At 41.4% G+C, this 111,601-nt stretch overlaps 3 protein-coding genes and 1 long non-coding RNA gene across 6 annotated transcripts; 1 reads left to right on the forward strand and 3 right to left on the reverse strand.

Annotated features, from left to right (window-relative positions):
- Window positions 1-17,128: 17,128 nt before the first annotated feature.
- LOC306798898 (solute carrier family 22 member 2-like) lies at window positions 17,129-27,795 on the reverse strand. Of its 2 annotated transcripts, none has more exons than XM_079299280.1 (11): window positions 26,920-27,795; window positions 24,729-24,832; window positions 23,629-23,783; window positions 21,414-21,582; window positions 20,288-20,402; window positions 20,090-20,196; window positions 19,759-19,973; window positions 19,377-19,485; window positions 18,889-19,001; window positions 17,755-17,854; window positions 17,129-17,272 (listed from the first exon to the last, which is right to left on the reverse strand). In XM_079299280.1, the coding sequence occupies exons 1-11, from the start codon at window positions 27,319-27,321 to the stop codon at window positions 17,206-17,208; spliced, it is 1,656 nt and encodes a 551-aa protein (XP_079155406.1). In that variant the 5' UTR covers window positions 27,322-27,795; the 3' UTR covers window positions 17,129-17,205. The 2 variants fall into 2 exon arrangements, with proteins under 2 accessions (XP_079155406.1, XP_079155407.1); XM_079299281.1 differs by lacking the exon at window positions 26,920-27,795 and adding an exon at window positions 26,673-26,819.
- On the forward strand, window positions 23,636-31,678 carry LOC306798904. 2 transcript variants are annotated; one of them, XR_013773501.1, is made up of 3 exons: window positions 23,636-23,701; window positions 26,711-26,825; window positions 31,446-31,678. It is a non-coding gene; the product is annotated as an uncharacterized lncRNA (long non-coding RNA). The 2 variants fall into 2 exon arrangements; XR_013773502.1 differs by lacking the exon at window positions 23,636-23,701 and having other exon boundaries at window positions 26,688-26,825.
- IGF2R (insulin like growth factor 2 receptor) lies at window positions 28,695-86,138 on the reverse strand. Its single transcript, XM_079299275.1, has 48 exons — window positions 85,981-86,138; window positions 78,259-78,392; window positions 73,089-73,213; window positions 71,357-71,455; window positions 70,830-70,959; window positions 69,704-69,824; window positions 67,657-67,774; window positions 66,117-66,279; window positions 65,782-65,962; window positions 64,949-65,052; window positions 64,428-64,592; window positions 63,661-63,801; window positions 63,120-63,272; window positions 62,101-62,232; window positions 61,563-61,707; window positions 60,033-60,210; window positions 59,366-59,481; window positions 58,801-58,963; window positions 57,112-57,291; window positions 55,944-56,045; window positions 55,003-55,104; window positions 54,146-54,320; window positions 52,816-52,983; window positions 52,112-52,255; window positions 50,683-50,861; window positions 50,234-50,321; window positions 48,589-48,795; window positions 48,134-48,264; window positions 47,350-47,447; window positions 46,463-46,599; window positions 45,677-45,867; window positions 44,996-45,122; window positions 44,519-44,641; window positions 43,265-43,527; window positions 41,423-41,635; window positions 40,314-40,463; window positions 39,126-39,287; window positions 38,466-38,667; window positions 37,917-38,063; window positions 37,550-37,784; window positions 36,386-36,522; window positions 35,367-35,481; window positions 33,851-33,997; window positions 33,214-33,398; window positions 32,623-32,809; window positions 31,428-31,592; window positions 30,774-30,843; window positions 28,695-30,386 (listed from the first exon to the last, which is right to left on the reverse strand). Exons 1-48 carry the CDS (start codon window positions 86,082-86,084, stop codon window positions 29,985-29,987), a joined length of 7,404 nt encoding a protein of 2,467 aa, XP_079155401.1. The 5' UTR covers window positions 86,085-86,138; the 3' UTR covers window positions 28,695-29,984.
- Window positions 86,139-97,523: 11,385 nt separating this feature from the next.
- Window positions 97,524-100,768, reverse strand: MAS1 (MAS1 proto-oncogene, G protein-coupled receptor). The gene is made up of 2 exons (XM_079326565.1): window positions 100,383-100,768; window positions 97,524-98,637 (listed from the first exon to the last, which is right to left on the reverse strand). The coding sequence occupies exon 2, from the start codon at window positions 98,598-98,600 to the stop codon at window positions 97,611-97,613; it is 990 nt and encodes a 329-aa protein (XP_079182691.1). The 5' UTR covers window positions 98,601-98,637; window positions 100,383-100,768; the 3' UTR covers window positions 97,524-97,610.
- Window positions 100,769-111,601: the final 10,833 nt, after the last annotated feature.

The raw sequence follows: 111,601 nt of genomic DNA on the forward strand, positions 1-111,601 counted from the left end.
TGTCTGCCACACACCTCATGCTTGGCAGGTCCTGGCTGTCACTCTCCCAGCCTTCATCCCAGCATGGGGGAGGTTTAAAGGCAACTTCACCAACCTCCTTCCACTTCAAAACCATTCTTCTTCCTTCCTTTCGGCAGCATGATTCAAATGGCAATTTATACTAAAGGACTAGGAATGTTTCATTTGCATTCTTCCTTGTAACAGCTTTTGCTCAGACAGGTGGCACTGCTAAGCAATTTGTCAGCTTTCAACAAGGAAAATCCTTGTTTATCTTCTGGAAGTCTAAGGTGTTCCCAGCCAATTCTTCACTGACTTTTCTGTATTCAGGGAAGTGTCTCTTTTGGTTTTCCCATCACATAATGTTTTGTTCTTATATTATTCTGCTCCACTTCAACTTTCCTTCCTCTGAACCTTTCAAGAAAGTCCTGTTTGCTCCTGGGCAAAATCAGAATCTTGAAAACCTCTGTGTGCAATATGAGAAATCCCTCCTCCCATTGCTCTTCTGTTCCATAAAGCCAACAAACCAGGAGGACACTCTAGTGACCAACATAAGGATGCCTCAGGCCTTGCGAGCACATTCCCAGCTGTGATCCCTGATAGCTCATACTGTGCCAAGATTTTCTGGAGATTCACTGACTCAGGCTGTATCCAGACTTCTGTGTACAGATACTGCAGAATTTTTGCCAGGAGAGGATTAAAGCACATTCTCAAGAATCATGTCTTAAGAGGCAATAGGCACAGGTATTGTTCCCACAGAACATTCCCTTTGAACACCAGGATGTATCTTTCTAGTATGAGGGTGACTGAGCACTGGAACAAGTGGCCCAGAGAAGATATGGGGTCTCCATTCTTGGAGATACTCAAAAGCCTCCTCAAACACAGTGATCCTGGGGCATCCCATTCTAGGTGGCCCTGCTTGAGCAGGGGGTCTTCAGAAATCCCTTTCAATCTCAACCAGTCTGTGATGATTCTGTGGGGTTTTTTTCCTAGCAAAGCTCCAAGCAACAGCAGTCTGTGTTACCTGTGCTAAGCCACTACCCTAGAAAGGAAAGCTAGGTTTCTCTGACTTCACCTCTGCTTTCTTATGCTTTTATCAGAAAGTACTCTATGTGTGCAAAGAAAAGTACAGGACTGCGAAATAGCAGGAGGGGACTAAGGAGGCTGCAGAAGTGAGGGGAAGCATGATTGCCCATCCAGTGGTTGTCACTTTTAAGTACAGATAAATAATATTGAATCTCAGCACTGTTGACTGTTACAGCAGAATTAATACTGCCACCACCTCCATATGTCATCTGTAGGGAGATGGCATTCCTGCACCCTCTCATTCAGCCTCTGTCTCTGATCACTCCTGGTGCCTGCTTAGAAAACCTCAGCTCATTCCTTTGGAGCTTCTGAAAATTTTCAGACAGGCTTCAGCTTCCCATTTGCTATGCAGCAGTTTCATTTAGCAGACCTAGGAGTTATTTCTTAAGATTATTTTTCATAGATTTCACTGTTCCTGGGAACTCCGAGAAAAACCACAGTGCAAACTAAAGTTTAAACAAAGTTGATACGTGCTATCATGTGACTTACATGAAAGCTTTCCTCTTAACCATTATCACCTTTAATTATCTCAGAGCACACACAAGTGTTATAGGATGTTCTTGATGAGGTCAGAGTTTGGGAGTCTGCAGTGCATATCTCCCTGCTCAGTAGCTGTCAGATTTATTTTGCACTGGGCATGGCTCTGCTGACTTTTGGAAGTGTGGATCAGCCCAGCAGAGCACCTGTGTGTGAACCACCACAAAGTACATCCACCCTGGGAAAAGAGCTCTACCATCCCAAACTCACTGAAATCCTGCTGAGTATTGTCCTTGATGGCTCTGTTTCTGTCTGCTACTCCCTTTGGCCTGTGGCATTCAAGAAAACAAGAAGTGAAGCCACACATATCCCCCACACCAGAAGTGCCAGATGCAGAGGAGTGTCCATGCATGTCCAGCAGCAATATCAAGGAAGAAAGTCTCCGGTCAGCGTGGCTGTAAGGCTCCCAATGCTGGGTAAAAGTGATGGATAAACATACTCAGCTGTCTATGGTTTATCCAGAAAGTACTGAAGGGCCTTAACAGCTGAGATCCCTCTCTATCTGTGGGTTGTGTGCAACCTGTCATGCTGGGGCTGGCCTTAGAACTGATGTAAAAGCAGAGCTGGCACACATCCTATGTGGTGTGCTCCCATTCAACAGAAACATGAGTTGAGCTTCAGGCCAGTTTGGAATCCTGTCTGGACTGGGAACCAGCACTGGTGTCACTGGCACGGGATAATTCTGCTGCAGGTCACAGAGGAAACACACCCTGAAATTCGGGGGGAAAGATGAACCAAGAAGAACCAAGGGGCAGATGCAATTAAATATTAACATTGCTGTGATACAGCTGTGACCTGGCCCTACAGTATTACATACACTGTGTGTTATGTAGGTGTATTACATACACTGTGTTTTACATACTTTGCTGCACGTGTTTCTAAGAATAGGCATTCACCTGGGTGGTCTCCACAGGTATGACTGTATATAACCACCTTGCTCACCCACTTTCAACCTCAGGGACTCAGAGATAATTTAGTGACAGTTTAGGGGCTCAGTTTCCTTGAACACTCATAGTCCACTTACTCTTGTATTTATGGGAGCAGCCCAGTAATTCAGAAGTTATCAGTAATCTCTTGCACTGAATGGGCAGCTTGCTCCATAGGAGAGTCAGGACATGCATTTTACAAGGTGACTCAGTCCAAAATACCTCCCTTGAGCACAGACTGTGCCTTGTAAAACTGCCTGTGCTGCCAGCTCTGCATCCTCAGTCTTGGGAAAGCAGAGTGGGACCAGTGCTGTGGGCATGGCTGTCCATGCAGGTCATGGGAGTCTGTTTGGCCATCACCTGCTGGGGAATGAATGCAAGACCCACACTGCTCCCATGCACACACACACAGGGACATGCTGCTGTGCCACCATGGCTCCTTCTGTGAATGCTGCCTACATTTTGTCCTTGCTTTTACCTCGACCTGATTCAGCAGTCACTTACCCTATTTGAATTCATGCCTTAGTTTCAGTTCACTGAGACTGGCTCTTCACTGGGGCCGCCCCTCCCTTCACTTAGCTAGTTCTTCCCAAATCAAAAGTGGATCTTCTGTGGCTCAGCAGTCTCCTTGTGCTGGATTTATCTTTCATCCATACAAAGTTCAATGATCTCATTCCACCCACTCCCTTAGCTGTAAAGTGGCTCAGTTTTCCCATGGATATTTCACTTTAGAAGATGCTTGTTGAAGAGCCAGCCAGCCCTATGGTGCTCAAGGGTCACATCTCACTGAAGAGGTTGTTCAATTCTACCAGTGCTCCAAACAGGACATTTGGTGGTGACTGTCACTGCCTCATTGCTTCTTCCACCACTGATGTCCACCCCCTGCCTCATTTCTTACCCTGCAGGCCATTATGAAGGCACTTACTGCTGCAGGGAAGGGAGCACCAAAGCCCACTGGGCAGCACAGACTTTGCAAATAGACAATCAGCATGGGAAAACTCAAGCAGAAAACATTGCTCTCTGTTTCTTATTTCCCATGGTATGCATTTGGCTTCAAACTTGCCTGCTAGCTAGTGTCCTTATGCTTGACCCTCCCACTTCCCTGACCAGCCTCTATTAGTGTACTTCTAGCTAGTCCTGCTGCAATTTCAGCAGTCCTGGGGCTATAGTGAAGCAGGGCTGTCTGCATTCATGATGGGTTGGTTGAGTTCTGTCCAAATTCTCTAGCAAAGGTTGACTGCCTGTCTATGAATGTTTGGTCTGCATTTGTTTTGGACTTAAAACTACTGATGCCTTCTTGCCATTGCTCCTTGATGGTTTTCTTTATCCTTGAAGACCCTGAGAAACTGTTTATTGTGTTTGTATTACCTCACTTGTAGGTGCAAGTGGATTTGTGCCATCAGTATATTTTATTCTCTCAGGAGTGTAGACAGATGGCCAAATGTTCACAAAACCACATTACAAGATATCAAAACCTAAACATTTGCAACACAGGCTGAGAAATAGAAATAAAGGTTGAGAGCAAGAGCTCTTAGCTTGTTGTGAAGAGAAGACTTTGGAGCCCCTGCCATGACAAGTAGTGTTTGACACCTCCTCCTCTGCTGGGGCAGCACTTCACATGGCTGTCAGAGGCATCAGACTTGAACACAAAACCTCACAGACCAATGTGCTGTTTCTCAGCTACAAAAGGACTGTTTTTTAAAGCAATTTGAGCAGGAGAAACAGCTTCATTTCCCACTGAGCAGGAAGTTCTTTTAGAAACATAAATGTCCAGTTCAATAACAATTGTGTAAACAAACACTGACAAACTGCATCACAGCTGTGTGCTTTTGATATTAACTCCCCAAAGATTCAAGCTTGCGAAATATATTTGAACCGGTTTTGTATTCTGAAAAAAAAAAAAATTCAAATCCAGAGTCAAGAAGCCTTTCCTTAAATTTGTTGCTAATTTGGGTTAATCCCCAATTACAATTTTCCTAGGTTGGTATTAACTGGTTTATTGTTCTTGTTAATAAGTGTTTTGTGTTTGATTCAAGCTTTCTGTCATTTAAACAGCAATTTATGATGCCAGGAGATACAGATGCCTTCACTTATTTCACAGAAATGTTAGAATGATGATTTAGCTCAGCATCATATGGAAAATCCAAGAATGTTGTTCATAATGACTCTGAAGTTGAAGTCTTCTGGCATGGTGTAGTTGGGGGAATTCTGTAACTGCCTGTCTCCACATTCCCACCAGTGATCCTAACAGCTGCATGGTGATATGCAAGGAGCAAGGCTGTCAGAAATTCAGAAAAATCAGTTCTCATAATATTATACCAGCTTTTATTCCATTAAGGCAGGTTTGCCTAAACCCAGCCCTCTGGTTAATGGCATTTTGCTGCCTCAAACATCAAGCAGGATTTCTGAAGGGTTTGGCCCAAAAACAGAGGTGGCAGGAGGAGTCAAGGGGGATTGTCACAGATTGAGGCAGAGCCCCAATCTCACCTCTGTGAGAGAGGTGGGTTAGGGAATCTTGATGGGCAGCAATTGGTTTTGAAGGACAAGAGCAGTCTCTGCTCATACCCCTCTGCTCCTGTCCATCTTCCCATGGCCAGGACACTGCTCCAGAGCAGTCTTATCTGAGGAGACAGTGCCATCATCTTCTTCAGACAGCCCCCCACACTTCAGAGAAGCACCCCTTTCTCCCCCTGCCATGGGCACTTCTGTAGAGCTGCCATTCCCACTGTGGGCCAGGACAGAGCTCCAGAAACCAGGAATCTGGAGCCCCTGATGATGGCAGCAGTCACAAGTGTGCTGCTCCCTTGTCACCTTCACTCCTCCCAGGTGCTCAGAGCAGCAGCACTGGGAGCAGAGACCTGCAGAGGTGGGAACAGGACACCCTTATTCTGATCCCTGCAGGATCCCTGCAGGACAGCCTCAACCCCTGCCACCACTTTTGGTCCTGCTCTGAGCCTGGGTAGATGCCAGGGATGGCCCAATCCTCCCCTGGTGCTGTGCAGCTGTGGGACCCTGGCTGAGCACAGCAGTGCTCAGTGATTGATACGTGTAATCTAGGAACCTGTTGGGCAATCACACTCCCAAGGACTTACTGCAAAATTAAATGACTGTAATTAACTACATTTCAAAGTCTTGGAACAGGGCCAGTTCCAAACTGCAAACCTGCTTGCTGCTTGCTGGTTTTCTTTCTCCTGTTTTCATTCTTTCTTCCATTTTGGATTCACAAGCTTTCTTTGAGCTGTGCTTCATATGACACCTACTTGCCTCTTCCTTCTTATCCAGGTGAAGCAGCTCCCACTCCTGCAGAGCAGGTGGTCCAAAAGAAGCTTCTACACGTGGGACAGAAGGAGTCAATATGTTCAAACCAACCCAGGAGTGACCTTGTCCAGGCTGAGAACAGTGAAACAGGCACCACCACAGGTAGCTCTGGGTGCAGTTACCCCAGATGTCGTGACAGCAGAGGCTGCCTTCACCACCAGCAGAAGTGCATGTTATGATGCAGCCTCAGCCCCCAGCTCACCCCAGCCTCAGCTGTTTATCAAGTCCTCTGAGCAGGATCTAGCCTTGTAACACCCACACTGTTTGCACTGCTTGTCTCAGGCAGGTCCTGCTGCCTTCACAGCAGGTATCAGCAGTTCAACTGCACAAAAGAAATAACAAACCTAAGGCTTGGACTGCAAGCCCTGTGGGGATGGGTCTTGTCTTTTGCAGTCACACTGGGATGCTCAGCAGGAAGCTGAAGCCCTGGAAGCCATGGGCTTCCCAGTCTGGGTGGCTGTGGTGTCAGGCTGGGTAGAGGCACAGGGATAACCACAGGTGTGCTGTACCTGTACTGTGACATCCCAGAGCTGATCTGCTCAGCTCCATCCTGGACTCTGCTGCTAGATGTAGTTACCCCTTGCAGACAGCTCTTGGAGGAGGTTGTGTGAAGTGGATGGTTGGGAGGGGGGGCTCAGGAAAATTCTCTGATCAGCATTTAAAAAAACCTGTGTGTTTTCTCTGCAGTGCCTAGCACACCCTCCAGGCTCTGTGCCAGGAGTTACAGGGTTGCCTGGGCTCCTTTGCTCACTTTGGTAACCTGTTATCAGTGCACCCTTTGATAAGAGCAGCTCTACAAACCCCAAGCACACTGTGGGGTGACCTTGCCATCTCCTTGGGAAGTCAGAACAAAGCAACCAGGGACCATAGCACAGGTTCACAACAAGCCAAGCTGCCCCAGGGCCAATTCCCTCTCCCTGGGCAGCACAAGCATCCTCATCCTGGCCCAAAGAGTGCTCACAGAGCACTCCAGCAGCCCATGAGGCCAAATGCCAGTGGTCCAGCAGCTCATCATGCTGCTGGTCTTGGCAAAAGCCATGCCACCTCATGGCTGCAGAAATGAAACCTGCAGAGGACAAACTCCATGAACACGCCATGCTCTGTGCCATGGCAGAGGCTGAGGAGTAAGAACTGTGCTCTGAGCTCTTTTTGTCACCAAGGGAGATATTCCTAGGTTGCACAATACTAAGTGGTAATTAATGTGCAAGAAAGAAATGAGCTCAAGCTGTGACTTTAGATCTAGATACAAATAATCTTAAAGTAAAGGGGTTTGCCAAATATAGTATGATTATCATCTAAGAAAAATGTGTTGGTAGTATATGAGCCAACCATAAAGTACACTTTGTTTTTCTCAGTTATAAAATAAGTTCTCATGGTGCAAATAAATACCAAGTGCAAACATAAGCCTTTGTGAAATAACTTGAGCAGGATAGAAAGAAGGTGCTAAGGCTCCCTCTACAGTCAGTTCTTGGGTATCTAGCTCTCAGTGCTGACCTGAATAGCTGAGATCCCATGTCCCAAGCTCCAGCTGCTATTAGCAGCTCTGCGTGCACAGATCTGCCATTAAGCACCACTGTAGGCTCCTGCTTCACATGTGGATGTATATCCAGATGGATGCTACATGTTCAGCTTTTACATGGATGACATTAGCCTGGGTGAAACCCTACCAAAAACTACAAGATGGATGGGTTTTCCATAACCAGAGGGACATCCTGCTTCTTCCCTCTTCTGTCCAGCTTCTTTCTTCCAATGGATTGAGCCATGTGATCCTGTGCCTTCCTTTGTGCTGAATTTTTCTCATCCCTTCACTGAGTCCCTACAACCTACTTCAGATTGGATTGGCCTCTGTCCACTCAGCAAGTTGATTCAATTTATGGTGTACAGGATCAGCAAGTGCCACAACAGGCTGTAGGAAAGGGCTTTTGCACCATGAAACCAGAGTGGCTCAGCCTGGCTGGAGTACCTGCACCCCAATGCACCAGCAGTGCATCTCAGTGGGTGCAGGATTTGCTGTTTGCATGGATGTGTCCAGCTATTCTCCATCACATTCCTCTGAATCAAGCATGTCCTGCTCAAGTACATAGTAGCATGTGATTATGACAGACAGCATGCTCAGAGCTCTCTGTTGAAAGTCTGTGTTCTTCCATTCACAGGAAACAGAGCTATGGCAGGATCCAAATACACAGGTAAGTACTGAACCAAAATCTTCATTAAGTGGCGATTGCAAGTAAGGATGAAAGAATGACTCACTAGAAGGAAATCAATGCAGAAGTATTTACTCATGCAAGGTTTGTAGGACAGTATGTCAGTATGCTCCTGGTCATAAAGTCTGAATGGGAAAGTCTGTCTAAGGCACCTCTAGCAAATGTTTTGGCCTAAATTCTCAAAATTCTAAATTTCTCTGAAAAGCTAACCTGACAGATCTCTCTGCCTCAATTTCTCAATCACTCTTCATGAGTGATTTCATGAGAAGATGTTTTCAGATCTTTGAATTGGGGCTATTGCTTGGCAGCCAATAGCTATTTATACAATCATAATCAGTAGGCTTTCATCTGTAATTTTTTTACAGGAGTGTGGTAGGCTTGGCTTTGTTCACATTTCAGCAGCCCTTCGAGCCTACATCTAAAGCTCAGGAAGGTCAGAGTACAGAAACGTTTCCCCCATCTTTTGAAGGCTGACTTGTTTTAAAGCAGTCATGGTAATGCTTCACTACTGCAGACTGAAGGGATTACTGATTATAACCAGAAAACCTGTCACACTTGACAGTGTTTCATGAACCTGCCTCTGCAGAGTGATAAGGTTCTTCTGTCAGGGGCACAGACGCCCTCTGCTAGCAGAGCTGCTCTGGCTTTCTTCCCTTTTCTCATCTGCCTGAATTACCTGCCATATGCTGATTGATGCTACTAAATGGGAAGGCTGGAGGCAATGGCTCACCTCTATATGCACCAACCCCAGTCAGGGTGATCTTTTTCCTCCTGGCTACCAGAAACAGCCTGTCTGACACCATCTCCCCAGACCTGCCTGGCTGCTGTGGGGTGCTAACAGGAATCAGGCAAAACTCTACTGGGGAGGGTGGTAAAGGTGGAGCACTGTAACTATGGGACAGTGCTTGAGCCCATGCACAGTCATGTTTAGTTTTTCAGTACAGATGTCACCCTGGCAAGCTCTCCTGCTGCCTCCATTCACATGCACTCACATTCACCAGCAGAACTGCATGCATGCTCACTGCCTGCTCTGGCTCCAGCAAAGTGGGAAAGAAACATGCTAAAAACACCTTAAAGACATCATACTCAAGGATATCCAGGTGACAAGAGTCACCTGCCTCTATTTTGGTGGGATGGAGCACTCAGTTCCCCGAAGATCAGTGAGATCATACACAGGAGACAGTCTGCTCAGGATTATTCAAGGGCAGCTTGGATGACTGTAGCCAAAACCTCTGGACATCATACAATATGTAAAGCTAGTCATGGATTCCCACTGTAGGACAACACTTTACTTCCTGGTGACAAAAGAGAATACTCAAGTGGTAGTGAATGTTTTCCAGAGGAAATAACATAAATCATGATCAGAGATAAAACCTTCTGCCAGCATAAGTGGCATGTGAACACTACACTGGCAGCTCTCTTCTTGCTTTCTGCAGCATGAAAAGACAGTAGGCAGATTCAGGAAAGGAAGTAAAGCAGATTTCTAGCTTTTATGCACTTCTTGTTGCACTTAATTCAGTTTTGGCTGGAACAGGCTTTAGCTGTTTACCACTGCACCAAATATGTGAATTGCTGAGTAGTCTGCGGGCAGGAGGGTGCAAGGTTTAAAAGCTGCTGGTGCAGTGAGCTCCTTGAGCATTAACAGGGGAAACAGTCCCTTCTCTGCCTCTAATGAAACCGACTGAACAGAGATAGGTGAACTCTTCAGTTGTACACAGTCAAAGGACTGGTCTTTTCTTAGCTGCAAAAGATGTTTATTGCAAAGGAGCAGTCCTGTTTGTGATTCATGACATTTCCAGGGAGTGCTGGTCATTGTAACTCAGGAGTGCTTGTTTTTAATAGCTCTTTTAAATTGTACTACTTATCACCTCTGTTTTCCTCATTATTTAGTTTTGTGCTTCATAAAACTCCAGACCTCACTGAGTGCTCCTCAGGGGAAAACTAACCCAGGGACAGCAGCCTGCTCAGAGGTTCCCTTCAGAAGCACTAACCAAGCTACAGAGTCTTTGTCTGGCTTAGAAAGATTTGCAGATGACAGAAAAGTGGCAGAATTTTTTAGGCAGATATAATTGCCCATAGATGTCTTTTGTCCAAATCTACACTTTTGGTGTTCAGCTGCATCTCTTCCAGTCCTCCATCATTGGAGGAAATGGGGAACAACATGAAAGGACCTTATGCAATCATGGCCATGGGAACACGACATTAATCACCCTTTCAAGTGAAGGAGGCTGAGGATGTCTCCATGGCTTAGTCACACATTTACACATTAGCACTGTCTAATGAATTCTCATTAATGGCTGCAAACTGTGAGATGGGGGTGTAGCTTCAGCAGGCTCTACCCTCTGCCTCCCCAGGGTGCAGGGCAGGGCAGGGGGCAGAGGGCAGGAGGGGCATGCAAGGGCTGGTGAGCAATCTCAGGGCCACTCCCAATTCCCTGAGTGTGGGTCAGCTGCATGTGAACCCCTGCAAGTTCAGTTTGGTCACCTTTGACTCAGAGGCCCCAGCACATCCTGCAGTGACTGGTCATTTGAAGCACAACACTACTCTTAACCCATAAGTAACTAAAAGAAATCTGCCCTGTTGTGTTTTTGCTGTATTATTTTCTCCTATTCCCTCAAAAGAGTATATAAGCAGTCATCTATGTCCACTGTAATTTTAAGATTCTCTAGTTGTATATGCACATGAGGAAAAGGATCATACTGCTTTAATAGTATTTATGGCCTCTAAAATATTGGACAGAGCAATTACCACCTGCCCTATACTGGTCACTGGCAGATTCTCAGTGACAGACTGAAATGGCCATAAGCTAAGACTCCAGATCTTGCATTTCAAGTATGTAATATATAAAACAAATTAACAACAGAAGGCAAAAAGAAGAGCCAAAGCATGTTTAGAAATGGCATTTAAGAAACTGAAGTTGCAATGCATGACTTGACAATTGACAAATTTAACTAATTATATGATTATGAGTTTAAAACAAGCACTTCAGCTCTTATTTAAGCCTGCAGTGAAAGACAAAGCCCTGGAAAGCAGCTGAGTTAGATACTTCCATGATTTGTGACACAAAGGTGGCAATCCTGGATGCCATTTTAGAGCAGGAGTGTGATACTGCACAGCTTCTATGGGTAGGGCATTCATATTTCCTTGCCTCACTATCATCACAAAAGAAGTCCATCTCGTTTTCCCTTGAGGCAGTTGGGCTGGGGCAGAAAAGAGCACTCCAGCTGTCCTTCACACCAGGGAAACTGAGCTGTTTGGTATGGCCCCAGCAAACCCATCTGCGTTAGAAAAAGATGAAACAAACAGCCAAATGTGTTCATGCTTCTTTCTGGGCTGAGGGCTCATTACACGAGTGAATATTTCCGACTGTAGAGAAGTTATTACCAATTTGCTCTCCTCCCTTTGTAGGGTGTGTCCTGACAACCTGTTAATTGTAATCAAAACCAAGTATCCATTCCATCAGAGAAAAGCCAGCCAAATCCTGGGTGTTTTGCCAGTGCTAATGAGGGGAGGGGCACCCCAGCTCCTGGCTCCACCCCAGCAGGGCCCATGGCAGCACCTCCATCTCCCACCTGGCACTGCTTTTGCAGCAAGGAAACACATGGCTTGAGACAAGTCTTGGCATCTGGGAAGGAGACGATGCTCCAAGTGTCCTCCCCATTTCAAGCAGATGGGTGATGACAAGAGGATGAGATTTTTCTGAACTATTTTATTTGTTCAGTCAGAGTTTTCCTCCCTTTCTCACTCTCCTTATGTGTCATTATGCAACCATTTTCTGGGGTGTAACAAGGTTAAGTAAAATCCAAACAAGATGTATTGCAGATGTCAGCTAAAGAGAGGGTTTCTTTCCCTCTGTTACCTAGTTGATGCCATTGGTTTCCTTCCTTCTCAAACAGCCATGGTTTGTGGGGAATTCCCTGGGCTTCTAACTGTGTTAGCCCTTACAGTCAGTCATGTGTGAATTCTGGGGTTTTTATTGGCTCCATGAGCATTGGCTACACAGCAGAGAGGTGGGTGGTGTGTAGACAGGTAGGAAATGAACTCTTTCCTCTGGTTATTTGCTTTCTGATGTTGTTGAACAACATTCACAACTCAGAAAGAAAATAAATGCCACCAAAGCCGGATTGAAAAGGTGTGTGTGTCACTTAAAAGGGAAATGGGTGCTGGTTTCTAAGGTCCTGCTTTCAAAGGCTGTTGCGACCCAAGAATCCACAAAAATGGGATGTGGATCCACTCCACTTTTATAACCCTGAGGAATTCACACAAGTGAAGAGACTTTGTTTTCTTTCACAGGTGCAAACTGCAATGCAACCTCCAAGATGAAATTTTAACTCTTGCACCAAGAACTATTTGCTCATCTTTGTGATAAATTTGTTTCACATTAATTTTAACAGTATCCAGATGGCCATAAATCAGTTTCATAATAGGAGTGTTTTTCTCAGATACAGAAATAGATGCAGTTGTTTCTTCCTGAATTTTATTTGATCCCACATTTTCTCAGCTGAGTCTGTATTTAGCCAGTCCTAGACATTATTGTCCCTCATTTCCTCTTTTCCATCACAATTATAATTGTGCCATATATATACACACTGGATTGTTTTATTAAGTTAGACTCTGAATGAATTTAGTGCTCTGTAGCTGACCTGCCTCTACATATTAATTAAAATTTTCAGTAAAATAACAAGGGAGGATGAGACTGGAATTTGAAAAAAATGGAGGTAACAGCAAATGAACAATCCTTTTGGAGATCCAGTCCATCTTGAATTTTTTAATTTTTTAATTTTTTTACTTTGTATTCTCAATAATCTTTTCCTCCCAAGACTGCTCCAGTACTGTCTCTGTTGAACAGGTACTGCTATTGTTCCCTTCTTTTCACTGTCCCACTCCTTCAAGGGGGAAGATCTCTGGGAAGGGGCATGCCCATCCCCTGTAGTACTGCAGTGTCAAAAATTAGGATGAGACTGTCTCATTGATCCCTGCTCCCTAGTTTCAGGCAAACCTGCACCACCAGTTAGCTTGTGCAGACAAATCTGCTTGTGAAGAAGCTCATCCATGCAGATTGGACAAATTGCTTTCCCATTCTCATTAAATCATTACTATACTGCCAGTGAACCAAACCAGCTTTTTTACAAGTTTTCTGCTTAAATGGATCTTTCATCAGTAGATAGTGAATTATTGAAGTAACTCTTTGTGAACAAACCTTGTGTGTAGCTACACTTTTGGCAAAAGGAGTTCTCAGGTGAAAGACATCAAATGACTACAGCAGTACCACAAAAATCCTGCATACAGTCTTCTGTCCTGGGATGGAGCCCTCTGTCTGATTTCAAGGACAAAAGTGGACAGACTTAAGACAATTTCAGCTTTTCTTCACATGCATTTTGGAAGTTCTTTGTTTTGTTTTTTTAATCAGAAACATTTGTCACCTCCCTCATCTCCTCATTCCCTTAAATCCAAGTTCTTGTTTTCTGACTAATCTCCCAATAAACTTGAAAGCATTCCATCCTTTTTCCCAGAACTGAGGCTTGGTGGTGATGCACCCTCACCCAGGCAAAATAGGACATGAAATAGCAGAGAGTATATTCCATGATTGTCAGAAGCATCATTCTTCAGTTCACCTCTCCAAGCAATCATGTTCCCTAGCAAAGGAATTTCTTGCCACCATATGATGGTGACAGCCAACAGAAACCAGAGCTTCCAAATTCATAGCCATTTATAGCCAAAATGCTCCTTGTGTCTCACTGTAAAAATACTGAAGGATCTTTTTACAAAGGCTTTTTGTGAGGCAGAAGCATGAGAAGACATGAGGGAGTAGGATATAATTCCTCCTAAGATAAAACACCTACGTGTCAGAGTGTTGAGGGGTCTTCACCCTGCTCTCACCACCCTGTCCCAGCTCGCTGCTGCTCCTGCACTGAGTGCACCCAAGAGCAACACAAAACACCAGGATGTTCTGTGCTCAGGGTGAAAACAAAATGTCTCAGATGTGGTCTCATGGGCTGAACTTTAAGGCAAGTCAAAAATGTCTCTATGGGCTCATGAGAGGATGAAGTTTGAGAGATGGGATCTGCTGCTATTACTGTGTTACAATACCTCCCTTAAAATCTTGGTGCTGTTGGTTGGTCTGTAATTCAACTCCTGACACACATCACTGCCACCGTAGAACTCACTGTGGGAGCCCAAGGCATCCACAAACCCCTTTTCCCTTCTAGTTTTTGCTCCTCTTCTCCCAGAGAAATAGATTAAAAAAATAAGCACCTCCAAGGCCAGGTTGGCTTTTAAGATTTGGCATTCCAGAATTTGACTAGGTGTTAGGCAAGTTAAAAAAAAAAAAAGGTGGAGGCAGTGAATTCTCAGGATGTGTTGGGCTGTGTACAACTGCATCAACATTCAGGATCAGTTGGGGAAGGGGCAGAAAGCCCCATCACAGACACCCCTGAGACCAGCACAAACAATAACAGGACACCCTGCCCTGCATATTAAAGCACATTAAAATCTGTGTTTATGCATTAATATTTTTCTAATACCTTGAGCTTGATTATTCACATGGCCAAACTCAAACATCTGTCACAAATAAGTACTGAGGCAGGGGGGAAAGATAAGCATGGCTTTTAAAGTAGTTTTCCCTCCACACCATGGTGGAAGATCACTGCTGTAGTGCCTTTGAAGGTTGGAGAGTCCTCTCCACAGCTCTTGAAAAGCTGTGATTCACATCATGTTCATCAACTTATATTTATTCTCTGGACTTGAGCTTGCCTCCTGACCAATTCTAGTTGTGGAAGAAGGCCCAGTTTCTTAATATTTTAAAATATTAGGGATGTAGGATGATGCAGTGCTGTAGAGTAGGGATGGGATAGGAGCACAGAAGGGTCCAAACAACAGCTATACTTGCATGTTGACATTTGGAATTAGGTGCTGACAGCAACACCAGAGGATAATAACAGTGCTTAGAAAGGTGCAACCCTTGGCCACAAGATCATCTGCCAATCAGATGTTGCCATGGAGAACACCAGAAAATTTGTAAAAGTAAAGTTGGTTGGCCAAAACCCAGTTGGTGAAGGCTGGTGGGTATCCCAAAACATGGAGCTTTTATGTTCTCTTCAGGCACGGTTGATATAAAGCCCAGCTTAAGTAATTAGGTGAGGGGCAGAGTCTTGTTTAGGGGTCAGTCCCACTTCCATTAACCTGGCCCTGTTTACTTGCTCCCAGGCTCCTTGCCAGAGTCAGATGGTGCTTGGTCCTGAAGTGCTCCTTCCCAAGCTCCAGGACAGCCCTGGTCATGCTCCAGCAGCCTCAGGAGCAGACAGGCTTCAGCTGCCCTAGAGGGGAAGGGAAGCTATCAAACTGTGTTACCTGGGGCAGGATTTGAGCTTCACTCACAGCCTGGGGGTAACACACTCCTGCCACCCCCCAGGACACAGTGCTGCTGCTGCTACTCCCCATTTTTAGAGCAACCACGTGCAGCTGGACCAGCTCTTACATCCCTTCAACTTCCCAGCTCCAAGAAGCAATCCATGGATCAGCAAGGGTCACAACAAATAAATGAGTGAAGGATATTTGCCCTTGTGTTTATTAAGGTGCCACCAGAAGCAGATGCCACTATCACATGTAGGTCACTGCAAAACAAAGGTGTGCCAGAGCCTGCCACCTCTGCAGCTCCTGCTGTGGCAGTAGCAGAACTTATGGGAATAAATACCAGTGTGATGGGTAAGGGTCTTGGGACTTAGCTTTTGTAGTTATTCATTTATTCATCTCAGTCTTTGCTTTGCTTGACTTGCTCCAAACCCCATCCTCACTTTTCTATCTGCAGAGTTTTCAACAGGTTTTATATCAAAGTCAGAAGTTCTGATAGAGTTCTTTCAGTGCAGAGCAGAGACATATCTGGAGCCACAACAGGACATCAGCTCTACCAGACACATAATTACACCCCCACTGTTCTTCTTGCTCTCTCAGAACAAGCTTATTCCCCTCTGATCCTGAAGCAAATACTAGTTTTGCAGCTGCCCAGGCCAAAGTCATGTCATTCCTGATCTGTCCCTGCTCTTCTCAGGGCAGCCTTGCCATGGTCCTGCCCCACTGGACAACATGCTTCCCTGCCCTGGAGGCCCCCACAGCAGCACTGAACATTAACTGAGGCTCAGGTCAGTTGAAAGAGGTGCAAGGTCACTGGGATGCAATCCTGGGGGAATTTCACCCTGCCTGCTAGAGTCCAGCAGTGCCTTGCTCAACTGGGAGTTCTCTCCCTGCAGCTGATAATCAATAGGCAGAAGTATTTTGCAGCCTGCTCACAGTATCCTTATGGAAAACTAGTGCTTTCCAGCAGATAGGACCAGCAACACAAAGAGGGAAGGGGAGCCACAGAACCACAGTCCCTGTTTTGCCATGCAGCCACAGGTCTGCCACAGTCACTCAGCAGGATGGACTAGGGAATTTCTGAAGGTGCTGGATATTTCCTGGAAGACCCAGTGCTGTTCCTGATTTTCCTTGATGCACAGGACCCTTTGCCAGGGTCCTGCAAGTCCCCAGGCCTGATCCCAGCTCCTCCAAAGGAATGCCCCTGCAGGGCACATGTATAATGCTGTTACCTAATGAAGGACGATGAGTGTTTCTCCTATGCACTGTTTTTCATGCTCTGGAGTTGCCACATGCCCATCCTTGTGAGTAGCTATCCTTGTGAGTAGCCAAGAAAGTAGGACAAAAAGAAAATATTTTTTTAAAAACTCTGTGCAAGTTGTCACACAATTGAACCAGGTTTGTAGTTACCTTGATTCTACAGTGGAGATAAATCTATTATGTTATGCTGCCTCCTCTTAAGAAAAAACAACAAAGTCAGGCTTTATAGAGACCTATAAAGTTTTACTGGTATGGATCTCACCATGCTCAAGTTAAGATCTCTTGAAGTCCACACAGCTGATACAAAACTTTCCCAGCCCTAAAATATGTTTCTCTCAGTGTACCCTGGGGAAAGCAGCTAGGCAGCAATAGAGACAATCCCATCAGAAAACCCTAAATGCTGTAAATAAAGGATATGCATAGAAATTGAAATAAGAAAGGCAGGACTTTTGAGAGGGTATTTATTCTGACTGGTTTTTCCATGCTGCTGCCCTAAAGCAGACTGCCCAGCAAGAGTTATGCCTTCTTCAGCCACGTGCTACTTCTGATCCTTGGACCTGGAGATAGATTTTGTTGGCCTTTGGAGCACTTTGCCTGCAAGAGTAATAACATGAACATAACCAGGAATGAAGCTGTTCAGCTGTTCAAGTTCTTCACCTGCTCAGCCTTGGCCTCCAAAAATGATCATATGTATTCCCCTAGGTTTGCTCTGGATTCTCAGCAGATACTGGCCCTTCCCACTCCACATGTGAAGCTGCTATCAAGACTTCCTTTTTTCTGTTCAATTGTTAAGGGTTTTTCTTGATACAAATATCATTTCTAATGGTGTTGCAGCATATTTGAGAGACTAGTGCAGCTATTCACAGGCCAGTAAAGGCCTAGGTTACTTGTTTTCAAGATGCCTAGATAGACATGGGGTAAAAGGAGTCCAGAATTTGTCCAGTGAGAGTCTGGAAATAACTCAGCAACTTCTTGGAAAAAAACAAGGCAGCCAAGTAACCCCTGGGATTCCCTCTGGACAGGGATTTTGCTGAATTTCAAGTGAAAACTGCTACAAATTCATCATCATGACTCACCTGTGAAAGTTTTCAACATCCTCCACAGTCTCAGGCAAAACTCTTCCTTTAGTTTCAGGCAGAAGCAGCACCAATCCACCCGCAATTACACCAAGCACAGCTTCAAAACAGAGGCACAAGGAGCTTGTAAGCATTTATCAACCACTTGCTGCTTCCAGACAGAATGGCCTTGTCAAAGGCACTTTATTTTGTTCTTCACCGAAGATGTGCACCTCAAGTTTCTATATGCAAAATTGTCATGCTGTTGCAAAAATGGAGAATGTAGCTGCCCTGTGGAGACAGCACCAAGCCAACTCCTCTTGTGAGTTATGCATGAGCTAGGACACCTCAAACTGGACAGATCCTTCCTTCATAGAGGAAAGAACCCTTTTTAGTGCTAGAGCATGTCAGGAAAGCAATTCCATCTCTATTCTATTCACATAAGATTAGAAAATGTTTACACAATGTATTATCTTCTAAGCAATATGATCAAATTCTCACTGATAATTTCTTTTATCCAGTTTGCACATGTTTGGCATGTATTTTAAATCTACTAAGCATCCTTCTAGATATCCTGTCTGTTAAAATCTTCATATTGCCATTCAAGGTATTTTTCTGTAAATAATGTGCTTACCTGAAGATTCATAAAAGTGCTGCAGGCCCTGACCTGAGAGCTCAAGTCACTAGTCTGCAAAACTTATCTTGCATTTATTTACTAGCCACTTTCCAAGCAGCTGGAGAAGAGCCAGTAAACAAAGTGTCAGAAAAGCTGAAGCCATACTTGTACTCCATTAAATAGGCAACTACATGAAATTCTAGGGTTTGACTGCTGGACAGAGACAATATAACTCACAGAAGAGCAGTAAATCCATCAAATATTAAGCTCATCAAAATTTTTTTGAGCTCTTTACCATCTGTCAAATGTGTATTCCATTCTAACTTCCTTTAAAATGCAAGGAGAAATCATGGGGCGAGGGAGACATGAGTGCATAAACAAGTTCCAGTTCATCACAAACAGAAGGCTAAGGCCCTGTAGAGAGCAAGGGGCTTCTGCTGAACTTAAAGAAGTTATGTTGGTGGCTTTTCCCTCCTTTGGAACTTGTTTACCCCCCTGCACCCTGGAAGGGGCCGGCAAGGAGGGAAGGTGGAACTTACTGAAGACAATCAGTGGCAGATCGTGCCAGATCTCCACCAGTCTGTAGACAATGAATGGCACGATGACTCCACCAATATCACACAAAGAGGAGCAGACCATCACCCCGAGATTCCTAGTTTGGCAGCAAAGGCATGATGTTAGTGTCAGAGTACTGCAGCTGGAAAGGGATGGAACACAGCTCAAACCCTCCCACAGGACAGATCCAGGCACTGTGAAGAACTTCAGATCCCTCATCCACCCTTTTTCTCCCAAATTTGCCCTTTAATTCAGTCGTGTGAGTTTCCCCTCATCTAAAAGTACATTTCTTTTCTTTATTAAGCTACCTTTTTAAAGCATTTTAATTGTGCTTCACCTACTTCATATTCAACAGTACCTGTGTATTTCTGACACATTTGAGGATAACTTAATTTAGCATAACATAACATACACATCAGCCTCAACTATTTGTTTCCAGGCCAAATGCCACCTGGGGAGAGGATGCACCCACCTGATATAAGTTGGATACAGTTCTGTGTTCACAAAGCAAACCATTTCAAAAGCCATTGTAATTCCCATTCTCCCAATGCAACCAGTAATCACTTTTAACCAATGTAGATCTGTAGAGAAAATACATTCAACGCATTTAAAAGCATCCCAGTGACTTAACAGGTGTCAATTACTACAACAGTGTTAATTTGTGGGGGCCTCTGACCCCATGGCAGTTGGTGTTTTTAAGGGATGTTGGATTTATTTCTGTTTCACCCATGTGAGTGAGGGAACGGGAACAGTGAGGCCGCATGAGCAGTGGCAAAGGGACCCTCACAAAGCAGCATGGAGGCTCCAGAGGACAGGGTGGGAAGCCCCCACAGGGCTTCTTTCAGGTGACTCACCCTCTGGGATGAGGGCTGTGGCCAGGCAGGCAGCCCCAGCCACCAGGTTTGACAGGGCCCAGGGGTAGCGCCTCCCCACGCGGTCAATAGTGAGGATGATGATGAAGGCAGCTGGGAACTCAACAAGTGCAGAGTAGAGGAAATCCAGGTACATGTTCTCAGCAGCCATTCCCATGTGCATGATGAGCCCCTGGTAGAGGATGGAGCTCGTGAACCTGGGCAGAGAAGAGCATCCTGGATTTGTTAGATAGTAAGGGAACAGATATCCGTGCCCTGATGGAGATTTCAAATCCAGAGCTCCAAAACCAGCTCTCTAGCGTTGTACTCTTACCAGTTGTACATCAAAATGAGCGTGTTTTTTCTTATCTGGGGTGTCCTGAAAAGGTCAATGAGTGAGGGATTCTGCTTTCCACAATCTTCCTCTTCAAATTTAATATCCTATGGAAGAGCCAGTACATAGTACATTAAATTTCTCTGGGAGGAACTGATGCAAGTGATGCTTACAAGCACAAGCAAACCCTGAGCTCACCTTAAAATGGGAAGGCATCTTTTTCTGATTTTTTTTAGCGATATCGCTGACAATTTTCATAGCTTTGTCATTTTTTCCTTGAGATATCAGCCACCTGGGAGACTCTGGGAGGCACCTACAATGCAGGTGGATGCCATTATACAACAAAACATAAAGCCTACCTGTTCTCCTGTGGGTGGAGACTCTGGAGGGATTAAATAGAGGTAGACGGATTTTTTTGTTTGTTTATTTTGGGTTTTTGTTTCGGGGTTTTTTTTGTTTGTTTGTTCTTGTTTTTGTTTGGTTTGGTTTTTTGTTTCATGTGCTAATTTCCACTCCCCCAGTCAGGAAAAGTAATATATCTCATGGCTGAGATTGGAAGAGGAACAGTTGAGGTAGTGGCTTTAGCCAAAGAGGAGTTTACTAAAGATAAATCAGAGTGAAGCTTTGAGGGAGAATAGTGCTCTCCCCTTATCCAGCCTGTTCACCACAAACCAGCTCTTTTTAGGGAGCCATTTTTCACTTCTACCAATATAGGTTAAGAAGTACTAATTAAGTTAGAACTGGCACACCAATTAAAAAATATGGAAGAAGGAAAGTAACAAATTTCTTTCTACTATTCCTAACCTCTTGACCCATCCAGACAATTTCTCAAATCCAGAGCACTCAAACTAAAAAAATATTGATTAAAAAGAGAGAAGAGACACTAAAATGAAGCAGCACCCACATGCTTTTTTTTTCAGTTGGACCACAAAAACCTGCAACTTTTCTGCCTTAAAGGAACATGCTAACAACCTGTTACAGTTCTGTCAGCATTAGACAATCTGTCAATAACCATATTTTCAGTGTAAGACTAACCAAGTTATGCCAATGCTCCTATTTTCAACTGTGTATTGCGCAAAGAAAATAATAACTTATACTAATACAATTTTCCCAGGGGTCTGTTTTTCAAATACGAGGTCAGGCGAGGCGCACAGGTTAGGATTCCACAAGATCTCAGGTGCTGAGGGGTGCTATTTCCCTCTCCTTTTTGCTGGGAGCCTCCTCCTTGTGCCAGGGAGGAGTGCCTGGTCTCCGTGAGTGCCGAGCCCCGGCAAGCAGAGGCAGCCGGGCGCTTTGGGCCAGAGGAGCAAGAAAAGGGCATTACCAGTAGTAGAGCAGGAGGAAGCAGGTGGGCAGGGTGACAGTGAGCTGCAGCCAGCGCCAGTGAGGGATGGCGTAGGCGATGGCGTCGAAGGCCAGGAGCCCGACGGAGAACGCGGCCTGGTAGAGGATCCCCACCGTCCGCCGGTACTGCGGGCCGACCACTTCTGTCACTGCAATGGGCAGGGGACAGTGAGAGCTGCTGCCCCACGCTGCACGGCCAGCTCGGGGTCATCTGGAGCACCAGTGCTGTGCAAATGCCTCGGAAAAACCTTGGCGACCGCGAGATTCCAGGCATAATGGCTGCAGACAGAGCCCCTGGTGCGCTCCCCTGGCTCCGGGGCTCCAGCAGGAGGAGAGCAGCGCTGCTGGCCGTGCACTGAGGCACACAGGGACAGCCTCTGCTCCAGACATCCCACTAAATCAGCCATTCCTCAAAGCACACAGACAGATTGTCTTGTGAAATGTAACACCAACCCGCCTGATGTCTCCAACCCAACAACAAAGCTGAATATTTTGTTTCCAAAGCACAGCCTGCATCTCTCTCCAAGACATAAGGAAAGCCTGTATCAGGGGATGACACAGAGCTCCCAGGCCAGGCTGGGGCCACCATTCCTCTGCACTCTGCATCTCCGCCCCACAGCACAGACCTACACGCTCAGTCTTGCTGATACTGAATTAAAAGGAGCTATTCCAGCAGGCAGGCACAAGCACACATTTTGCATCCAGTTGTGCGACTTCAAGAAAGCAAACTCATTAGAAAAAGAACAGTAAGGAACTAATTAGCAGCCAAATGAATTTCTGAGTTATGAAACCACAGATTAGCTAATTCTGCTCAGCTGAATGATGCACAAAGACACCTCCTCAGGCTCAGCAGGACTGAGCCAGAACCAGCAGAAGAGCAGACAAATGCCCCAGAGGAGCAAGATAACAAGGTTGTTCTGTCCTTCTATCCTTGCCTGGATATTCAGTACTGGCCACCCTTAAGGGGAAGATACTAATTTAAGGGAGCTTTGAGGCTGGTTCAGGATCTTTTTCATACAAGAATCCAGGAGTAACAGGATGTAACAGAGAGAAAATATCAGGATAGGGTTAGTCATTGTCCTGGAAGGGACTTTGTGCTCTAAAGTGGCCTAAAGTTCCCCAGAAGATGGGATGGAGATTTCATGTGTGCCAGGAAAATATTTAAGAGGCCAAGCAAGCATCCAGAAATCCACAGGGAGGAATAATTCATGTCTTAGCAGAAGACAGTCTGGACTGTAGGATAGGTGATTTTATTTTATTTATATCAGACATCTGAATAACTGAATTAACAAGATGTCCACTCTGAAAGACTTAATGGAAGTTTAGGGCACTGACTTTTACATTTTAACAGCTCTCACAATGAACTGCATCTCTCAGAGACGTTTGATAGAGCCACCTAACCCAGTTCTATTAAAACAGTTAATCTGCTGCTTCACTGATTGTCTGCCATTGGGATTTATGACAAGGGACTGAACTTCACTCTAAAAAAAATCAGAGAAGTCCCAGGCAGCTCTGCTCTGAACCAGAAATTGTTCCTGACTGGGCCCAGACCCAGCCTGGCTGCACAGCTGTGCCTCAGCAGCAGCACAGCTGGTGCAGGGCACTGGGAGAGGCACCCACACAGGCTGGCTCCTCCGTGGCTTGGCCAGGTATCCCAGTGGATACACACAGGTACACTAACACCTTGTCTTTTTATCAGCAGGTACGTGTTGTTCTTCAGTTATTTTTAGGTTCCAAAACCTCTGTTTGCCCTTTACTGATCTTTGTGTCATAAAAAGTGTCTCAAGTTTTCCCCACCCTCTGCCTGCTTCTTTAATGGCCTCCTCTGTCACCATTCTGTCTGTGCCTGGGCCGGAGGGGCTGTGTTTGCCTGCTCACCTTCCCCAGCCAGAGCCTGATGGAAGAGGAGCCATGGAGCCCACACAGATCTGCAAAGGTGAGCTCTACAACAGGAGAAAGCCCATCTTGAGGTAAGAGCCCTAATGTATCACCACTCACTCAAGCTTTGGAGGCTGCTGCTGTTTCTCCCTAATGACAGTGCTTGTAAATATCCTGAGAAGTCAAAGAAGGAGAAAACTCCTTAATAAAACACCATGGGAGGTATTTTTAAAATGGCTTTTTTTTTTTTTTTAAGTTTTTTGGAGTTGAGTTTTGTTCCTTCACCTTCTGTAGCTGGGAAAAGGTGCTGCACTCACCCAGGATGTAGCCTGCAGTCCAGCAGCCCTTGCTGACCAGCCCTTGCAAGAACCGGATGATGACTATCCACAGGTAGGTGGGCACGAAGACCAGGAGGATTCCACACAAAATATTTGCAGCAATTGTTGTTAAAAGGCAAAATTTACGGCCAAACCTGGATTGGGAAATGATAGGCATAAAGCAAACCACTAGTCATGGAAGCATTTTAAGCTTTGTGTATCTTCAGGGGGAAAAACCCATAATTTTGCTATGCAAAACAGAGATGTACTTTTTTTTCTTTGCCCATTACTCACTTGTCTGCTTTTCTGTGCCATGAAAGGTTACTGTGCTTGTTGCTCAGCAATTTCACAAAAACTTTAAAGAAAAAAATTATAGTCCCATATTTACATATATTACATTGGGAGTGAAAAATAAGTATGGGTTAATATTATGACTCTGATATTTCCACACACACCAGATTTATAAGGGATTTTTTACCACAACTTTAGCCTTTAAAACACTAGAAATGTATGGATCTACTTGTGGGTGGGCTGCATTTCACAGCTGGAGAGTCAGAGCCTGCTTTTACTAACAGTCCTAGGCAGAATGGGAGCAAGGTGAAAATGGACCCAAGAGTACTGGCATTTGTTTATTTTTAACTCCAGGCTCTGAACACAGAGCTAGAGTGATTATCTGCTTTTTCCACAGTGGCTGCTGCTATACACATCTGGCAATCTGGGCCAATTATCTCTAAGCTACTCCAAAATAAGCAAAATATTTCCAAGCTGCAGCCACACAGAGTGTGACAGATGTGGGAGATCCAAACCAGCATTTCCTGGCTTTGGTTAACACCCGAGGGCTCTGATGTGGCACAGGAGGAAGTTTGGGGTGCACAGTTTTAAATAGCCCTCGTGGGCTCTGCTGGGCTCACTGAGCAGATCTGTGCTAACCACCAGCTCAACCTAGAAGGCAGGATACTGGCTCATGCTGCACATGAACATCCAGGGGGATGACCTGGTGCTCAGAAGAGCAGAGATCAGTTGCACAACCCCTCGTCTAAGTTTGGCTGCTGAACACGGATAAGGCAGGTCAGAGGGATTTGCTGTCAGGCCACACCTACCTGTCTGCAATGTAGCCAATGTTGATGGAGCCAATAAAGAACCCAGCGTTCACAGCAGACTGAAAGAGATCCAGCTTCCAGGAGTCCTCACACACCAGGTCAAACTAAAGGAGCAACCACAGCCAGAGACAAAAGAGTGAAATGAGGAGCTGGCTTGTGTCCACAACTCTTCAGTTAAAGATTTAAACTTGTTTCTGGGTCAATGCCTGTTTTGTCAGCACACGGAAATCCTACTAACTTAACTGATTGCCCAACGTTAAAAACTGGAACAAACCCTTGAGCAGTTTACTGGCATTTCCCATTCATGTCCCATCTCTCTGTTCTGGAAAGAGCATGAGTTATTATCTGTCAAAACTGGCACCAGGTTTGCCCTCATTGACCAAATCAGCATGGATCTGATGATAACCCTGAGTTCTTCAAATTGCTCTTTTTTTGTGGCTGATGGTGAACATTTCTAAGTAATTCTTGTTGCCTCATAGAGGCACTCAGGACTAAGAGTGATGCCTTCACCAAAAGCATCTTTGATGCCTTCAAGAGCCTGCCTTGTCCCATGACCCATGGAGCACTGGTCTCCTGGAGGAGGGTGGAAGTATCTGCATCTGCCCTGAGGCCACAGCATTTTCTCTCTGCTCTGGTTTTAGCTCAGCTACATTGTTGTATATGTCTGGAGAGCAGATATTTTTATCCAGGCCAAGCTTTATGGGTACCTACATATATTTGCCATCTAGTCTTGTCCAGTCTTACTTGTTGAAATACATAAAAGCTACTGCAGAAAAAGTTATTGCAAAAATCTCTCCAAATATGACTAAGAATCCCTTCCCTTCCTCCTGGCAGCTGGGTTTAGCTGAATCTATGCATCCATAGTTAACACAAAACCAAATATTTTTTCTGATGCTCTGTGGAGCTTCCCATGAGGATGTTCTTCCATATGCAAACTTTTCCTTTGAAATAACACAGTTTACACTGCACTGTCATTTCCTTAGCGCTCAGAGCAAAGGACAAAATAACAGAGCTGAGGAGTTTCAGAGAAACAGTCACAAATGGGAACTCATTAACAAAATGCAGAGTTATGTGACATCTCTGGTTATCCCACACAGGAAGCGCCCCATGGGCCTGGCTTTGCACCCCCTTCAGCAGGAGAGGGGAGACAACTGATGTGAGAACATGACTGCATGAGCCCCTACAGACTGCAAGTGCCCAGCTTCCCACAGCCTCAGGAGATGATGGTCCACAGGATCTGCTGGAGCCTTTTCCAGTGAGGTGTGCCTGCCGAGCTGCTGTGCAGGCAGCCTGGGTCACCCTGCATTTGAGGTGCCTCACTTCCATAGCTCACAGCCTGTAACTCACTGAAAGAGGCACGCTTAGAGTGCACTGCCTTATATCTAGGGCCAATCTCTTACAAACTCAATGAATGCTGAAGGTGCTAGAGCACAGATTTTAACTGCTCCTGTTAAGTGGGAAAGAATCCTGACCACCTCTAAACATTTGGTGAAACTTTCTATGATGAGATCAAGCTTGTTATCCCAGTTACTGGTTTATTCTTAAATCACCCAAACTGCTAAAGTACTGCAAGTAGCTTAAATACCACTTTCAGTTTATTCACATTCCTTCTGAGAACACGAAAGTCATTGGCTTTTCTACAGTTTATTCCTGAATTAGGCTGTTTAATTGTGGGAGGCAATACCTTTCCCCCACACTGATTGCCATTCATTTTTATTTAAAACTGGCTTTAAAATACTTCATTCTTAAAAAATAAAATAAAAAATTAAAGTTTTTTAAAATTATATTAAAAAATAAATTAAGAAAAATAAGGGGGTGGTGGGGAGAAATTAAGGCCTTTGCATTGGCCAGTTTTGTTTGCAGCACTGCTAGCTGCACTGTTTACACACCTTCACCAATCGGACCTCTCATGTGACAGGAATTTCATTCAGAACTGGACTTTACCTGGGGATTTATTTGCTGAAATATGCTTTGCTCCCCAGCTGGAGATATAAGCCTCCCGAGCAGCCAAGGCAACACTTCACAGCAAGGACAGAGGGAAGATGACATCTAAACCCCCAAGGGCAAGATCTCAGTAAGAGACAACCCCTTCTCCAGGTAAGCAGGGGCTGCTCGAACACAGCCAGGGCTCCACCAACCTCTCCCCCACCCCTCACCTTGCACAGAGGGACGGGGCAGGGGCTGTTTGTACCTCTGTGACGAGCGAGCTGCCGGGGGAGTCATAGACCCAGCCGTCCCGGCAGGGCCCGAGGGGCACGGCGCTCCCCAGGCTGCCCAGGGGGTCGCTGCAGCTGATGCCTGTCGCGTTCCAGTCCACCTCGTACCTTCTGCAGCGGCTGCTGAAGCTGCCCCCGTGGCCATCCCACTCGGGAACCGTCAGATTCAGCTGCTGCTCCAGGCTCCAGCCGCAGCGCTGGCTCAGCTCGGCCACCCCGGGGCTGGAGCAGCGATGCTCGGGGGTGAACCCAAAGAAAACGACCCCCACGTACACCGGGGTGAAGGAAGCGGACAACAAACACAGGACAAAAAAGGTTTGCTTCTGGAACCTGTCAAACTCTCCAACATGCTCTAAAATGTCATCCAGGGTTGGCATTTTGGCATCAAAAACCTCAACTAGGTCCTCTCTGCTGCACTGATGTATTTAGTTGGCAGCCAAGCTACTTAAGTAGCTTTAACAAAGATATTTGACCAAAAGTCAAGAGTAACTCTATAAATTATTAAACTACATGTTGCAAGCTCTATTTTTTCAGTTTCATTTGAAATTAGACCTCAATTCACCCAGAGAGAATTTGCCTTTAACCCTTAATCAGTGCACTTATTCCTGCTCTCTAGAAAAGCCCCTATGGGCCACAGCCCTTCTGTTTTTGGTCAGGGTTTTGGTTTGTTTTTTTAAATTAGGCAAGTCAGCTCCTCAAATAACAGGAATTTCTAAGGAGCGAACATCAATGGAAAATTCTACCAACATACAAGCAACATATGGGTTTAGCACAGAATGGCTGGGCAGCACATGTGAACAAAGCTTCTTAACCAGGATCTGTAAACAACAGGTGTGTACACTCTGAAAAAGAAATGTCTATCATTGAGCCACACAGGAGTAAAGGAAGAGCTTTCCTGAAAACACCTGTATCATGTGTGTCTCACCCCTCACACACTTCCATTCCTGAGGAAAACCTCTCCCCACCTGCATCAGGGAACAGAGTTTTCACCTGACCACATTTTTGCAATGATACAAATAAGAAAAAAAATTCACTACAGAACTATGCACTGGGAATAGCTGTGGAAAGCAACAACATACAGTATCTATGGCCAAAATAGCTATATTATTTTACCACAGAAGACCTATAGGACTTCAGGCAGACTTCATTGCAGGCATCTCAAATAAATGCAGTTATATTAGGCTCCAGTGGTACATTGTCCTGCCTATGGGTAGATACCAGCTACTCCCAAATCTTTTGCTGACAACAGCACCCTTACATCAGAAAGAAAAACATGAGCGAGGGTAACATTTAAAAAAACATTTTAAAAGGTGAAAAATTGTCTGGAAAGCAATTGGAATAGCTTAGGCAACAAGGAAAAAAATGTAAAACAAAACTAACCTTAGAATGGCATTCTGACCCAGGCATTGAAACAGAACTTGGTCTCACTGCTCATCAGCTACAGACCAAGAGTGGCCTGAAGAGCTATGAAGGCTGCTTTGCAGACCAGTACTTCAAGGTCATTCCCCATATCACACACATTTTCTCCTTTTTTACCAGCTGCACTGGTAACAATACAAAAGGAAGAAAACCCAAGTCTGATTAAAGAAAGAATATACCACTAGAGCCTACCTATATATTCTGATATATATGTCATTGAACATTGGTTCTCATTTTGAGTGACATGATTAAGGTATTAACCACCACAGCAGGAAAGGGTCTCACCAGACTGGTGAGCAGCATACAGAATAGTGCAAGAAAGATTTCAGACTTGAGATGTGGGATTTGGAATACCCACTTCATATCTTTTATTGAAATTGCTGAATATTTTATATTACACTATTTTGATTCAAAATGGAGTTTTTATAAAAAGAAACCATTGTTGAAACTGAATAAGCCAGCCAAAAGGAACAACAAAAAGTTTCAAAAAATTCTGACCAATGCATGTTCTTGTACAATGCTTTGAAATCCCATCATTGTCCATAATTTTATTTAGGAAACATATGTAGAGGTGCAAGGCTGCTAGAGAAAAACTGACTTGCATTTATTACCAGCAACATTTCAAATCAATGACCATGGCCAGGATTCATAGCACACAAACTAGAAATTACATTATCAGAAAATATTGGGCCAAATTTATTTTCTTGAAATCAATACCAGAGAGAGGCATGATGCAGACTAGGGCTCCTGTAGTCCTTGGGTTTTTCTTGGTGATGACAAACTTGGTAGTGCAGATTGTATTTTAGGAACTCTGCCTCTACCTCCTTGAAAACTCTGGTTCTCTGTGCAGTTGGCCTAGTCCAGCCATAATCAAGGAAAAAAAAAAAAATCTTTGGGTGCTTGTCAGCTGCTCAGGCAAATACTGATGAAGTCAGTCATATGACCAGTACCAAAAAAAGAAAAAATACCATGCGAAGAACAGCAATCATTTCAGACTAAATGTAGAATTGTACCTTTCAGTCCACATCTTTGAACCAATGATCTGTTTAAATTAGAATGGATGCTCAAATTTACAGGATAAATTAGACCAGTTCCAAAATTTACATCAAATCATCCCAACACACAAAAGTTATACTTTTCCTTGTCTCACAATGGGTGAGCCCATAGAAGAATACCCTGCCGGCAGGAAGAACATGTTACTATTAAGCAAACCTGAGTAGTGAGGATCAATAAATACAAGGAGTTAAAATGATAGTAGTCAGGTAACTTGAATCTCAGAAGCCAGGAGCTTCATTGAGCCTTAATCCTTTCCTTTCAAAGGTTTCTCTTTTTTAAGCAAGCATTTAACATCTATGCTGAGACTTTAAAAAAAAAAAAAAAAAAATCCTGGCTAGAGAGAGTCAACTAAGTCAGCCAACTGGATGTTAGAAATCCAGTCATTACTGAACAGATCATTGTAAACAACCAAGAAATCTTTCTCTTCTTCCCTTTTCAATGGTTTCTTGTTAAAGGCAAAATTCAGAAAAAATCTTTCAGACTGAAGTCCTCGTATTTGGTTGGAAATGCTGTCCCATTATATATAATCTCTCTATATATATTTGATTAGGCACAAGAGGGGCTATTAAATATTCAACAAGTCCTCATCACTATCATCATGAAACGATGCTGTATTTGTAGAGTTCTGTGCCTGCTGCTGGCCTGGCTTGGCTATTGCTTTCCTTTCCCTTCCTCCGTTCAGTAAATAAGATTTGCTATCGCTGCCGAAACTGTGTGGCTTCTTTTGTGGATGCTTGCTCTTGTCTAGTCCTCTTCCTGTTTGAATCTTTACATCTGGAATGGTTAACACTTCATCCTCACTGTCCAGGTCATCCACATGGAGAGAGGTAAGGGCTTCAGATGTAACAGACTTGGTAGCAATATGACCATTCTCCTGCCCTCCTTTTGCTGTTCTTGGATTTGATGCTGCGACTTCCTCCATAAGCCACTCTGTCTCATTCTCATTAGCCTCTTCCTCACTGCTTATCTGCAAGAAAAGAAAAGAGGAGACTGTATCTGCCACTCTAGACCAACACACACACTGATGTCCCCAGTCATCACACCCCACAGCATGCACAGCCTTGGTTTAAGGTAGCTGTGAGAGAGCTTTTCACTGTGCTGAAACAGACTTTGTTCTCTTCGTGTACATTTACATGTTATTCGGTGATTTACAGACTGCTCTGCCTTTCCTCAACTCTATCTTCCTTTCCCATTTCATAATATAAATACATACATATCTGCTATGTGATGTTCCTGATGCCACACCATACAGTATGGTTGCCATGCACTAAAAGAACTAGGAATTAAGGGGGTTATTTATTTATTAACAAAAGCTTCATATTAAGAAACAAATTTGATTTTGTCACTGTATTACCTTTGTGTATTTGTAGGAAACACCAGATGATCTTCTGCAGCAGTTTGTTATCTTGCTTATTACAATTTCCCTAAACAAAAGAAAGAATATGACATTAGGAAAACTATATCCAGTTATTAGCACTCACTTTTCTTAATTGGCTTTTTACCATCAACATGAAGTATGTCAACAAAGGAGCTGCAAACTATCACATTGATCCTGAACCACTCTATCAAAATCCAGTCTGGGATGATGTACATCTTCCCCCTTGCGACAGCTTCAGGCTGACTGCTCTGAGACCCCTCTGACCTTCATATGGAAGGGAAAAATACCACAGAAGTTGTCTGGAAGGGAGAGGAACAGCACTTTTTCCTTGACATTGTTGTATGGATCTAGCCTGACACCATGAAATACTAACAATACTGCCATACTGTTTTATGCTCCTTAATTAGCAGTTGCCTACAAGAGAGGCTAGACCAACTCAGTACACACCCCAGCCCTCTTTACAGAGGCCTTCAGACAGTAATGGAGAATTTAAAGGAACCAGCAGTTTGACAGTTGATGTTGCCAACAGAAAAACAGAACCTAAATCTCTGAAGTTCACTATTTCCCTTTCATTTCTGACAGAAAACCAGATCTCGACAAAGAAACTTCTAAAGCCTCTTAATTTCTTACCTCCTCTCTTTTTTGTAGAACAGCAAGATTATGAGACACACAGTGAGAACAACCAAGAGGACACTAAGCACAGCACCAACAGCCTGGCTTCTCCTTGACAGACCTCTATGTGTTTGGGTCTCCTCATCTGTCTGGTGCTGATTGTTTCCTGGATCACTGGTGGATCTAGCAATGTAAATTGAAAAGTTCTATTGATAAATTTTGTTAAACTGGATTAGAAACAGCAGATTAAAAGAAGACATGCCACACTATTCTGTCAGTCCAACCTAACAACTGTAGGAACTGAATTTAGAGGATTTCATCTAAGAAAAAAACAACTTGAAAAACACAAATATATGTACTCTGTCTACATCCCAGTATGCTATCAAATAGTGCATGAAGCTACAGTCAAGACTGCAGAGTACAATTAAGCATTCCAGAGCTTACACAGCAGCAGTTATCCACACAAAGCTGCTGTTTTAGAAGCAAATCTGCACTTCAGCAAGCTGCAACAGCTAGAGAAATTATCTACCTTTTATCTGACTGTGGCACTACAGACACAAAACTCCCTCAATAGGTTTGAATCAGAATCAAGAGTTTGCCTGTGCTTTCAATCCAGCCATCAGAAAGCAAACACTTGCGGAAGCAGTCACTCCACTTTTCAGTGAGCCTGCCTACCTGCCAAGAATGTTGTATAAGCATCTAGATACAGAGACTCTGCTTTTAACACTGTCCCATCACTAATCAGTAGATTAGCTGATCATATTTAACTGCAGAAATACTTAATTATTCTTTGAAGACCTGTAATGATTTTCCAATTCAGGTTAAAGAAGTGGGCAGATAAAGAGGAAGGCCAGTCTTTGTCACTGCTTCAAAGTTTCCCAGTAAGGCAAGGAGGAACCAAACACCTCATCCACAAACTGTTTGCTCCTCTCAGTAACAGGAAACAGCATATTCTGTTAGCTACAGTTGGTTTTACTTAGTGAAAACAATTATATTAATTCCACTGTGCCTGTCCAGCTTTAGGTCCAGATCAGTTTGGCAAGATTTCATTTAGTAGTCATGTACCAAACATTGCATAGATGATCATCAATTTATCTATAACCCTACTGCTTTTTTAGCTTCTTCACTTTTCACTGTGACAAATAAATACCAGAAAACCTTTTGCTGAGAAGTGCTGACAAAAGCTGCTTTCAGAAAACAGTTAACTACTCACATTAATGGACACACAGCAGATGTGTACCAGGTAAATAAATACTGGCAATCTGCTGTCTCATGAAGGAATTCGGGGATGCCTTCCTTTGCTTCTGGATTGCAGTGGAAGAAAATGGTTGAAGACACAAACTTTGAGCTATCTTTACCACATCTGGAGTCAGATGAAAATATGACATCCAAATCATCATCTACAAGAACAAGAAAAAAAAACTGTTGCTTACTACTTCCTTGAGAACAGTCTGTAAACACTAAACCCTGGAAAGAAAAGCAGCTAGCTAAAGGAAATCATTGCAAACAGGAAATTAAAGTCTTCTATCTTGCATTGTTTTTACTAAAGTCTTTCAACTTCACATCTTTCAGTCTTCAAGTGTCAAGCCCTAACCCCTACTAAAGCCATATTTGTAACTGAACTTACATAGCAAAAAAAAAAAAAAAAAAAAAAAAAAAACCAAAAGAAATCTAAAGTATGTTAGACAGACTTTGGATAGCTTTACAGAAATGGATTAGCATAGATATTGTAAACCAAACACCAATTTCTGATGAAGCAATTCACAGAATATCAAGCAATTCTGTCTGGTGAGCATGTGCTTACCATCAACGTAGTATTTGGCATTTCTGGCAGAACCAACTCTCCGAACGCGCCGTTCATTAGTTTTCACCTGGCAGATGTTTGCTCCAAAGCATTCTGAGAAACTTGAGTTCATAATACCAGAAAGCTGAATTTGATACACATATTTATCACCATTTGTCCGTACATCACCAGAAGCTGTGTACAACCTGAGGAAACAGAGGACAAGTCTGTTCTTAAGTCTAAACTCCCAGGCTGGGGTTATTCCCAAGACATAAGACTGGCAGCAGCAGTAGGTGCTATCACTGGTTGATTCCAGAGCAAGATGAGTGACCAGATCAGCAAACAGAAAAGATGCAGGACTGTGGCTTCCTCCCTGACATAGAAGTAAGTGATTATATTTAGCATAAATACAATGCTTAGCAAACACAGAAAGCAAATTTTTCCAGCTATACTGCCCTCGTGTGAATGAACACATAAATACCTCCAAAGGTTTAAGAGAATATGAAGATAAAAGCATGATTCAGTGGTTCATACACACTACTGACTGTGAGATCCATATGGTGTGCTCTGCAGCTAAGGTAAATGGCACAGCGTAGCAATCTTCTCCAGAAAGGTAACTAGTTCTAGCATTCTGTTGCTTTGGGTTTTTTTTACTCACTTGGAATAAACATCCCCCAAGGAAAAGTTCTTCCCAGTTGCAGGATTAATGACTGTTCCATTTACCACCTCTACCTCCTGCTGCTTCACAGCACAAGCTGCACGTGTGTCCCACGTGATGTAGTAAGCACAGTTTTCTTCATCAAACCTACCAAATAAAAGACAGAGCTGATGATCCAGGAAAAAGCAACAAATTTTTACCATCTTGATAAAAAGAAAAGACAACTGCTAACCCACATATGACAATGTCCTGCCTAAGCATCACACCTAGAATAAAATAGTCAAGCAGTGTTAAAAAAACAAAAAAAACAAAAAAAAAAAAGCAATAAAAAAACTACCCAAACAATTACATTGGATTTTTCTGCAGTTTCATGATTTTAGAAGACCTGGCTGCACCTGAACTTCATATTGAAAATTCCAGAATTTCCACAGTGTATTAAAAGGGTTTTACTGATATATTTTAGCTAACAAACACATCAAACTGCTTTTTTGCAGCATGTTGAACCTGCCTTTTATTTAAGCAGGATAACAGGTGTAACCTAGTGTCCTGGTTCTGGCCACAACAGGGTAATATTTTTGCAGTAGCCAGGAAGGGCCATGGCCAGGACCCAGAGGTTATTCTACACCAGCTCACATCATTGCTAGGGACAGAGGGAAGGACATCTTTTCTTGGGAGAAGAGGTCCCTCCTGGGCCAATACAGCATGGCAGAGGAACCCCAATCATGTATCATCTTGGTGAAATCATTCAGCTCCTTCTTGTACCCTCTGAAATTGGTATTATTGCTGTTACTGCTTCTTTGCTTATCTCATTTTTGTTTCCAGTAAATCGTTATCTTAACCCATGAGCCAAAGCCTTTTGTGCCTCCACTTCTCCTCTCTAGCCCTTGGAAGGGGAAAGGGGGGGAACCAGCAGCATGCAGTTTCAGTGGGAGCACTGAATTAGAGAATACCACTCCTAAACTATGACTTTGGCTGCCTAGCTCTTCAACTCACACTGAGCATTTTGTTCAGTTTTCCAACTCTACAAGCAATACAGAGTTAATAATATCCAGACTAAGCAAAAAGTCCTAAAGCTTTCTTAGTATTTGTGATCAGGCATATATAGCTTATTTTAGAGAGCTTCTGATTAAATACACAGAAATAAACCAAGCTTTATTAGCTCACTTATCTACAGAAAATCTTTAATAAACAGATTTTGGACATAGTTAAGAGTGGTTGTACAATGACATTGGCTACTCACACTGAAAACAGCAGCATCCAAGACATTGTCAGATCCAATTCAGAAGCAGAATGCTTAATTTTTTCCCCATAAATTTTAAATACAAAACATGATGTTTATGGCAATGAACAATTGCACAAACTCCTGAAGACCCTAAGCCTTGCAAGTACAGACCATGGATTACTTTAGGGACTGTCCAACAGAGCAGACAGTCTCTGCCCTGGGATTTAAGGATTTACTAGAGAGGTCCAAAAGAATCAGCTGTGAAGATCAGTGGTATGTAAATTCACTACTCACCTCTGCAGCATGGGCATGCCAACTGTTCTTGCACATTTCAGTTCAATAATTGTTGTTACTTTCTTATTTTTCCTACATTCTTGCCCACTGGAATAACTAATATACACTGTATCACCTAGAAGAAAAAATGGTGACAAAAGGTTTTTGTAAGCAGCTGTCTGAAATTTCCTTTGCTCATTCCCTAGAATTCCTTACTTCCAGCATTCTTTTCTCCTGCATGGACCATATATCAGTTAGAGTATTTCAGTAAGTGTGGCCATAACAAATGTCTACATTTAAGATATCATTTTTTTTAATATAAAAGTAAATGAAGATACCCAATTATAAATGAAATCAGGCAATAAACACAGGCAATGCATGTCAGTACTCCTGTAAATGGATGGATAATTTCCCTGAGCACCAATTTGAAAAATATTCCTTAAACTAGAACCTTGAGTAAGGTTGAGATTATTGGTTTTCATTCATTTTCCTAAGAGTGAGGCCAAATACTCATCCTTTACAAGCTGCTTTAATTGAAGAAGTTAGTAGATGCAAAGTCTTTTCAAACTACATGAACAAAAATCACTTCCCTCTCACAACTATAGAATCACAGATTGGCTGAGGTTGGAAGGACCCCTGGAGTCATCTGGTCCAAACACCCTGCTCAAGTGGGGTCACTTGGAGCCAGCTGTCCAGGACTATGTCCAGACAGCCTTTGAATATCTCCAAGGTAGGAACTCCACAAGCTCCTTAGACAACCTGTGCCAGTGTTTGGGTATCCTCACTGTCAGAGAAGGGTTTCTTGATGTTCAGATAGATAATTCATTTCTAACAGCTTTAATGACAACACTGTTTATTTGCTTCAACGTTTTCTCATGGCTTAAAGGCCACACATTTTGTTTCCATTTTTAAACAGAAGATTCACTAATAAAAATATTTCAAAACCAAGACTTCAGAATAATTTAAGAACTGCTACAGCCAAGCTGTAAGGTTTAAACCTTTAATCTCCAGCTGTCTACAGAAACAAAAAATAGCTCTACCTGTCACATTCAGCTTCTGTGTATGAACAAGTCCAAGAACTTGAACATCTCCATTGTAGCTTTTCCTGCAAATACTGGCTCTTTCAGGGCAGCCTGTGGGTCCCTCATGTACCCTCTGACAGAGGTTCACATAATACCTATACAGAACATGGTAGAGATAAAACTTCTTTAAAATTCATTTAGGCTAAACTCAAGAAGTGATACACAAACTTTAGAAACTTCATGGGAAGCAAGACAGGTTGCAAGAAACTAAATCTCAAATTAGCTGACAGAATAATACTAAGGTTTTGCAGATTACTTCTAACTACTATTGTCAAGTAAAAGACTGTACAAAAAAAAAAAAAGTATCATTTATTATAATTTATCAGATTAAGTCACTAGTTAATACTGACCTAGATCCAAACTAGAAACTGGAAGAGAGTCAAGAAATATACTAAAGTTTTTTAATTTATAAAAGTTACAGTATAAAAGTTACTACCCTAAATTCAGCATCTCCTCCAAGTTATACCAGCTCAGATATGTTAAAGCAGAGAACTGCTAACAAGGTGATGAATTAGGCATTTTATTACCCTACAGTTTATTATAAGTTTAGAATTAGTCATGTCATCCTTGCCACTTCATTTCTATTTCCTAACTGGAGGAAGGAGGCTGGAGAAGTTGATGACTTCTGGACATCCATTTTTTTCCATTATGCTAAATTCATCAAGGAATATGGGTGAAACGTACCAGTTAAACATCAGAAAATAACTTATACATTTGACTCAAAAGAAAGTAACTAAGTAAGTAATACTTTTCTTCAACAAGATATGGAATTTTTAAAAATAGCATTTAAACAACAAAACTACATTTTTTAAGATAGCAGTTCCAATAGAGAGCTTTCAAATAGCTTTTAGTTTAGACATATTCATCCTTTTAAAAGGGTTACCAATAGAGGGAAAGGGTGAGAATGAAGAATGTAATCACTCAGTCCCTTCAGATAAAGTGGGCTCCTGTCTCAGTTTTTTTGTTGTGTTTTTTTTTTTTTGTTTTTTGTTTTTTTTTTAATATGAACTGTTAAGCACTGACAGTTTTAAAACACTGAGCAGGGACTAAACAGAAATACTGTGTCACATTACAACTGTACTTGATAAGCAAACTGCTCCCTGTGAGTTGCTCATTACTCACGAGTTCCCATTGTGGAAAAAGATCCATGATCCTGTCAGGGAAGAGAGCATTCTCAAGTCATATGTTCTGTGTTTTTGGACAAACTTGCACTCCATTTTCTTGGGAGGACAAACAGCTTGAGTCTTCCATTCAAATGTCACAGCACAACCAAGAGTCTCACTGAGAAGGTATGGGCTCCCAACACCAGCATTTTCATCACATGTAAAGATAATGGTAGATTCCTTTCTTGCAGTTGCTATAAGGTGAAAGGTTGGAAAAAAAAGAAAAACGTATTTTACAAGAGGACTGCAGGCATGTATGGATTTTAGTGCAGCTAAGTCTCTGTGTCAGCTAAGACCCTTGTACATAAAGTATAGGAAGTACTTACTGCTACTACAGAATCCCCACTTTTCATCTCCCTGGTAGTTTTCAGTGGTAGCACACCACGGCCGACTCTTCCCTTCTGTAATACATTCCTCATAGGTCTTCCCTTTGTACTTGAAGGGGAACACACAGAGCTGCCCCTTTTCAGTCACTGAGAAGGAAAGGTATAAGCTCATAACTACACACAGTAGAAGAGGAGGCACATCCATATTCGGAACCTCATTCAAAGCCTGTACTTCAATACTAAAGAAAGATCAGCAGCAGACAACAGAAATACTGAAACATTGAATTTAAAGCCAGTTAGAAAAACAGATACAGCACACAATTAGCTTCAATGATCCCTACAGAAAAGTTGTACTGTCTCTTCCACAGAGTTGGATACATGTTGATGTTGCAGATTAGTACGAGGCTTGTGATTTGGCAACACTACATGTTTCTATTGCTATATGTAAAATCTATGTCTCTTCTTCCCATCACAATAAAACCTTGTACTTTAAGGGAAAAATATCCTGACAGGTTTTGAACATAAAGAATGAGTCTGCTCCAATCTCACCTGGAGGACACCGATCACCTCCTGTATATTGCAAGATGACTGTTTCATCCTGGTGGCTGTAGTCCATTCTCATTTCCTTTATGTTTCCAAAAGATGACACACCACTTTTAGATGTCAGACACACTGCCCCATCTCTGCATTTTCCCTGAGGCAAGCCTACACTGCACACACCAATGTGGTAATTGTTGGATCCAGAAAACACCTGTGTAGACAATAAGAAGCATCACAGCAAGTCTAGAATCAATACTTACAGAATCACACATGTGCTTCATAAACCAAGTCTCAGGCATCACATGCATAATCCAGGAGGAAAAGATAACTAATTTTGCAAGTCTGGCCTTCCTTAATATGATAAAACTGCAGATAAGACACACAGGACCACGGATAAAATATGTTCAGGAGACCTTCTTTTTCATTCAAGATTCTGTCAAAGGTGAAGATTTCTCATTCCTTTACCTCCACTGTGTCCATTAACTTCATTCTCAATAACATTACAATGATTTATATTCTCTAATAATATTTCCTCTGTCAGAAGTCAAACAAGTATCAATATTGACCAAATTTTCTCACACAGAATGCTTAAAAGAAATCCTTCCTGCAGTTTTAAAACTTTTATAGCAATAAATAAATAAATGAAGTCACACCACAAGAAGGCATTACCTCGAATGATCTTCCAGAAAGGCTGGTCAGGTTAAATGTATAGTGTAGCTGTTCATCAATCACAGAGCAGCCCAAAGTTTTCACTTTATCAGGACACACAAGTGGAGTTTCCCACTCAAACACAAATGTGCAGTCAACTCTCCTTATCATCTTTGGCTTACCCTGTTACCAAAGAACACAGGAAGACACATTTAATTGTTGGAGTGTTTGTTGTTTCTCTGCATTTTCCCCCTTCCCCAACAGTTAACCTCAATTACTACCATGGCTAGACTTCAGTGACTGCAGGACAAACACCATATTATAACTAGCACAAAAAAAAAAAAAATCTTTAAATGGAAGTGCATTCTACCTAGAACACAATCAAGGTACACAAGCTTTCTTCTAAATTAGGGTAGAGATTTTGATATTCAGCTCAGTTGCAAGTAGCAAAAGTGTGAGAGCTGTGCTTCTTGATGACAGAGAGCATTAAGAAGTTTCACTGGATTAAGGTTTAGAGAGAATACTGTTTACTTTATGTTTTAAACTAAAATATTAGTATGGTCTCTGTAATATTCTGAGCTGCCTCAAGTTTCAGCTCATGTCCTATGTTGATGGAAAATGATTTCATGATCCTCAGCAAGGTCTAGTTTGACAAACATATCTATGTGCTTCTCTACAGTTTGTTGAAGCATTTAAAAAATTCAAGGATGTGAGATTCACATCACAAGGGAAACTCAATTTAGTGTTCACATGTTGACACAAAATAAAAACATAAGCAACTAAAAGCAAATTTTTAAAGTTGTGTGTGATTATGGAAAAGGTTACAGCACAGGGGGAACACTTCACAGTAATACCTGTACTGAACAATTGCTCTGGTTCTTGTGTTAGTTTGAGGTACAAGTAAAAACTTTAGTATCTAAAAAAGGTGCAATACAGTGTTAAGTTTAATGTCAGCAATAACTTATCATTACATTATCTCTGTGGAATCTGATCCTTGAAATCATCAGACCCTGTTACTCTCGAGCTTAAAGTTCATGCAATCAATAAAATTTTGGCCAGTCAACAATACAAATATGATATTTCTTGAAGCAAGTCCATCCATACATTATAGAAACAAATCATTGATTTAGCTTTAAACAAAGCTAACACTGGTTACTACCCACTTTCCATTACACCACAATGTCAATGAAAGTTTAATAGATGTCTTACCAGACTAGTTCCTTGGCTGCAGTGAAATACAATAACAGAAGTATAGTTCAATCCATTGCTTATCTGACAAGGAGTAGTGCTGTTGTAAGTGATGTAAACTTCATTTGCTACCTTATTGAACTGGGGAGGTTCAGTAACACGACCAATATCCTACACAAGCAAAAATATGTATTAATAGAATTACAGGACATACCTAGATTACAGGTCAGTCCACAGATTCAGAGCAATTCAGATTCACCTGTTTGGTTTACATGGTAGCACAACTATTGCACTTTTTAAAACTACATTCTATATTCAAAAAATAACCATTACATTTAAATCCTAACAAAACACAAGTTGAGCAACTCAAACCAGTTTTTGACTAAGCTTAAAAGCCAAGGAGTTTCTGCCTCTTACAGGTACATTACAGGTATAGAGGTACATTCTTCTGTACATCAACATGCCAAATTCCTAACACATCACTTAAAAATAGCATTAACAATGGAGTAAGGTTCCTAGATGACCATGGAAATTTATGGAAAACAATTGCAGCTTTTTATGCCTGTCTTCTAGAGCTTGCAAGCAAGTCCTCAAAAGCAAAAGCCTAGATCTCCCAAGGTAATGACACAGACAAGTTAGTCAATCCTCTTTAACAGGCTTGCTATTTATGTAGCTGTCAAGTTCTTACACGAAGGACCTAAGTGCATTTTGAAGCACACTAGCAACTTGATTGCTTTGCAACAGGCTATCACAAGATCAATTAAGCCACAGAATGGCTAAGACATTCTGCTTCCCAGTGAATGTATTTGGCACACAGCACTTTGGCACACAAGTTTTTTCACTACATGAAAAAAATTCTCTGTATCAATTTAGCACTGTATTGAATCTTCTGACATCCAAAAAAAAGATCACTGGGGTTCAGTATAGGAAAATACTCCTTCATAGGGAAAAGAGATAAAAGGCAACTTTGCAGAGGAGATTTTAATTCTGCATTCCATTTCTTTAATCCAATCTTTAAAATTGGGTCTCAAATGGACAAGCCTCTGGTTCAAATTGGGTCGCTAGGCAGGAATACGGTATTAAGCTATGAGGGAAATACACATTTCAGTGATTCCTGGCATAGTACTTACTATTGGCAATCCATTAACAGGAACCATGCAAACAGCTGCTCCAGGTGGGCAATTGACATCTTTGATAGGATTGAGAGGCTCACAGATGTTGATGTAGAAGTCTGGAGAAACATCTGCAGTATCTTCATCCACAAATGCCTCATAATACCCAGTGCGATGGATCAGAGGAGACAGGTCAATAATGGAACTGCCATTCATTACTGAGCACTTCACCTACAAGAAGGTACATGTATTGCTCTTCTTTTATTAATTGCTTTGATTAATTCATAAACATCTTATCCTTTTTGGAGCCAGAAGCATGGCTACATTTAAAAGTTTCAAATGCAAGTAAAACAGCATTTGCTATAATTTTTGCTCGTCTATAGATACTATGCACCTACAAGCAGCATATGAAAGACCTTGATAATTTAAACATTTTTATGGAATGGAGTCTCTATCAGAACAATACCAAGACAAAGCTCTGGCACATGTACTCCAGCATAATCATTATGACTACATAAGATCAGGCCCCATATGCCTTCCCTCCTCATCTCCACCACCTCCAACAAACAAGCTTGGTTATAACAACATTACAGCAATGTAAAGTTAGTGTACAGCAAGTTGATAGCTTGAGTACTAACTTTCCTCAGACCATGCATAAACCTACTGAGAGTCTATGAGGAACTTGAGAAATACATTCTTCTTTAGATACTGGAAAATGAACAACTAACAAAATTACCATTACATTTCAGGACAAATAATATTTTTTGCTACCTAGATATCATTACACTGAAATAGCTTGGGTCACTGTGAAAAAAAGGATCAGAAGTGAACTAAGGATCACCAAATGGAATTAACAGGCTAGAAATCACAGTGAGGTTGGGTGTAGCTGATTTGTATTGCAGCATGGTATATACTACTGAAGGGGAAACCAGAACTCTGTGTAGCTGAAGGAGAGGATGTGACAGCTCCTACTAGGGAAAGGAAAATTGGAAGATGTTTTTCTAAATGGAAGCAAAAGCTATTGTAGTATTGTAGTACTGAGAAACAGTGATGAGGAGGAAAAATAACTTGTTGCAGAGAATGATGGTCACACTAGAGGTAATCAAAGCAGCAAAAAAAAAAAAAAAAAAAAAGATTGGGCAGATTCACAATAAAAATAAAACCAAATAAAAATCAGGTATTAAGAAAATACCTAAATTCATCCAATAGTTCATTCAGCCTTCTATTCCTAGTGCTGCCTTTCACTCCATGCACTCACCCACTACTGGTCATTTTTAAGTGCTAAAATTAACTACAGACTACCTCAAAGCATAGTCTGCAGCACCAGTGCAACTAACTGACCAGAATATGTTGTTACAGTACATGATGTACATCAGAAGCAGATTCTAAATTCACACCATCAAGGTTTATTGGGTTCTGCACTGAGCAAACTGATCATGCCTGGCCTGGCCTCTAGTCACCTGCCTAAAAACAAAGACTATCCCCATGCATCCTTAAGTCAACCTTAGCTCTGCTGGCCTGCTGCACTGGAGGGTCTGCATCATCACTTCCCAACATGGAATGTTATGGTTTCCATTTGAATTGTACAGAGAAGCAGCTAAGTAGGGTTAAAAGGGTTATTCTCAAGTGTTAGAAGTTTTAACTTGGCTCAACATGCAAATGAGGAGACAGTCAAGTATTGTCCACCCCTGTTGAAAATGTCAGTACAGAAAGCATTCAAGAACTCCTATATGAATTTGAGCTCTGTATAACAAGAAGAAACCTTTCCTTCAAGGAATTTAAAATATACTACTATTATATCTATAACCCCTCTTAGAAATTTTAAATCCCTCAAGTGCTGCCTGCAAAAGCAATTCTTACCTCTTCTTCACAAGCCAAGGAAGTATGCCAAGAGAAGTAACTAGTGCATGACTGCTCATCAAAAGACACTAAAACAGGCCGGCTCTCATCTCCAGCATCAGACTTGCATACAAAGCTAAAATAGCTTTTGTGTTTCAGTGAAGGGTCTGCAGGGCAAGGATCTCCATCTTCATAGACAAGCTTTAACACCTGATCTTCATAACTTAAAGTTTTACTCTGTTTTCCAGCATTAATTGGTTTTTGGCCACCTGTGATGCAGACAGCTAAAGAGAAAAAAAAGAAAACTTAGGAAAACAAATTAAGTCTGATGCAACTGCCCTGAAAAATTGCACCATACAATATAAAGAGCAAGAAACTTAAGATTTTAGTGTTACTTAATTTTTTTTTTCCTAAGAAAGAAGAGCTTTGCCACACCATCCAGAGCTGCCATTAAACTGAGCTGAACTGCATCAACACAAAGACCAAATATTGTATTTATTATTTCATCAATGAGCTGAAAGTACTGCACCAATACATGCTTAAGCAGCCACAGACCAGTGTTTGGTTATCACATCTCTGAAAACCAAACCTACCAAAATGTCAGACAGATTATATATAATTTTATTAAGATACACCATAAAAACCAAATCAATACAATATTTTCTTCTAACTCCACATAAATAATTTTCACAACAAGCAATACTCCTATTTTAGCATCTAAAAACTTAAGTATTATTTCATAAACAATTTGACAGAAGAGCTAGTAATTCAACCTGCAATTAAGCAGCTTTAAAACCAGTTAATTAAGCATAAAGTTAACTTCTACTGATGTTTCAGAAGCACCCAGAACAGAATGCTAGAAAGTGGACTGCCAAAGGTTTGAAGTGCAGACAAAAAGCCCAGTGCAATGCATCACTATAAAGTTCACTCTAGCTGGAAGATAGCAATGTCTCCATTTTCACAGCATTAAAGACATGCAGTAGAAGCACCTACATTCCTGCCCCCCCCATGTCCAAACAAATACCCATTCACAGGAACTAAAGGGAGGGGGACTTGAAGTGAGCCCATGTGAATGGTGTTGGGTATAAATACATGGTGTCATTTCCAAAAACAGCTTTAAGTTCTTTTCCTAGTCAGTACAGCCACCAGCTGTTCCCTTCACTCCTCCTGCATTTGCAGTAAAACATCACATTTTACAATAAACTTGAGCATAAGAATTCCTTTTGGTTACCCAATTGTCAATGATTACAGTACCAGAGAGGATGAGTTGCTTACCAGCTCCATTAGCACATGAACTTTTAGCTTCAGCACAAACATTCAACTCAATTATTCTGTTGTGTGAATCACCAATGGTATAGCCAGACTCTCGCTTTAATGATGTCAAATCAAAGAGGTGACCTACAGAGAGATTAGGGAACAATTTAATCTCTTTTTTCAGATTCAAAATCAAGACATTTCTTTGCATTATAAGATTTCAGTAACTTAATTTAGCAGGAAGGTTAACCAGACCTTATTGTCCTGCTTACTTAGAAAGGCAAATAGTTACTTATTCGCATTAACAGTGGAAAAACTAGTTTTGAACTATCAACTATTTATGTTCCAAGGATCAGTTCCATCAGTAAGCTTGTTAGTCACTATCTAGAGGATATGTCACACTGCCCTTTTCTAACAAAGTCATTACAGAATACAAACACAGTAGTGCTGCTTCCAGCAGGCTCTTCCACAGACAAAATCCTGAGGCCTCCTCCTTACCTGTTGCAGGATTGGTTACCCGACAGTCATTTTGCACATTGCTTTTAAGAGGACATGCAGCAGCAGTGAACCACAAAAAGGTATATTCACAATCTTCAATGGCAGTTATAAGTTCTGGCTTTGATTCCTAAACACAAAACAGTGGAGAGAGTGACATCTCTATGGAGTGACAGTGTAATATTTCATCCCAACAGATTTATCCCTGCAGCCTGTAGCTGAGCTCAGTTCAAACACCAGTCCTAAAACCTGACAGATCATAGTCCAGTGAATTAAATCCAAGAACAGAGTATTTAACTGTGATTATTTCAAATACACAACAGTACAGAATCATTATCAGGAGAATTAAAATTAATGAGAGGAGAGCTAAAGGTAGCCTAGGGCAACAGAAAACCCTAAAGGGGATTCAAATCTCACCAAATGGAGGAGTACTTAGTGACAATGCATACAGACGTGCAAGAGTTAAGAGCCAATAGCATTATTCACTACTTGAAACAGTTCCCAACCTGCACTACATTCATCTTCAAACACAAGCAGATGATCTGAAGCTACTACAGATGACAAAACTTGTGCTAACAGAGTGTACAAAATGATCTCTTAAAAATTGCTCAGCATCAAAAATTCAAGTACTTATAAGTCCTTCTGCTTGCATGAACACATAACATCCCAGCAGAAAGAACTCACAATTCTGTTTTCATCACACTTGAGGCGCAATATTGTTGTTTTCCTCAGCATTTTATCTGGACACTGATCACCATTAACATATTTCAGGACAAAAGTGACATTTTCCCAATGAGGACCTTCAGCCACTTCCCCAAGACTGGTACATTTTGTACCCTCTATGAGGGCAGCAGCAGCATCAGAAGGGCAGGAACCTACACAGACAAACAAAAACTGCATTATTACTCTGAAAGTTAGTACAGTGTACTTGCTTGGAATAAAAGTCTACTACTCCACTTTCAGGTGCACCATGGCTGATCTATCTCCAAGGCGTTGTCCAATCCATACTCTTTGAGGTATATTTTCCCCAAAAATCAACTACTAGCAGCAATTGTCTCACTTTACTTAAGGTCATGCAAAAAGCAGTGGCAGCTAGCACAGGGGAAGTAGACTACTACAGAATGGAAGTGTGTGGCCTTGCACTGCATGATTCGTAGAGTCAGTCAGAAGATGTCATAGGGAAATTCTGAACTGATTATTTTAATCTTTCAGATCTATAGCAAACTTTGGATAAGGGCAGAGGAGCTAGAGTACCAAAGTTACCAAGAGAAGAGCTGCTAGTGAACCTCACCTACTAAGCAGATAGAAATCAGGCTCATACTTTACCTTTCCCTCTGGTGTTAAAAATCACACCACTGTCTCCACATACTTCGCTCTATGATTTATTTCACTCAGAACAGCCACCAGCATTACTGTCCTACCACTTGCCTTCCCCAGCTATAGGAAGAATATATTTGTATTTTCACTTACGTGTAGCACTATATGGCACTAAGGGCTTGCAGATATTAATGTAATATTTCTGGGTAGTAGCAGATATAGCAATGGCCTCCCAGTTCTCTCTGTGTCGTGTCAGGGATGAAAAGTCATAGAACCTTCCTTCGTCATCCCTGTACATAAGATTAAAGGCATGTAAATAATTAAGCATTTTAAAATTGCAATTATTAAGTTACTACTGTAATTTTTACCTGAGAACTCTAAGCAGAGTATTCCACTAGAAAAGGAGTTTGCATCAGATGCAGTGCTCCCCAGAAACTTCAAATCCAATAGAGGGATATATCACTGCACCAGCTATTCCCACAGAAACTGTCCACATGCACACAGCTCTCAGCCAATGCAAGAGAACAGTTACAGTGCATTGTTTTACCTTAGAGACCTACAATGACATTGGATGTTCAAATTCTGGGCCAAATACTAGCCACATTTGACTCCACATCCAAACTTTATGAGCTAATACTTGGTTGTGACAGACAAAGTCCATTTTTCCTGAAACACTGCTTGATGAAGTTCCAAACAGACAGCTGTAGTCTTATTTAAATTAACTGTTATTAAATAACAACTAGACACTTGCAACAACCTAACATACTCAGCATTCAACCATCAATAAATAATTCCAAACAGTTCCCTTTTTTATTCCCCAGAAGAATCTCAAAGTTGGGGTTTTTTTTCCCAATGAAATTAGTTTTCAGAAGTACAAATTGCAAAAGTTACTTAAAATATTATGCATTGGCATTGAAAGCTACAGTAGCTAGTCAAAACACAATAGCTAAAAGGGCAGTGCTGTTGTACTGAATTGCAAGAAGGTTGTATTTGTCTCTCTCAGCATACAGCTCCATGTTAATTTTGTGGAAACAACTTACTTGTAGGAGCACTCAGTAGATTTAACAGGTGGGCAAGCATACTGAGTATGCCATTCAAACATGTAGGTGCAGTCTGGAGTTTCCTTCAAAAACACAGGCTGAAAGAACACAATACAAAATGAATTTGCTTTCTCATCTAGACACATAAAAATTTTGAAATGCCTCAGTGGTGTTTCAGGAAGATCCAGGAACACACACATTATCTTAGAGCTGCACTATGCCTCTGACCAGCTAAAAAGCATGGCTTCTCCAAACCTGAGTTTACCCACATGAACACTTCTGATAAAAGGGCAGCCATTAGGAATTGCTGCCTCCACCATGAACTAAGAAGAGCAAAAGTAGTTCTAGACACCATTGTTTAAGAACAGTAAGGGAAGTACAAATACAGACAGATACTAAAAACAATTAACCAGCTTATTTTAGTCCGGCATGTAACACCTGCTTTCCTGCACATTCAACCTTCTACCTTTTATTTCTTACAAAGGAACAGCTGTTAATTGTGGAAGAACATCCCTTTTCAAATTCTCCAAGAGCTTTGGTAATGACAGGCATCCTTGAAAGAACAACATGCACTGATCCTCTTAAGCAATGATAAGGGTACCATCCATAAACAGCAGATTCAAAACATTCTTCCTTTTTTTGTGCCCTCACAGACCTTTGAATCACCTGTCTAAACTGTAAATGATTAGGCATGTTCATATTCTTCACCCTAACCTTCCATACTTTAAAAAAGAGGGCAATTATGGAAGACAGTATGTACAGGAAGCATGTTTTGAAAACTAACCTCAGATGTAGTCTTGTCACAATAGAATAATATAGCAGTTGATCGTTCATATATTTTATGGCATTTTTCTCCATTGGTGTAATTAATCATTATCAAACCGTTTTTGAAAGTCAGTTTGTCTGTACGTAAGCCTGGAAACAAAGAGTTGAGAAAAGTCAGCAGCTACAGTAAACACAACTGCAGTAATGCCTCTGACAATAGGGTCACATTAACAGAAATAAAATGCACAATTAAAGAATAGATAAACAGACCTCAACCTTCCTCTGAAACTTGCAGTTCAGTTATTAAGGGACTACTACTCCAACACAGCAAGGCTGAGCTCATTCATAATTGAGTGTCAAGGTAGCAATGAGCTGCTTTATCTCATTAGATGTACTAGATTAGCAATAACCATTCTTCTATGACATCCTGGTCAATCTTCTCATTCCCTAAATTTGTTTAGGTAAGTGCAGTACCTGCTACTTTTTGGAAAGAAGGCTCCGTCTTCTTCACTTGACATGATGCAACACTGCGACCCTCTGCACTGCAATGTTGTGTTATGTCTCCACAAACTCTGAAGTAGTAGTCATACTCATCTGTACTCACTTTGATGTCTTTATTGGAAAGTGGCTTCAGGTTAAAAACGTGACCATACCTTGGATCTTTCACCTGGCAATCATTTCCTTTAAAGAGAAATTAAGAATTTAAAACACAAATTAAGATCTTATCAGCCTTGTCAAATACACTGGGGACAATTAAGGCTTACTGGACAAATAAGACCACAAAAATGAGTAGCTACTTTAGGGCAGTGACACTGAAGAACCATCCTAGTTCAGCTAAGCAACTCATTTCAGGAAGTCACCAATATCTAGACAGATCTATGTGACTGTACATAAATGGCACATATGTTTTTATAACTAAAGCAAGACACAAAAGTCACACTATAGTTCAAAAACTGCCTCAGAGTGATCTTGAGTTCTCCTTCAGCTGGGCTGAAGGCTAAGTACAGAATCAGAGACACCAAGTCCAGAACTTGCTTAATTATCTGGAAAGAACAGCAAGGTCACAAGATCAAAGCAAAAGGTGTCCTACATGTCAGTCTTGTATCTTCTTTTAACAGCTCTGAAGTTTGCTGAGTTAAGAAAATAATCGGTCAGAGGAAATATTTACTCCAGCTTCCAAATCTACAAAGATGCATATAAAAGAAGGTTTAAGAAAACTCTCATTTCATGAGTCTCATTAGCTGATGTACATCAGTGACTGTTGATCAACTCCTCAGTTTTAAAGTGACCCTTTGCTCAATACCCAAGATTTTTAATAAAACATCAGATTGTATCACTTGAACATTATGCCTTTCTCAATCATACAAGTTGGTACCAAGCTAAAGACATCAGTTTTCCTCCCTTCAAAACCACAATTCAGTCATCAGTGCCCTGCACTGCACAGTAATTGTGCTACAGAGTAGTAGTTTGTGAACATTCTTCATGCCACGTCAGATCATCGGCAGTTTCAACAATGTCTAGGACTGTTGTGATAGAGCCTTTACAGGAAGCCCAGATGTTTTATAAGGAATTATCTACAAACTGCAAAACAAAGCCTGCAAAGGCAGAAAAGACTCCTACACACTCAATCTTCCATCTAAGAGACAATCAATTACCAGATTGGGATTTCTTGTTGCCCATCCTGGAGTCAAATATAAATTGACTTCCCCCACTGGTCTCTTCCCCACTAAGGTCAAGTTTAATCTTGCTTCCAGTCTTTAGCAAGGAACAGGGAATGACTTGCCAGGCACAGAATCAACTCTGTTCTCATGAAACCTGATGATTTAGTATTTACTAGAAAGTCTGTCTATGATTTAACAAGGTAGTACAATGCTTTCTCAAAATAGCCTTATTACTCTATCTTCTTTCCCTAGATAGCCAAGTACATTTGCCTGTCCTTTTAACTTGTACTTTTAATGTTAGATAGGATCTGTAGTTAGTTTAAAGCTCAGAATAGACATTCCTCCACAAGACAATGCTTTTTACAGAAAGATTTGCAGGGCAAGAAACCAACATAGTTTCAATCAAGTATTTATTACTTGTACAGTTTGACTGATACTGCAAAGCTCAAATAACTTACCTTCTGCTTTGTGAACAGGACATGCTGCCAAGGTCCTCCAAACAAAGACAAACTCACAGTCACTCTCTTGCTCCAACACTGGTGATCCCTACAGAAAAGGGCCAATTGAAGGAGGCTTACTAATAATTACACTGCAAGTCTAAAAACATACATGCATAGCTTTTTTTTACTGCAGTTGCACAGTTTAAAGCCTCCACTATCAAACTTCAGTATTTATGTTTAGCAAAGAGATGCTTTTGGGTGGCTCACAGGATCCCATGATAGTTCACTATTGTGTTTTACAGGTTCAGTCAAACAGACAGAGCCTTATTAAGAAGAGACAAGGAAAAAAACCCAGTATGTAGCATTCTACTTTTTAGAACCAGTCTCTCCCATTTTAAGAGGAGTGAGCACGATCTATTTTGGCACAAGCACTGAAATAATTGCTAGCAAGTATAACAGAAAATCACCGTTGTCTGATCACACTGGAAGATTATACGTGTAGAATAACGCTGATTGTCTTTGCATGTGTCACCGTTCAAGTAGGTAATGCTTAACGACCCATCTGTAGCAGCCTGGGGGTTTATCTGAATGACTCCAAGGTTCTTGCTTTTATCAGTGTATTTCACACAAGATCCTATGGCACCACCTACAGGAAAAGAACTGTGTTTTAGTTCAAAGCTTTGACAACTAGGAGTTCAATTGATTGTAATATAATATAACAGGGTGGCATTAAGAAAGCTTTGAATTAAACTGTCTCAAACTCCTGAAGCAGAAGACAACACACATATATTCATCAATACAGTAAGAGACATTGTGTACCTAAAGCCTCTGAGGAATAGAACAAATTATGTCTGCACAGTGAAATCTTTCAAACTGCACTAATATATCTGATTCATAAAGAACTACAGTACAGTTAAATATATTACACTGCCTAGAAATGCAGTAAGACATGGCATAAGCTTCTTACTCTGGCCTCATTCAGTTAGGAAGCTTCAACATCATTTGACTTTCTGTACTAATTTCAGCTGAGTAGAGTTAATTTTCTTCACAGTGCTGAGTATGGGGTTGTGTTTTGGATTTGTGCTGAACACTGGGTTGATAATATAGAGACTTTTTGTTATTGCTGAGCAGGGCTTACACAGAGCCAAGGCCTTTTCTGTTTTCCTGCTATCACATGGCAAGGGAAGTTGGAGATACACAGAAGGCTGGGAGGAGACACAGCACAGGCAGGTAACCCAAACTGACCAAAGGGATATTCCAGACATCATGCTCAGTATATAGAGTGGAGGCAAGGAGGAGGAAAGAGGAACAATTGAAATGATGGTGTTTGCATTCCCAAGTCACTGTTGCATGTGAGGCAGCCCTGCCCTCCTGGAGATGGCTGAACACCTGCCTGCCCATGAGAAGCAGGGAATTAATGCCTTTTTTGCTTTGCTTGTGTGCCCAGCTTATGCTTTGCCCATTAAATTGTCTTTACCTGAAACCACAAGTTCCCACCTTCACCCTTCTAATTTTCTCCACAATCCTGCTGGTGGGGAAAAAAAGCAGCTGTATGGGGCTGATTGCTGGCTGGGGTTAAACTATGACACTTTCCTATTTTCTTTAAAAAACAGTAATAAAATCACAGATCCTGGAAAATACTGCCCTCAATGCAATTTTCTGAAATGCATTAATATCCATCTCAATGCAAGACTACTGATAAGCATTAAGACTGCTCTCAGATTGCAAAACTCTGTTTATTAGTACTCCCAACATACGTCAGCCAGATCTATGCTATTTCTGCGATTAAAAGAACAGGAGTAAATAAATCTTACTAAAATACCCAGGGACATCATTCTGAATATAAGGTCTTGCATCAGAAGACACAGGTTAAGAAGTGCTTGCTGCTTGGCTTACCAGGACATCCAGTCACATAGGGCAAGGGCTTGCAGACATTCAAGAAGAACGTTCGCTTCTTTGCATCCTTTGAAGTGTCTATAGCAACCCATGGCTCACCCTCTTTGCTCAAGTCACTTAAGTCATACTCATTACCAGCAGCATCTGGAAGAAATGCAGTAAGCTGAGAGAACTTAATACTTGCAGCAGAATTAGATTTGAAATTATACCAGTTTCACTGAGGAATACACAATTCAAAATAGTTTTCAGAATCACATTAGATACTCATTAAGAGAACGTACTGCTGCCACAAAAACCTCACCATGCCAAATGCAGCATACAGTTCCCTTAACAGTTACTTCCTAAATGTAATTTCTCCACAATTCACAGGTGCATTTTTACAGATGTCAATACTAAATTAACTCATTTCCTTCAGAGCTGGGCTGAAGTAGCATCAATCACAATAATGATTAAAGGTTTTCAAAGTAATCACCAGCTGTCTCATGCATACCATAACATTTTAAATTAGCTTCTTTCCCTGTTATTGTAAGTTAAGCCTGCTTCAAACAACTTACTTCTTCTCCCACCCTACAACTAGTACAAAGATTTTGTCTTAAAAATGTCTTCACAACAGGTATTCTTAAAGCCCTCCACTGAGCAGAAGTTTGCTGTTCAGCTAATCTGCCCAACATGGGACAGAGCCCACCTAAATTCCAGGTACTTACCTGTAACCTGACAATCTACTGGAGCAGGAGCACAAGCCAGAGCTGTGTGAAACTCAAAGAAAGTATCATGGACGTCCAGCACAGTGTTTATCTCCTCACGCACAAACTTAAGCTCTCCAGGATATGAATCATTACAAATGAAAGTCACTCTGAACATGTCTGATGTTCCTATAAAACAAACATTTATCTTCTGATGGCTCTGTTTGAAACATTTAAGTTTGAGCTAATACTTGACTTCAAAACTTTCCAACAGTTTCTTATTACTAACTAAGGATAACACTATCTTACTGCTCATGGGGTTTTAGCTGTAAATATGCAGGCCTTCTTTAGAGAGCTATGAAAAACTGCCTAGCAGCCACCTCTACAATTAAGATAGCAAAATGCCTTGGCACATTTCAAGAACATAATTACCTTCAATGACCTTTGTTTCTTATGTTCTTTGACATATATGAATAAACCAAAACACTTTAAAACATCACCAGTGGTAACAGCAGCTTTTAAATGATATCACACAAAGTTTTAGGGTTCTGTTTGCTAGTAAGAAATTCAGTGTAATGATTGCAGAATAAATAATATTGATCCTATCAAAGCACTGTATGATTAGTTCTATTTAGACCTCAAGAAGTGACAGAATTTGTCAGTGAGAACTACACAGGGAGTAGTATTTAGTAGTAGCTTAGGGTGTTATAAAAATTGCAGAATCTCTCATCAAACTTGATCCAAAATCAAGTTTTCCCAATCTCTTTTGTTGTTAAGATGTCAATATTTCTTTCTATGAAGCTCAGTTTCAGTATAATTGGAGAGCATCTCATACCAAAAAGCTACACACACATTTTCATTCATTTTATCTGCAAGAGAGACTTAAATTCATTAAGTACATGTAAATGAAGTATTAGAGTACTAATTAAAAAAAAAATCCATTCCATTCCAGAGTATAAGCTTACTGAAAACTGACCTTTCAGATATGAAACAACTTTAGAGAGCATTATCCATGAAACTGAAAGCTATTAATTCACTTAGAAAAAAATTGAGGTCTTTTTTTTTCTCAATTTGACTATCCATTTCTCCATGTAAGGACCAGTATTCTTCATCTTCTAAGGAAAAAACCCTATATTGTATTGACTCACTTTCCTAGAGTTTTGAAATGCACACTTATTACTGAAAACTGAGCCATTACCATTCTGCATAACTTTATTTCTTCCTAAAATTTCCACGAGTCGGCTTGTTTAAGTAATACCAAGCCAAATATACTTCAGCACACGAGCAAAAGAAGGAATGAAGACCACTCACACTATGTTCTTACAATACACTGTGTATTTCCTGAACTCACCTGATTCCACACGAAGAGGACCTCTGTAGGTAAGAGTTAGAAACCCTTCACTGGATAAATAAAGTGTTTTGTCCAATTCCAGCGGCCTCACAGGTGTCAGATCTCCTCTTTCACACCCAGCAGCTGTTTCGCCATTGATTTGACCACAATACGGCAAGCGTCCACAAATGTTTAGCTAGAAGTTTTGAAAACATGTAGATGCAGATAGTATCAACTGCATCAGAAAAACAAGGTCCACGTAGCCATTTCTACATCACTAAAACCCTTGTCAAGAACTATTTCACACTACAGCTGTCTTGCAATCTGAAAATGACAGACTATAATTCAATTATAATACAATAAGAGCATCCTCTTCTTCAGATTACAGGGTCTACAAATTCTCCCCACTAGAAGTACAGGATGTGGCTCAGCAAGTTTATTCTTGGCCTAAAGATACCACTATGGTATTATCTGTGACAGTCTAGGATTACTGACACATGCAGATTACATTAAAAACATTGATATGAACAGACTAAATCCCTTTCCAGGCTTTCACTGTCAATTTCTTCAGAATCAGCAGATAAATTGGTGGTACACAGAAGAGTCCATAAGGCGAAAACCACCTCAAAAAGGCAGCCTCAAAAGTGTGGCTACCTTATGTTCACCAAGAACCAGAAGTTTAATGCTTTTGAGACCATCTAAGCTGAATGAACTTATCTTTAACTTGAACTTATCTTTCTTCCCTCAACCACAGTGCTTTTCTGCCAACTCATACTCCCTAAGAGGACTGAGTGAAAGCTCCACTAGATCACTAAGCCAGACAAAAAAATGCAACAACAGTGCTCATAAACAACAGACTGTACAGTCAAAATCCTTACCGAGAAAGTCTTCCCATTGCCAGTAACTGTATAGCCTGCCTCAGAAGCCAATGGCTGCAGGTTGAACAGAAAGCCAGTGTCTGGATCTCGCACAGAGCAGGACTGGAGAAAAATGTTAGAACAAAATTATCTTCTCCTTCTGCATTTCTTTTGTGTAGATTTTACCTTTAACTTCTTTCAAGAATCAAAGCAGTGATTAAAACATATTCTCAACCTGCATACCAGAACACAGCTCTGGCAGTAGCTTCATTCAATTCTTTTGTACATTTGTTCAAATCTTTCTGCCCACTGACATCAGCCACAACAACGTATCAAAGTGGAATTTAACAGATGGCATCTATCATATTAGCTAAGATCAAGGAAATTTTAACTGAGGGCTGTCTTCACACTAATGTGTTTATGTTGAGACCTGTAAAGTAGAAGCAACTGAGTAGATTACACAGAATATTCTGCATTGGAAGGGACCCACAAGGATCATTGAGTCCAACTCTTTAATGTACAGCTCGTATGGGGATCAAACAAGGATCAAACCCTTAACCTTGGTGTTATTAGCACCATGCTCCAACCAACTGACCTAATCTCAGGGTTTAGTGTGAAAAGAGAAAAGTCTCATCTGATGATCTGCACAAAACAAGGACAATACATAGCCTTATATATGAACTCAGTTCTCCTAGCAACATAGCAAGGGAATTAAACACTAAACAAAGTATTTAAGAGCAAGTAAACTGTTCTCAAGAGAAAGCATCTGAATACTTTGGTCAGAAGTTAGACATTTCAGAAACACTTCAAAAATAAAGTAGTAAGATATCATAAGACTACATCATGACCAACTTACAACTTCGCTTTAGTTAGTTTTATTCAAGAGCCATTTAAACACAGCAACCAAGCGTGCTAGAAAAGACCACTGTATGTTGAGACTACAAATACAATTCCTTTCTCACCTGAGAATCATCTTTTGTTTCCTTGATTGGGCAAGCAGCCTCGGTTTCCCATAAGAAAGTGGCCACACAATCCAGAATAGCTATAAACCGTGGACTGCTACTCTGGAAACAGATTGCAGAGGAAGACCAGAGTAAGTGCAATAGCTAACACTGTGACGTTTGAGATTCCTTGAGAGGAACCTTGAGAGAAACTGTCAGGTTATTCTACAATACTGCACTACAGAGACCTACAATTCCCTCCCCACTTCTCTCTCCCTGATTTATCTTGAAGATCGTCACTGAAAACTTCGTCTAGTTAAACATCATGTCACCAAGCCATTAGCCAAGGACTGAATCTGACATCCAAATATTCAGATTAAATTCAATATTTACCCTAGACATGTAGAATTAGATCTTGTCTCAGCCTAAGCTTTGAGGAGTTTTGTGGTATAATACATAGCCCATAATTAAATTTAAAACAAAAAAAACAACAACAACAAAACAAAAAAAAAACAGCAATAGTAAAGCAACTGAAGTCTGTTAGGTGAGGTAACAAAGTGACAGGAATATTAATTATATACACTCCAGGTCAGTGTTTTCAGACAAAAGCAAAGCACTTCATAACTGCTCCATGTCACAGATTTTTCACCATATGTCTTGGGCTAAACATCATGTGGGTGAGGAAAGAGTAGGACATGCAGATTCAAAAAAACAGGAAGAACAAGTCTACACAAGTTTAAGTATAATAATCCCCTCAGCCTAACTTCAGTAGCTGTATCCCCAAAAGCCCTATAGATTTAAGAATTATAGAATCAACAAGCTATGAAGAATGCAGAACCTAAACCTGAGGATACAGGTTACAATATTTTTTCCACTTAAGAGTGTCCACAATGTTTCCAGTTCTAAGTACTCATGTATTTTTCACACTAATTAAACAAGTATGAAATATTATTGTTCATCAAGGCTGTTTGTTTTTATCTAGTTCATGTTTATGATAAAATACTCAGACATGTACTTCTCTAGTATCTAAATCAGCTTTGTTTTTACACCTCTATTTCAAACCCTCAAGAAGTCTCCCTTGCCACAAATCTGCTAAACACTACACATCTTCATGTGGCTTCATGTTACATGTTACAGGATGAGAAACCTATGATAATGAAATAACAGCTGGAACATGATTTTTCCTTACAAGAGTGCCCCTGGAACAAACGAAGTGGATGGTGGTGGTATAAGTAGTTGTCTTTCCATCAGCATTGATGCACACAGAGCCATTTGCATAGGTTAGAGAAACATGCCCAGGTCTTTCAATTACTAGTTCTTTGCTGGCAACACCAAGATTACTAATAGAGGTGACTTCAGAGTAAGAAGCCTAGAATAAAGAAAAGTATGGTGAACAACTTTTAAAAAAATAGATACAACCAAAAAGAAGATACCTACTACAATACTCTTTTACGCAGGTTGAGAATTTTGAAGATAACAAAGGTATAGTGATACCTCTACATTTCTCTCCCATTCTGTATTCAAGTCACATATTTAACAGATAATCTCCACAACCAGGTATGGTTTCATTTTTGTTGTTTTCATTTTTAGTACAATAAGGTGCTTGTAGCACCTTAGAACATCCATCTGCATCTCCCCATCTACACAGCTTAGCAATTTAGGGAGGCCTATGCCTTCTGCAGTAGGTAGAATTTATTGCAGAGCCCCTTAAAACAGTATGTGTAAGCCTCCAGGTGTTCTCAGCATTGACTTCAGGGATCTGCCATGCTTAGCAAAGGCTAAAACTCCCTGAGACTGAGCACTAGAAAGCCATTAGGTGCTACTACCAAAGTCTAAAAGTCATTGCCACTTCAACATAACTGTTGTTTCCTAGTTTTAAGAAACTATTTTAAGTCAATAGCAGCAACAAACAGAAGAACATACCTCCAAGACAGCTGTCCACAGAACAGACTTATGCATTTTAAATTTTTTTAACAACTCTGCATTTAGATTGACCCAATATGCTCACTTTTTACTCCACTATCTCAAGCAGTGAAGTAATGAAGCCCTAAAGTGTCTACACATGTAAAGTAAGCAGCCTTACACAACAAGGACTATTGCAAGCACAGGGAACAAGTAGTAATCATCTCTCAAGTGCTGTGGTGACAATGACTGGTTTCAGTCACTAACACATCCCCTTTAACAGTAAGGAGGGAAGGTGTTCTCTCTGTTTTATGGAAGGAATTGGGACAGCATGGTGAGCCTCTAGTTCAGCTTTCCCTACAGCTCTGAACAGCAATGAAGTCAGGCGGTGGGCAATGGGTCGATTCAGCCTTCTGTTGTTATCACTTCCATGATAAATTGTTATACTTCAGGGCAATACAGAATTAGAAGCCCACTAGCCTTTTTTTAATTAATTTGCTTGGCAACACCTGCCTAATCTACTCCTCAGGTCCAAAGAAAGCTAGGGAGGGTAGGGGTGCAACAAAAGATCTTTAAACAAATTTTTTCCAGAGTTGAATCTAAAACAAGCCAGAAGCATGACAAAATATCCAGAAGGACAACCTGTTCCTAAAGAAATGTGTATTCCTAGCAGTCTCTGAGACTCCAGCAATTCATACAGAAGAGATGCAGTTTGTCTGACTGTGAATCACAGGGCAAAAATTTTGAGTGTCAAGCACAACATTGGTACAGCTGTAAAAATTAAGGCTTTGGTCTTTGAAAAGGTGGATAGGAGCTCTACCATTTTTCTATGTTATGCAATCATTATAGTACACAGAATATCCCTTTGCACAAGGAGTCAGAATTCATGTGGCTGTATTAATCTCACTCATTCTGTTTCACTTTCACTCATGAAGCAAACCATGAAGCTCTGAGCTGGGATGGAAAGAGTACTCACAGAAACAGGCCTATATTCCATCTGGCAGACAGATGCCCGCCGGTCACATCCTGGGACAGCAATCAGGGGTCGACAGACATTGATGTAGTACTTCTTGCGCTCACTTGTTCTTGAATTATCCATGGCATACCAGTTTTCACCTCTCTTCTCGGATTTTGCTAATCTGAGCAGAAAGAGAAAGTTCTGCGCTAAGAACACACATTCTTCATAGATTCACTCTAGCTTCCTCAGTTTCAAGAAACAGAGCAACCCTAAGGCATTCCTGACTAACTTTTCCCCTTCATCTTTTAAGTGCCACAATTAGAAAGAATACTAAGCTCCTCGGATACAAGTACATTTGAGAAGGAACCTTGTTTTTATAAGCAAAACCATCCCAAAAAGTCCGTTAATACCCTAGGAGGCAAGTCAGCATGCTAGAGGGATTTCAACATACTTGCAAGTCAAGACTGTCACAACAGGTGAAGTTTCTGGTGCTGTCTACACAGAAAATCAACTTCAGCCAGAACTATTAACCAGAATACCAAACTAGAATAGCTAAGTTACACTTCATGTGTCACTTTCCTACCTTGACAAGTCATACTGGTCCATGGTGTTGCGATCCGTCACGAGACATTCCAGCGGAATTTCTGGACAAGCATGTTCAGTGTACCACCTGAAGTTGTAGGTATAGTTATCTTCTTTCTACAGATGAGCAGAATAGGTCAGAGAGGCTTTCCACAATGACAACTGTGACTCACAGCTACCCCTTTATATGTCAAGCTTGCCATCTCCCCTTGGTTTTGGGATATACCTTCTCAGACTGATTTGTGTTTGTCTGTCCTGTTACAGATCTTGTCATTCTCTGCATTACCAAAAATGCTCTTGCCAGAAAAACCTGCTCTGGTTTTGTTAAACTGCTGTCTGCTGTGTACTACCATTTGTTACTTCTCAGCCAGCTTGGGTTTTTTCCAGCTAGAAATACAAGACAATCGAAAGCACTAATAATAACATGGCCCAGAGACTAGAGGAAAGTGAGATAAGAATCTGAATCCAGGCAAACAGCTTACTGTTCACTGGTCAAGGAAAGCTTTATGGCTGCAACAAGAGTCAAAAATGTCAAGAGAAATAACTACTTATTTTAGTCTGCTTTACAAAGACTGGATATTTCCACACATAATACTCTGCTTGTGGTGACCTATTAGCTATTGCAGTATTTTAGGATGGAGATCTTTCCTTCATATAGAACTTCTTACCTGATACTCAGGCTGACCTATTCCAGCATCACGGTCACACAGGAAAGTTATAAGGGTAGAGCGCTGTGTTTTATTCTCATTGTTGTATGCTGTACCATTTTTGTAGGTCAACTGAATCAGGCCATCATAATAAGAAAGTTTGGAACTGGGCAGTCCAAGACTCCAAAACTGATCCGTACTAGAAAAGAAAAAGTGAGTTTTGAGAGTGAACAGAATGCAAAATTAATTTTCTCTAAGAGAAGTCTTACAAATAGTAACCATATAAGTTTATACAAGATACCACAATAACACATCATAATTAAACAAGGTTGATTAGACCTCAGTAAGCTGAGATAAAAAGAACATGAATAGGTGTCCTCCTTTGAAAAGGAAAGGAAGTCACATATTGCTTTCATACTCCCGTCTCTAAAAGGGTGGCAATACCATCAAGTTCTCATTCTCCAAAGCAGAAGTCAAACTGCAGACACAGCTGGGGTCAAACTGGCCTCATCCAATTACATATGGGCAGTGAAGACCTAGCAGTGCACAACAGCTCTCTGCTAGGTATCAGCTTTGGTTCAGGAGTGTTTCTTCACTCAGACTTGATACTGACTATCAGACCTAGCTTGAACATCTTCCTCTGAAGAGCATTTTTAGGGTCTACAGTGAACTGTGCTTGGCTGGAGAGTAACTCAGAGCCAGCTCAAGTACAGCTGCAAGTGTTTACACTGTACCCCATCTCTGGCAGCAGGCTGAACTGGAACTTGAAATGCACAGGCACTACCTCAGACATAGTTTGTAGGAAACAAAAGCAATGATGCTGTCAGAGTACCAGTACACAGCCTGCAACAGCTCATTTAGTAAAGAAGATCAAAATTGTTAAGGTTGAAAAAGACCTCCCAGATCACCAAGTACAACCACCAACTTAGCACCACCACCAAATCTTTACCACTGAACCATGTCCTCAAGTCCATGTCCACACATTTTCTGAACACTTCCAGGGATGGCAATTCCATCACTTGCTTGGGCAGCCTGCTTCAATGCTTAACAACCCTTTCCATGAAGAAACTTTTCCTACTATCTAATCTAAACCTCCACAAGCACAACCTGAGGCCACCATATGTAACATATGGTACAACATCCAAGCTCTGGGCTTCACCTCTACCTAAGGCAAGGCCCTGCTCATCCCAAGTGCAGCAAGCTCACATTCTTTAGGCCAGCTCTTGGAATAGAGCTGACTCTCAATCTCTGGACTGTAGATTGCCTTAATACAGCTGCAGCAGTAATCTAGAGTTTACAGTCCCTACGGATAACAAAAGAGAGAGCAATAGGCACATTCTACCTCACAAGTTAGCTGTAAGCAAGATTACATACATGTGAATTTGGCTTGAAACAGCTGGCAGTGTAATTACTGCAAATTATATGCTAATTACCTGAATCTATTACAGGTAGACCAGCAATTACTTTACATGCAAATTATTCATTGTTGCACACCACCAACAACACATCATGCAACAAGAGATCTTCTCTTCCAGACAGTCAGTTACTCACCTTTGCACTTGGCAAGCTGCTGATTTTGTGTGGCACAGGTCATCAGGCAGACTGCCACAGACGCTTATGTGAAACAAGTAGTCCTCAGTATTAACCGTATAGTAACTTTTTGCCTTGGCCAGAGGTGATAAATCAAAAGAGAAGCCTGATCAGGAAAAAATAAACACTATCAGTTCAATTTTGTCCTGATATCTCTCATAGGTTTTGACTCAGTCAGTCACATGGCTAGTTCACTTCCCCCTGAGTAAGTCTCCATCTATGTAATTACTGTTGCAGAAACAAAATGGACAAACTAAAAGCATGGTTTCTTATACAGAGAAATTTACTTCAGTAAAATACACATTAGACCTATTTTCCTACATTCACTAGGGGAGTATTAAGCTCATGCTGTTCTGACATTCCATGTGCACATACTTAAAACTGCAGATGCTTAGCATTAGGTTGAATTCACTTTGCTCTGAGTATCATAAGGACTTACTTGCTGCGGCTTAAGTTATATCTCTAGTGGCCTTTTAATTTGCTGAACAGAAATACATACCTGCCTGAGGATCAGAGACCTGACAGTCATCTCCTTCAGTTTTAGACAGGACACATGCAGCAGCAGTATACCAGTCAAAAGCATATGAACACTCACGCTCAGCCATCAAGATTGGAGCACTTTCTAGATCACCTGGTAACACAAGAGCAGTGTATCACATACAGACAGCCAGGATGCCAACAGGAACTAGGAATCTACACCTAAGAAACTAATTTCTCCTCAAAAGCAGACCAAAATAACTATTAAAAGTATCTCCTCTTTGAAAATGGAGCCAAAATTATCTTTCACAAAGTCTTTGCATCTTCCTCCCTAAAATAAAATTTACCCTAAAAGTAAAGGTGCAGGCCTCAATCTGCTCCTGAGAACTATCACAATGTTTGAAAAAAATGTCTACTTTTATATATGAAACTGGTGTTGCACTATAAAGCAATAGCTGTATTAGCAAATAGCACATAATCTGATACTAACAGCTAGAACACTCGAAAGTTTCAAACTCCTCAGGCTGAGGTAGAGGAACTGAGATTTTCTATTTTCCTGGGAGACAGATAACTAGCAGGTTATTATAATCAACACAAACAATATTAACTTCTGTAAACGCTTTTCCCTTTCATAAGCTGCCAGCAGTTTAGATACAAACCATACTTATTGAAAAAGAAGGTTAAAGTATCTGATCTCAGTTCAGATCTACTCTTTCCCATCAAGACAATCCAGACTAAGAAAGTGCTTCATATACCTTCCAGATATTTGTGAAGTTTTAAGCACTTCAGCATACTTTAATCATGTTTGAAAGAATCTTATTTCAACAGTTTTTAAAGAATACTTGCATAAAAGGTAAACAGAAATAAATACCTGCAATTACATTGTCATCATCCTAGTAAACAAACCCCAATGCTTCAAGCTTTTGCATAGGAAGAGACAGAAGACAAAAGCACGTGCTAATATTTAGCACTCATGTCTGGAATTATTAGATGACCTTCAGTTTTTAACTGGATCAATGAACAGGGTGTGGATGTTCTCACCTGGTCTGCATATTAGAGTGATGACCGTTTGGATTTTTTCTTTTTCTTTAGAAGGACAGCTGTCTCCATTTGAATAGATAAGTTGAATATTTTCTCCAACCTTTTTTGGAGAAGATACAAATGTTCCAAGATTCTTACTGTTGTTTTGCTTATCTAGAAAGACAGTAAATATAGAACTTTTGTTTCTCTGTAAAGAAGTGAAGCTTCTGTTAGACACTAAGACTTTTCATTTGTCTAGTTAATAAGAAAACATCATTAAGAATTAGATTTTTCCTTTGCCAAACCATGCTACAAAGCCTATTGTTGTTTAGTTAGAAAAAGACACTTGCACTCTCTCTTCAAGCATCTCTGAGATCACAAAAGAAATATGATCCTAACTGCTGTTTCCTCAACTAAATGAAGGCACTCAGCACAACCAACCCCATCTGTACAGGAACATTTGCACAAGCCTTCAGAGGCTTAAAAAAAAAAAAAAACCAAAAAAAACAACAATTAACCAAAAAAACTCCACAAACGCCACCAACAAAAACCCCTGACTCACCTACAGAGCAAACAGCAGCACCATCTGAACAGCTGGAAGCTCCTCCTCTCTTCCACACTTTGTGGCAGACATTGATGTAGTAATGTTTCCTTCCTACCTCTGAAAAGCTACTGTCCACAGCTTCCCAGTTCTGGGCTGACTCTGAAATATAGAGAGTCATTAAGAACAAGTCATCTGGCTAACTTGTTTCAGCACCTCTATGCCAAAATGCCTTTTATTATAGAGTATCCCACATTTGTGTGATGACCTCTCCTTCAGAGCATCCCTCAGCACACAGAAGTCCTGATTTCAGCTCCATTCTCCCACCAGCTGAGATTACCACCTGCATCTGTCCCATGCAGCCATAGCTGCCAAATCTTGCCATTTTTGGATGGATCCAAAGGTATCCCCTTTGCACAAGCCACTGGGTGGAAGCTGCTGAACCATGGTGCATGGCACAGATTGCCCAGAGAGCTGGTGGATGTCCCCTCCCTGGAAGTGTTCAAGGCCAGGCTAGACAGGGCTTAGAGCAACCTGGTCTAGTGCCTGCCCACAACAGGGGGGGTCAGGTTAGATGAATGGTCCCTTCCAACCCAAACTAAAACCACTTATGATGGCAGCAACAAAGGCAGTCATGGACACCAAGGCTACTCAGTCTGTTTGGAATGAGGGAAGCAAACACCAGCATCCCAGAAATTAGCTAAGAACAACAAAAGCTGACTAATATTCAGCTAAAGAATTGCACTGGAGATGTAAAAGTAACAAAAAGCTAGTTTTTATTACCATACCTGAACTGCGGATAAGAGGTGACAAGTCATAGTGTTTTCTCTTATCAGTAACTCTGCAAAGGAGATCTTTTTCCTCTTTAACACATGCATATTTTGTATCCCAAGTGAAAAAATAGGTGCAGTCAACTTCACCAGTGAATACTGGAGTTCCTCTGCCATCATTATCTTAACATGGAAAAAAGATGAACAAATATAAGGTTTCTAGCAGGGTAAGGGGAAAAAAAGCAAGGAGACTTGAAGACTAGCAATGAGCAAGGAAAACAAAAAGTCCTTTTGCGGCTGACTTCCATTTTTTACCATTGACTATGAAAAAAAATGGCTCCTTTATACTTCCATCTTCTCAGTCATGAGTATAAATTCAGACTAGCAATGCTACTACACAGCACATCCTATCAGCCATCGAAATTACTGCATAATGTAACAATATTTATTTCTTGTGATAGCTGTGGCTCAAAGCAAGCATTCATTTTAGGCATGGGAGTCAAATCCTGAGCAGAGCTGTCTCAGCTTGTTAATCTCACCTGCTGTTTCATTGCACTCGAAGTTTATGACAGTCATCCTCTGAAAGCCAGAACTACAGGCATCCCCATTCGGATAAATTAAAGTGAGATCCCCATCAGAGTACCTGAGTAAGAAGGCAGTTTTAGATAAAAATGTGGGGTCAGACAATCACACAGGGTACATCACAGAACAGAAATCATATTCTTGTTCATTTATTAATTGTCTTGCTCCAAGGGAAAACAAATGCCACTTCAACATTTCAACATACTGACATTTCTATAGCAACAAAGGCTTGCATACACTGATTTTTCTGATCACTTTTCATTAATTTCTATAGATTAAAGAATGCTCTAAAGGTCCCCTGGGTATGGTGGGATATCTATTCCCACTAGTTCATTGTGTCACTGTTTCTGCAAGAGGAGCAAGTCACTTCCTGGAAGATCGCTACAACAAACCTGTCACAGAAAAAATGGAAGATCATATCTACATTAATTAATCTTTGCTTTACAATCTCATGCAAACTATTATCCCTATATGCCACTTGGGAATCAGCCTCATCTGATACTGCTTTACATGTAAAACATGTAAAAAGAAGGACAATAGGCAGTATAGTACAATCTGCAATTGGGACAAAAAAAATCAGTAGAAGTTTTCCTGCCTCAACAATGGCCTCTGCCAGGAACCTCACTGGCTCCTCCATTTGCTAATGCTATCCCAGTACACTGTTACATTTCTAACAAAAAAGTGAGCAAAAATGCTTGCATTTTGTATCGATTGTTGATTACATGACAAGTAAGCATCAAAGCAGGAAACAAAGATCAATGAGAACAGCTAGCAGGGCTAAAGAACACACCTTAGGGTTTGGTTTGCAAATCTTCCTGCCACTTTTTGCTGGTTATTTGAAAGTTTTACTTGGCAAGATGAAACGTATCCTGTATCATCCTTGCAGTTACCTGCACTGGTTTTCCCACATACATTCAAGTAATAGAAATACTCCCCTTTGGTATCTTTTGCTGAATATGGTTGGACATAATCTGAATGAACAAAAAACAAAAAAAGTGTTTCAACACACATCAGGATAGACATGAAACTCCAAATATCAAGAGAGGACATTTTTTCTGTCCCTAAATAAGGAAATGCAAAACTGGGTAGTAAAAACCACAAGAACAAGAAAAATACTGAGCTTACCCGAAAATTGATTAAGTGGATTTAAATCAATGGAGATATCATGTTGCTCATTAGTCAGATGACAGTTTTTACTCTCCAGGTAATCCCTGTGACAGGCATACTCAGTAACCCACTCAATTTCATACCGGCAATTTGTTTTTGCTGTAAGTTTGGGACCTGCACTCTAAAACAGAGGTGAACAGAATTTAAATTATAAGGAGAGCTACTTGAGATATAAACTTTAAAGCAACAGTATCACATTCCTTTAGGATTAGTAACAACTATTTCACCTCTAAATTACTTAAGAAGTGCAAACTTTGCTTCACTCGGAAATATGTGCTGAGAAGAAATAAAACAGGTCTTATAAATGATGTGGCAAAATGTTACAAGTCTAAGTAGTAAAGCAACAGATATTAGCAGAAGGACAGCAGAAATAAGAGTACTTTTAAAAGTACTTTTCCTTAATGTGTTGGAAAAAACAGAGATGTGTGCCCAAATGGCCTAAGCTTGGATTGTGTCTGCCTCAGAGAAGTTCTCAGTGCAGGGAATAGAGGTCAAATGTTCTCTGAAGGCAAAGCAGACTTTTAGACACTGGTGTTTTTTTCTAGCAACTTTGATTCCCTTGGTCCAAATCAACATGAAAACATTTGAGAACTCTTTAGTGAACCCTTCTGTCAGATGAGTTTTCTGTAGTGATATATTTTTGCACATCCAGGAGAAGCAGTAGTCTTGGTTTTCCTCACTTTAAAGTGAAACATTAGAAATTCAAATTGTTTCATAAATCTGAATTTTTGCCATCCACTGAACAACTAGCAGATACACAGGTATCTTACAGGCACAAGTACCATCAGTAATATTACTCTTACTACAAAAGTGCATAGCTATAGCAAGGTAGTACAAAGTGACAGTAGACAAGAACCAGGTTTATTTCTGCAGCAAGGAGAGTGAAGTGTGGTACCTATCTAGGTCAGATGAGGGACTAAACATTAAAACCAAGAATTAGTCAGACAAGAGTTCCCTCTTCACTAAGCTGCAATGCAAAGCATCACTATATGAAATGGCAGAACATTAGCAATTGCCCAATTCAAGCAGTGTGGGTTGCTGAAATGAGCCAGCATCACATTGAAGTGACTGTCACACTGCATTCAAGTTAGGCTAAAACTATCCTGCATAAACAGAGTTGCTGCTGAACACTACAGATTTTACCCAAAGTTAAAAAGACTGAAGAGGAAGAGTGCTCATTAGCAAGCGAATATCTGTGTCAATGTGTCCAGGATTAACTCTATGTTAAACCCATCCTATGCTTAGAGGAAAGCCTTGAATCGGTAAAGGGACAACCAAATTCATCAATACAAGAGACAATACACTCCTGGGGAAATTTTATTCAAGTTCTTGTTATTTCTTAAGTTCTAGAAGACTTTAAGAGTATATCTAGAATCTCACTCTTCACAAGCTTCAAGCAGGGAATACTTACACTCTTCAGGTCTGAATAAAAATGAAAGATAATGCACACAAAAGTTAAAGACCAACCAATTAACACAAAACAAAACATTGAAATTACCTCTTCTCCCCTCTTTGATGGGCAAACAAAAGTGATTGTCACTGCTGGATTGTGGCCTAGGCAGAAGCCTGGCCTTTCTTCATCATACTTGTATTGTCTCTCATAACTCAATACAAGCCTAGAAATAGAAAACAGACCAAAAAAACAGTTAAGACTGCACTGCACAGAAGAAGGATACTCTTAAAACACTCAATCTTTGCTAGACACTCAGGCAGAATATACTAACATGGCCCTGCTCCCAATAACAACTTTTATGAAGATCCTCATTCCTTTAATCTTAAGAGTCTATTAAAAATAAAAATTAAAATAGTCACAGCAATATTACTTAATACAGGATCTTCTGGTACCCTACTTAAGACTCTGCTGAATGCCTTGTGACTCGTAGCAAGAATTTAGCTGATAATCACAAGAACACAGGATAATTGCAGTTTTGCTCTCAAAACTACTGCTGGAGAGCAGATGTGGCAAATGTTCTTGCAACTTTTGAAAGCAATACGCACTCTGGTTTTGCCACATTGCTGTACTTCACCATCTCTCTCATATAAACTCCTTCAATTCTGCCCCCAGAATTAACAGCAAAATTAACTCATCAGCAAATTGACAGAAGCAAAGCAACTGGGTCAGTTCAGGTGAAGCAGGAGTAAGAGAATAAACATGGTAATTATCTGACAGGGAGAGACAAATAGCAAGATGACTTGGATGAGAGTACAGGAAGATCACCACAACACCCCAGCTATGCATTATTATTCTATGCAGTTTAACAGGCAGAAGACTCCCAGAGCAGTGATGTTCTGGCTTCAGATAAGCCACACCTCTGTACCTCAGGCCATAGATATCCAATCACCTTACTCCTTCCCAGGCCACTCTAGTCTGAATGAACACAGAGTGAATATTCCTGAAACACCAAAGAGCTCTTTAACCCTAGCAGAGGAAAGTTTGCTTGCCTAGCACTTTTCTAAAGTACCAACAGTTGCACTTCAGTGTGAGAATAAGCTTGTGCTTCCTCAGGTGTAAGCTACTGCTTTGGTACAGAACACCTGTCACTTATTTCACGTTGGGGAAAAGCCCTGCAACAAAGGACTAACAATTTCATTTGTAAAATAAAATAAAACCCTCAAAACAAATAGGTCAGATCCTCTCTGTTACTAATTTATTCTGCTTGTTTTCTTCAGCTGGCATCTGAAATAAAGAGAGTACTGCAGAAATTGACATGGGTACTACTGATGCTACAGAGAAGGCAAGCAAGCTCGGACAATCTGAAGCTCAGAAATATCAGCAGGTTAAGTCCATTCCCTGAGCCACATTAGTTTATTTGGGTGGCATTTTAACATGATTTTTTTTTGCTTGTTTATGGTTTTCTTTTGTTGTTGGTGGAGTTTTTTGTGGTGCAGTGGTTTTAGGGGGTTTTGTGGTTGGTTCATTTGGGGGGGGGGGATTTGCTGTTTTGTTCATTTGGGTTTTTTTTACATCAAGCTATATTTACAAAAGGCAGTAAACAGTAGCATCATCAAGAAAAGTATCCTGCAGTTTCACCAGCTCTGCCACCACAAGGAATACTAAGTCTTGCACCGTTTATCTATTTCTTCTGTTAAGAACTCATTAATGCAAAAAAAAAAAAAAAAACCCAAAAAAACCCCACAAAGGCAACATCTGGTCCTAGTCTCAACTTTTAAAGTACTTCCATGGAGTAGAGTGAGCCAAAAGCAGTGCATAAACCCAAAGTAATCCAAATAAATTTACCATGTGGGCCCTTAGACAGTAGGCAGGACCAAATCTTATTGTGTGGGCCAAGAGCACCAATCACCCCTTGCTTCTAAGAGTTCTGGAATTTTGTAAAAAAGGAGTCTCTCACAACAAAGGATAAATTTTTATCTGTTATGGCAGTACCACAGAATGCCTGACAGATTGCTCTGACAGTCTTTTTTAATAGTTTTCTGCTACTGATTCAACACTGAAGAGGTATTAATGTTACATTTTAGGAGGCTCATCTGTTTCCAGGCCAGATGACTGAAATCTCCACAGCAGTATTACCACAAAAATTGCCTACCCATCTTTGGCCCGAAGCTTCAGCTGCTCCTTCGGACGGCCAACATCGTACGCCACACCGCCATGAAACAAGCAAGCGGCACTGCCAGCAGGGCACCTCCAGGTCTCTCCACCTGAGCTTCCTGGTTTTGGCACAGAGAAAAGAAGCTATAGGACTTAGTTTCTAAACCCTGCTCTACCTGAAGTATCTTGCCATTTTATCTGGGGGTTCTCTTAAAAATAGTTCTAAAAAACAGGCTACATTAAAATGCAAAACTGACAGACAAAGCCTGGATTGCTTGTGGTGATTTGTGCTGCCCTGGTTGGGGAGAGCAACTTCATCCTTCCTGAAAAAGCAGCTGAAGCTACTTGCTAGTACAGTTGCTGGATACACAGGGCTTTGAAAACTTCTGAAAGTGTGCCAAGTATTTATTTCTTTTCCCACAACCAAGTAATATGTAACTCCTCTTTATAGGGAAGGTTTTATCCTCTTCTTTGTTTCCTATTAACCATCTAATTCAAAGCAGTCAGCAAAAAGTTTCATACTATGCGAGATGTTTAAAAGAATAGACCTCCCACTAAAACTAGTAGTATTAAACACTTACAGAGGCACAAAGCATATATTTAACTGCAGAGTAAAAATCACAGTGGGAGTATACAGCTAAACCAACCTTTTCAGCAAGTTTCAAATACATGATTTTGCTGGTTTAATTCCTTATACATATAGCTCTCAGCTGAGGGGAAAAGTGCTAGCTATGCACCAGTACTTAGGCAAGCACCCAAACAGTATTTTAGATGCACCTCAGGACATTCATCAGGAATTGGGTAACAACCTGGAGTCCAAAGGAATAAATTTGAAGCACGTGAAGCCCTGTGAACAATACTGGTTCTATTTGGCAGCAAGCAAACACATGCAAGACAAGCTGCATTCTCCCACCTAGAAAAAGTGGCTTTAAACTGCACTTGTGCATCCAGAAGGGACATATCTCTGAACACCTCAATACTTGGAAGGTAGGGAGTTTGAAATAATTATCTAAGTCTTGAAATACTGATCTTTGGACACAGGATAACTTTAATGGAGGCAATAGCAAAGAACCGCACTACAAGAAATTTACACACTGATAGGTGACACAAGCAACCATTCAAACCTATGTCCCTGCAGACATTTATGAACAAGGAATCGTCATCAGAATCATCCACCAAGTAGTGTCCTGAAACTTGGATGAGAGGACTCAAGTCATGTTTCTTGAAATCTTTATCAAACACATAGCAAGGGACCTAGAACAACAACAAAAAAATTACATGCAAACCATGCTACACAAATAGGGGGAAGCAATGAACAGGCATATATGATGCCAGTTAGTATGTGGAAAAGTTTTTTTACTTCTAGAGGTTCAAAGCTAGACATGCTGATAAAAATGAGGCATCCAAAGTTAGACTCTTTTGCTCCAGTTTTAGAAGAGTTTTACTATAAACAACCACAAATGCATAGAAAAGGTTCAAGAGTTATTTAAAATTCTCAGCTCCACCAACTTCCAACATTTATGCTTTACATTCCTATGAAAAACATAGGTTTATAGAGGTTGTTTGGATTAATTTGGGGTGGGGGCAGGTAATTAAAGTAACATTGTCATGTATGTGAAGAGCAACTTTGCATGAATAGTACATACAGTACCTCTTTCACAGGTTTAAACAAGTCTTTCTTGCAAGCCACAAAGGTCCTCCATTCAAAATAGTGCACACACTCTGTTGCTGTTACAAATTCAGGGGTACCCTATTTACGTAAGAAAAAATAATGCTTTGAAAAACAGACTGTTTTTATTTTACATGTGTAAAATAAACATTAAGGTTTATTCAAGAGATTAAGAAAAACAGAATACAGCACATCACAGCACAAGGGCATACAGTTTCCTAATGGCACTTGTTGACAGCAAGATTGTTATATAACAGCTTTGTTGGGCAACTCAGGAAGACACAGAATGCCAAATCCTTCATCTGCATATGCACCAATACTCAATGTGTGCCAATCTAATATGCAGTAACTGTATTCCCTCTTCTAGAAGTGCTCACTCTGCCAATTGATAATGACAGAAGCACCAGTCATATCTGCTTACTAGAAAGGAAGACACCAACAGAAATGCATATAACTAGGTTAACAAAGTGAGGCAATGCATGGTTTATCAGTTCCCTTTTATCCTAAGCAATTGATTAGCAGCCTCTTCTGCTACACAGAAGAGCTGCCTATTTTTATAGGTTTATGTTATACACATTTGTATGTATTTCAAGATATGGGTTCTACTATGGTTCAGAACAGTACGTTCAACAGAATGTCTCAGTGACAACACAACACAGTAATTTTTCACTTTGCCCTCCATCATCTCAGCTAGAAGCAGTTTAGCATACTTAAACTGATTCCCTGTCTCATTTAACCCTGCCATAAAAGGGGATGAAACAAGTTGTTCCAGACACTATTACAAAATCATTTTACTATGTCATGAGATGAACAGGTACTAGAACTGAGCTAACCAGAAGTCTGAAGATCAGTATTATCTAGTGTTACAACTGAAGTTGAGCAATAATTTTTAATTTAGTTTCAAGAGTCATCTTCTGAAACAGAACAAAAAGCATTTAAGTCTCGGCTTCACTGGCACTTTGTTTAAATTGGCTGGATTTACAAGACAGGGTGTGCAATAGCATTGTCAGTGCCAACAGCAGCACCAATAAACATTTTTCCCGGATACACAAATGTGTGACCTGAACACAGTCTGTACTGAGCTCTCCTATCTGTTAAGTGTGTGGAGGCTGAAACTCCAAAGCACTTGTAAGGGAACTGCATGCACACAGGCCCCTAGAAACTTCTTGGGGATCTCCAATTAGACTTTAAACACATTCTCACAAACAACTATTTCCTCCGGAGCCCAGCTGGCTCTATAAGCACTGTTAGTTCAACAATGTGCAGATCAAGCCTAAGGTTTACTGTTGTCAACTATGATGCCCTGTAAGAGAGGTCATTTTCTTCAATACTGTTCTATTAAACAGTCATGCCAAGTCCACAGCAGCCGCAAATTAAACAGCAGCACACACTGTTATGGTACCCTGTACACTGTTGACTCATTCCCCCATATCAAACTAAAAAACACTTCAGTGCCAACCATGTAAAAACAAAGACAAAGAAGAGCCCATAACCAGAGCTAAGCTGCAGACGTGTAGCAATTTTCTATTAGGACTGAATTTTGAAAGCCACAATAAATCATGACATTAACTTAACAGTAAAATGTAACTGGCTCTTCTTTAAGCTATGAAGCTCAGTAATCAGGACCACCAAAAGTACAGCAAGTCTCCCAAAACAGCAAGTCAGAACTACTTGTCATTTCCATTGAAGATAACAGCACATTATTTATACTTACCAGTGTTTTCCCACACAGGAAGTTAATATTGCTTTGAATTTGGTGTTCACTGCCCTGCTGCAAGCAGTTATGTGTAGTGTTGATCTCCAGAAGACTTCCAGAAACTTTTTGCAAGGCTAACTCACCTAGGGTTTAAAAATGAGAAGTGGGGGACAAAAGGTTGTTATAACACAACACCTTCATAGAAGCTCAACAGACAGGGTCTATTTTCAACCACTGAGCAGCACAAGACATACCAGCCCACCTGAAGACAGTACAATTAAAGATCTTTGTGGATTTTCTGATTTGGAAGATCAAATCCAAGGTAAGATAACATTTGACATCTCTAATCACACTTCTACCTTCTTAAAGGTTTTTAGCAAACACTTTATAAAATAAGAGTACAACAGCAAGTGCTACTACAAACTAGTCACCTCCTTTAAGAACAAGAAAAGCTGTTACCAACTAGTTTCAATCAAAATTCACTCCTTCCTCCTACCAGCTTCTATTTATCAGTTTCTCAGCCTTTATATCATTTATAGTAATAGCATCAGCACAAGATGAGAGAGAGTCTATCATAGAATGGTTTTGCTTAGAAGGGACCTCTCTGCAATAAGCAGGGACACCTTCAACTAGATCAGCTGCTCTGATCAGAGCCCTGTTCAGCCTGACCTTGAACATTTTCAGGATGGGGCACCTGCAACCTCTCTGGACAACTTGTTCCAGTGCCTCACCACCATCATCATAAAGAAATGTATTCCTTATATCTAGTATGAATCTACCCTCCTTTGGTTTAAAATTATTACCTCTTGACCTATAACTACAGGTCCTGCTAAGTCTGTCCTCATTTTTCTTATAAGCCTCCTATAGGCACTGGAATGCTACAATAAGGTCTCCCTGGAGTTTTCTCTTCCCCAAGCTAACCAGTCTCAACTCTCTCACTCTGTCTTCATAGGAGAAGTGCTCCAGCCCTATGAGCATTCTTGTGATCCTCCTCTGGACCTGCTCCAACAGGTCTATATCCTTCCTGTGCTGAGGACCCCAAAACTGGATGCAGTAGTCCAGGTGTGGTCACACCAGAGGGAAAGGAGGGGCAGAATCACCTCCCTCAAGCTGCTGGCCAGATGACTTTTCATACAGCTGGCTTTCTGGGCTGCAGGTTCACACTGGTGGCTCCATTTAATCTTTAACCTATTTAATGAGTAAATCTGGTGCCTGTGCATTGGCACTGCTGGCACAAACCCAACCCAACTCCACTGCCTCAGTGTAAATTTCTCACATCTCCCAACCCCCTTAGCACAACTCACATGCTGCATGAGGAGCTTTGTCACAGCACACTGTTCTCATCCCCCAGCATTTGACATGAAGAGGAAAGGTGGAGCACATTTCAAGTCATGATAAGCATCAGATCAGGACACTGAAATCATCCTGCTAAAGCCTATTTTGGTTAATATTAAATACCAACTGCTTTTAGAACTCACATGCTAACTCCAGCCTGTTCTGTTTTGGTTTTTTGGGGTTTTTTTTGAGAAGTAGATTTTAATTCTACAACGAGTTTGTCTTGAACTACAGAAAATGCTATAAAGCATGAAGATGGATCAGCTTCCCCTTTTCCATTTTAATTTTTTTTTTTTACTCTAGGGAGAAAACAAGTCAAATCTGTAATCATTGCAGATAGCAGCTTTGCACCTAGACCAAATGTTGTCTTATTTTAAAAAGCACACTTGTAGGAACTTTGCCAAGCCTGTTACCTCCTCACCCAAGGCAAGCAAAACTACATTGCACCCATACAGCCTAGAGAACAGAAGAGGAGCAGAAATCAAAAAACTGGTCAGAAAGATGATAAATGTGGTTTGTGCCTTTTTTATTTCCCGTGTTATCAAACAGCCATCTTCATGCTGCACATCTTCCAGCACTGATGCTAGCCAAAGTGCCATGCAGCTCTGGTAAATCTAAGAGTTACATACTGCTTTGAGAGCAAGAGTGTTACTTATCACAAGATACTGTCAAGGTGTCCTCTTTTCTTCCACAGACTAGCAGAAAGAAGCCAACACAACTTTCTAGGCAAGAGATGCATATAGTAACAATATGCACATGACTTAAAGCCTCTCCAGTTATAAATGTAACATTTAGCAGGGAACTTATGGCAGCACCATCTGAGGACTTAGTGCTCTGTAAGCACTAGCTTCTCTCTGAGCTAAAAACACAGTACATTGCATTGAAGGCATTTGTGAGCTGATTCCAATTTTCTCAGTTAAAGTAATATTCAACAAAAAACAAATTCAGTCAGTATATCTTGTTTAGTACAGGCCAACACATATGCTCTCCTCCCCCTTGCATGCTTACAATTAGTTTGGGAACTTGCTAAAAGTTTTAGCAAGAGTCTCTTGAGTGCATATGCCTCATCACACCCTTGTTCAGAGAGCAGGGAATATCAAACCCTCGTATCAGCTTCCTTCCAGAGCTGCCACCACTTTTACTGTAGCAACAAGCTCCCTCTACAACCATCATTCATGTTTCTTCATGACTTCAGAGATATGTTGCTTCCACAAAGCAACACACTACACATCAGCTAGTACTGCTCACATAAATTAGCACCAAATACTTCACATTACTCAGTTGCACAATACCTTCTGCTCATTGACTCCATCTGTTTAACTACTTAGCAGGAAAAAGGCAATCATGGAAGATATCTAATCAGTTGTCCAAAAGAAAGTGGCATTTAGGTGACAACTATAATTTCATGTCCACTCATCCTACATCAGCTGGACAAAGTGCACATTTTGCCATTAGGTTAAAAGACACTTTAAGTAATATTTCCATTTTCTAGGAGCAGTCCAAGTACATGACACATGAGTATCATGGTAAGTTAAAAAGTCAGATAACTACCATGTCACTTCAATCCTCACTGATGTTCATGAACAAATTGCCTACCCTTGAAAACTTCTAGGATTAATCAATAAAAGTGCAGAGGAGAAGCCTTTGGGGTCTCCATGCAAACACTGATATGTCACACACTGACACACAGTTAAGATTAGCCACAAGGCTTCCCTGGCATACAGACAGATCACTGCCACAGAGCATATGGCCTTAACACACCTCAAAGCTGGGAGCAACAAACAGTTCTACAGCTGTCACCCTTGCACAGCTAATATTTAAAAAACAAAACAATTGTTTGCATTGGATTTTTTTTTTCTGAAAGAATGAATAACAGAACTGATTAAGCCTATATTTGAAGAAAGTTTACAACTTAACACAATTTATCAGTTGACAAATTGCCCTCCTTCTCCCAAATAAAAGTCCTTCATCTGCCCACAGCTTTGGCATACAGCTAACCTCAGGTCATCTGGATTGCTTGAAGACAAGTATGTGGTCTAGCTGGTTTAGGTAACTGTGACTCTACACCTCCCTAGACCTGGATCAGAGAGAATCCTCTTTTCTCAATAGGAGTGATTTTTTTAATTTTTTTAACAATCAACCTTGATAATCCATTAGCATGATCTAAACTCAGTGTGATGGTGATGAAGCTCCAAGGCATTTAGAGGCACCAGCAAGAACAAAACTTGGACAATGTGACCAACAGAACAAAGCAAAATACGATGACAATGCTCATCTTGATTCCTCACTTTATTGCAGGGTAGTTAAAAACATACCACTTAAACAAGATTTATGGCTTAATCTCTGAAAGTAATTTCAAACTGCCTTGGCAAGACCACAGTATATCTGTTGCTAAATCCTCTTCCACTCAGTAGCACTGAGGCACCCAGGAACTCAAAGTTTGCATACAGAGGAATATTTGATACTGCTCAGCCATCACCCAGCTCTGTTCTCCCTTTCTCCAAAAGAAGTGTGGAACAAAACCTACACAAGCCTCTAGTTCTCACACTTCCCTGGGGAACAGACTTCCTCAATCTCACTCCACCTGCCACATTCCAGTCTCACCCAAAGCAGCATGTTAAAATAGACACTCAGATGCTGCTTTCTTTTCTAATGCACAGGCAACTGAAGCCTCAACGGCATATGAGCCGAGACCTCCATCAGCAGGAAATAAAAATGTGTTTAATTCCTAAAACTTACAACAAGAACACAAGACTAACAAGAATACAAGAAACAAGTACAAGAATAACCACATCAAGTGCTCTAACACGCCTTACTCCTCAGAGAAGATGCTATACTGATATGCAGTTGCAGTTTGAATCCAAATGCAATTTAATCAGTCATCCCAGAGAACTCTGGGGCCTGAATATACCTTTATTCATGCACTAAGTATTTCTGTAAGCCCGAGTCCCAACATTAGCAGTTCTTTGAAAAGCACCACTTGACCACAGACTAAAACCAAAGTATCTCTACTGTCAATAGAGCTGTGGGGAGAATGGAAGCTGACCAGCTGCTGTGCATTGGCATACAGATGAGAAATACCTTCCTCCACACCCTATTCTGGCAGTTCAAACTCAAGAAATTCAATGAAGACTCATAGCTTCTTTTAAGAGCTGTCTGCCAAGGGCCAGCAAGATCAGCAACAAGCATGTTAAATCAGACTTCTGACTGCAGATACTGTGAAGGAGTCTGAAGAGATACTGCTCTTCAGAACACTACTACTTTATTCTATTAGAAGTTACAATCAAGTATGAGAAAGCCTCTTGAACACTACTCAAATATTCTGTTTTGTTAGGCAAAACAGAAAACCAACCTTGACAACATCCATGAAAATAATAACATGAACTCATGAAAAAATACTATTCAGAGCACAAGGTGCTTCTGACTGATGAAATCATGTGTGTGTGTAGGAATATGCCAGTTTCATATTTAGATCAGCATGCACAAGTCTGCCTCTCCTCAGAATACCAAGGACATCTGTGAACTACTGAAGCCGTCACCAGATTTGACAAGTATAACCACAACCAGAAAACTGCACGGAATTAACTTCCTGTGTAGAACAACTTGAAGACAACACCCCAGACTCTTAGCAATACTCCCAAGACTGTATTACAGAGAGTAACCTGCCTCTGAACAAAGACCTGATATTACATCAGGCTAGTCTGAATATACTTTAGAGCTGTAACTCAAGCTCTATCCTCGTTCAGTATTTACAGTTTCAGTATTGTGTTCAGAATTTACAAAGTTGTGCACAGTCCATATCCTGCCACAGGTAGATGCACTTACTGTAACGGAGTTAGCCTTGCACACTTACCTACAGACAGATAGGTCTTCTTCTTGATGTCATATGCACAGACTGCACTTGTCCTTCCACATTCTTCAACACCAGAACAGAAATTAATTTTATAAAGCACCTCTTTGTCTGCATCAATTGCTTTCCAAGTGTAACTGAAAAGACAAAAATGTCTGTCAGTTGGTATTCAAGTTGTCTGAATTGCATATCATCTAGATACCAGTCCCTGAAATAATCAAGTTTAAGGCTAAGAGCATCACTAACTTAAATTCTTATTCATGTCCTATATTTGTAAATACCAGAAGTAATTGCTAAGAGCAAAACAGATTTAACCACTTGTGGAATGAAACATCGAGTCCATTTTTCCCCTTCTTGAACATCCAATTATCTATTCTTCCCCATCAAACCTCTGTGAAGCCCACACTGACTAAGTATCATCACCTTGATACGTTATCCTTGACCGCCTAATAAATTTCTCAGATGTCTTTGGCAGGCTGGACACTACTGCACCTTAGTGTTCTGCCCAACAACAGTGGCAGAAGTGCTAAATCTAAGTGGAATAGAGCAGTAGAGCCATCCAGCTTCAGGGTCAAAATTGGAGTTGAGAGTCTCACAGTACTCACCAAAAGATGATAACAGTGCTTATCAGGGCCTTTCTGCACCATTAGGAATTATATATATGTCAACAGCTGGAAACCAAGCAGAGCTATCCTCAAGACCAAGTGAAAGATCACATTACCTAGCCACAGGCATATCAAAAAGCCAGCTGTCTAAAAACTGGAAAAGGAACACGAAGCTCAGGTTAAATATAACTGGGAATAAATCTGAGTAACAGCAGAAAAAAATCAAATGCAGCACCGTTCAGAGGCAGAGCAAGGATTCCTTCCCCTCACAGCAGGCAGTATGACTGCAGTGAAATGTCGCATGACACAGCACAGCTCAGTTTTGAGGCAGGCCCAGGCCATCTAGTTTAGAGCCAGGAGCTCTTTAGACAGCCTGGCTTACTATCAGGGTACTCTGGCCACACTCTGCTAAAAAAGCACAACTCAATAAATGTTTGCTGTTACCTTGGCTCAGCTTCCCCTCTTCTGGCACTGGCAGCAGCCTGCATCCTCTGAACACTTGATTTTTGCAACATAACAGATTCCCCAGCTTCCTTTCTATTCCAAGTGGCAACTTCAGGAGGATTAATACAGACTCATCAACTCATCAGAAAACTGATGACACCATAGTGACTAACATTCCCAATACTTCGAACTCACACAAACTTTAGTGCACCTATCTGACCCACAGAAGCATCTGTCTTAATGTACAAATCTCACTTGATAAGAAGCTTCACCCATTAGGTTTGTTTGCCTTAATCTCTAGGTCTTATGTGCTGCACCACTCAGCATTATCATACTCCAGATCCCCCCAGGAGGGGAAACCATTCCTGCTCAGCTCTGAACTCCAGTCCTTGGATGAGAAAGGGGCAACAACAGTTCAGCTATTTAAATTTTAAATCATCTGAGAACTCCTCTCAAACACAGTGCATCCCACAGCTAATCAAAGAGCCAGCAGTAAGATATCACATACTTTTCCATTTTAATTACTGACTATGGGGCTCTTGGATTCCCTGTACTACAGCAGCTGTGTCCATTTCAGACTGCTAATGGCTGCAACAAGTTAGGGACAAACACAAGAGTGCTCCCTGTGAGCTGAAAAAACAAAGAAAATCTTTGAGGCTTTATATCCTAATATAAGAATCAAAAATAACTTGCCAGGTATTGAGTCATACCCAAAACACCAATAAAAGTATGTATTCAAGGACTGTGTCTCAATCCTAGACAAATACTTGCCATTATTCTTTCCTCATAAGTAGGCAGACCTGACCTTTTACAATCATACTGATTAGTTCTCTCAGCTAGTCTGTTGCACTTCTGAAGTGGATAACAGCAATACCAATGCAGGAGAATGATGAGAATTTTGCTACAGTACAGAATAACCAAAGTTCAGCAACGGAATAAAGCTTCTCAGCACACAAAAAAAAAAAAAGTTAGAAAAACCTGACTATCTTCAAAGGCTCTGAAAACAGCAAGAAATTAAAACCAAAGCTGGTTTTATATCCAGGAAAAAATGCATATCAATCCAAACTAAAAATCTTAACAATGAAGTCCCAGAAAGTTAACATTTCTCAAACTGAGAACTGAAAATTTCTGAAGGGTTCCAGTACTCTTTTTTTGACTGGTTTTGGAACATGACAAAAAGGTAACATATATAATACTAAGGCACAAAATTTTAGATCAAGCTGGGGTATTCTTCACTATGTTGTTGGTTTTTATAGAGACCTTGCAAGTTAAAATCTGTTTGTGAATGGAACAAGAATTTACACAACAGAATTATCACTCAGAGATTAAGGTTTTGCTTTCCCAGTTCTCTGTTATGAAATAGAGGAAATCAGCATCCTCAAGTCAGTTCACCCATAGGCCAGAAGCAAAAGAGAAACAAGATGAGTAGCTAACAGAAAAGAAAAGCAGCCACTGAAACCAGACCTTCCCTCTGCCCTGTCACAGGCTCCTAGACAGGAAAGGTTGAGGGATCCAGTCTGCACAAAAATATGAAATCCACTGCTCCAAACCACAACTTCAGGGGCACGTAGAAGTGAAAATCAGAGCAGTATAGAAAATATATAGTGTTTTTCATAGTAGAAAATCAGCAGTTTCAGAGTAGTATTGCTTCCATGGAGTTACAGAGATTTCTATTTTCTTTTTTTTCTTTTTTTTTTGTGTGGGAAGAGCAAGGTGGGATTTATTCATAGTAACAGCAGCCTGGATGCAGCCTTCGCAGCTGTTCTCAGAGAGATGCAAAGTACTTCCACAGTAAAAGCAAGATTTACTTCTCACACAAGTAAGACTCCTGGCACTAAATCAGTACCTGGGAATAGTTTCAAGTTGTATGTGCTCTACTTTCCAGTAAGATCTAAGTTGACCTCTCAACTGCAATCCATAATGGAAACAATCTGTTGGCAATCACATTGCCCATCCTGACCATGTGTGTCACATGGGACAGCTTGCCCAGCTTGCTCAGCACTCCCCTCCACCAGGGGTGATGCCTGATGTAATCACCTCTTTGCCAGGGCCAGACAAAGTTATCTCGTTTGAAGGGCTTAAGCTATCCTGCTTCAATGCAGTTGAGCTAGTTCAGGGAGCTGTTATATCAGCACCTTTAAAAAGCAACAGCCATGATCATAGGGTGGAATGTGAAGCAACCTCTGATCCAGGGGGCTCAGCACAGATGCTACCTCACAGATCAAACCATCCAGACAGGTGTTTCTGGAGCAGTTCAAGATCAGGGCTCAAACATGCTGTCTGCCCTGAATAAAACTGTCAAACAGTTATTTTTGCTAAAAACCACATGACACTTGTTTTCTGACAAACTCAACTATGAATTACCCCACAATTAAAGGGATGAAACACATACCCAAGTCAATCCCCCCAGGGTAAGTTCTCCTGTCTTATGCCAGTGTTGCTGGCCCAAGCACCTGACACAAGCTGGGCCCAGGGACTGTCCTCTCTCAAAATTAACTCAGCAAAAACAACAGGTGCACATGCATGTGTGTGAGACTGAGCCTGGCCAGTTCCCCCTCTGGCTCATGGTGGTTTCTGGCCATGCACCAGCAGTGGGAGGCACAGGAGGAGGCAGGGCCAGCTCAGACCACTGTCAAAAGCAGTTGTGCAAGCAAGGTCCTAAGGAGTTATTGGTAATAGCCTTGCCTGCAGGTTAACCTTTCCAGCTACCTAGCATTGTTTTTGAGACACTGAAGCAATCACATGAAAAAGAAAATTAATCTACTTTTCAGCAAACAGCAATACCAAACGACAATTCTGCTTTTTTTTAACCAATCAAAGAAGCAATATGAAAAAAATAACATGAGGAAGGGAAAAGCAAGCCTAGTTTACTTTGTGATGAGAAGCTGAGGCACTGAAGTCAAGCAAGGTGCAAAAGGCTAACTTGTCTCACAACAAGTGCATCCCAATGCCAGAGCCACTTTGAGGTCTGAGCACTAGGGAACCACTTCAAATCAACAGAGCACCAGAGAGACTACTGCCACCAATCTCCAATAATAGTTCAAGCTTTTTGGTTCTCAAACTGTTACCCAAGTGATGAATGCTGGGAAGAACAGTGCACCCTGCTCCAAACAGCTGTAAAGCATAGTCATAAAGAATCATGTGTTTCCTCTCTGGGGAATGCACTGAAATAACTCATTTTGCTTAGGGGGTGTTATACAGACGACCTGGCAGAAAGACAAGACAACCTACAACCACAGAGCTGGAAAGCAGATTCACATGTGATTATGCATCCGCATGAGTTCCTGCCTAGATGCTTCTCAGCTACCAGAGCACTGCAGAGATTAAACGAGTATCCAAACCTTTTTACCAGCAGTTTCAACCAGCACAATCTCAGGCAGACAAGATCAGGAACAATTTCCAGGATGGCCACTGTAAATTTGAAGTTTGTAGCTCACTTGCCACAGAAATCACTGTTAGATGTAACTACCATTTTCACACGAATGTGTATGGTAAAGAAATCTCCATGTCAAAGCAAGCTCTCCTTACAGAAAATGAATGCTTGAATGGCACAAAGTACAGCCATCACTATGCCTCAAGAGCTTTTTAATCCATCTCTACCCATGCATAATTCTGCTCTAGCTCACTCATCCCCTTTTCCAACCACCACGCACACTGTGTATCTTCAGGCAAGTCTTCTTGTGAGTGCATCATGCATGACAGCCTTACAGCTACACCAAAGCTCTTCTGCTTTTTGCATTTGGGAGACATTTGGTCTTTCACACTGCACTCCAAACCATAGCTACTACACCATTCTATAGAATGCTTAAGAAAAGGGGTAGTAATCTGAAGTTTAAGTAAGCAAGAGCTATAGCAGGTGGCTCATGTTCTGAGAAATCACATTCAGACATTACAACAGCATTTTCCCAGGCACATGAAACAACCAGTAATATCTTATTTATGACATCCCCCACTTAAATATGTCAAAGCAATTAATAGAGCTGAATGAGTGCACCCAAAGGTCACGTCTCTGTACTCAGCATGTGCTTCTTCATCAAGGCTGAGCAGAATGCTTGGGGTTTCAAGGATTTCAAGCAGCACAGACGAGCACAGTTGTGGCTGAAAAGAGTGTTTTGAATGAAGTGTAGGTACAGCAGGAGCTGTGTTACTAAAAACTATGCATTTAGCATAAAACTTACAACCCCAAATTTTGAAGTCTGTGTAATAGCAATCCTGTGTTGTACAGCAGTTAGAGATTCCCTTATATCCACAATCTAAAAATCACTCAATTTATGCACCAGCTCCTATCCTTGCAAGGGGGCAAAAAACATCACCAGTTTTTAAATCACTTCTCATGCAGTACAGATTTTCAGGCAAAACAGCTCACAGAGGAGACAGTTTGTATTTGCTGCTCTATGGTCACACAGAAAACATATTCTGCATTTTTGTCAGAAAGAAAGGAAAGTTACACAGCAACTTCTGCAGTGTTATGTGGAAGGTGAACCCTAACTGTAAAGATTTCTTTTTAAGTAGATGGACTTAAATATCATGTCACAAAACTAACTCTAATTCCAGAATTTTTCCAGTATTGTAATATGAGAGATACAATGGGAAAAAGAAAAACTAGGAAGGACCAAGCTGGCCAGTAACTTCCTATATTCAACCAGTTCCCTGTATTCTTTCCCAGGTACTCATACTGCAGCAATTCTGGAGAAACCTCTCCACAGAAGATAAAAAAAGAATTCCAACTGCAAGTCACATGACAGCCACAGTCAGCTGTCGGAGTACACAAGAACAAAGGAGAAAGCATAACAAAATCAGTGACTGAAGCCATGCCATTAGACAAAGTTTCAGAGAATGAAAGGTTTTCTTCTTCCCCCAGACCATCCAAGCATGCCAGCAGTAAAGCTACACAAAACAAACAATGAAAACCTCCAACTCAAGTTTAAGTAGCCTCATGCCACAGTTATTGCGCAAAACAGTTCTGACATCTTTCCTCCTCCCTGCAAAACAGCTTTCCTACTCTTACTTAAAGGAGAGCCAGTGCCTCCTCTAATGCCCAGCAATTTCCTTCTTTGCCCATCTTTTTACATTTACACACCAGCCTAACAGCTGCAGTTTCACCAGCACACAAAACGCAGGACACCATTTCTAAACAGTGGTAAAACAAATAGAAACCTTGTTTTAAGCCAGTACAAAAATAAGTTGGCCAGGGACTTGTCCTGCACACCGACATTGTAACTTTTGACTGAGAAATCCACCAGCAGTGTGTTTGCGTTGCCTGCATCATTCCTCACTTGGCACAGTTTTTTTGGCAACTGTACCCAAGAAGAAACTTCACCACTGAACTCCATGGGGACTTCCCACCTATCAGACCACAAGTTCTTATTTTTTTTCTTTTACCTATTATGGATTACTGGACATAAGGTCTTCAAAGCAATTTTTTCCCCACCATAGCACAACAGCCATGGTGGGGAAAAAAATGTTTTTGAAGAAGTCCATCTTAAAAGGAAACCTGCTGATTGTGCCATCTACGTGCAAATTATTTTCACTTGCCAGTAACAAAATGAAACCAGCTTAAGCAATTTGCATCCAAAATGAGACTGCATGTCTCTCCATAGCACTCTCAAATATTCCTTTAATCACAGACACACAACAAAGCCAAGACAGACATTGAAAGGACTTAACATTATTCTCAGAGCAAGAACTGCTTGAAAGCCAAATCATTTAGGATGAGTTTTCTTTAAGAAAAAAAAAAAAAAAACCAAAAAAAAAACCAAAAAAAAAACCCCACCATCAAAAATCACTTAAGAGTAGCTCTCCAGAAGCTACACGACAGTTTCTCATTTCTGTCTCAATTCTGCAATTAGGATGGTCATCTGACAAAACCACAAAACCAATTTTTGCCACCCGTATGGGTTATTCTTGCTATTCAACCAACTTTGTTTCCCCTTTTTCATCATTTAAAAATATCATATCCCAGATTCTGCCACCTCACTCCCTCCAGCGATCCAACCTTCACAACAGTGCCATGGCAGTGACATTGACTATGAAATTGAAATGATGTGTTCCTGTATGCACCCTGTATATTCTGGCTAAATAATTAAGACGGGCAAAATATTGATGCTAGATTAAATTCATGGCTGAAACCGGAGCAGAAAAATGCCAAGACATGAGTAATGGTGACATCTCCACGTGCTAAGTTTCCCAAAGCTTTCTTAACTCACCTGTAAGTAACCGAATGGTGATATCCTTAGCAAGAAGCCACCTCCCAAGTGACACCCCTTCCACACCAACAACACTTTTGTGTTTTTCATACTAGACCGATCACAGGCGACTCGCACAGCGCAAGTCTAGTCATCCTCCCCCCGCAGATTTCCTGCACCTGCGGAGATCCGCGCAGAGAGCCCCGGACGGCACCGGCCCCTCAGCCGCCCCTCGGGCTCCAGCGCTGCTGCGCCTTCGCCGCCGACCAGCCCCGGCCTCTCGCCCGGGGACACGGCCGCCGCTTCCCCCGGGCAGCCCCGGCCTGACCCTTCCCGGAACGGGCACCAATAGCCCGGGCGGCCGGGCCCGCGCTGCCGAGCCCCGGTGCGGCACTCCCGCGGAGGGCAGGAGCGCCACGGGCACCAAGAGACACCCCCCTGCCCGTGCCCGCCGCTACAGCCCCTGTCCAGCCGCCCCAGCGACCGCCCACCTGCACAGGTCCTGGTAGGAGTCGGGCAGCGCGGCGGCCGCCGCCGCGGAGAGCGGGAGCAGCGCCAGGAGGGCGCCGAGGAGCAGCGAGGCCATGGGCGCCATGGGCCGGGCTGCCCCGGGACGTCAGGCGGCGCCGGCCGCGCGTCATGTGACCGCCGCGCGCCCGCCCCGCCACGTGACCGCCGCCATGTGCGGCACGGCGCTCACGTGATGCGCCCCCCCCACCACCTCACGGCCCCCAGCGGCCCGTAGGGTGACGCCGCTGCACCGCCACACCCCCGCACTGTCCCCCGCCACACCGCCGCACTGTCACCCGCCGCACCGCCGCACTGTCCCCCGCCACACCGCCACACCGTCCCCCGCCACACCGCCGCACTGTCCCCCGCCGCACCGCCGCACTGTCTCCCGCCACACCGCCGCACTGTCCCCCGCCACACCGCCACACCGTCCCCCGCCACACCGCCGCACTGTCCCCCGACGCGCCCTGCCACAGCCACCGCCACCGCCCCTGTCCCCGGGGCCACCTCTCCCCGCCAGTGCCACCTGCCCGCCCGGCTGAGGAGCGCGGGGCTCGGCCCGTGGGGCGCGCTGCCCCTGGGTTGGAGTGTCGCAGAGTGTGTCCTGCGAAGGGCAACAGAGCTTAAGGCACTGGAGAGACTCTTAGCCAGGACAGGTTGAGGGAGCCGGGCCTTGAGAAGAGACCTCGTCGATGTACATAAGTATCTTAAGGGGGAGTGCCAGGAGGATGTTTCCAGGCTCTCCTTGATAGAACAAAGCAATAAGGCAAGAGATAACGGGCATAAACTGATGCACAGGAGGCTCCAGCTGAACATGATGAAGAACTTTAGAACGCGGGTGACCGCACACGGAACTGATTGTCCAGAGAGGTTGTGGAGTCTCCCTCGCTGGAGACACTCAAATCCATCTGGACACAGTGCCATGTGCTGTGGGGTGACTCTGCTCGAGCAGGGAGGTTGGACCAGATGATCCACTGTGGTCCCTTTTGACCTGAACCATTCTGTGTTTCTGTGGCTTGGTGGTTGAGTCAAAGAAATGCTGTTTGGAAAACATTAAGTGGGGTTTTCAATAAGTTGTTTGAAATGTGCAGTGAAATCTTGTGACAGATCAGGAAACCAAACCCATTAGAGATGAAGACTGAGGAGGTAATGATAGTGATGTGGTTGGTTGTCTCGCTGCAAGAACTATTACTGCAGCAGGGAAGCTGGTGTGGTGTAGAAATTCCCCCCATTTCAAACAGAAAGCAGGAGGGGAGGCTTGCACAGGGCAGCAGCCTTGTCAGCAGGAACTGTCCTATCTCCACTACCTCCTGACCTGCAGAGAAAAGCAATCCAGCCTGGAGCTTGCATAATTATTTCCAAGATTTAGCAAATTTTAACTGCAATGTAAAGACTCAAAAGAGGTAATTAATTATCAGTAAATTTTTATGGAAGTGCAGTTAAGAAGAAAAGCACCTTTAAGAGTGTTAAGAGACATAAGGGTGGGAGAGGGGAAGAAAACTAAAAATTACACTCATTAAACAGGCACCTGTCTTGTGTGAAGAAATCCCGTTCTCTAGTTACGGATGCTTCCCAAAAGCAATTTGGACCAAAGAAAAAAAGCCCTAAAAAGGCCTACAGCTGAAATAGGGGGGGTTTGCCCCATTCCCTAGCATCTTTGAGAATGAGGCAGCCCTGAAGATCTGCCTCTCTGGCATCCAGCCTGATTCCAGGCTGCTGTGTTCTCCTTCCCCTCTCTGTCAGATACAGCCCACTTTATGGTAGCCTTAGTTCTGCAGCAGGGCAGTCAGCTGGTTAAGATGCTGCTCTGGCTGAAAGCTGACTTACCATTCTGATTGTTTTGTGCAGGTCTGCAGCTGTACCTGTCACCTGACTGACTTGGCTCACTGCATATCTGCACAAACAGCACCACCAGCTCCAGAAGGGGGAGAGGAACTTCAGAAAAGGAATTAATAAAAGGGACTGAGTAAATGCTATTGTCCTCTACAGCTTTCTACTACAATATAATGGATTATTGTCAATTCTTTGTCTTTTGTTTTAACCTTCAGTGGGTTCCTGAAAGTTCCAGATATGTTTACCCAAGAATCCCTCCTCTGCTTTTCTGACTCCAGCCTGTACAGTTTAAAGAGAAGCTTGATGGCACTGACTCAAAGGCTCAAAAAGACAAAAGCAGTTGACAAAAAGAATACCAAGTCTGTTATTTCTGTGATTAGGTTCGTTAAATTTTGCTGCTCTGCTGGCAGGACTGGCATCAGTCACTTTTACACAGAGCAGTGCAAATAGAAAAAAATACTTGGTGGAAATCCTGTCTCTGCTTACCAACTTGAATTAAAAATGTATCAGCCAGGAAATTGACTGCAGACAGCAGAGCAGGCAGACATTCTGTAGCTGCTGATCTTATTAGCTACCCACGTTTCTGCAAATTCTGAAATTTTCTCTGTGTAGATTTAAGTGCCTGAGTGACTCCACTGAAGACAATGTGACAGCTTACCTTGGAAATATTAAGAATACATATAAATATTGCTGTGCCAGGGCCTGGCAGTGCAGAAACAGTTAATTTCAGTTATCTGGTAAGAGCTAAGTCAAAGCTGTTAACTGACAAAAGAATGGAGAAGTTTGGAGTGGCATTCTTTACTCTTTGTACTGCTATGAATACTTAGGCCTCTGTATTTGCACAAGACTTCTGAGCAGTTTCTTTGCATACAGAGAAAAGTATGTGAACAGCTATCTAGAAAGAAATTGAAATACCTAAGAAAGAAATTGAAAAATCCCAATTAGAAAGAAAAGGGAACCAATCAGAAGTTCTCCTTTCATTTGCCTTGCTAATACAAAAGCATCAGTCTAGCAATGAACCAATGTTGCAACACAGCAAGGGTGCTGCAGAATTACTGGAATACACAATGTAAGTTCAAATACCTTTAAAATAAAATGAAGTAAAAGTTTGCAAATTCCAATCATGTGGCTGTTTCCATTTACTACATATTTTCCTTAACCTTTGTAATCAGGTGAATGCAGCTGTTCTCTCAAGATTCATGGATTTTCTGCCATCCTTAAAACTAGCTGCATGCCATAGAAATTGTCAGGAGCTATGTGTCAAGTCATTTTTGTATCCTAAACTATGTTTTGCAAATAGCCCATAGGAATATGCCATGCTGAGTATCATTTATAAATAATAACATAAATATTCACCTCCCATGCTTAATCACACTGGCATCTCAGCTAACCATGTACCATGGCAAAGCGTTAAAATATTCTGCAATTATGTAATTGTTGTAATCTTACCTTTTCCTTTCCCTCAGGAGAAGTTCAGCACGATGGCTGCTAGTTGTGTGGAGTAAATCCCAATACACCTGAAAATCGTGCTGTGATTTCCATGTTATGGATGGTTTTCAGTAGGCACAGTGCCATGAATAAGTGATGAATACACAGGTCCTCCAGGATTCTTCTTTTCTTCTTGCCAGGTGTCAAATGTCACGTCATTTCTTGTTCTGATCACAGTCTTGCTTCATGTGGCCACCATCGCTGTGCAGGTCAGGCTGGCTGAGAGGCAGCTCACTTTTACTGTCTCAGTTCCCTTTAACACTCACATCTGATGTCTATTGTCTTCAGTAATAGAAACCAAAAAAAAAAAAATTCAGCATCCAGGGCTGTTTTTACATTTGATTGTGGGAAATTCCTTCTCCAGTGAGATTTGGACAGTTTATTTCTATTTCTCTGTAAGCTACATTATGTTAAAGTAATGTTATATTTCACAGAAACTTCCAAAGGCTCCTCCATGGAGCTGCGCAGTTTTTCAGAAGGCACAGATGTGCCACTCACTGGGTAATTTCCCTTTCTTTCCTTTTTTCTTTCTTGCTATACTGTACTTCAGTCTTCCTATATTACTCCCATTGCCTTTACTTCTGAATGATCTTTACTCTTTTTGCTGCTTGTTCAGTCTTTCACCTTTTCACTAATGCTTTGTACTTCATTCTGTTCTACGTCTACTCTACTTAGTGTTTTTAGAGGCAAGCTCTTGATAAGAGCTACCTTCTGATTTGTTGTGATGAGTTATCCTGCTTTGCAACAATTCCTGTTGAGGAAAACGGTCCCTGATGACCTTGCTTTGCAGACTTAGGTTTAGGCTTCCCAGTGCAGTTAGGGAGATAATTAATTGCATTCCCTTATCTAGACGGTACTGTTCAATGATACTGTAAAAGCACATCAACTTTGTCTGAACACTTTGACTTTATGTGAAATCTTTTGGGAAGGTCCTTACATGCTGTACTTGGTGTTTGCACTGAAAAAGGCACTGTTTTGTGCTGTGGCTTAGAAGGTTGGTGTTGATAATATAGACATGTTTTGGTTATTGCTGAGCAGGGCTTAAACAGCATCAAGGTCTTTTCTGCCTCTTGTCCCCCCCACCACCGAGAGGGCTGGGGGTGCACAGGGTGCTGTTCCTTCTTGATTGTTACAAGGTAGCTGATAAATTTCTGGTTTGCTGTATTTTTCCTCTATTATTCTTCATAATGGGAAATTACAAAGAAAAAGAGATTCTTCTTTCCCATGTAGCCAAAGGCACTAAAATCAAAATACTGTTTTCAGCATCACACTTAAAAATTAACAAACTTCATACACAGCAAAGAAATTACCAAATTGGTTTTGTTTAAAGCATCAAGGCTCAACCTACTTTTCTTTTTTTCCTAGTTCTCTCAGGGGAAAAGAACTGAGCAAGGAATTTCTTGCATGATGCACTATTTGTGGAGGACTAAAAATATGTGGTATACTTTATTCAGATGATTCTTCAATCCCCTGCCTTGCTAGAATTTATTGATATATTCTGATGATACATTTACATATTCTGTCCATGCATATATATTGGTTTTAATAGCTACATTCATAAGTAGGTTTGGGCCAGTATTAAACTTCTTCTAAACATGCATTTTATCTCCATTACATTTGTCTGCATAACATTTTAAGGTATCTGAAGTAGAAGAAAGAAGTTTACGTATTAACTTACTTAGAAGAAAAGTAACAGTCTTTTTTTTTTTTTTTAATAATAGATGCCACATTGTCATGCATGTTTTATATTCACAAGTTGCTGAAGGAGATAGAGAAAAATAAGTATCAGTGTATCCATGAAGGCCCAGGTAAGCCATTACAGTATTGAATAAATGGTTCAATTAGAGATTCACATTAGATCATAAAAACTGGTTGCACATGTGGATGACAAGACAGGAAGGAGATCTCCATACTGCACAGTTTTGGATCTGTAAACATTGCCATCTGAATCAGTGCAGTAATCCAGATTTTCCGTGCCTTTTTTCAGTCAGAGGCAGAGTAAAATGAACAGGAAGTGTATAAATATGATAGTGAATGTGCTAAGAAATATGCATCAGATAGACATGGGATGACAACTGTCTGAAGAGTTTTCTGGCATTTTTTCATGTACTGACATGACATTTGAAGATATGATGTTACAAATCGTTACATATCTTTACATATATAGAGACGTTCCAATAGGGAAGAAAATCTTACAGTTCACCCTTACTGAAGTGAATAAACACCATAGCAGAAAAATTTCTAGTAGTAAATAATGGTATTATCAGTTATTGCCTTAGCAGCTGAAATAAAGTAGTATTAGGAAATACCATGTAAGTTCTCATCCAAAATAGGGCAGAAGGTGTGTCCCATACAAGAGAGAAAATAGTCTTCTCTGTATATTATTTGTCTTAACTTTTACCTTTTCAATGTTCTAATGTGTGCTCAAGCCTCAGAGCCTGTTCTCTGTGGTGTTGAAACAGGTGTTGGAACTTTCTCATGAGCTAGCTGTAATTCATCTTTGAAGCCTTCAATAAAACTCCTTGGAGGGATTTTCTGTGTCTTTTCTTTCTTGCCACTGCACACAAAGCAATAATGAGGAGACTGACACTGTTTGGTGATGGGCAGTGATGCTGAAAGCTTGTTGAGTCCTTTTGGCAGTGTTTGTTATCCCAGTGCTACAGGAGGGACGTTGTCATGAGAATGGCCAAGGGAAGAACATGGTGGCTGCAGTGACTCTGAGTGGAAAGGGTGGGAGGCATCAAATCTGCAGAAGTTTACAAGCATTATGTGAACAGTGAAACTGAAGGGAAGTATGAGTGGAGTACACAGTAGGAAACTCAAGAAGGATAGAAAGCTGAGAGATACACTGTGTCTGCCCAAGGAGTTAAAATAGCTGTGCTGTAGGCTTAGAGTCTTCTGCCACAGGGATTAAACAAGGGAGAAGCCGCAGGATGGCACATGCAGTAGCTGAATGGTGCTTTGGGAGGTGGCATCAAATCCAGACACAGAAAAGTGCAGAGAAAAGCTTCTCCACACTGAATGCTGCTGAGAAACAGAGACCAGTGTTCAGCTGAACTACTATCTATACTGACAGATAAATGAACCAAAAGAGAAGTGATAATATAAAGAATATAGTTAGTGAGCAGAGCTATATTTACAGAGGACCTCAGCCAGGTCAAAGTTAGCAATAGAGATGTTGTTTACTGTTCAGACACTGGTCTGACAGGCTCAGCCTGTCCCCTGGCTAAGGGCAGGTCCATTCCAGGCCAAGCCCAGGGGAAGAAAAAAAACCAAAATTAGCCCAAACAAAAATAACTGGTTGTATATATTTATTTTCACAAAATAATTACATTTTGCAGTAGTATATAATTGAGTATAATCATTGAGCTTAGCATATGTGTCCATTTGAAATGCTTGACTTGTAACAGAGAACATTTTCCTATAAATAATTTTAAAAATCTGAAACACATATGTCACTCTTGAGTTAAAAAATAAATCCAGATAGACCAAAGACAACATAAAACATAAAACACCCTCCTCTAATGCATTTAAGCAAATGGGAGTTTTGGTCTAAGATAGAACAGTGACAACCAAGGTGTTCCCTCCATCTGCACATAGCTGTTACATTTTACTTCTCTTTGTAGACTATACATAAAAATACTGATTCTACAAGTATTTTAATTCTTTACCTGAAAAATCTGTTAGCTTTTATCATTAAAATTGCTATATATTTGCTATAATGTCCATTTTTCAAGAGCCATGTTTTTTTATAAAGCAAATTCTTAACAGGAGAAATAAATAATTAAAAGTTACGCCAATTCCAGAGATGCTTTGTGTCCAGCACTAAGAGAAAAGAATTAGTTGGTTTGTATTGCATCTTGCTTAGTAGTGCTAGAATGATGGAATCCAAGTAAGAATTTCATCCTCCTGTTCCAGAAGACAATCCTTTAGAATAACCATGAAAGTGTTGAAGTCGTAGAAAACTCATATAACTTCCCTGGAGGTCAGATGTTTTTGTTGAAGAGAAATCCATTGAAAGGTACCAAGTGCAAAGATTTCTAGGCCAAAGTGTTTCTGAGCTGATAACTGTTGAAGGCTTGGAGAGGATGAGAAAGAAGGATGATACGTGTTTGCTCTGTTCCTTCTCCTCTGTAGGCATCTGCTTGTGAACACTGCTGGATACAGAATTTGGGGCCAGCTGGGTATGGCCACAGCCACTCCCTCCCCTTTCCTACCCTTCATATTTCTGAAACAACTAAAGCAAGGACTCTAGAAATACTTAACTAAATCAGCAGCAGGTCCAGTCTTGTGCATTTAATGAGGCAAGAGTCCAGTTTGGATAAAAAAATAGGTTGCAATCACAAAATTAAAAATTGAATGGTTATATGCAAGGAAGAACTATTAGAATCATGCAGGCTATCTCAGTACCTCTTCTTTGAATTCAAACTTTTGCACCTATAATACTTTTGTTTGAATGTGCATCCTGATGTTTCATCTTTTAGGCTTGTGTGAGTCAACCAGAAAAGAAAATAATTCCATGTGGACATCACACAAGTGCCTGGGCAACCAAATAGAAAGCCAACTGGCTTTCCAGTGGATGGGTAGCTAGAAACCCTGTGTAGTGGATTTTAATGAATTATTTCTGCATGGAGCTGAGAAGAAAAGCAGCAAGTTACACAAATAGCAGGCAGCATTGTATGGTGTGAGTTACACACAAGCTCACACTGAATTTCTGCTTTCCCCTCGACCTGGTGACATCTAAGAATATCTTCTGCAGTATCATCACTATAACATCTGCTCATAAACCCAGTGTATGGATCATGCTCTCCTTTTTAGGAGGACTTGAGAAGGAGTCTCTCTGAGGTGCATACGGAGCCAGATAATCTATCTAGAGTTTTTTGGAGACCCTGCAAATGAGCTCTTACTGCAATGTCCCTCTTACTCTCACTGCACAAAGTGACCTGAGGCACTTTACCAGGGAATGCTGTGGACTTGTGGATTATTCTCATGCTAGGAAATGGAGGTCTGTGTTCGCAGCAACCAGTACAACTGGGAAGCATTTCAGCTTTCCTTAGAGGATTTCCCAGGGTATGCTCCAGGCTAGAAGTAAACTGGGCAATATCTTATTCCTCATTTCTCTGCCCTTGTTGTCACAAGGACAGTTCACAAAGTCTGTGAGTTATAGAGGAAAGCTGTTGCATAAGCTCATCACCATGATTTTGGGTCTGAAACAGCAGTCTGCACCCCATATCATCCTCTCCACCTAGAGAGTAGCTACCAGAGCAAAAAAACTCTTCTGTGCTTAGGGAAGTGGCTTGTGTCCTTCTATTTCTAGTCATACTTTTACATACACAATATTCACTAGTATCAAGTTGATCAGAAGCCTGTTAAAGAGAGTTTTAGCAAAGCAAGCTCTATACTGGGAATTACTTTCCTGAATAATTCCTTGTGTTGACTGCACAGCAAAATTACATCCTTATTGCCCCAGACATTACAAGAGATAACCAAGAGAGTTGCTCTTCTGAAGTGCCTGTAGTGCAAATGTGAGAGCACAACACTGGAGGCAAGATAATATAACTCTCATTTTACAGGCAGAAAAGAGTGGCACAGACAAATTAGATGTCAATACTGCATTAAAATAGAACCCACATCTCTAAATTCCATAGCTAGTTCTTGACCCACAAGAGAACCTTTCCTGTTCTGCATCACTACTGAGTGCTTAAACCATCTGATGTGCACAGTGGTACTCCAGTGTCTCCCAGAGTTGCAAATAATTTTTAAAGATGCAAGCTGGTGGAGAATCACATTCTTGTTGTTCTACAAATTATCACATTTTCCCTGTCTTGTGGTTTTTTTGGTGTTTTTAATCATGGAGTCATGTGCTTATTAGTTCCCCTTGTACTGCAGACTGTCTGCACAGAGAACAGTCACCAGGTGCTATGATAAAGAAAAAAGAACATCCCTAATTTATTTATATCTATTCACTGGGAAATACTAATAGTTTTTCAACTCCTATATGTTCGTTCTTATTTGTCCTTCTGGATGTTCATCTCATGCTGATTGCCCTGCTGCATATTATTGCCTCTTCACATCTACTACCTTGTCTGCATGCATAGTGATCCTTAACCTCAGCCTGTTGTAATAATCTGGATATGTTTGGGCACTGTAAATCATATGCCTTACATCACTTAAATGACTGAGAGAACTGGGTTACATGTGTGGTTACAGAAAAAGCATGTGTTGAAGATGCTTCCTGCAATACTGCCCCTCTCTCTGATTCTCTGTGTGATTATTGTAGGGGGTTTTGAGGTAAGGGTAGGGAACAGCTTTGAAGGAAAGTCTGGGGGATTTTTTGTGGAGACTAGATCTACCCTAGTATTTAAGTTTATGGCATTCATCAGCGTTGACAAATTTCCTGACAGTCCCCCAGCCCTCAGCAGCTGCATGCACACACATAACACATGTATGTGAACATCACATTCACTTTTCCCCCTGGCCCTCCCTCATAAGGTGTCCACAGACCTACTTGCCCTATCCTGCACTCCCATCAACAGTGGGGTGCAGCTCAGCTATGTGTCATTCCAACAGCAGAGTAGATCTCTGCTCTGAGAGAGAAGCAGAGTCCACTCATCTACTGCCCGAACCAGTAGAGGTGACAAGCCTGGGACTAGAGTTTCAAAGACAAAAAAACTGGGACAAGTGGAGAGCCTGTCATAGATAAAGGTTTTGATGGAGTGAGGGACTCAGGAAGATGCAGGAGTAACCTCTTCCTTCTCCAAATCTTTTCTACAATGACACATTGCAACACTATAATGCGAGGAGGAAGGGGCACGTGTAGAAAGAACGTTTATCTTTCTGAGATCTCTTCTCTACATGAATTCCCATCCAATCCTCTGTCTAAACCTACAATCTTCCTTATTCCAGGACTGGCAGTCTTTCAACAAAGAAGGGGTGGGTTGTATTTTTCTTTCCCCAGTTAGCTATTAAGTGTGCCAGTGGAAACTTGGCGGGAAGCTGAAGATGCTGCTTTTGCTTGTGAGGGGAGGTCTCAGTTCCTGCTTAATTTGGAGCTCCATGGGGGCCAGAAGCAAATGCATATCTCTTTGAAAGTGCCACAGTGCTCTGACTGCCAAGATCTCCCATGCTCTGTGTGATAAAGCACATCTGGCCCCATCCTCTCTTTCCTATTGTCTTCTGCACTCTGCAGCTTAGCTGGCTATATAGTTGGGCAAGCAGCTCTGGGAATTAAACTCCACAAAATACCAGCCCAGTACCCTGGCATACAACAGAGGGAGGCAGGCAGCTGCAGCACTGTGGCTGGTGTGTAGCTCCAGTCATTCATTGTGTGAGGCACCTTTCTTTTTTTGGTTTTTCCAAAACTGGTTGTTATAAAACAGAGAGGCCACACAGGGAATATATATTCTCCAAAGATGAGATTAATACTAACAGTAAACGTTGGGACTGACTTTCTCATAGACTCCTTGAATATCTAAACCTACAGGAATGCTGACATTTTGAGGAGAAGCCAGCCCCACCCTTCATAATTAGGGCAAAAGCCCTCTGTGAGTTGGCAACATCCCTGTGTTGCCAGGTACACCTATGTGTCAAGTACCAAATTATCCAAGGACCCAGAGACATGTGAATGTCAATGGAAATTATGCAGTATATACTTTGAAGCAAATTCCATAGTTTAACAACAGGATAATTTGGTCATTTAATATATACTTGAATGTCTTGCTAGATCAAAGTTACACCGTATGTGCTTGCCTATGTATGGGGACTTGCTGTCATACATGGATTTCTTCCTCTGTTTCCCCCAGGGAGCAGCTCATTTACGCACTTAAAGGAGCTGGAAACAGTTGAAACTAAATCCCAGTATGTAATGTGAATCCTGTGTTTAGTGGGTTTGACTTTTAAAAATGCAAACGCACAGAGGCCCTGATGACTTCAATAGCATTTATGGGTGCTCGGTGCTTTTATAAATGTCACACTATTTATAACATATTTCTGGGTCCTTTTTTTATATTCTCTGTTGGCCTGTCTCTTTTTCACAGTGGTATCTTTGATTGGTGTAGTCACATCAGGATGTAACATGTTTAAATAATTAAGAAAATACAAATTAAATAAAACCCAAACAATTAGAAGTTATCTTTATTCTAGTCCATGTTTTTCCATTGCTCAACCACCAAAGATAACAATACCATTTCACACTGCTTTTTACACTCCATGAAAAATACTTTTAGTTTTGCAGTGGTTTGTTAAACGTTCCACATCCAACTATTTGCCCCTAGAGTTTCCCCCCTAAGCTTTAGAAAATTGTTTCAGCTATATCCAAACTCATGCCAACTTCCTGGCTTCTCGGCCGCAAGCCATCAGTGAGAGCTCTGCTAAGAACCACTTTGAGGCTCTCCTTGAACCTCTTCTTCTTGCTGCTTCCTACAAAGAAGTAAACCAGGGGGTTGATGCTGCTGTTGACAGTGGAGAGAACAATGGTGACGTGGTTCTGCTGGCTGAGCAAAGATGACCAGTGGTGGTAATTCAGAAGATACAACAGCCTCATAGGCATGGCAAAGATGAGGAAGACAATGACTGTGACCACAATGATGATGTAGAGCTTTGATGAATGAGGTCTCAGGGAGTTACGGTGAATCCTGATAACCAAGATCAGGCTGGACAGAATCATTAGAGGAATGAAGATCATGAAAGTCAGGATCCATGTGAAGATGAGCAGTGCTTGGCAATGGTTGCCGTCGTCGAATTGTTCCTTGGTTGAATCATCTTTGCATGTTAAATATTCAGCTACTGTCATGAAAAAAGACAGAGTCCACAGAATGGCACACACAATTGCCGACTGGTGCTGTGACCGATGGCATCGGTACCAGATGGGGTAAACAATAGACAGACACCTCTCAATACTGATGGCTGTCAGGAGATAGAGACCAGTATTATAGCCAAGAAGGAAGACAATAGATAGTGTGGTGGTTACATAATAGTAAAAACCATACGCGAATCCAAAACCAGCAATGTACTCGATTGACAAAATAAACGTACAAAGCAGTAAGGAGATATCAGCAATGGACAAGTGTGTGATGTACGCAGTGAATGGGTTTCTTTTGATCTGGAAGCAGAGGCACCAGAGGACAATTCCATTTTCACAAAAACCCAGGAAGGAGATGATCATAATTACCCAAAGTGGGGTCAATATCTCCCAGACCCTTTCCTGTGTAGAAATGTTTCTGTGCATTGAGATGTTCTCTGTGCCTTCGCTGGGATGAAACGTTATGTTTGACTCATCCATGGGGAAAGCTCAAGTTTGGATAGCACAGCTCTTCCTTCTGTAAATATGTATAAAAATACACTGTGAGCATTATGTGCTCCCCCCCTCCCCCTTTTCCTTCTGTTCTGTGGACCCTGAGTTTCTGGTCATACATGAAGGCCTTGGCAAAAGGAACACCAGCTTTGATACACTGATGCTAGCTAAAACCCAGTTGGAACTGCTCTTGGCAATGTTAGAGATCACTAAGCCCATCATGCTAGCAGAAATCCTGAGCTACCTTCTCTAAAGGGCTCAGTCTATGAGTGCTAAACCACAGCTAAAGAGATTCTCTTAAAGGGCTCTTGGACAATGTCTCCATCACATGGCACTGTTTCATTATAGTCGTGACAAATGACATTGGTAGTTCTTGTTAGAGCCCTAGATATTTCCCAGACAGGTTTCTTCAGTTCCTATTGAAGTTAATGGCATTAATTTTAAGTTAAACATATGCATTTGAAGTGACTGATAGGTATTTTGGTTTAAAAAAAAACATTGATACCAACATCAGTTTTCCAGAAAGGAATTTAATTAAGTAAAAATAATTTATAGTTTTTCAGCATTGTATTCCCTCCAAGTACAGAGGTGGAGGGAAGGCAAAATGGCATTGTTTTGAGAGAGTAATTTCTTACCTGCTTTAAGTGCCATTTATCACAGCAAAACATAATTTAAACATTTTCACAGACTCTGTACACTTAACATGACTACAGGTATCTTTCAAACATCATAAATCTAACCCATCACAAGGAGATACTGTTCATCACATCGTGCTCATCATCATCATCACCACAAGCTGCTCAGATTCCCTTGTTATTGTTATAATGGTTTTAACTGTTGTTTTGCTGAGTTTTGGGTAACTTCTCCTTTGGCATGTCTCCTTTTATCTCATAACAGAGAGTTAGAGGCATTGTCTTCTGCTGATATTCATACAAATATTTAATACCCCATTCCCAGCTGCGTGGGATGATACACAGTCACATTCAGGATACTTTTGGATTTACTGATGTTAATAGAGACTAACTGTTGACAATAAGCTTACCAGCTGGCTTGGTTCATCTATATAGGTTACCTTGTTAATTAACATGCCATAATGAGAATTTACCCATACTGTCAAGTAGTTAGGAACATCAAATACAAGGTAAGGAAGTTTTACTGGGGTCACTTCTGCAATGATTATTTAAAGAGAGCCATTCACCCCAGTCATAGCTTTTCTCTCATGAGCCTTGCATTTCCTGGTTTCAGAACAGCTCCTTAAGACAGGATATCACAGTCTAAGAATGACTGTTCTATAAACAGCCTGGCAAGCCTCAGGCCTTGCTGGCATTTAAACCTGTGCAAAAATGTTGATGATGATCCCACCTGTATGCTGACCATGCCACCACCTGAGACACTTGAAGGCAAGAAACAACATAGATGGATATGTGGTAGAGGAGTGTGAATGCAACAAGTAAATGCAGTGACCAGAATGAGAAGCAAGCCCCCCAAAAGCAGTGTTCAAAAACTGCAGAGGGAAGGTGCTCAAACAGTGTGCTGCTGGAAGTACAGTAAAGGTTCACAGGAAAAGAAGAGGAGAAACTATCTACTTCAAGAGTTAAAACAAATAGGAAAGGAAAAAGAGAATAAAAACTATGAAAAAAAAGGTTTTTTTCAAGTATGAGGGAAAAAAGGAGTATGAAAATATTTAAGCAAATTCTTGATTTGCATCACTGTAGGAAAGGAGTTTTCTCTCTGCAGAGTTAAAGAAAGAGGAAAAAGTTCTTGACTTACTAAGGTCATTCCCACAAGACAGCATTCAGAGATGAGGATGGAAAGAATCCTCTTCTTCCAGATACATCCATGGTTTGTTCAGATTTCCCTGAGGCTGTTGAAGAACTTCCTTGAAGAAGCTGAAGTTTACCTTCTCCAACCATTTGCCTTTGGTGAGAGGGGGAGCAAACAGTGACTCTGACCATGACTCAAAAAGAAGTGTGCAGTCCTCCCATTGCTCCAAAAGTCTGAGGCATGCCAAATAAAGGGTCCCAGGATCATCATCTGAGGCTGAGCTTCAAATGGCATCACTCAGTAGCTGGCAACTCATCTAGCTGAAAGCCTGGGATTTAACTCTTGTGGGAACTGAAGTGCAGTATATGGAAAGTTGTCCTGAGCTGCTACAATACCAGGAGACCTAGTTTAAACAAACAAACATGAAGGGAGTAGAGAATCTATTTGGGGATGTTAATATCCAAATAAAAAATATCTCAATTTAGAACTGTGCCACCACATGCCATCTAAAAAAATAAAAGTCAATTCACAAATTTGTTTTATATTTTTTGATAAGAGAAAACAAGAAAGCAAGAAGGACAAAGAGAATGAAAAAGAAAGAAATAGAAAAAAGACGGAAGGGAGGAAGGGAGGAAGGGAGGAAGGAAAAGGAAGGAAGGAAAAGGAAGGAAGGAAGGAAGGAAGGAAAAGGAAGGAAGGAAAAGGAAGGAAGGAAAAGGAAGGAAGGAAAAGGAAGGAAGGAAAAGGAAGGAAGGAAAAGGAAGGAAGGAAAAGGAAAAGGAAGGAAAGGGAAGGAAGGATGAAAGGAAGGAAAGGAAAAGGAAGGAAGGAAAAGGAAGGGAAGGGAACAAGGGAAGGAAGGAAAAGGAAGGAAGGAAAAGGAAGGAAGGAAAAAGGAAGGAAAAGGAAAAACAGGAAGGAAGGAAAAAAGGGGAAGGAATAGGAAGGGAAGGAAAAGTGAAGGAAGGAACAGGAAAGGAAGGAAAAGGAAGGAAGGGAAAAGGAAGGAAGGAAAAGGGAAGGAAAGGAAAAGGAAGGAAGGAAAAGGAAGGAAGGAAAAAGGAAGAATTAAAGGAAGGAAGGAAAAGGAAGGAAGGAAAAGGAAGGAAGGAAAAGGAAGGAAGGAAAAGGAAGGAAGGAAAAGGAAGGAAGGAAAAGGAAGGAAGGAAAAGGAAGGAAGGAAGGAAGGAAGGAAAAGGAAGGAAGGAAAAGGAAGGAAGGAAAAGGAAGGAAGGAAAAGGAAGGAAGGAAAAGGAAGGAAGGAAAAGGAAGGAAGGAAAAGGAAGGAAGGAAAAGGAAGGAAGGAAAAGGAAGGAAGGAAAAGGAAGGAAGGAAAAGGAAGGAAGGAAAAGGAAGGAAGGAAAAGGAAGGAAGGAAAAGGAAGGAAGGAAAAGGAAGGAAGGAAAAGGAAGGAAGGAAAAGGAAGGAAGGAAAAGGAAGGAAGGAAAAGGAAGGAAGGAAAAGGAAGGAAGGAAAAGGAAGGAAGGAAAAGGAAGGAAGGAAAAGGAAGGAAGGAAAAGGAAGGAAGGAAAAGGAAGGAAGGAAAAGGAAGGAAGGAAAAGGAAGGAAGAAGGAAGGAAGGAAGAAGGAAGGAAGTAAGGAAGTAAGGAAGGAAGGAAGGAACGGAAGGAAGGATGGAAGGAAGGAAGAAGAAGGAAGAAGGAAAGGAAGGAAGGAAGGAAGGAAGCAGGAAGGAAGGAAGAAGGGAAGGAAGGAAGGGAAGTAAGGAAGGAAGGAAGTGAAGGCAAGGAAGGAAGAGAAGGAATGGAAGGAAGGAAGGAAGGGAAGGAAGGCAGGAAGAAGAGGGAAGGGAAGGAAGGGCAAGGAAGGAAGAGAGGAAGGAATGAAGGACGGAAGAAGGAAGGAAGGAAGGAAGGAGGAAGAAGGAAAAGGTAAGAAATTAAGAAATAAAGAAATAAAGAAGAAAGAAAGCAAGAAAGAAAGACAAGAAAAGAAAGAAAAGAAGAAAGAAAGAGAAAGAAAAGAAAGAAAGAAAGAAAGAAAGAAAGAAAGAAAGAAAGAAAGAAAGAAAGAAAGAAAGAAAGAAAAGACATTGCAGAGTAAAGAAATTAGCCCATCATTGTGTTAGTCTCACACATCCATTCCTCTAGGTAAAATCTGTATCTTGAGATTATTGTACCAAAAAAAATCAAGACCAAACACAAAAACCTTTTAATGAGATTTAAATAGTCTCCCCTGAAAAGTTCAAACACAACTAGGAGATTGAAAAGTCTCCTGAGGATGCCCCTTGTTTTGCCCCAAGTATTAGGTTGTTTTTATATTCAGATATTAGCAGAACAAACATTCTTAGCCAAATAAGGAGAGAGTTTGCTTGGTCTTCTCCTTTACATGTTTCACTAAAACTACCAAATCCCCAAACGGGAAGAACAACTAACTAATGTGAGAAATAAATGACCCCAAAGGGAAGGTCAGAATAAAGTTAGGAAATGAACAGAGTGAAATAAAACAACTTCTGACTGTATTTTGTTGGCTCAAGTTGTAATCTACCTTACGTTCAACACCTATGGGACCAAAAATTTCAAGGTACCTCTGAAAAAGGAAAAAAACCTGCTTCTTTCCTCAGAAAGGAAATATACATACAAATAATAAGAGTAATTGTAGGAATATGTTAGCATTCAAGTTTGACCAGGTACTTGTGTTTGGAGCCTGTTGCAATCTAGAATTGGAAATTCCCTGGCTTCCCAGTCTCCAAGAGGCAGTTGGTTTGTGAGATCTCCCTCAGGCACGCAACACCTCCTTCATGACTGATCCCTGCAGCACCATCAGCCACCATCTACTGGCCAGGGCACCAGAGTGAAACCTGGTCTTGAGGGGAATAGGCCACAAATACACCTTATCCATGGTGATTTTGGGAGTGAGAGGAAAGTTGGATAGTGGTCATTATGTCAGATGCTGCCAAGAATTGGAGCAGCTATTTCTGATTCAAATAAAGTATTCAGATATGAACAAAGGAGCTACAATAGCAAAATGGGGAACTTGGACTGATCTTGGGACTAGAAATTAGTATGGACAGTAAAGACATGATGGGCAATATGGAAACTCTTTTAATTTTCATCTAAATTGAATATACAGCAAGATGTCACATGAATGATAATTTATTCTAAGATCTTTCTCTCTGACACTAACTTGGTGGGACAGAACAGCTTTGCAGTAGATGTAAATTGAATGGACTAATGCTTACAAATATCTTGTATGTAGGAAGCTAGTAGTGTTACCTTTTATCATTTTTCTTAGAGTCTTTGAATAATTTCATGTTTTCCCATCTGCAATTCCTGCAAGCAGAAGGGAATCTATAAAGAACTTCCAATTAATTTATTAAAAAAGCCCAACAGCCTTGGATTTATAAACCAGATTAGAGGGGTTGATGTGGTTGGTACAGGTGGCAGTGTATAAAAAAGCTTCTGTACACCCAGGAGTCAGATCTCCCACTCTATAATTACATGAGCCATAACCAAAACCCCTCAGGGATGAGCTTTGGTAGCACTTTCAGGAAGTGCAATTTTTCCTGATGGTCATTCATTCATTACCACTTTCCAGCTGTAATTCATTCCTTAATTATTCAGCTCTGACAAAGGTTATGTAGTAATAGGACAAAGGGAGATGGCTTTGAACTGAAACAGAGTGGGTTTAGATCAGATATTAGGAAAAAATTCTTTACTATGAGGGTGGTGAGACACTGGAATGAGTTTTCCAGAGAAGCTGGGAATGCCCCATGCCTGGAAGTGTTCCAGGCCAAGTTGGTTGGGACTCTGAGCAACATGATCTAGTGGAAGGTATCTCTGCCCATGGCAAGGAGATTGGAACTGGATGATCTTTAAGGTCCCTTCCGACACAAACCACTCTGTGACTCCACAAAATGCATGGATCCTGAGGGTCTTAAAATCCCATAAGTCTCACAGAGACTGGAAGAGCCATGATGACTTATGGATACTCCTCAGTAGGTGATATGAGAGTGTCATTAAATTAGGAGTTAGGCATGGAGTAAACTTAAGAATTAAGGTTACCCTAACCCAAAACTCCCCACAGAACTTGCTGGACATCTTTTATCCTACTCATACTAGCCATAATCCTGGCATATACCTGGTTCCCTAAAGGATGCTAATTGATGGATTGTGCTTTATAGGCAACAGGAGTGAAAGCTGGCTTTATTGCTGGTTTCTGCAGAACAAGGTGAAAACATATGTCAGCAGCAAATTTTGAAGCCAACACAGGTCATCTGTTAAAAATTAAGGTTATGGTGGGAGTTAAAATTCTAGAAAGCAGAAGACAGAGACGACTAAGTCCAGAATTGGTGTAAGGCTGAAGGATCCTTGGTGGCTGCTCAGCTGCTGTGAGGCCAGTTGTAAAATCCTATTAGTGGCAATCAGAGGATTGTGTTTTCATGAGAACAGTATGAAATAGCAGGCTCTAAATTAAGGATTCCTGCTTAATCCTGTAATCCTACTGAGGAATTTTGACAGCTAAAGTTGGTAGAGGTGAATTAATCGTATTATTTTGTGGGTGGTTGAGACCTACCACATTTTGTTTATGAAAGTGGATTTAGGGCCTGAAAGCCAAGTGTACTGCGGGAAACAGGGAAGAACTTTACCTGAGGAAAGAATAAGGCATATAGTGAGAGATAGGGTGATTTACAGTTCTTGTTGGGGACCATACAGGCTCCTGAAATAGTTTGGCAAGGCTGTTTTACTTTTCTATTCTTTGTCAGAGATATTTTTGAATGATGAATGAATTTTAGGTTCTGCTCTGAAAATGCTTATAAAAAAGGGAACTAATAGCAGAAAAAAAAGGTAGGGCCAGGTGAGTCCCAAGCTGCTGTGCAGTTCTCTGGAAACAGAGCGAGGAGTCTGGCCCATTACTGTGGTGGTGTAGCCCAGGCTGGTGGAAGGTCAGAGGATTTGTTCACATGTTTATTTTACGGACTGACTGTCTCATGAGCAAGGGAGAATTTGGAGATGTTCCTGCTCCTGATTTGAGCCACACCTTCTTTTTCTGACCTGCACAGCTCTGGGTGGCAAGCCAGGGCTCAGCACTAGGGTGATGCCAGCAGCAGCCAGAGCAGAGCTCCAGCTCAGCAGCCTCAGGGCAGGGCGTGTGCTGCTCACCCATATGTCAGCTGGGTTTTGGGGGGACACAGCCAGCTCCACTCCCCACAGCCAGAGGGGAAAGTGGCCAGTTTGGCTAGAGAGGCTGTACAGACCCATTCACACAGCACCAGATGTCTGTGTTTACCCACCTGGGTGGCAGCATGTGCAGTGTTCTGGATCTGAGCTCATACCTCTGTGTCACTTCACAGTAGCTGAGGAAGCAGCCAGAGTAAATTGCAGCAAGTTTCCCAAATCAGAGAGAATATCAGCAAGTGAGGATCTCTTAGTGTTGCTGTGAGATGGGGAAAACTAGTATAAAATAGCAAGGTTTTCTAATGCCCATCTTTATCCCCTATATCCTTGGGTTTCAGGGGCTCCCCTGCTGCCTGCAGACCTACCTTCACTCATAACATGTATAGCAGGTGCTTCTTCTTACCTAGAAGACAGGAGTCTGTCCCCACTGGAAATCTACCCTTGCTAAAACCATTCTCAGTCTAATTTCCCTCTTGGTCTGGTCACTGATGGCACAAATGCTTGCAGCAAACCCAGCGTCGTCACACATCAAAGGAGAAAATACACTGCACCTGCCTGCTGGCAGCCCCTACAGCAACCAAGCCTTAGGGCCACCACTGCTGTGTAGACAATACAGGAAACAGTGTTTTCTCTCTACATTTTCATTTTGTAAATGTAAAACAATACAGGAAACCACTGGGGAGACAACAGGGCAAGAATGGCAGTAATAACTTGGCATATATGATTAGTATAGGTTTAAATCACTTCAGCTTTAGTTGTGCAAAGCAGAAGTTACACATTAGGAAATGTGACTGAGGCATGATAGAGATGAGTCAGAGCTTCCCATGATAAAATAAATGTTGAAAGGAAAGCTCTGAATGCCAATTAGGCAGTAGTGCATCTAGAGTAAGACATTTTGTATTACTGATAAAGTTAATGAAAGAAGAGTTTGGAGCCGTGGTGCTCTCTTTCAACCTGTGTTGTTTCTGAATGTTCCCAGCAGCACGTGTCCAAATACTTCTTGAGACAGTGTTGCTTGTCAGACTATGTTATATGTGTCAAGTGCCTGCCCTAGTAAGAAAGGTTGCCCTGAAATAAAACTCTTGATTGTACTAATCTGTCTTTTGTCTTTTACCCCTGTTTACTTTTAATCTGTACCATGTATTTATCATTTGCATACATTTCCAACCCATCACAGAAATTAGCCATTATTGTTTATTTGCCCTCTGTACTGCAGGAATAGGTAGTTAAGTAAGATGCTTGATGAATGTTACTGTGAAACCTGAATCACTTTTGTTCAGCTCACTGAACACTTAGGATTTTTCACCTGAAGTCTGGTGGCTCACCTGTCTCTCTGTCGTCTGCACAAGAGAAATAGCTATACTGCTGAGGATTCCTTGTACTGGAAAATTGTTTAAAAGGATGACAAGTGGTTTACAGAGGCACCTGGAGTTGAAAAAAATTGATGTAAATGGTACAGGTGTTGTTAACAGCCCTTTCTGGAGACTTTTTGGAATCAGCCAGGATAGATCTGTGACTCCTCAGGGCAACATCTTTACAAGTCATCTAATGACATGCTGAAAATGGAACTACTGTGTGTGACTGTAGTTAGATAACAAGCAGTAAACAACAAGACCTTTCTAATGACATGCCTGAATGAGGTGTGTATTAATATGTGTTGTTGGGGTTTAAAGAAGGGATTTCCATCAGAACTGTAAAAGTGGTGTAAAGGTCCATGAATTAATTCAATATTTTAAAAACCAAAATTTCAGTGCTGTGATGGGAGTGTATATCACGTTGTGGTTCTGCAGGGAAACTGTAGCCCAGTTTTCTCATGCCTCATTTCTCCTTTTTGAACAGAACTTCCTACAGTGCATCATGGAATATGACTTTGTATTACAATCCTCTTTTCTCTTGGTGTCCAGCTGGGCGTATGACTGATAGAGAACCAGAGCACAGTGCATCAAAATATCATAGCAGAAGGGAAATATTTCCTCCTGCTTTAGGATTTCTCCCAAGTGCTGAATTTTTAAATGAAGAGTCTCAAGTAGCTAAACATTGTCCTTTGAGTACATTTCTTTTATTTCTAAACTGCTTCTAATACCCATGTCTTTCCAAAGACAAAACATAGAGTCAGAGATAATTTTTATTTTTCAAGGTGATGCATCTTGAACACAAGTGCAAAACAAGCTCATGCAGTGGGCTTACTGCATGAAGTCTGAAGGTCACTGAGTGAAAACACTGAACTGTCTCTTCTGTCAAGTGTACATAAATATATGGAGTGGACCTAGAGTCCTAAAATATAAAAATGGCCATTATATTTTGAAATTCATTCATTTTAAAAATGAAATTGTTAAAGTGCAGCAAGAGTACAGGACAGTGACTCTGAGGGTAGAAATCATGAGGCCTGGGTTTACTCTATTTCAGACTGCCTCAACATCATCAAAATTCCTCCTCTGCAAAATGGGAGTAGCATGGGAGCACCAGCTTCAAAACTGTGAGACACTTTTCTAATATTGTAATATAAATACTAAAAATACAAGGAATTTACTGCTTCAACCTCACAAAAACAATAAGAAATTAGTTTGGTTCTATGACAGGAAACCAAGGGGTCTTGGCTTTTTTATATATATTTCTAACTTTTTCAACTTCCTCTTTTATGCCTTCGACAGAAGTGGGACAAGATGCTCAGCTGTGGTAGTCATCACATGGAGCTCCATGTCATTAAACCAGGTAATAGTTCAGGCCCTGTACATGAACAAAGGCTGCTCTTGAGGACTTCAAGTTCAGGATTTCTGTCTCCTGCAGTGGTGTAGTGGTACATCTTGACAAAGTTCCAGCATAAACGTGTATTGTGTGTATTTGCTTTCAGAAATGGTATTGACTGGTCTTCTATTCATAGTTTGATTTGGTAGCAAAGTTTTTGCCCTGCAGAGTTGAGATAACATTAAATAGGCTGTGTAGTGGACAACAACCAACCAAATTGCAGCTGGAGATAAAGAACCTGAAATTCTGTGTTCTTTAGGCATTCCACTTACTCTTCCTGGGTGAAAACATGAGTTTCCTTCTTCCTCTGAGCAGGAGGAGTTAAAGACACCACTGCTTTCTCCTTCTCCTTAACAGGGACTTCCAACAACTAAAACATGTTCAGAGTCAATTGAAGTTTCAATCTTTATTTAATGGAAAATATTTTCCTTGAATTTAGATGTTCCAAGGACTACTGCTGCCTCTATTTCCTGATGATCACATTTCCCAGGACTACATTTCTTATTCCTGGTCATACTTTGCCCTTATCTTTTGATAACAAGGAGCCATGATTTTCCTTGCCCTGTGAGCAGCACACCAGCATCTCTGTGTGGCTCTTGCCCATGCAGCAGGTGTTGCTGATCACAGTGGAGGCAGATGCAGGTAGCCAGGGTATGCCCAGGAGAGCATGTCTGTGCACCCAAGGTGGGATGGGGTGGCCCTGAGACAGCTGTGCAGAGCAGAAATGTTCAGGTTACCATCAGCCCCCAGGCCAACACAGTCCCATGGGACATAGCCCTGGCAACAGTGCACTCTGACTGCACTTTCACTGCTCACAAGGCACCTACATGCAAAAGACTGAAGGTTGGTGGCTCGGTATCATCTATCCTGTTTCTCTTTCTCATTACCTTATTTTTTTTCTCCCTTTCTCTGATCCTGGCTTAATATTTTAATATCTGGTTGTGGTTTACATGTAGCCACATTCCCACTGATGAATACACATTTTCAGTGAGGTGGAGGAGCAGAGTTTACAAGCATGACTCAGGGCACACTTAAATACACCTAATAAGTTTTCTGCAACTGCGTTGTTATGTGGATTATTCTGCTGTGGTACAAAGAGATCAGACTCTAATCTGAGACTTATTCTCAGCAAAGATCCTCCAACTATGGATTGATGGAAGGAGATAGAGAGCTGGCAGCCACAGAGCTATACAGCTCCTCCTCATCAGGCTGAGTGTACCAATCACCCAGATAGCACGTATAGCATGTAATATGCATAATGTTTATACACATATCTTGCCAAAATCAAACTTAGTACTCTCCCAGGTGAAGAAAGGCTTGGTTTCTGGTAATGGGGTATTTTTTGAGGGACAGGGATGGGGGAAGGAAGAATCAACAAGAGTCTAGAATGCAGTTGGTTGTGTAAAAGCCATATGAGTCAGAAGAAAAAAAGTAGATTAAGAGATTTGTAAAATAACCTGATGATCTGCATCTCTTTTTTTGGAGATGTTTTGGAACTTTTTGGAAAGGTTTGGAGACATTGTGATGGCTGAAGACCAGAATCAGAGCTGACTTTTACAGTGCACAGAGATGGAGTGCCAGCATTCAGAGCTGCAGGGTAACTCCAGTGGCAGTCCTGAAGCAGAGGCTCCTGCAGCACCACATCAGGATGACACAGCAGTGGGGCTCACCCCTCACAGGGCAGGTGAGTCACTGCAGTCCCTCTGTCTTGCACCATGGCTGTTGGTCCAATGACTCTGCTGGGACAGTCTCACCTGTGATAGTCTTGGTGGGTGTCTACTAATTCTGTTCGGGCAGAGTTAAACTACAGAATATGTGAGCCCAAAACCATGGAATGAGCCCCAGGTGCTTCCTGATCCCAGCTAACTTGTTTTACAGGGGTTTCTTGCATCCTCTCAGCTGCTTAAGCAAGCTATTATCTGCACCTCAGGTTGGGATCAGGATGCAGGCTCTGAATACAAAGGCTTTGTATGGTATATAAACCACAAACTCTTCTGAAGGGCAAGCTCAAGTCAGGATGGCATGAGAATGTGTCTTAAATGCCACCTAAATTCTAGCTGGTGTTCAGGCACTTTATTCAATCAAGGCTTCAATTCTTCAGTCTTCACATTTTCATCATCTGGGAAGAAACAGCTGAGGGGTGGTACTGCCTGTTCCATAATTGCAAATGTAAATCTTTCTCTGCATGTTCATTAAACTGTAGGTGCGTGATTCCTGAAGGAACATTGTGCCAGGCAAAACAAGGCCAGGCTTTTCAAGCATTCATCTCCTTGTGTCAGTGGTGAAACAGACTTCCCTGGTGGGAAACATGTGATTGATTAAGCCTAATTATCCCTTCTGGCTTCCAAGAACAGGCTTTATGTTGATGCAAGAGGAGATGCAGTCTCTGCCCTAATTCACAGCCAAGAGCGCTTCCCCACTGCAGTAACTGGCACGATCTGTCACTGGCAATACTCACACTCTCACTTGTTCCCCACACATCTCAAATGCACCATTATGTCACAGCCACATCACCTCCTTGCATTGCTCTTGGACGTAGCTGCTGTAGCAACATGAGGCAAATAATGTGTTTGTGCACTTCAAAGCCTTTCTTTCCATAGAAAGTGTTGTATAAGAGTCAAAATTCTTCTGAAATAGGTACAGGTGGGCCCTCTCTTCTAGGGGCCAAGCTCAGATGAGGATTTGGAAACACTTCTGGGGAAAGGAGGGTCAGCATTTTCTTTTTGGGCATCTGTCCTAGTTTTCTCAGCTCTTGGATAGTTGCACAGTCTGATGGCTGTGGAAGCCAGAGATGTCCTCCTGGGGCTAGGCAAAGGCTTGGGAGACTGAATCAACTGATTGACAGCTGATTTGAAAACAAACAGACCTTAAAATAGTATTTTTGCCATTACATTGGCTGCAAACTTTCAGCCCTGTGTTGAATTGGACCAAACAGAATGAACAAAATAAGAAGTACTGAAATGGCTCTTCTGCCTCCTATGTCCACCATATTACTCCAGTGTCCACAGCCCTGGGTGTTTCTATTTCCCTCTTCCTTCTTTATGGTTTCTTTTTTTTTTTTTTTTTGCTGGTCTATTCTTTCTCTTATCACTTCTTCAGCTCTCCCTTTAGATGTTAGCTTTCTTCTTTTCAACACCTAAAGTGCCAGACAGGACTTGAGAGAACGGAAAAATGGAAAGAAGAATAATGCAAAATAAAAAATCTCTAAGGCAAAGAGGCATGGGACTTTTTTATTAACTTTGTGCAGACAGAGCCATCAAAGCATAAGTAAAACCAATATGGAGAGTGTGGAGAGTGCAGGCATCTTCAGGATCTCCCTGCCATGTCCTCTCTGCATTTCTA

The sequence above is a fragment of the Erithacus rubecula genome (assembly GCF_903797595.1).
Source record: "Erithacus rubecula genome assembly, chromosome: 2".
Classification (NCBI taxonomy): domain Eukaryota; kingdom Metazoa; phylum Chordata; class Aves; order Passeriformes; family Muscicapidae; genus Erithacus; species Erithacus rubecula.

Bases quoted from the DNA above. Each gene is read 5' to 3' on its own strand.
- LOC306798898 (XM_079299280.1), bottom strand. From the start codon at position 27,321: ATGCCAACCCTGGATGACATTTTAGAGCATGTTGGAGAGTTTGACAGG. The intron at 24,833-26,919 runs GTACAAACAGCC...TTGCTCCTTTAG, and splicing joins GCAGCTCGCTCGTCACAGAG to TTTGACCTGGTGTGTGAGGA. The intron at 19,486-19,758 runs GTGAGTCACCTG...TTTTCTCTACAG, and splicing joins CACAGCCCTCATCCCAGAGG to ATCTACATTGGTTAAAAGTG.
- IGF2R (XM_079299275.1), bottom strand. From the start codon at position 86,084: ATGGCGCCCATGGCCTCGCTGCTCCTCGGCGCCCTCCTGGCGCTGCTC. The intron at 41,636-43,264 runs GTAAGAATTGCT...ACCTTCTTGTAG, and splicing joins CCTTGGCTTGTGAAGAAGAG to GTGAAGTGCTCAGTAATGAA. The intron at 33,399-33,850 runs GTGAGTAAAAAA...CTGTTTCCTCAG, and splicing joins TTGGGGGATGTTTATTCCAA to GTTGTACACAGCTTCTGGTG.
- MAS1 (XM_079326565.1), bottom strand. From the start codon at position 98,600: ATGGATGAGTCAAACATAACGTTTCATCCCAGCGAAGGCACAGAGAAC.